The sequence below is a fragment of the Arvicanthis niloticus genome, chromosome 26 (assembly GCF_011762505.2).
Source record: "Arvicanthis niloticus isolate mArvNil1 chromosome 26, mArvNil1.pat.X, whole genome shotgun sequence".
NCBI classification, from domain to species: Eukaryota; Metazoa; Chordata; class Mammalia; order Rodentia; family Muridae; genus Arvicanthis; species Arvicanthis niloticus.
In genome coordinates this window covers 7582829-7694777 of record NC_133434.1, presented here as the reverse complement: position 1 = coordinate 7694777, position 111949 = coordinate 7582829, and the positions used below count along the sequence as shown (strand labels likewise).

Here is a 111949-nt window from a genome sequence, read left to right as displayed (position 1 = left end):
TCAATAATATGCAATAAGATTCACATTCTTCCCTAGAGTCTATTAACTATCTACAGAGAGGTTATTGATTTGGTTTTGGTGCCTTATATGAGTGTAGTCTTGTAAGGTGTGCCTTAAGTCCAATAAGGAAGTGTAGAGTGAAAAATTATAAAGACCATTTTATGAAATATGTGTAGATTTTTTGCCTTACAGAACTCGGAACTGAAAATAAGATTTCAGGCCTTCACATTCCAGGTGAAGGACACTTGCTGGATTACATTCCTCAAGCCTCTCCCACCTATGGGTGGGGGAGGCCCAAGGCAGGAAGACACATTCCTGACCACAGATAAAAGATGCTGCCACCTAGGTGGGGCTATAGCCAGAAGATAGTTAATCTGAAATAGTTGGTAAATGGCAGGATAGGACACAATAGCATGGTAAAACCCACATTTTTGAGAAGAATGAGTGTGCAGAGTGATTTTCACATGACTCTAGATCATTTGGGCTATATTTTCTGAAATGTTCCACTGTTCTTGGTTACCCTTCCCTTGGTCTTCCCAGTGCTATGTTCAAAATTTGTAAAACAACCAATCATGTGTAACCGCGCGAAAATGCAGCCATTCATGTGTAAGCGCGCTAAAATGCCTTCCTTCCCCCACCCCATGCTATAAAAGACCCTTTAACCCACCACTCTGGGCCAAAACCTTGCTCTTGGAGCTAAAGAGCTTGTCATTTTGACCACCGGCTTACTTCCCTAATAAAGCCTCTGCTGATTGCATCCATGTATGATTTCTTGTGATCTTTGGGTGGTTGCGATTTCCGGAGACTTGAGGAAGGGTCTCCCAAGTATGGGGGTCTTCAGAAGCAGTTGGTTTTCCTGACATTTTTATGCCACTATTGAACCAATGGATATATCAGTCTGAGACTCACCTACCCTGTTTTTATATCCGACTTCAACAGAAATGTATGGGTAATTGTTTCTCTAGACTCACTTTCATTTTAGGATCTATATGAATGAATGTTCATAACTTCTGTGCATCTTGCTCTTTATTTCTGTAGTATAGTAAGAAAACAATTTCCATATTTACTTATTTTATGTTAAGCCATGATCATCTACAGTCACTTTGAAGTTTTTGACATAGTTGTTGAATATTTTTAGTTACTTGTAAAATGGCTTGTGCTATTTTTATATATATATATATATATATATATATATATATATATATATATATATTTAGTGTAAAAATTGATACATGATTTATAATCATACATATATGTGTAATATATAACAAAATGTAAATTTAAAACTTAGATGGTGATGAAATTTATAAGTGTAAGAACCCCCCAAGGGAGGACCTCTCTCAAGCCTCAGGAATTCACGGCCACCCAATAACTCACAAGACACCATTCTTGATGCAACAGCATGAGGTATATTTTAGGATCAGTTGACTGATGGTCAATTCATAACCCATTCAGGGGCAGAAGAATTGACAAGACAGCCTGGTCAGGGGTGGTCTTATATAGAGGAACCCACAAACGGGAGAGGGGGTGAAGGGGTAACCAAGGAAACATAACATAAAAACAGTGGAAAGTCAGTTCCTGGAATCACCCAGATGATTTGCATCTTTCTTTGTGGTCCTGAACATGTCTTCCTGCTTTGGGTCTTCCCCACCCCAAGGTGGGTTCTCTTCCCTGAGGTCTAAGGAATGTTAATTAGTCCCTCCCTTCCTCTCTTGAATGTTAATTCAGCAGGTGTCCTCTGACTCAGAGACAATGTACCCCTCCAGGGATGTGGAATGTATCCTGGGGCAATGAAGGCCTAAAATCTTATATCTAGTTCCACATTCTTGGAACTAGTGAACCTGCATTCTTTTGCTCAGGTCTAGGGGTCATAAAAACTTTCCATATTTTTCATAAGTTTTCAATATCTTTCATAAGCAGATTAAAATAGTATGCAATGATAAATTAAATTTTAAAGAAAAAATATAAATAATGATTTTGGTTCTATTTAAGGTGACTTTCTAAAAAAGTCATGTCATTTGCTTGGAAAAATGTTTTCAAGTCCAAGTGGAATTAAGGTCCTTCACATAAAACCAGATACACTGAATCTAATAGAAGAGAAAGTGGAAAAGAGACCAGAACACATCTGCTCAAGTAAAATTTTCCAAAACAGAACTCCAAAGTGGCTCAGGCTCAAAGATCAACAACTGACAAATGGGATCTCATAAAACTGAAAAGCTTCTGTAAGGCAAAGAAAAGTGTCAAAAGGACAAAATGGCACCCTACATATTGGGAAAACATCTTTACCAACTCTACAACTGATAGAGGGTTTCAATCTATGTTTGCTATGCTGCTGGAGTTTGACTGCACTTAACCCAAGCTGATGCTGAAAGGGTTAAAAAATTTTCAAAACCTCCTAGCAGCCTAAGCAGAACCAAGAGTACAGGTCAGCTTGGTCATGAGCTCTGTGTTTCAGGAACTTGGCTGAACACAAGATAGATGGTTGGTTACAAATAGGCTCTTAGAGAATAGCCTATACAAAATGTTCTCCATGATTCTTCCTCGTACCCTGTCACAAACTGAATAATGGGCTGGAACTTTCCACAAGTGCTCTCCAATAACCCTCCTTTACTTTCCCTGGGTTGTGGTTTCCCCCCTGAATTGTGGTTTTTGACTTTAAATTTTTGGTTCCCTGACAGGAAAACTGCGACCACCCTAAGCTCTAAGAACCCACTTGGAGGTATGATTTCTGTGGTTTTTTTTGGCCAATTTGTTGTCTATATTGTCTCAGTGAAAGACTTCTGTTTCTATAGTTTCTGTGTTTTGGGCCCATTCTCTGGTCTGTACTGTCTCAGTAACCTGTTTTTGTAAAAGTACTTTTGGTTCTTTGCAGCTGTTTGCAGCCGTTTCTGTCTTGAGAGGAGACAAATGGAGTGATTGGCAGACGTGCTAGGGAAATCACCAGTTGTAGCCCTGAGAGATGTCTAAGGAAGATAGGGACCCCCCAGAGATGTCTAAGAAGTTCCCACCAGTGCCCAGGAGGATGTGGAATCCCTCCTGGCTGGCACGGGGGATGGGGGGGGGCAGAGAGGAAGTGAAATCCCTCCCGGCTAACATGGGGTGCCAGGGAAGATGTGGAATCCTTCCTGGCTGGCACTTGTGATTGAGACAGGTTTTTGTTAGTCTCTCTGTGTGTTTGTTTTGTCTGGGTTTTATGTTATTGTGACAATAAGACAGACTGTGACTAAAGTTTAACCCTAGACCATTAGACTGAAGTTAGAACCAGAACACATAACTTATCAGTTGAGATCAGGAAAAGACTGTGACAGATTTTTTGTGCCTCAGAGTGACTGACTTTTAATGTTGACCGGCTGCCAGAAGAGACTTTTGACTTGACTATTATTTTAAAGTTAAAGCTATTATTTTTCAGGAAGGACCATGGTCATATCCCGATCAACGGCCATACATTACTCTGTAGCAGGATCTGGTCCAAGATCCACCACCATGGGTGAGAAAGAGAAAGCCAGGCTTCTGAGCCCTGGCCCTCTGCGGAAGGAGACACAGACTAAACTGGAAGATTAATCACCCTTTCTTTTCAGATAACCCTGCCAGTCTGACCGGACTGAAAGAGTCTTTAATGTTTTTCCACCAGCCTACCTGAGATGATTGAAAATATACCTCTTGCTGATTGCATCAAGTTTGGTGTCTTGTGAGTTAATGGGTGGCCCCGAATTCCTGAAGCTTGGGTGAGGTCCTCCCTTTGTGGGAGCCTTACAATGCCTGTCGGGGCAGGTTCCAGGCTGTAGGGAATCGCCTAGACATGTCCTTGGGGTTGGAAAGCAAGGTCTAAGATTTGGGAAATCTGGGGATGGTTCAGGGGTTTCCTGGGTTGAGGTGAGGCCTTAGCCATGGGGTTCTCTGGATATCCAGGCACCACTGGAAGTTTCTGAACAGCAGAGATCAAAGTCACATCAGGGGTCCACAGGATGGGGGCAGCGTCTAGCCCTGTCTGGAGCAGGGTGGTTAATGGGAACTCTGTCTTATCATAGTTGGTGATTGTTGTCAGGGGCTAGCCTGACAGGGTCTTCTTTCTTGGTGGTTTTTCTTGAGGCAGCAGAGAAGGAAGAGCTTTAGAGGAGGGTAAGACTATCTTATGAGATATTTATGACTGCTTAATAATAATAATAATAATAATAATAATAATAATAATAATAATAATAATAATGTCTTCTGTGTTCCTCCTAGGTGGGAAACTGCAGTCTCTTTCACTTAGCACCTCATCTTAAAACAGTAGGAGATTAAGAAAAAAATTAATTGCTAGAGCTTTTGCCTTTTGGTCCAGATACCTCTTGATTGTTGGGTTTGGGAAAGTTTGGAGCAATAAACTTCTATTGAACCAGGAGAGGAGAAAATCACTCTCAGAGGGAAAAACTTTGACATATGCATAAACTCACATAAATTCATATACAGATTCAGGCATGCATATTTATACATTTCTATTCAAACCAGTTGGGCTCAGCTTGCATACATTCTCAGAAATAAATATGTACACATACACACACACACACACACACACACACACACACACACTCTCATCCCAGTATCTCCTCATGCAGAAACTCCCTCCCCTGTTCCTTCCTCCACTTCTCTTTGAAAAGGGAAAGTCATACTCTAGTTAACAGCCACTACCCTGCTCCCCGAACCATATCAGTTTGCTGCAGCATTAGGCACATCCTATCCCACTGAGGCCAGATATGGAAGTCCCTTTAGGGTAACAGGATTCACAGGCAAAGAGGTAACATATTCAGGTATTCAGATTCTTCCTGTTGTTGGGTACAAATCTGCTCCTCTGCTAAATACATTCAGTGGACCTGTGATCACTCCTTGGTTGGTGATTCAGTCTCTGGGAACCAACAAGGCTATAATTTAATTGACTCTGTTGGGATTCCTATGGAGTTCCTGTCTTCTTGGAACTTCCAATCCTTCTCCCAACTCTCCTATCAATCTCCTTGAATTTCATTTATTCCTTGCCTGTGAGTTTCTACATTGTGGGGATCAGACAGAAGGCGGTTATCATCCTTGCAGCCATCTTGAGCCATATGCCCTGACAAGAGACTTGATTACAACAGCCTACAACATCTGAGCATACTCTGATAACATCTTGTTTTAGAGACTTAAAGGTATGATTTAGAGTCGAGATTAAGGGCATGACTTAAGGTATGATTTAGAGATAAGACCTAGGGGTATGCCTTAAGGGTGTGACTTAGAGGTGTGGCTTAGAAGTGAGACGTATAAAAGGCGAGAGGCAGACAGAAGAAATTATTAGGTATTAGGCACTTGGCACTTGGAGGAAGAATTTGGATTTAGACATTAGACACTTGAGACAGAGAATTAGGTTAGCCACTTGGACTTGAAAAGAAAACTAAGAATTAGACACTTGTACTTGGAAGAGAACTTAGAACTTGGAACTTGGAGGCACTAGGGATTAGGAACTAGGGACTAGGAACTCAAGATTTGGCACTTGGACTAGGAAGAGAGACTGAAGGATAAACAGGATTGAATCACACTCTATCTGGTCTCCATTCTTCATGTCCGTCCTCACTCTCTCTCTTGCTGAACACTGACCTGCAGACTTGAGCTGCTTGTGGCTGTGTGGGCTCTAACAACTTAACCCCCAAGGCTTTTGGCAGTGCGGGTTCCAACATTGATAGAGTGGTCCTCAACATTTTTGACACCCAACTTGGGACGGCTTGGGGCCGCAACAATCTCTTTCCATTAGCTGATGGGTGAAACCTTTCCCATCCACTTCCCTCCTCCCATGGACCTCTATTAACTGTTTTGATTCCCCTTCTGAGAAAGATTCAACAATCATCTCTTTGTCTCTTGTTATTTTGCTTATTCAGCCTTGTTGATTATGACATGGATATCCTGTACTTCATGGGTAATATCTGCTTGTAAGTAAGTCTATACCACTCACATATGATTGGCTCTGGGTTACCACAGTCAGGATAGTATTTTCTAGTACTGTCCATTTGCCTGTAAATTCATGAATCCTTGCTTTTAATAGCTATAAATATGTAAATGACCCACATTTTATGAATCCATTCTTCAGTTGAGGAACATCTGGGTTGTTTTCAGTTCCTGGCTATTACAAATAAAGCTGTTATGAACATAGTATAATACTTGTCCATAGGGTATGGTACACTATTTTTTTTTTTTTTTTGAGTTTATGCCCTGGAGCAGCATTGCTGGGTCTTCAGGTAGAACTATTTCCAGAGATTTTTTTTCAAGATTTGTAAAAATTTGTGTTGGAAATTAGATAGTGATTGCAATGAATCTGCTGATTGTTTTCTGGTAAGATGCCATTTTCACTGTGTTAATCTTACTTATAGAGGAACATGGGAGATCTTTAAGTCTTCTGATATCTTCCTAGATTTTTTTCCTCAGAGACTTGAAGTTCTTGTCATACTGATCTTTCACTTGCTTTGATAGAGTTACATTGAGATACTTTATATAATTTGTGGCCATTGTGAAGGGTATTACTTTTAGTCCCTTTATGGCTAATATAAAGGAGGACTACTAAATTTTTTTGAGTTAGTTTTGTATCCGTACATTTGCTGAAGATGTTTATCACCTTCTGGTAGAATTTGTGATGTCACTTGAAGTGGAATTTTCTGGTTACATTATGTAATCCAGAATCAAGTGGTGTTTTACTGAGGCAGAATCATATGATGTTTTGTTGAGTCAAGACCCATAATAGCATACGTGATGTTTAGTGTAATTATAACTGGGTCCCAATGCACAGTGATGGGGCACTTACATAGCTCACTGTACAACTTTTTATTGGTCCCATGTCTTTGCTGATCTTCACTTCTGTAAGAGAGACATAGCAGAGACCTCTTGGCATTACAGCTGGTACTGGTCACCCTTGCTGACTAGCTGACTTGTGCAGATTTAGCTGAACATAGCTGCTTCTCTGGATCTTGCTGTCATTGATGATCCATGTTTGGTGACATTTTGAAAGTAGGCTGTTGGTATGATGATACTACCGAACTGGACTAAGGATATCCTGCCAAACAGAGATTGGAATCACCTCAAAGAACTACTTCAAACAAGTCCATATTCCCTTGTCCTATTTACCACCTTTTCTCCGCTACCTGTGGATGGTAGGCTAGAAGGGTATTTGAAGCATGTGAGAACCCTTATTTAACTAGGTTTTGAAAAATCTAAACCCACAATTTCTTATTTATATTATCATATCATCTAAAAATAGGGATATATTGACTTTTCTTTTCCAATTTGTATCCCATTGATCTCCTTTACTTGTGATATTGCTCTAGGTAGAAATTCAAGTAGTATATTAAATCAATAGGGAAAGTGTTAGCTTTATCTTGCGCCATGTTTTAGTAGAATTGTTTTAAGTCTCTCTTCATTTAATATAATAGTGGCTATTGACTTGGTATGTATTCCCTTTATTTTATTTAGGAATGTGACTTGTCACTCTCCAAGACTTTTAATATAAATGGGTATTGGATGTTGTCACAGGTTTTTGTTTGTTTATATGGTAAATTAGTTTGATAGATTTTCATATATTGAACCATAAATGATGTCTTTGATGTGTTCTTGTGTAGGGAGCCGACAGAAGGTGGCTATAATCCTTGAAACTATCTTGAGCCATATACCCTGATAAGAGACTTGATTACAATAGCCTACAACAACTGAGCACACTCTGATAACATCTTGCTTTAGATCCCCAGGTCTTTCCCTTGGGTGTATGAGACTTAAAGGGGTGTGACTTAAGGGTGTGACTCAGAGATCAGACTCAGAGATAAGACCTAAGGGCTTGACTTAAGGGTGTGACTTAAGGGTGTGACTTAGAAGTGAGACATATAAAAGGCAAGAGGCAGACAGAAGAGTACAGTACAACTTGGAGTTAGTTATTAGGTGTCAGGCACTTGGAAGGGAGCTTGGAAAGAAGCTTGGAACTTGGAGGCACTAGGGACTAGGAACTAGGGACTAGGAACTCAGACTTGGAACTTGGACTAGGAAGAGAGACTGAAGAATAAATGGGATTGAATCACACTCTGTCTGGTCTCCATTCCTCAAGTCCGTCCTCACTGTCTCTCTTGCTGAACCCCCGACCCACAGACCTGAGCAGCTTGGGGCAGTGCTAGCTCTAGTAGTTTAGCCCCCAAGGCTTTTGGCAGTACAGGTTCCAACACTGATAGAGCAGTCTGAAACATTTTTGGCCCCCAAAAGTGGGCTAGTGCAGTTCTCAACATTCTTGGATTTGGTTTGTCAGTGTTTTATTTAGTATTTTTTGTGTCAGTGTTCATAAGGAGATTTTTTGAAGTTCTCTTTCTTGGTTGTATCTTTGTGTGGTTTCAGTGTCATGGTAAATGTAGCATCATAGAATGAGTTATGGCTAGATTCTTTTAATCAGCATTTGTAAGAATATTGCATTCAATAATTTGATTTAGTGATATTGGCTTATAATAGATATTATCAGCAGAGTCTAGTATGTAAGGAAGGGTGTTCTTTTTTCTTTATAATACAGTGTCTTTAAATTTCAGAATCATAGCTATATGCATGGCTTTGGTTGAACCTGGAGAATAGATAAAAAGAACAAAACAAGAAGGAAACAAAAATGAAAGAATGTTTGGAATTATGTAGATGATAGGGGCTAGTTGCCAGAGATAGAAAATAAGAATAAATACAGCAAGTTTTACATGTTTGAAAATGAATCAGCAGAAGTTTAATTAATAAAAGTATATGATAACTTTTTGGAATACATGTTTTCTTAAAAAGATATGAAAGTTAAATTTCTGAAAAGAAAAGCTCTGTTCACTTCTGTGAGAGTTTGGTCAGTGAAGTTATTGCTTTAAGAAGGGTTCATTTTCAGATTGTCTGTCAGTTTTATCATTGACAATATCTTTAAATATTCAGACTTACAGGCAACTGGAAGGTATAGAAAACTTATGAAAATATAGAAAGTTTTTATGACCCCTACACCTGAGCAAAAAAAAAAAATGCAGGCTAGCCAGTTCACTAGTTCCACCAAGAAAGCCGAACTAAATGTGAGATTTTAGGTTTTCACTGCCCTGGGATACATTCTACATTCTGGAAAGGGTTCATTATTCCTGAGTCAGAGGACACTTGTTGGATTAACATTCAGGAGAGGAAGTGAGAGAATGATTAACATTCCTCAGACCTAAGGAAAGAGAACCCACCTGCGGGTGGGGAAGGCACTCAAAATTTATGATTGTGAATTTAGTGTGATTTTTGTTTATTATGCATCACTACTGTGAATATTGTTATATTTCTCTATTTAATGTAATTCCATGAGTTTGAAATAATAATCAATTCAATTACAACTTTTATTGCCTCTTCCTCTTAGTTTTATTTAGTCAGTAAATTTTATCACATATTTACAGTCTAGTTATTAATGAATATATGCTAGTAAGGCAGATTTAGTTGTGGACTGTTTAAAGCAGTGCAGATGTCTCATTAGTTTATACTACTGTAGTGCACGAAGTTCATAGTACTTTCTTGTGTAATACAACAATATTTAGAGGGAGATGGGGATTAAGAGACAGAGAGAAATCTAGGAGGAAGGATATGTAGACAGGGAGAGAAAGTTGTTGGAACATGTCTTTTAAGCATGCTGTTTGAATGATTTTAACTCAATGTAAGGGTTTTTTATTTAAATGTGTTTCATACTTTTACAGTTTTGCTCTTAATTTTTTAGTAAGACCTCCACATGCTACCAGAAGTCATTTATATTCATGAAATTTGGCATAGAGTTAAATGTTCTATATCAAATACATTTTAAGAGATGAATAAATGATTTTAAGAATACTTAAATGGTTACAGAAGCTACCAGTCTATCTACATTAAAATATAAATTCAAAATATAATAATGAGCAAGGTAATGCCACCAGCTAAAAATCAGTGAGGCTTGAAATAAAATAGGAACTACTTATTTACAGCTGTGGAGGTTTAAACAGAAGTTCTTTTGCAGACTTTCAGTTCTCCAAGAGGTACTTAAAAGATCCAGTATATGTGGATTGTTTGTGTTTTATTAGATTGACATCTGAATATGTTCTGCAACTTTGTTTATATTTTATGTCATTTCTATTCCATTTTCTATTCTAATTTTAGAAACTTAAAATGTTTTATATAATGACATATAACAAAAAGTTAAAATGCAGAATACATTATTTGACATACAGAGACTAGACAAAACAGCACAACAGCAAAAAGAAAATATAGTTTATTGAAAACAAGTGTGACTCAAGTTTGACAAATTAAAGTAAAATATAATCAATTTTTTAGTGCATGTTATACTGTGCTTTTATCAATACTTAGAAGGTCACTGTTCACAATAATGACTCAGAAGGTCATTGTGCACATGAATAAGTAAACAATATAATTAAAAATAATCAACCATGTCTGTACACATAACATTTCAAAATAGTCACTGTAGGTTTTGGGATGGTATAATCTTTAACATAATTTGATAATATTTTTAAAATGCAACAGGTCTTTAGTCTGACACTAGTGTCAGGGATAGATTTAATCTCATAGAGAGAAAATGGTTCAATATTCCCATGATGCTCATGAAACAAATGTAGTAATGAGAATGTCTTCCGCTCCTGATGTTAAGATAGTTCACAGTTTTCACAGATGGATATGATTGTTGAACAGTTGCTTCTTTCAGTAGTATCCATAGTAGCTTTCAACACTATGAAAGCTAGTCAATAGTGATGAAACTTCCAGTCCAAGCCAAATATCTTGATATTTTCATGCTTTGTGTTTCAAGTACAGGAGGCCTTCAGCAACAAGTCATACCATTGAGGTCTGGAGTGTAACCAATAGTAATGAGAAGAGCCTACCGTTTTTGCATGGGTTTATGGGACCTCATTGTCTAGCAACACCAAAAAGAGGGATGATTGCAAGGGAACAATGTCATGTAGACACAAGGAGACAGCTTTACACATGAATACACAGTGACTGTGACAATATATATTATTGCTTTGCAAATTCAACCTGCCTGAAAATTTTACTTCATGCCTATTCAAATAATACCATTCTTTTGAATTATATGCTATTGCTTGACTAAGTGATTTGTTTTTATTATAAATGCTAACTAGAATTATATTGTATACAAAATACAAATAAATATTTGAGTTTTTTTAATTAAAGCTTTAATAAAGAATGAATAAAGCTGCCAGAATATTTTTCTCAGTCTTTATGCATAAAAATGTTCTCCCTTATTATGGAAAAAATGAGAAACTTATTTGAAGTACATGGAAGATATGTGCTCAATCATATAATATAACATGCTGTCAATGTTGAACCCTAAGATCCAAACCGGGGGACGCACTCCCACAAAAAACATTCACAAACAGGGGGTTTGATGCAAATGCTAGAGGTTTATTGATGCCAGTGCACTAGGGTTTTCCTGAACACAGGCTGGAGGAACCCCAAACTAAAACTAAAAGCAGTTTTTATACAGTTTAAGAGGTGAACTAGAGAAACAGTGACTAGGCATAATATGATTGGCAGAACAGTATGACTTTTAAACTGATTAGTCTTTGGGGAATGAGGTGGCAAGGACTTCCCTTGTTTGTAAGTGTCGAGGGTTGGTCTGTCCTGTGGAATGTGTCTTCCTTGGGAGTTTTAATACAGAATGGAAGACAGCCAATCTTCAGGGCCCCACAGGCTTTATACATCACTATTTTCTTTCTCTCCTCCAAATGCCACCCTGGAACATCTAGAGGCAAACCAATGTTTAACATTAGATGCTGTTCCAGTTATGTGAAGGTAGGGCAAAACCTTTGTTAAAGGGACAGAAACAGGTTTAGCTCTTTTCTTATGTTCCTCAGATGTCTGAGGATCTTGGTGAGTCAAAGAATCCACTGAATTTTGTTTCTTGCTATTGGGAGAGGTCTATGATAGACGTGATCCAGCAGTGTGACTAAGGTCTGTAATCTTGTCACAAACCCACACATGACTGGTGGTAATGCTCTGCGTACAGCAGATGGCAGTACCGGCTTCTTCTAGTTTTCTGCTTCTTATTAGGCAAGTAGTTGGTTTTTTAGTTTTTATCTTTGAGCCTTTTGCTTGAACTGTAACGCTTTATGGATCATTTTGTGTGACAGCTTTCACAATCTCATTAAACTACTGATTTTTCTTGTTATCAACTTCACCAGTTGCCACTTGCAAAAAACAAAACAAACCAAAACAAACAAACAACAACAAAAACCTAGCTTTTGCAACCTTATCTTGGCATATTTGTGAAATGTTTTGAGTTTGGTAGATGTTGTTTTTATTCCAGATGGAAGCATCTCAAAACAATCCAAATAACTTCAAGTTTTGGCTTCATAGGAAGACATCTCCTATATATGCCAAATAAATTAGGTATAATAACAAAGAAAAAAACCAAAATCATATGATCAAAATAGAATCTGGTAATAAAAGTATGCCAAGCAGTGAAGTGGCATGTTAGCTTCAAAAAAAGAAAAAAGAAAGAGTCCAGAAAGAGACAAAACAAACTGTTACTGAGAAATCAGAAATTGTGGCAGAGAAACTGAATGAAATCCCAGCAGAAGAATCCTTACCACATAAAGATGAACAACAAGAAAAAGATCTGACAAAGAGACATTTTGAGTCACCAGAAGAACAGAAGGAACAACTATGGAAAAGGGAAAATGCCATGATGAAATCTCAGAGAAAGAAGGAACAGCAAAAAAAAATTTACTATAAAATAGTGAAGAATGTTTAGAAAGGAAACAGAACGTTGAGGAAATAATGATGAGCACAAGGAAGAAAAGATGCGAACACATCTAAGGCTTCAGAAGCATCCAACGATCATGCTTCCAAAGAAGATGTGCTTTTGTCTTCAATCGTTTTTTAAAAGTCATGAATTTTAGAGAAAGTGAGACAATAGAGGAGGAAATGTCATATGGACAACGAAGGCTGGAAATGATGCAAAAAGAATTGTCTTATACGTAATTCTCAAAAAGGCATATTTAAAATAAATAAAATAGAAAAAAAACCTAAGGGCCATCTACTCTTTCCAGTCTTATCAATGTACACCTTCAGGTCCTAGCTGCAGCAGTTAAAGACAAGAAAGAAATAAAAGTTTTAAAAATATGTTTTTCTATAGATGTTATAATATTGTATACAAAAGATCCTAAAGAATTCACCAGAAAGATTCTAGAATTGGTGAAGAATCTTATCACAGAATTTCAAACCCTTTCCCTATAATAATATCAGACAAATGGGAAACAAAATTATGGAAAGAATTCTACTCATTACAAATCAAACAGTAACTTCCACCAAGGATATAAACCCTGTCAAGGAAGTACAAGTTGTCTGTAGTGAAATATTAAAATCTATGAGAAAAGAATTCAAAGAAGGCATTAAAAGTTGAAAGATGCCCATGATAATGATCTTCTGTAAATAAGCATCTTCTATATAATATTTACATATTCAATGTTGTACCAAGCCCATTGACACTTTTCACAAAATTAGAAAACAGTTTTAAAATTCATAGAGAATTACAAAGGATCCCAGATTGCTAAAGCAATCTTGAAAAAAAAAAAAAAAAAAAAAAAGGGAATACTGTGCCTGGTTTAAAGCTACACCACAGACTTTCAGAAAAAGGAAAGCTTTTGTCATATATGTAATTTGTCAAATTCCAATCAAACTTTTGTGAGAATCTTGAATTCTATAATGTTTTGTATTTTTTGATTTCTAATAGATATTCTTATCAGATTCTGAATTTTCTATGAATGCATTAACATTTATAATACCCATTCATATGTAAAAATGATTTTCCTGTTTGCTTTCTGGTATTATACTTTTAAAATTCATTGACCTTTTTGATTGCCCTAACTAAAATTCAAGAACAGAGCTAAAGTGATGAGATACACAGTTGTCCTGTCCATTACTGTAAGTGCAAAGTCTTTTCTTGTGGATACTGCTTCTATTTTACCACATACATACATACACACACACACACACACACACACATTCATACATAATTTTTTGCTACATTGAAGAGAAAATCTCCTATCTAGACAAAACAGTTTTGTTTTGTCTAGATAGGAGATGTTCTTGAAACACAAGTCATAGGTTGTGAAGGACTGGACAAAAATCAATAATCACTTTTAAAGCATAAGTAAAAAGTATATAAACCACTATGTGATGGTCTTTCTAAGATTCTTCTTTTCCAGGATTGCTAACTCTCTGAAAAAAAAATGGGGATCCAGAGCTCTAGTTGCCCTTACTCCTCATCTTCCTATCAGTCTACCTGGTTAGAATAGTGAGAAAACCTTGCATGGTTATTTCAGCTCTATTAAATCCTTTTTTTTTTTTTTAAATAATGTTTAATTCATATGACTTATATTTACTGCATATAATATGTACTAAAGTATATAAACTATACTGAATAGATAGCATTTATATTTAACTTGTATAATTTGTTAGTTTATATAATTAAATTTGAGGCCATCTGTGTGAAAGCCAAGAATCCTAATTACTTAATTATACCTGGGCTGTAAATCTGCAATACTGTGTTTACCGTATGCTGTTGCTTGCCAATTGCTCCTTTACTGAAACACTGACATTTCTCTCCTTGGTTATAGCAGCCACCTTCACCTCTGTCACTCCAGCGGTCAGCCAGTGCCCAGATGGTGAGAGTGAAGTGGCAAGACTTGTTGGAGACCACCCCAGTAGCCTGCAATCTCCAGAGCTGTTGCATGCCTCTGTACCCAGCTCCAGGGGACAGCTTACTCTCACCAAAACTTTCCTCACAGGTTTTTGCCCTTTTGAAACTCCACTTCTCTCTCCTTGCTAACTTGAAATCTTATCTCAATCTTTTTGTAGGTTGCTAAATTTATTGTATCTTTCTCATATTAGTTTTATAAGTTTCTTTGTCTATATTTTCTATACCAGTCTTGCTAGTACAAATAAAGCTGATTTTAGGAAGGTTAAAAAAAATATGTAAAAAACAGGTATAGGAAGGTTGCTTTTTGAACACCAGCTTGCTGTATGTATATGTCTCATAGCCTAAAATACTACCTAAATGAAGGAACATATTGACCCAAATTGTAAAGGAATTTTCTCCCTTAGCTGAACAGCTTTTTCTTAAACATTCTTTTTTTAACCTTTGCCATTTTTCCTTTTTTAAAAGTAATTTTATTTGTTTACATTCCAGTATTGCCCCCACCTCAATCCCCCTTCCACGGTTGATTCCCTTTCCATATATATATGTATATGTGTATGTGTATGTGTATGTGTATGTGTATGTGTATGTATATGTATATATATATATATGTGTGTGTGTGTGTGTGTGTTTGTGTGTGTGTTTGTGTATGTGTGTATATATATATATATGTACTTAATTATACCTGGGCTGTAAATCTGCAATACTGTGTTTACCGTATGCTGTTGCTTGCCAATACAATATACATATATATATATGTACATATATATATACACATATACATATTGTATATTGTACAATATACATATATATGTACATATATACACATATACATATATGTATATATGTGCCATATCTGACATGTATATACATATATGAGCAAAGAATTTTATATATTTATATATTTATACATATTATTTCTTTTTCTTCTCTTATAACTTTACAATCTTTTTATCAATCAGAGAGCATATTGAGTATCTTTTACTCTCCTTTTCCAATAAACTTATATTGTTTTTGAAAACAAAAAGAAGTGAACACATCTTTCTCCTCATGGAATGTAATCAGCTTGCTTAGTAAGTTTCAGTAGCTCTGGGTGGCATCTGCCTTAATTGTTACCCCAGTTCCCATTTCTCATCCTAATATCCTCTTATTGGTTTTGCTGGGCACTTCTTGCGCATAATTTAAAATATCTAAATTATAATAAATTGGGTGGGGAGAAAGCTGCCTTTATTCAATTCTGGCATAAAATTTCCCAAGCAAAATGATTTTGTGACTCTCTCCTAGAACCTAAACACATTTAGTAGAGGCCAATGAGAGTAACAAAGTTCATATTTTTAGTTGTTTACACTGGTGTTTGATTCTCTTCTTTTGAGAAAAATACTTTTAGAAAATTTCTTCAGTGTATATCTTATGTTTTTTCAGATAAATTTTAGTACTGTAACATAGTTTTATTAAATCTATACTTTAGGAAGAACTAGGAATCCAACCACTGGGGAATGTTTATTAATTCTGATTGTTGATTTCTCCAGTGATAGAACTTGAGTGATGAAACTCTAGAGGGAGTTAACTCACACTATTCTTTTAATAGCCAATCTCTTGTTATTGGTGCCCAGATTATAAAATGTTTATACCAACCAACCTTTGTAGAACAACTAATTACTATGAGAATTCGGCTTAAGGAATAGATCCTTAAATATTTCAGTATAATCTGCCATTCATATGTTCCAGGCAGTTTTCTCTTCCAGTGTAATGAAGTAGATAAGCTCTCAACATTGAGCTGCCTGTGAAGAAGGAAAGGTATGTTCAGATACAGGTCCCTATGAAATAAAATAATAGACTCCACTAGTCTGTTGCACATTTCATTGTTAATAGACATGTGTGATGTTTTATCTCTCAAAACTCATTTTCATTTCCAGTCTCTCACATCATTTTCAAGATAGTATTTATATTGTTTTATTGGTGTTTTTATAATTTAAAATTGTTTTGGGGCTTTTATACATGAATACTATGTATTCATATCATTTAAACATTCCATCTCTTTGCTACAACTTCTCCTGACTCTCTCAAATCAATAACATTTAAAATTTTAATTATGTATATGCACATGTATTATATATGTGTATATGTAATATGTGCTATATATACTATGTATACTATATATGTATAATGTGTATACTATTTACATATGTGATACATACCACACGATGTGTTCAGTCAGTATTACTCATATTTGTATGTCTTTAGCCCTAACCAGTTTTGATTGAATAGCTGTCATGATTTGAATGATAATGGTCAACATAGAGTCACATCTATTGAATATTCAGATTCAATTAATGGACTGTTTAAGAAGAATTCAGAGATGTTAACTTTTTGGTAGAAATATAGCCTTGAAAGTGATGTGAGTAGACAAACTGCTTAGGAAGCATTTGTACTTGTGACCTTCTTAAAAGAAGTGAGATCTTGTTGAAGTTTGTTACTGAGGATGGGCTTTAAGTTTTTAAAAGTCCATAACAGGCCTAGTTTTTTCTCTTTTGCCTCTTGTTTGCAGAGGCAAACAGTAACATCTACTGCCCCAGCAACATGCTTACCTTCATGCCTGCCTGCTGCTGTACTTCCACTATCAGTAATAGGGGGAACTCTAATCAAACCACTAAACTAATTTTGTAAATTGATTTGAAAATGATGTTCCTTCATAGCAGTAGAACAGAAAATTGTAGCTCTTTATCTATGGCTGTGCTCTTGTGAGATTTCCCCTATTACCTTGTTTAATGTCAGCTGAAATCAGTTAAGATACATCCAAATAGTTTTATTTCCACAGTAGCCATAAGTGTTCTCCTAACCTTTAAAGTATAAAATCACAACAAACTCTTGAATTTAATGAATTTAAACTCAGGTAGTGTGATCATTTTACAGTCATTTTGAAGCAGCTTGTTACTTTAAGTCATTTAATAAATTTTAATTCATATATTCAAGTTATAGTGTTACCTGCTACAAATAAAATTTTCTATGAAAGTAAATGTGGTTTGGGGTTATAATATATGTGTAGTTAAGTATTTGTTGACTATAAAAAAGAAACATAAAAGGAACATAAAATATACGTCATCTTCCACATATAAATTATGGCTTCCAGTTTAGTGTTTTTATGGGATTCCTAAGGGTAGGAATGAGTGAACCTCTGATTCTTGTTTCTTTTTAAAGACAGGGCTAAAATTCCTTCTGTTGGTTTGTCTTGTCCAAATTTGATGTTATAATTTTCGCTTTCTCTTACTATATTTTATTTTGTTATATTTTTAAAAATTAATGATTGGTAAATATGTAGGCAGGAAGGTAAAGGCTAACAAATGAGCTGTCACTTATTCTTGCTGGAGAAGAAAAAAATCAGTTTTCTCACACAACTACCCTGGCTATATCAGTCACTTTATGAGAGGGCTCATGTTCTCACATTCAGGGTTAGTTGACAGACATAGTTCACTTTATATTTGTGTGTGTGTGTGTGTGTGTGTGTGTGTAGTGTGTATGTAGTATGTTTGTATGTCTATTTATTTGTTTAAAATTTGGTAGTTTTATTTGGAAGGGTGTGACCTGATTTAATTTTCCGGAGGTTTATAATTGTACTGGGTTTTTTTTTGTTCATTGAGAAAAATGAAAACTTGTTAGGTAGGGAAGAAAAATGGAGTGGGAAGGACTTGAGGGAGTGAAAGAATATGAACAGACATAATTTAAATTTGTTTTAAATACTATAAAATAATTAAAATATTTTTGTTATCTTTTTAGTTTTAAGATGGTGTTCATTTACAATACTGTTGCATTATTGTACTGATTTTAATTTTTTAGAAAAAAATTGTTAAACTATCATTGAGTAAAATATAAACCTTACTTTTAACAACAACAACAAAAATTATGTTAAAAAGAAGATAAGAGTAAAGCTTAAAGGAAGATGACAACTTATAATTGTGACATATTCAGTGAACTTTTTTATAATGGTCATATCATGTGATACTTGGACCAAAAAAAAGGAACTTTTATTTCTTATGAATCTCTAAAATACCTTTGTTGATATAATCACCTGAGTTAGAAGAAGCATTATAGCGGTTGTAGTCCTTCAGGACCTTTATAAATAACATATTTATTACTATGCCTTGTGTGTCTACATATGGTTTCTAGACTGCACAATTCTAAAGAGCAGATAATTTGTATATTTTTTATTTCTCTATCTTTAAGTTCACAAGAAACTATATACTTGACAGTTGAAATTTGTTTTTAATATAGGTTCATTTGAACATCCTAACAGTATCTACTTGAATCATTATCAGCATGTGAGTATTTACTACTTTGTTTAATAAAAGTCAAAACAATTGTTTAGTTAGTATCATCCAAAGTATTGATATAATGTTGTTTTCAAAACAGAATTAAATATGCAAAACTAAGATACAAATTTTGCAATGTACACATCAAAATTGGATATTACTTGAGTTAGTATAATTATGAGATGCTGTTTTCTATTTTTACTTTCAAATTATAACTATATCTTATAAAAATAATATTAAAACAGTTATCTCATTCATATTTTCTATTAGTAAATAGTGCATACAAAAATATGATGATATACTAAATAATTCCAAATCTTCATTGTTTCACTTCTCTAAAATGAAAATCGAACTTATTGAAAAAATACTGATGAGCCTGGAGGACATTTTACTATGATAAATAAGCCAACCATAAAACTAAAAAGACAGCATATATCCATTAATATGAATTATCTGTAATGATAAATATCAGTGATCCAGAGAATACAAGAATGGTGTATAGGGAGGATAATATACGTAATACACATGTTTGATTATTTCAGAGTCTCCAGTGGTTTAAGTGAATCAGTTTTTCATCTGAACATCTTCAGGAAGATGTTCTGTGTAGTATCATGGTGAAAGTTTAAAATAACACATTGTATAATTCAAAACCATTCATTAGTTGTGAATTATTACTAAATATGAATTCTAGTATATTTTTACTAAAAATATCAGACAAGCAAGAGACACTAATTGTTACAAGGAAACTTGGAGAAATGATAAATATATCAGTTATATTGTTAATGGTAATGGTAAGATGAACATTTTAAAAGGTCATATTAATGAAATAATTTATTACAAATAGGTGTTGTTCTTTGCATCTCAATTTGCTGATAGAAAAAAATAAAACAATTCTTCATCATTAAACATTTTGGATTTTTGCTTATGGTGCATTTATATTTAGGATGCACCTGACAAAGTGAGCCTAAGATAAATGATACAAAGTCACAATATATGGTATATGGTTCTCAGCTTTTATAGTAGAAATATACTTAAAAGAAGCATTAAAATAAACATGAGCTCTTGTTTAAATATAAGTACTCAAGAAAATAAGCATTTTGGTATTGCTATATAAACACTGCTTCAAAAGAGCATGAATTAACATTATTGACCTGTATTCATTGTGAACCTTTCTTTATGATTTAGAATTGGTTAAAAAAAATTGTTCTGTTAATTGCATATAAAATTTTCTTTAGCCAATTCAGTGTTTTAAATATGTTTGGTTATATTTATGTACTAGTAGATGTTAAATATGCTTGGTTTCTAACCTACTGGCTTTTAGGTTCAATTTTTGTGTCTCATTTCCATAGAAAAACATCTAGAATTAAAATGAAGAGGTAGACAACTCTCTTGTTCATTATTTTAGAGTAAAATCTTCAATTCTTTCATCATTAACTGCAATTATGACTATGGACCTCTTGTGTATAATGCTTTTAATTTATCATAAAATAAAATACCTACCAAAATGATGGTATACATAAGTCATGAGAAATTCTTAAAAAACTCAATTCAAGGTGCTAGAATGATTCATCCATGGTAGGATATGGGTACCAATAAAATTAGGTCTTATGACAAAAGTCACAAATATGTGAGTAAGTGTGTGATTATTTCTTTGCATATCTCCTTTCTCCAGGACTAAAAAAAATCTCTGAATTCTCAGAAAAAGAAGAATGGTAGGTGATTGGAGATTTGAATTCTGTTTTATGATCCATTGAATTATAGAATGAATACTTCAAAATTTAATTTTGTATACAATTTTTTACAGAGTTTCCAGAAGACAATGGAAGAAATCAATCAGACCTCAGTGGCTGAGTTCATCCTTGCTGGTTTAACAGAGAATCCAGAGCTCCAACTGCCTCTATTCCTTATCTTCCTAGCAGTCTATTCATTTACAGTTGTTGGAAACCTGGGTATGATCATCTTGATTCTGTTTAGTTCTCAGCTACACACACCCATGTATTATTTACTCAGCAGTCTGTCCTTTATTGACTGCTGTCAGTCCACTGTCATTACTCCCAAAATGCTGCTGAACTTTGTGACAGAGAAGAATGTCATCCCGTACCCAGAATGCATAGCTCAGTTCTTCTTTTTCTGTGCTTTTGCTGTTTCTGAATGTCACATGTTAGCTGCAATGGCATATGACCGCTATGTGGCTATATCTAGCCCTTTGCTTTACAATGTAACCATGTCCTATCAAGTCTGTTCATTGATGGTAGTTGTGGTGTATGGTATTGGCTTACTCAGTGCCACAGCTCACACAATCTTCCTATTAAGAGTGTTCTTCTGTAAGTTTGATATAATAAATCACTACTTCTGTGATCTTTTTCCATTACTGGAGCTCTCTTGCTCTAGTACTTATATTAATGAAGTACTAGCACTCTCCTTCAGTGCATTTAATATTATTGTACCAGCCATGACCATCCTTAGCTCTTATATCTTCATCATTGTCAGCATCTTTCACATTCAATCCACTGGAGGCAGAGTCAAGGCCTTTCGCACCTGTAGCTCCCATATCATGGCGGTTGCAATTTTTTTTGGTACTACAGCATTCATGTATCTACAGCCATCTTCAGTCAACTCCATGGACCAAGGGAAAGTAGCATCAGTGTTTTATACCATTATTGTGCCTATGTTGAATCCTCTGATCTACTGCCTGAGAAATAAAGATGTCAAAGTTTCTCTTAAAAAGTTACTACAAAAGATAAGTTTTCTCAAAACAAAAAAATAGATTTCCTTAGCAATAGAATGGGACATATAACTTTGCAATTTGGGGGTAGAATATAATCTACAAGCAGTCATTAATAACTCTAGATGTGTGACTATTGTTGGTACATTTTTATTTAGGAGAAATGTACCAAAGATGGAATTGGATTGTTAGTTTCATACCCATGAAGAATTTCTATTCCCTGGTATAACCAGAGTTTATACACAGATAGTAAATTATATCACCTCCTGAAAATTCTGCCTAAGTGTGTGGTTGGTTACATTTACACATGCACACATAGCTCTGTTTATGCAGGACTCACTACATCAAATTGGGAATAAATACTTTTATTCAATATACTTTGGCTTTCTCCATGATTTTAGACAGTCTTCTTGTTTAATAAGCAAAGGTTTCAAAAAAGTCTTTTCTTTCTTGTGTAAGGTAAACTTGTATATACAATGTGTAACTCTAGATTTAAGAGTGTATAGAACTCTATTAGTAGTTTTTCCCCTTCCTGCCATGCTAGGTCCTCTCAAGACAGCCCAGTTGCCCCGAAAATCATGCTGTTTTCCAGCCCTCCATTGACCAGCCACCCCACTGACTCCCTCCCTCATTACCTCACCACATGATGCCCTTGCCACAATGTTGCTATGGGCACATCTAGCTTTTGGAAGATATGCACCACCCCCTGAGTTCAATTGTCCTGTCCAAGGAGACCAAATAGAAGCATTCCATAAAGGGTTCATCAAGGTTACAGGTTCTTCTAATACTTAGTACAAGAGGAATACCCAGAGACAACCAGATGGCTAAAGACCAGCATAAGAACACAAATAAAACAAGCCAAGGAAATGAGACACCATCAGAGTACAGCTATCCCACTATAATAGCAACCCCTGAATATGCTTACACAACCGAAGTGCAAGAAAATGACCTTAAGCTGAATTTTATAATTATAAAGGTCTTTAAAGAGGAAATAAAGGAAACTGCAATCAAACAAGTAGAGGCATTTAAGAAGGAAACAAATCTCTTGAAGAAATGCAGGAAAATACAATTAAACAGGTGAACTAAATGAATTAAACTGTTCAAGACATAAAAATGAAAATAGAACCAATAAAAAACACACAAACTGAGGAAATTCTGGAAACCTAGGAAAGCGAACGAAAACAACAGACATATGTGTTGTCAGAATAGAAGGGGTGGAAATGAGAATCTCAGGTATAGAAGGGACAACAGAAAAAAAATGATACACCAATCAAAGAAAATGTTGAATCTAAAATATTTCTGACACAAAACATACAGGAAGACTGGGATAGCATGAAAAGACCTAACCCAAGAATAATAGGACTAGATGAAGGTAAAGAGACTCATTGACACTCTACTATGCTTGCAGACAAGAACTTAGCACAAGTGTTTTTATGGAGGTTTTATCCAGCAGCAATTGGAGGCAAATGAAAAGACTAACAGCCAAACATCAGGAGGATACTGATGAATCTTGTGGAAGAATGAAAGATAAAAGTGAACAAGTTAGCGGAGTCAAGGACTCCACAAGAAAACCCACAGAGTCAACTAACCTGGGCCCATTGATATTCACAGAGCCTGGGCCACCAACCAGGGAGCATGCAGAAGCTGAACATAGCTCCCCCCAACCCCCCTCACATTTATAACAAATGTACAGCTTGGCCTGTAGGTAGATACCCTAACAAGTAGAACTTTGGTTGTCTCTGTCTCTGTATCTCTTTTCCCTGCCATTGAAGAATTTTTCCAGTACCTGAACTGCCTAACTGAGCCTCAGTGGGAGAGGATGTGCTTAGTCCTTCTGGGACAAGATGTCCCAGTGTGATGTGGTACCCAAGGGGTGTTTCCCATTCTCTAGAGAGAGCAATAGTGGGAGGGACTTGTAAGGGTGGGGCTCTGAAAAAGGACTGTGGTTGGGATGTTAAGTGAATAAAAAATAAAAAGGAAAGGAGGGGTTGAATGACTTTAGAATCACCTAGATGTCACAGCTCCAGGTCTGTCTATGAGGGTATTTCTCATGGAACAGACTGTTTTACCTCAAACTGTGAGCTGAAGAAACCTCATTCTCAGAGTTGCCTTTGTCAGGTGTTTCCTCATTACAATCTACAGAGAATGAAAAACCAAAAAAAAAAAAAAAAAAAAAAAAAAAAAAAAAAAAACCCAAAAAACAAAAGAAAACAGAAAAAAAGAAAAACTCTATTAATATGTATGGAAGTAAAGGACAGGTTCTATCATAGTCCTACCCAGAAGGTAATTACACTACCCATAACTATACTGGCAATGATATTATACAGGAAAGAATGCATAGTGATTTTCATATGGATTATTTACACTGCTGTTTGAGTCCTCATGTTTTTACAATTCTGTATTCATATTTCTTCATGTAGACTTTTGATATTTTTCTTATGTACAACTTTGAGTTTTAGACTCAAAAGTTATAGTCTTTTATTGCAACTTCATTTGTGTCATTTATTCACATGGCAAAAGATAAATTAGGAAAATCGTTTTCTGACTAGTAACAACTGCTATTCATGAAGTCAAGAGTTATCAAGGACAAAACTAGGGCAGACAAAAAGACCTCCAACTAATCACTGTTTTTGTTCTCTTATGAACAGTTAAGCTATCGAATTATTTATAGGAAGAATGCAAAGTTTTATAATAAATATGTTTGCTACAATTTTCTAAGTAGAAGTTTACCTTAAAACACACTACTATCAACAATTGACAGATCAAGGAAACAGAAAATAAAATGAGACACAGTGAAAGTAATAGAAGTAATGGACAAAAATGACTTAACAGATATCTAAAGAACATTTCACCCTAAAACAAAAGAAGGTACCTTCTTCCCAGCACCTCATTATACCTTCTCCAAAACTGACCATGTAATTGGACACATACACAAAAGCCTCAACAGATACAAAAAGGTTGAAATAAGCCCAGGCATTCTATTAGATCACCATGGATTAAGGCTGGTCTTCAACAACAAAAGCACCTGAAAGCCCACCTACTTATGGAAACCAAATAACTTTCTACTTAATGATAACTTGGTCAGGGAAGAAATAAAGAAAGAAGTTAAAGACTTTCTAGAATTTAATGAAAATGATGACACAGCATACCCAAACTCATGGGATGCAATGAAAGCAGTACTAAGAGGAAAAGTCATACCACTGAGTGCCCTCATAAAGAAATTGGAGAGATCCTATACTTGCAACTTAATAACACATCTGAAAGCTCTAGAACAAAAAAGAGGCAAACAAACCCAAGAAGAGTAGATGACAGGAAATAATCAAACTCAGGGCAAAAATCAACCAATTAGAAACAAAGAGAATTATACAGAAAAATCAACAAAATTAAGAGCTGGTTCTTAGAGAAAATCAACAAGATAGATAAACCCTTAGGCAAACTAACTAGAGGGCACCAAGACTGTATCTAAATTAACAAAATCAGAAATGAAAAGGGAAACATCAATGGGAGGGGAGAGGCTTGGCCCTGTGGAGGCTTTGTTGCCCCAGTGAAGGGGACACTAGAGGTGTGAGGCTGGAGTTGGTGAGTGGGTGGGGGATCACTCTCGTAGAGGCAATAGGGAGAGAAGATTGGGTAGGGAAGGGAAACTGGAAAGGGGGACAATATTTGAAATGAAAATAAATAAAAATAATTCACAAAAGAAAAAAATTCTCAAAGAGAAAAAAAGAAACCCTTTTAAAATGCATACACTACACACAGAGGCCAGTAACTTTAGTAATGGGTGTTTAAAATATTTACATGTCAGGCTTTAATGAAGCAGGACATTCTGTCAGCATCTATCTTCCTTCCATCTGCCTAACTAGGAGAGTAAAAATACTTAGTATTCCATTCTTCAACTTTCTAACTGAGAAAAAGCCATTGAAGAGCAAGAATTGGGTTTTCCCAAAGAAGTTCACCAACATAAATAGGCATCAAATTCCTTGCAAAAAAAGATTCATCTTCATGTATGTGTCATGTTTCTCCAAGTGCAGGAACACATGTTCTTGTCACTGGCATGGTTTTGACAGTTACTAGACAGGCTGCCACGAGCTAATGCTGTATCCAAAATTGGAGCCAATGATATACAAACTGTATTGTGGGTTGACTTGGTAACTGTTGTATTCTGATGGTAATTCTGCTTTCTCAAGAGGGGCTGCCCAGAGAAGGAGTGGATCACTGTGTATTCGTGAGATTTCATGTGAACCTTCTCCCCATTCTAACTGGTCAAATAAGGACTAGAGCCTGTGATTGCAGTGGAAGGAAAAGGTGGGACTGAAGAATTAAGAGGGTGGAGGAAGGGTAAGGGATGGCAGAGAAGAAGGAAAGAGGAAGAAAAGGTGTAAGGAAGATGGAATAGGAGATCTTCCCAATCTAGGAGTCCAGCTATAACTATAATTGAGTTGTGTTCCATTTGCACAGGCTTATAGGGGTTGGAGATTTACTATGGCGATTATGTACACACAGAAAGCATTATCGTCATCCACTAAAATCGAACAACCAGTTATATCTTTTAAAACTACTGAAATCCCACAAGAATGTTGAATTTTAAAGAGAATGCAAAGCCCCAAGAGAGAAATAAATTCCAAGAGATTTTAGGTTCAGAAAACAGACACATAGCTAATTAACTCTGAACAGAGCACAAGGCAGTGGGCCTCTTAGTTATTAGTTAGTTTAATTCTCAAATTGGAGAAAGCCAACAAGGTCTCAAATATACACCAGTCTATAGGAAAAGAAGATTTTGTTTTGATCTTAAAAACAATGAATAAGAATCCATCTCACTCATCTTAGGACATAACCATCTTATTTGAAAGTTTTAATAACATATAGTGGCATCTGCCTTCAATGCCCCCTCAGTTCCCACATCTCCTAATAAGAGAAATATGAAACCATTTTGTTTGACCTGTCCTTAGAGTGGTTTCTGAGATTATTGGAAACCAAATATTTATATTCCAGTTAAGATGGTAGCTATGACTCCTTTTGTAATTACTATTCTTCAAGACTGTCAAAAAAGTTTTTCATTAGACAAAGGAGGTCACCTCTAAATAACAGACTTCCTTCCCCTATTTAACCATTTACAGTTGGACAGCACAGATTTTCTTATTCACACTTAAACTTGTTTGAGTTGAGCTATGCTCCATCTGCAAATCAGCTATCATATCTAACAGATATAAAAACTATTTTGATTTATCTCAGCATGACTTGAAATATCGGACTAAAACCCAAGGTATACTTATGCTGATTGGCCATTTTTCTATGATTTCTCCACTCTTCTGTACTCTGCCCATGCTACATCTTTATTATCAGTAGTTTTTCCTATTGAAATATCTTCTTGATGTCATTTATACTTCTGACTTTAGACATATTTCAATGAAAAAACTGTGCGTGTCAATCTCATGAATGTCTCATCCTTCCATTTTATAACAAGACATATTTGTTCATGTTATTACTAATATCCATATCCTCTGCATTCTTTATCATTAAGGATGCATCCCATTGATAACAAAAGGTCTTAAACTCTCAAGAATACTACTGTTTCCTTTGTTTTACATTTTAAAATCTAGAGTTTTATAATTACTCAAGGGCAACATCTTTTACAAGGCTCATAATTTCTCTGTTACAAAATCTTCACACCTTAAAATTTAGAAGGTCATAATAGAGCAATCTGGAAAATTACCTTTGTATAACAAATTAAAGATTTATGGCAATCATAAATGAACATTTAATAAATTACATACCATATAATCTATATAAACTAATTATTTTCTAAGTATATGACATAAGTATCCCAAAGACGTTTTGGTTTCCAGGACCAGGACTGATTACCATTCAGGTAAGTGAGCCTTAGTTCAACCAGATAGCTAAGGGTGACCAGAAATATACAAATGGCACTTTTTGTACCTGTAGAACATCATGATGTGCTGGCCACTCTGGTTCATGGTGTTGCAGCTTGGTAGGACAGTTTAAGTTCTTCTTTCCCTAACATGTTGCAGAGTACTTTCTGTCCCTATGGAAGTTGCATTTCAGGAAGGAGGCTTTCAGGTTTGATCCAGAGGATCTGAGTCATATGTCCAAAGTGTGTAGTAACTTTAAGAATAGGGTTTCAAATTAAAAGACTGAGATGCACCAAGAGCTACATTGTTAGTTTGTATTATCTTAGGAGCTACTTGGACTATCCTGACTAACCATTCAAGTGGTTTCCTATGTCAAATACTCAGGAATTTATAGATTATTGGTATATCATTGTATTATATAATGCAAGTAAAATATATAGTATTTTACAATATGTCACAATATTGTAATATGTTATTGTATTCTAAATCTTGTCATACTCACAGATAGGAATAGCTACCATCACTGACAAAAAAAAAAATCTTTACAGCAAATAAAGACCATCATAGAAAATGACAACTGGATGCAGTGCAAAAATCAATGGATAATGGGGATCTCAGCACTAAGTAGATGTAGCTACTAACACTCCATACATGTAGATGTGTAAATTTATTCCACAGCTCCTGCATTCGTTATACAGGAGAACAATAAGAGATGAAATAGAAATTTTCTAAGAACCAGAATATCAAGACCTGAATTATGAAGCAGCCCCTCCTAGAAATGGTGTCATCAAGGAGACCCAAACAGTAGCTTCTTCTTTGTCAGTTTCTTCTTCATTCAGTCAACTACTGGCTGATCCACAAACTCCAACTGGCAGAGCTCTAACAGCTTGTTGTATATATACACTTACATTTATGCTCAGTTAGTTTGATTTACCACAAATATGTCTTGCTTGTTTTGGATTTTTGCTTCTGTTTTGTACTTATTGTTGTTTTCTTCTTTGTGGGGATTGTTTTGTTTTTGCAGCTGGTATATTTTATACATCCCCCATTTTAAATCCTCATGTTCTAAACAACTGAAGTAAGCTTTAGTTTCAAGGATTCAAAACCCTCTCCTGGTCTCTTTATGCACTAAGATTGAATGTGGTTCATATATATATACAAGTAAAAAATATTGACACACACACAAAAACAAACAAATGAATAAATAAATGAATCTTAAAAGAAAATAGTTAACAATACTTCCTAATGTGTGGCAAACAGGAAGGCTTATTCACTACTAGTTAGAAGCCAGTAGACCCATTGCTTAAATTCATTAGGAGGTTTCTCAAAAAGCTAAAAATATAACTTTGATATGACCCAGCAGTACCTCTTCAATGGCAATGGTATCTTATTCTAGTGTAAAAATGAACAAAATAATGATATTTTCAGGAAAAGGATGGATCTGGAAAGCATCATATTAAGTGAGTTATCCAGTCTCATAAGAGCACCTCTTGCTTGTTTGTTTTTCATCTTACACTTTCTCTCTCTTACTTAGGCAACCAAATCAGAACTTCAACAATTATATATATACGCATATATATGATATATTATAAAATTATAATATACTATAGCATTTATGTACTATAGAATTATATATATGATAGATATAGATTATATATATATATATATATATATATATATATATATATATAGAGAGAGAGAGAGAGAGAGAGAGAGAGATGATAGAGATAGAGATTGAGATCAAGATAGAGATATATACAAGAGAAAGAGAGAGAGAGATACTCTCTGTAGACCAACACAGCCATTATGTTTTTCCTGTCTCTGGGAAAAGCATTTAGATTATTAAGTGACCCCATGTTAAGTTTACATCATTCTCCAATGATAATTTTATGGTTACTCAAATACATAAAATTTAGATGAGGTTGACAAATATGTCAAGAATGCCTAGAAACAAACCTTGGAATCTGATGCAGGAGGACAGTGTTTTGGCAAACAAACTTGTGAACATAATTAGAAAAAGTAGAAAAGAGTTCTCAATAAGGTATAGAAATCAAAGATTTTTATATAGAAAAACAAAAAAAGCAAACATTTTGCTCAATGGAACTACTGGCTTATTATTTTAAATTCTCTAGTCCTAATATAAATAACATATAACTGGTCTTGGTATGTTTACATGTTCAAATCTGTTCATCATAGGACTAACAATGGCTAGACACTTCTAAAAAAGTGACTATGTACAAATCTTTGCCTGTAATCTACAAGTTTTTGATGATAGAAATATTTCATCAGTTTTTCTTTTTTTTTTTTTACTATAGTTACATACATATATATGTAAAATAGAGAAAAGAAATTTTGAATTTGATTTTTTTTCTCCTGTGTATGTGGTTTCAGGGCTGACCATTTTGTATTGGATAACCAATTAAGAGGCTCAGGCCTAAGACAGGCTAATTCTCCCTGTCCCAGAATTCATTAGCTGCCTATAGCTATTTGTCTAGAGATGGGACCCTATAAGATATCCCCCATTCTGCAGTAATATTTCTATTGATTTTTGCTATTGTTCTGGCTTTGTTCATGATATTGTTGCTAGGAAAGTTTGTTTCACACCTGACTTTGTGGTCCTCTCGTTCTTACACTTATTCTGCACTTTCTTCTTTTATGTTCCTTGAGCCGTGGTTACAGGTGTTATAGAAAATTTTAATCTTGACCCAGGGTTTCTATACCATATTTGACCGTTTAGTTCCTGGATAAAAGATACAAACAGCCTTTATATTTACAATAAGCCTTAAACAGCACAAGAGCTTGGCAGTTCTACCACATTTTTGTTTCATTTCCTGAATGGGACAGGATCATAGAAATAGTTGTAGTGATGGGACTTGGGATAGACTAGAGGGAAAGAAAAAATGGGGTTATGATGCATGAAGTAATTATATTTTAGTTAAAATGCCTTAAAATTAAAAATAAAATTTAAAAATTATTTTAAATGAAAAAAACATAAATTGGGATGGTAAATGTTGTAGGGGCACCAGAAAATAGGGGTGGATTTAATAATAGTATATGAAGGTATAAAATTATCAAACAATGAAAATAAATTCTATGGAAGAGAGACCATTAATTTAAGAGACAGAAGGGGGCTGGTTAGGAGAGATTGAATAAGGAACAGGAAGGAATAAATGAACTAATTGCATTATAACTTTAAAAAATAAAAATAATTATTATTAAAAAGGGAAAAAATTAGGCTACTGGGAAATCACATTGGCAACTAGTTCAATTCTCATGAGTCTGCTTCCTGAGAATCAGAAATCCTTGGAGAGTACTATTTTATGTTTTGATAGCTGAGACTTACAAATTCAGGAAAAAAACTTTGAACCATAAGAGAAATCACTCAAATGAGAATGAAACATGAATATATATGCTACTTTAGGGATGCTGAACTGTGATTAAAAGTTGTCCTATCTGTTATCACTGAAGTTTATAGGATGCTGATACCTGTGATTTCTAGTATCAGCATTTGTGATTTTGCAAGTGACAAGTAAAATTTGGTGCTAAGACTTTCAGAAAGAAAGGTGAGTATTCATCTGAAACTGGAATTAAAGGGCACAAATCTAGAAGAATCACTTGCTTAGTCAGGGAAATATTCCTCAATACTTGCAGTTATTCAATTATTCACAAAATTTTCTTAAAGTTCATAAACTCTACAACCACTTTCCCAGTTCCTGAAGGTTCTGTTGCTTACTATGAATTGAGGAATGTTTTCTTGATGACTTTAAGTAAATTTAACAGCAAAATATGTTTTAGACAACAAAGAATGACACTGATTATACATTTGTAATTGCTTTAAAAAATAAGAGACAATTTGACCATTGTGATTTCTGATTTTATAATGTCTTATATCTGTTAGCTACAAGCGCAATACTGTATCATAAATTAGAGGTATTACTCAACTCTGGTTTAATTAACAGATGAAAATTACATAAGTTTAACTGCACAAAAATTCTGAACCTGTGTTCTCAGCCAGAATGACCATAATTCTTATTATAAAGAATAATTAAAAGACACACTGGAGAGTTTTAATGGCAATGCCCACTAAGCTTCTCTTCTGCAATGACATCTAAATTACAGCTTCACTTAAATGACTCTGTTCAAACTCTACAAGAAAAAGTAACAGATGGACTCTCTAATATTTTTAACTTGTGCCTATGATTATTAAGGACAAAATTTTGCTTTACATGCAAAAATAATCTTTAAGGTTCTACAGTGATAAATAAATATAAAACTCCTGTTTAAAATTATTTATATATATATATATATATATATATATATATATATATATATATATATAATTTTAATTAGATTGGGAAGCCATTCAAAGTTGTATCCTACTCAGACTTCCTTCTAGTTTTGTAGCTTCATTTTACAACATTATTATGAATGTTTGCTTGTCTTCTATAATTATTTTTTTAATTTTTATGTATTTTTTTAATTTCATCTTTATGGGTGTGTTGCCTTCATGTAGGTACACGCACTGTGTTCATGACTGATCAGAGGCTAGAATAGGGCTGGAGATGCCATCCCACATGTGAGTTGGAAAGTTTGTCATCTGGTTAAGACACTGGCACCAAGCTGACAATACTAATTCAAGCCACAGGATCAGTGTGATGTTAAGAAAGAAACAAGCTGTCCAATTGTTCTCTGACCTCAGTGGGAGCATTATTACATAAACACACAAGCAATATTAAGATATAAAGATGCACACAAAGTACCAGTTGTGTTTGTTGAACACATAGATTATGAGTGATTCAAGGTTGTCACGAATAAATCTGCCATGCGCATTCTGGTACAGATATCCCTACAGAAGATTGCTGATATTTTTCCTGGATAAAACTTGTGGTATAGACTGTTTATTTGCTGTGTGAATATATTCTTAAATTTAGAGTAAATTTTAAGTTATTTTCTAAAGTAGGGAAGCAGATTCACACTGTACAGAAGGTATGCATGCTGTCTGACTACTCCTTCCCAACAACTGCCACTTTCACAACTTAATAAACCCATTGTAACAGAGGTGTGTGAAGACTGTGTTTTTTTAATTTGAATGTTGGACAGTGATAATGATCTTTTCTATGGACTATATGTATATTTTTGGTAACCTGATTAGTTGGCTTAACTTTTAAAAAAATGTATATCTTATTACATTTTAGAATATGTGTTTTGATCATACCTTCAGTTGGTAATTTTATTTTCCTTTGCAAAAAAATTCTCAATGTTAATACTTAGTTTTGTCTTTCTTTAGTTTTATTGGTAAATGTGTTTGTGAATTTTCTTTATACAGAAACAAACTATTTTTAGACATCAAGTAATTTGTTGAGTATTTTCTTTCAGGTCTTTAAGCCTCATCTTTTGTCCTTTGCCTACATTTTAGATTCTACAAGTTTTCCTCAGACTTACTTTTTTGTGTTAGTAATAAAATTTAGATTTAAAATATTTTATGCTTTTAATAACACACCTAATTTAACACACTTAGAAATTTGCTTTGGTAGGCACAGTTAGTACAATACTTAGTGTTTAATATAAAAGATTATAATACTCAAGAGTCTATGTTTCCTCAGTATATATTTCTTCTTTGTATACCATGATAATTCACAAATAATTAAATTTATATTGATAACTTGTTTAAAATTTGGTAGAATATTAGTAACAAACTCACTCATGAATTATTTGTTTTCCTCTTAATTTATCAAAGCTAGACGTTTTATGAAGAGTTTAGCAATGATTTATTTTATACAGTTATTAAGTCAAGGTAAAACCAGTAACAACAACCAAAAGCATATCACTATTAAATGACTGACTGGGGGTAAAAAAACAGATACTTTGACTTTGTGTCTGGTCAATTAACTATGATTGATTCTGATATTCTCAAGAATCAGGCCCAGAGCAATGGATGGTCTAATTGTAGATTAATCTCTTCAGTCTATTTTATGACTGCTGTTACATGTGTTGTTTAATTTTAATAATATTAAATATCAAGCATCATGTCTGGGACATGGCACTACTATTCCATTCTGGAACTCACAGCAAATCGGGTTGTCTACTAGGCTTACGCAAGACTGGCTCAGACAACAGTCAGTTCTGGGCAAGTAGCTGCCCCTACCGAAGCTCTCTATCCCTCACTGTGAGCTAAAGTCTACTGAAAGTATGTGAGAGATGAACAGATACTGTCTTGAGTTTGTGAACTCACTGGTGAACTTTCCACACTCTGGTGGATAGTTCAGAATCATGGTCATACACACAGCTTTGGTTAAACTTATTGGGTAGCACAAAAGAACAAAACAGAAACACAAAAATGAAAAAATATTATATAGATGATGGAAGTAGTTATAGGAATGGAAGGTAAAAATTAGCAAGAGCATATTTTTACATGTATGAAAATGAAAAGGTGGAATTTTAGTTAATAAACAGTGTCTAATAACTTTATGTAAAACATGCCTTTGAAAAAATTATATGAAAATGAAATGTTTGTAAAATAAACTCGGCTCACGACTGGGGGTTTTGGGACATTTAAGCTATTGCTTTCAGAAGAAGTTTACTTTCAGATTGTCAGTCACTTTTACTCATTGACACAACTCTGACGTACTTAGATTTCCAAGTGCAAACATAGCTTTCTTTTTTATTTTAATTTAAAATGTTTGGTTTTTTTTTTTTTTTTACAAGAGTTCTATGTTTATAACATTTCCACCTACCTCACTTTCTTTCAAGTCTTCCCCTGCCTGAAGTTCCTTTCAAGTTCATGACACATGTACGTGTGTATGTATGTTTGTGTATTGGTGTACACAATATACACATACAGTCATGTATGTATACACGCATACATGCATACATCAGAAAACATATCTGAGAGCTTAACCCTGTAGAAGACTGATTCTCTCTGTCTCATCAGCCATTAATTGCCTGTAACTATTGATCTAGGGGTAAAGCCTTATGAGATTAGCCAATCCTGTTGGCATGTCTACTTGTGTTGTCATTGTGCTGATCTTGTTTAGGCAAACACAAGTTGATATTTTATGGGTGTAGTTTTCCTGTCATTATACATGATAGTCTCTGACCACAGACTTCCTGGTCCTCTGCTTCTTCTAATCTTTGCAACCTATTTTGTTATGTGCCCTGAGCATCAGGTGTAGATAGCATGTTATAGATGTATCAAGTGGGGCTTCAAAACTCAGTTACGTGACTTTTGATCAGTTGTGAATTTTAGTAATGGTCTCCAACTGCTAGAAAAAGAGCCTTGTTTGATGAGGTTAGATAGTTAATCCTACCTGCAGATGCAAAAACAGGTATTTCAAATATATTTACAAATTATACTGGTTTTAAAAAGGTGACAGTTAGCAGATACTCCTTTAAGGTCTGTAATTTCATGAGGAAGAAGTAAGTTAAGTTTATACTACCAGGCCTAGTATTGAGAAGGTCTTAAGTCCAATTAGATAGTAGTTAGTTACCACCATGGTTTTAGTGCCATTTTACACTCTTGAGGACATTTTCCCACACTTTTACTTGTTATAGGTCATAGGATTTGTAGCTGGATGGAACTATTGATCACTTTTCTCCCTTGACAGATTCTATGTCACTTTAGGATATTATGAGATTTACTTCTCACAGAAGACATGCAAGCTTCAAGTCAATACATTGGTGTTTAGCTCCTTAAATGGCCAAAGCACATGTAATTAAAATGGTATAAAAGCATAACAGAGGAGGGGGGATGGGATAGGGAGTTCTACAAAGGGGAAATAGGGAAAGCAGATGACACTGTATTATAAATAAATGAAATATCCAATAATTTTATAAAAAAACATAAAATAACATAAAAAATGGCCAAAGTGTTCACGGGCAGTATTTTATATACCATGCATTATGAATTATATTTTAAAAAATAATGTCAATTACATATTAAATTAAGAATAGGTATATACATGCAGAATTCTTCTTCAATTAAAATAATAATAAATTCATATATATATATATATTTCTCTTTTCTTTGAACAGGTATTTGAACAGAGGATATGGCAACAGGAAACTATTGCATGTTACCTGAGTTCATTCTGACTGGGCTTTCAAAGAAACCAGAACTCCAGATGCCTCTATTTCTCCTCTTCCTAGGAATCTATGTGGTCACTGTAGTGGGAAATCTGGGCATGATCACACTGATTAGGCTCAGTTCTCACCTGCACACACCCATGTACTATTTCCTCAGTAGTTTTTCCTTTATTGATCTCTGCCATTCCACCGTCATTACCCCCAAAATGCTGGTGAACTTTGTAATAGAGAAGAATATCATCTCCTACACTGGATGCATGACTCAGCTCTACTTCTTTCTCATTTTTGCTATTGCAGAGTGTCATATGTTAGCGGCAATGGCATATGATCGGTATGTTGCCATCTGTAACCCCTTGCTTTACAATGTAACCATGTCCTATCAGATTTACGTTTCCTTGATCTCTGGAGTCTATATTATTGGTGTGATTTGTGCATCAGCTCACACAGGCTTCATGATCAAAATACAATTTTGTAACTTAAATGTGATCAACCACTATTTCTGTGATCTTCTTCCCCTGCTGGAGCTTGCTCGCTCTAGTACTTATGTTAATGAATTGTTAATTTTATGCTTTGGTACATTTAACATTGTTGTTCCAACCTTGACTATTCTTACCTCTTATATCTTCATCATTGCCAGCATCCTACACATTCGTTCTACTGAAGGCAGGTCCAAAGCCTTCAGTACCTGCAGCTCCCACATCTTGGCTGTTGCTGTCTTCTTTGGGTCTGCTGCATTTATGTACCTGCAGCCGTCATCAGTCAGCTCCATGGACCAAGGGAAAGTGTCCTCTGTGTTTTATACCATTGTTGTGCCCATGCTGAACCCTTTGATCTACAGTCTGAGGAATAAGGATGTCAGTATTGCCCTGAAGAAAATATTAGAAAGAAAATCGTTCATGTAAACTGAAATAATGGGATTTATTTATTAGAATATAGTCATCAGCTGATACATTATTTGAATTTCTATTATTCAATTTAATTCATTTAATATTTCAATCATTTATTCATTCATTTACATTTTATCTCATATCTATAATCATCCATTCCTATTTCTTCTAAAAATTGTCACATATTCATCATAGAGTCAAAAGTAAAGAAATGAGGATGTCATCAACATATTTACCTTGTTCTGTCAATCACATCAACTTTATATCAGTTTGACTATACTGTTGGTTAAAAAATATACATTTTGTAATTTTTGATGTTAAGGATGTATTTCTAAAAGTTGCGCTAATCTTGGCCGTCTGTGAAAAAACATGAGATTTAGAACACTGAACCCTGTAACTTTTAGTTTGAAAACTACCTGGAAAAGTCTACTTTCTGGCCTATTATTCAGTATATTATTCAGTATATTAATTACCTCCCTTTTTTAGAGCATTACTCTAGACTCCTGATTGTCATTTTAAATCTATATACAGAAAACTGTATGTAATGACCTTGTGACTGATCTAGTATTCTTGCGTTTTATCCATTGGTGATTTAGTTTATACTTCCATATTTTAGCCAAATTGATTGCAACTAACATAGCCAAACAGAATTTTTTGTTCTTATGAATTATTTTTTGCACAGGTCCTAGAATTATGCCTAGAAGTTATTAAATCTATAATAGTTTCCTCATCCCCCTATGAAATATTTAAAGAGAGTCTGACATACATACTATCTATGTCTAACAATGGTTTTTTATTGTTCCAAGGAACTATATCTATTTTTAAATTAAATTTTATTGGGTATATTTTGTAAATCAGATTTCTTTTAAGATTCATTTGTATGCATGTTTAAAGGCTATGTTGAATACTAATGACATTCTGATCTATTTTACATAAGGGTGTTAAAGTTTTCAATTAAGTAGACTTTCTATGGCAAACAAGTTCAAGTGAGATAATGTGTGAGTAACTGATTTCTGAGTTCATTAAATGCTGTTCATAAAGAAATCCTTGAATTAATGCTTAGTTTTTCTTGATGTTAAGACTTGTAGAAAGTTACAGATAATTAAGTTTGATCATTTCTGGTTCAACAATGAAAATCTATGCAATAGTGTTAGAACAAAAACAAGTCCCATGTTCTACTGAAAATTATCCATAACAAGAGTAGAACATAATTCCACATATGTTGACATCAGTACAATTGTGGTATATAATCAGTTTATATATGTGATATATATGTGTAAATTTGAATTTATTTCTATAAATATCACATGCTCAATAAAATCACTAGCTGGGAAAGATGTTTCATTTCTGTTTGCTTGTTTGTTTGTTTGTTTGTTTGTTATTTTGGTAGGACTGGCTTAAAATTTTGATTATTCTCCAATTAGAATATTCTCAAACTTTTTGATCATTCATATCGAGGTTTGTTCAGGACTTTAGAGGGACAGTAGAATAATAACAAAAGTTGTTACAGCGCTATAGAACTGTTCCCTGAGGGCCTTAAAATTATGACCTTTGTAAAATGAGCACATCATATAGTTGAACTTTAATGTCTCCACATATTCTTGATCATTTTTAACTCTATGAATCTGAGCTTAAGCAAATCTATGGCCAATTTATTGTGCTTGTATGAAAATAACATATTTGAATGTATCTATATCTATCTATCTATATACATATAGATAGATAGATAGGTATCTTAATGTGTTAGTAAAAATAAATAAAAAGTAAAAAGTAAAACAAGAGCCCAACATATCTTAAATACAGGATATGCAGAACACTTGAAGGAAGCTGCCACATGTTCAATAAATTATCCCTTGAAAACTTTAAATTCTTTTAAATATAATTTATATGATATTTTGAAAATTGGTTAGAACAGATGACAGTTTAGTCTTACAAAACACTTTTGATAGTTTGAGAATTTACATTGGTGTAGGTTCTAACTATTCAGCCATGAACTAACTCAACTGTTTCTATAGTCCCAGTGGTGTCTCTGTTCCCTTCATTTAGACTATTCTGTTGTTCTCCTGGGATTCTTAAAATAGGAGCAAAGCATGGCAAGTTTTGATTCTTGGAGAACCTGTTAATAATATTCATGTGATCTGCCAAGCACTGAGTAGATTTATTATTTAATAATGTTAAACTTATAAAATTATCATATAACTTGTAAAGAAAGGCATTATTCCTCTAAATCCTGGTTACCCCATTGGGTCTGTGGTGTCACTCAGAGGCTCCTAAGAAATGTACAGATCTCAGAACAACCCACATCTGCTGGATTAGAATAGGAATTTTAATACAGCTCTTCAATGATCCACATACTCAAATTTTTATTAGGATATAAAAGTTGAGCATGACAGGAATCTTTTGAAAAATAATTTGGCAGTTGGGAACTAACACTGATAATTGTTTATTTACTCCTGAGCATATTTCTAGAATAATGAGAGTCCTTAGAGAATGTTTACTTCCTGACATGCAGTAGCTGAAGAACTTAAACTCAGGACAAAACAGCCAGTTGCTCAGGTGACTGTGACTGTGAATTTGAAACATCAGAAGCACAAAATAGTGAGTCCTGGAAGAAGATGACTTGAGACACAGACCACACTCACAGGTATTGTTGCCATTGAGATCTAGGCTTTATTTTAATAATAACTGTAGAATGCTGGGTGCCTACTTTTCCCAATGACAGGATTAGTGCCATTTTAATGCAGCAAAGAAAACTTAATATTGAGAGTTTCAGTAGAAATAAATTTAGGTAAACATGTTTGACTCACATACTTGCACTTGTCAATTAGGACTATAAGTCCTAGAGCAATCACTATCAAATAATTCAGAAGTAAATGAATATCCCCAATCACACATCTAATTAACCACTTATTCCTAACGGTACCTTTAAAAACCAGTAATGTGACAGATGTGTATTAATAGGTAGATAATTGAACAAGGTCAATTCATTTGGCTAGTAGTTTAGTTTATTGATAAAGTAAATGTGTGATTTGCTGGTCTTAATAATGACAAAAACAATGGAAAGCCCACATATACATGAAAAACTGAACAGTGCTCTACTCTGTGATGACCTGGTCAAGGAAGAAATGAAGAAAGAAATGAAAAACTTTTTAGAATTTAATGAAAATGAGGACACATCATACCAAAACTTGTGGGACTCTATGAAAGCAATACTAGGAGGAAAACTCATAGCTCTGACTGCCTACAAAAAGAAACTGGAAAGAGCATACTCTAACAACTTGACAGCACACCTGAAAGTGTTAGAACAAAAAGAAGCGAATATACCCAAGAGGAGTAGATGGAAGGAAATAATCAAACTCAGGGCTGAAATCAACCAAGTAGAAACAGAAAGAACTATACAAAATATCAAGAAAACAAGGAGCTGGTTCTTTGAGAAAATCAACAAGATAGATAAACCCTTAGCCAGACTAACCTAAGGGCACAGAGACAGTATTCAAATTATTTAAAATCAGAACTGAAAAGGGAAACATAACATATATCTCTGGATATACATATATACATATATATATATATATATATATATATATATATATATATATATCCCCTTTCTCTTTATATAACTTGAATCAACATCATTTCCAGGCTATTAATTTACCATACCAGGCTAAGCAATCCCCGAATTCCTGTGTAGCCCATGTTCAAAACCCCAGTTGCTTACAAAGTATTGACTTCCTAAAATTCCATCAGTTCCTTCATTTCTATATTTAATTTAGACTTGCTTGCAGTGGTCTGCCTTCTTCTATTAAAGTTGTATCAGGTGAATGAGATCTAACATCAATTTTTATCTAATCCACTCATCTGTTGATGCTGACTTTGCCTTCAATGATCTGATTATTTCTTTGCTTTCAGCATTCAAATTTTCAAAACTTAAAGACTTGATTAGTGTTGTGGGTATAAGTAAACAAGGCAATCTAGCAATCTCAGGCAGTTGGTAGAGCAGGTGTGGCTGTCCTGTGTCCTATTTAACATGGTGGACACTGCAAAGCTAGTGTGGAATGGCTCACTTGGGCAGAGATGACTGGACCAGCCTGCTGTGAAAAGTTAACTGCTGTTTGTTTGTTTGTTTGTTTGTTTGTTTGTTTGTTTGTTTCAGCTGTGAAGGATATTTCACAGGGAGTTGCTCCCAGGGGTCCTTGTTCCTATATTAGGCCCAGGAACCCCAACTGTGTTGACACTGGTGATGCCTAAGTCCCAGTTTGGGCTGGGGTGCTGCCCCTGGATGCTTGAAGGTTGGGGAGGGAGCTTCTCAGGAACTCTCTGTGAACCACTTAGACCCTCTTAGCATTTACTTAACACACTGCTAAAGCTTTAGATTGAAGAGCTAGCTGTTTATATTCAGGACGTGGGGGGGGGGCGTGTTTCTCAAGTTAGTTGGTTTTAAAGCCCTATGTAGGGAACACCAATTTTTGCATGAATTTTCAAACCAATAAGCCTGTATAAAAAACATACAATGCAGCTGTTATATTTACAAGCAATGTGCCAAGATTGGCCAGATCTAGCACTATAAATATTAAGTTATCCCTCAGCTCTTAGACCCTTTGCTACTTGCAGTTTCTGCTGGCCTTGTGGCTCTGTTCCATTTTGGTTTCTTCTTCATTTTCTTCTGTCCTCCCTATTTCCTTTCTTGTTCTTCTCTCTCACCTCCAAAACTCTCATACCTCCTATCCCATCCAGTGCCCAGTCACAGGCTCTAGCCTTTATCGAACAGTTAGAATAGGGAGAAGGTTCACATTAGATCACCTGAATTTGTCATCAACTGCTCATAAGGGTCAACCTCACTTGAGGAAGAAGTATCATCATCAGAATACAACAGCATCAGGGCAACACACAACAAAACTGTTATCCTTCTTACGTTAGTAGGGAAAGTTAGTGGAAATGTGTCCTTGTTATATGTTGGAGCATCTTTTGTGTATATGCCCAGGAGTGGTATAGTTGTGTCTTCAGGTAGAACTACTTCCAGTTTTCTCAGGAACTGCCAGATTGATTTCCAAGGTGATTTAACAGCTTGCAGTCCCACTAATGATGGATGAGTGTTCCTCTTTCTCCACATCTTCACCAGCTTCTGCTGTCACCTGTGTTTTTGATCTTAGCAATTCTGATTGGTATGAGTTGGAATTTCAGGGTTGGTTTGGTTTGAATTTCCCAGATGACTAAGGATGTTGAACATTTCTTTAAGTGCTTCTCAGCTATATAAAATTCCTCAGTTGAAAATTCTCTGTTTAGCTCTGTACCCACTTTTAATGGGGTTATTTGGTTCTCTGGAGTGTAACTCCTTGTTTATAATAGCCTTATTTATTATAGCCAGAAGCTGGAAACAACACAGATGTCCCTCAACAGAAGAATGTATACAGAACATGTGGTACATTTACACAATGGAGTACTACTTCAGCTATTAAAAACAATGACTTCATGAAATTTGCAGACAAATGAATGGAAGTAGAAAATATTATCCTGAATGAGGTAACTCAGGCACAAAAGAACACACAGGGTATGTACTCACTGATAAGTGGATATTACCGCAAAAGCTCACAATGCCTATGATACAACCCACAGACCATATGGAGCTTAGAAGGAATGAAGACCAGGATGTGGATGCTTCAGTCTTGCATTAAGTGTAGAACAGGATAATCATAGGAGGTTGAGAGAGGGAGGACCTGGGAGGAAGAGAGGACAGCGAAGATAAGGGGGGGCAGTGTCAGGTACTATGGGGACAGGAAAGATGTACAGAGGGTCAAGAAATCAAAAAAAATGTAGAAGTGGGGGATAAGGAACTGGGAGAAGCCACTAGAGGGTCCCAGATGCCAGGGTAGCAAGAGGACCCCAGAACCCAATAGGATGACTTTAGCTGAAATGTACTGTGAAGGGGAGCAGGAACCTGTAGAGACCACCTCGCAAAGATAAGTATGGATCCCAGTCTAGAGATGGGACCACCCACCCATCTCAAAATTTTTAATTCAAATTTTTTCCTGTCTAAAGAAAAGGCAGGGACAAAAAATGGAGCAGAGACCAAAGGAAGTGCTATCCAAGGACTGTACCACCTGAAAATCCATCCTGTCTGCAGACACCAAACCCTGGACACTGTTGCTGTTGCCAAGAGGCAATTGCTAACAGGAACCTTGTCTGGCTATTCCCTGGGAGGTTCTTCAAACAAATAACCAATGTAGATGTGGATGCTTGGAGCCAACCATCAGACTGAGTTCAGGGACCCTGTTGGGGGAGCTGGCAGAAAAACTGGAGGAGCAGAGGAAGAGTACAACACCATAGGAAGAACAATGTTGGCTGGCTGGACTGCCCAGGGCTCCCAGGGAGTAGACAACCAACCAAAAAGTGTACAGGGTGGGATGCATGGATCAAGATATATATGTAGCACAGGATGGCCTTGTCTGACATCAGTGAGAGTGGAGACCCTTGTTCCTGTGGAGGTTTGATACCCCAGCATAGGGGAATGCTGGAACGGTAGAGTTGAAGAGGGTAGGTGGGTGGTAGAGCACCCTCATAGAGGGAAAGGGGATCGGGGAGAGGAAAAATATGGGCTGGAGGTTTGAGGGGTAACTGAGAAGAGGAATATCATTTGAGATGTGTCCAGGCCAGCTGAACAATCTTGTGGGACCCTTAGACCCTGTGGAAAGGACTGAGATGCACAAGGAAAAAAAAAAAAAAACACAGCAACTCAAGAAGTCTGATCAAGCTGGCAAAGATTTTATTGTTCACACAGGTTATATACTCTGAAAACAGGATATGGGGAGGGGTAGAAAAGGAAAGAGGGCTTTGTAGGTGGAGGAAGCTAGCTGCAACTGTGGGGCCTAAGTTATTCTTACAAAGCCTTACTGTTACCAGGGGTTCTAAAACCATCTATCTAGCAGGATGTTGTCTAAATCTAGAGATCAGGAGGAAGGGTTACTAAGGTGGGTTGCTATGAGGCCTTGTTTGAAGTTCTGAGAACTGACAAGTGAATCATGGAAGGTGAGCAGAAAGAAGAATATAGTAGATAGGAGAGCCAAGGATGAGTGTTTGCCAAGAGTAAGGCCTTGCCATTGCTTCCCACAGAGACGTAAAATTATATATATATATATATATATATATATATATATCCCTAGTTTATCTGCAATAAATTATCACACACATTGTTATTATTTATGTTGTTTTTATTATTTGTGTTGGGACATACATGTGTATGTTTGTATGTTAATATGAGTGTGCACATATAAGTGAATGGCTGTATCCATATGTATTTGAAATCAGAGGGCAAGTTTACGTATTGTTTGTTAGAAGTTGTCTATCTGGTTTTATAAAAACAGCACTCCCTCTCCACTGGCTACAGCTTACAACACATGACATCCAGACAATGCCTGCACCTACCACTTCCATGGTTCTTTTCCTGGTGAGCTGATGAAAACACAAATACCTCCAGAAACTGTGAAGATCTATACTAAGAACTTGATAGCACCATTAGGTTCATTATCGAGCTAAGAAGCTGAACCTTGCCCAGATTCAACTAGAACTAAAACTACTTCTGATATGACAGTTGCACATTAGCATTGAATCTGAACATTAAGCACAATCTGGTTTCTCAAAAACATGATACATTCAAGAAAACAGCAGAGCTCCAACAACCACATAACAAAGGTGTTAAAAATGTAGATAACAGAAGACACTACCAAGTGTCTGACTCAACATGCACATGTCTCAAAGAGAAACTACAACAGCACATAGTCACAAAAGGAAAGGAAATTGCTTTATCACTATAAAAATAATGTAGATCACAACAAAGACAAATAATGATAAAACAGAAATTATAAATATGGTCAAAGAATTCAAATAGGATACTAACGCTGATTGTTGACTCCAAAAATACAAACAGTTAAGGAACTAAGTAAAACAATTAAGGACACAAAATATATTTTAATTAATTAGTTAATTAAAAAAACATAATTGCTGAAGAAAATTTAAATGGAATAAAATGCAAACTACAGAATTGAACAAACCAACCAAAACATGGAATATGAAACCACAACAATCAAATGAATCAAGTATAAGTATTTGTATTGACTATAAGGTAGAAGTAGATCACTCAGTCAAAAAAATAAAGAAAATGATAAATCTGGTAAAATTTAAGAACAGAGCCATAGAGCACTACAAAAGCATGGAATCTATGGGGATAGAAAAAGAAACCCAAATAAAGGTACAAAAAAATATACTTGTCAAAATCATTAAAGAAACATTTTCAAATCTGATACTGAAATCCAGGGGTTTTGTTTGTTTTTGTTTGTTTTTTGTTTCCCTTAATAGAAAGACACTGGGTATATCAATCAAGTTCTAGACAGGTGTTATGCTAAGTAATAGTTAGCCAACACAAAATAATGTTCATAATTTTATGCTTTTTGGTCGTATTTTGCAGTTTTTCAGGGAGATGGGGGTGAAAACTTGAATTTCAGTGAGTAGTGAGGGGAGAGGAGCCATGGGAAGGGGAGAATATTATAAAAATATGACGCATGAAAATATTTCTTAAATATATTATTTTGAAAATCAAGCAAGAAAATATGTGAGGATCAAGATATAAAGGAAATCAGCTATGTGAGGTTGCACAAAGAAACAAAAGAAAGTTCCCTAAATTTAAGGAAGCTAATGGTTATCAAGGAGCAAGAAGAATATGATGCACTAAACAGAGAGAGAACAGAAATGGAGTCTGCCTTGCAATATAAAACTGAAATACCAGAAATACAGAACAGATAAAAATACTAAGTGCCACATGAAAGACCAGATCACATATAAAGGTAGAACCATCTTAATACTAGCTCATTTTTCAATGTGGTCACCTCTTTAGAAGCTTTAAAGGCCTTTGTCTAAATCTAACATCTCTTCATGATAATTGTCATAGAGAATCTAGGAATACAGAATATGTATCCCAACATAATAAGAATAATAAACAAGGCTATAGTAAACATTATGTTAATGGAGTAATTCACATAATTTTACTTTAATCATGAATAAGAAAAAGTGGTCCACGCTCTTCACTCCTGTTAGATATAGAACTTGACATACCAGCAAAATCAATAAGAAGGGCTTGGAGGTAAATGAGATGTAAATAAAAGAAGAAATCAAAGTATCTTTAGTGGTAGATGATATGATCTTAGACATAGAAGAACCTAAAAATAGCACCAGAAAACACATACAACTAACTGGTAAAACATTTATCAAAATATAAGAGTATAAAATCAACACAAACAGACCAGTAGCCCTGTACATATAAAACAGAAATCATGTAAATATTACCATTCCTTAGAAAAATCTAATAATAAGATATGTTGGAATAAACATAAGAAAATGAAATAATCAAAGAAGACACCAAAAGTTGAAGACTTCTCACACACTTGGGTGGTTAATATTGTGGAAATGGCATTCTATCAAAAACAGTCTACAGACTCAATATAATCTCTCTCTTCTTCAAAACTGAAAAAAATACATAGTGTTAAATGTTTTCAAAAATCACAAATACCCAGGATACCCAAAATAATTCTGAACAAAAAATAGGGTGGGTATTGCAGTATACAGCTTCCAGATTTCAAGTTGATATAGTATTTTACAGTGATATGAACTCTAAGTAAGAGTTACCATCCTGATCTTGATGGTAAGAGTTTATTGCTGAAAAAACCATTTGGAGAAGTCATGTTGGAACCAACCTGTGACAACCTTACTGGCTCACTTTTATAATATCTAAAGGTTCTACAAATTTTAGGAGAATGCTTAACAATTTTGCTTAGTTTTATCCTTGATATTTTCAGAAGGCTTTTTCCAATCTTGTATTAGTGACAAAATGTTATGGGAGTAACCAATATTGGATATATGCCTTTTATCCAATAGCTCTACAAGATAAATGTCATCCCAAGTACCATTAACCAAGTCATCAACCCATGGCTGGGTAGATCATCAGCCTTAAAGTAGAACCAACTACAAAATTACATTACAAAATAAAGACAGTGTTAGGGGTGGGAAAATGGATTAGTCTTGTATTACTGCTATAATTTTTTGTTTATACATACATATAATGATAGTTATAATCATTGCTATTGCAATTATATTTGAATAATATGTTACCTGTTAGATCAATTAAGAATACAAAATATAGGGAATGAAGAGGTCGTGGGGTAAGAGTGCTTTCTGCAGGGCTCTGAGTAAACTCTGTGATGGAAGTGACTAGATGAACAAACTTTGGAGATCAAATTTTGTCAAAGACATAATGGTGTGGTGTCCCTTTGAGTGGTTTGGTATTTTTCTCCCCTCCTAGAAGCAAGAGGGAATTTTTTGGAGCTGTATGAAAATCTTCTCTATCTCCTAGAGCAAAAGAAATGTGAAGACTCTCATGTAACTGAGCTCTCTCTCAAAGTTTTTCTTGTCAGAATTGGCCACACCAAGCCTCCAGCAAGTCCTTGTTTTTCAGTTTAAGATTGCAACCCTGGCACTGGTTACTTTACAGGTTTCTGTTTAGGGAGTTTTGTGGTAATGAAGTTTGATTCTCTATACTCTTCTCTTTTTCTTTTGCCAGCAGAAATTTACCCCAGGACCTGAACTCCTCTAGTGCACCAAATACTCAAGTGTTTGCTTTGGATATATAGTACAAGTTTATTTTAATATAGCTTTATGATCTTTTAGAATTCAGTTACTTCTCACTTCTTCAGAGTACTTGGATATTTATACACAAATGTAATGTTATTAGCATAATACAATATTAAATCCTAAATTATTAGGGAAAAATTATTTATCTGACATTGTTAAGGATGTTATTAAATTTGATATATGGATTATGAAAAGTGGAATGTAGATACTCTTAAAAGATAAATACAAACATTTACATTTAAAAACTTAATTTGAATATGAAATGAGATATTAATATTTACATGATAATTACATATTAAAATGATAAAATGCAAACCATTAAAAGAAGACAAGTATTGTGGTATACATGCCTTAAATCCCAGCACTCAGGAGGCAGAGGCAGTAGAATCTCAGAGTTCAAGGTCAATCTGTCCTACAAAATGAGATCCAGGACATTTAGGGATACACAAAGAAATCCTGTCTCAAAAATAAAACAAAACACAATTAAAAACAAAACAAAAAGGTAAGTACTATAATAGTAAAATGTATACTGAAACATTTTTATGTGTGATTTTGTTCTTCCCAAACTCATGATGAATGCTGCAATTAACTGTGCCCATGAAGCAGACTAGAACAATAATAACAAAGCAGAATCTTCTAGGATGACCCATCTAGATTCTCAGCCTTGTTGATAATTCAGAAATCCTTTGTAGACACAAACCCAAGATCAAAATAATTTTCAAATAATTCTTTTTTCAGAAATAAATTCTTAACTTTGTGAGGAACAACTTTAATACCTCTATCACTGGTTGCATTTTGTGAACTGATCCTCCATTTTTATTCTAAGTTTTGCATATAGATATTATGTTTCCTATAACACTAATATTTCATATGGACTGACATTTCACTAATCATTGTAGGATTTTCCCACGGTTTTCACTCGGAAAAATATTGACATTCATGTACAATACCTGTGTTGAATAGTTTTATGTCAGTTGACATGAGGTAGATTCATTTGATAGGAGGGAACCTGTAACAATCTAGATGTCCCAGGGCAAATGAATGAATAAAGGAAATGTGGTCAGATTAAAAAATGGAGTATTAGTCAGCTGTTAAATTCAAGAATATTGTGAAATTTTCAGAGAAATGGATGAAAGTACGCAAGATCATCCCATGAGAGGTAACCCAGACCCAGAAAGAAAAAAATGGTATGTACTCACTTATAAGTGGATTGTAGCCATAAAGTATAAACTTGCTACAATACACAGACCCAGAGAAGCTAAGTAACAATCTCATCGTGAATAAAAAACAGAATATATATTGTGGGTACACTGGAGCATGGTCTGGAGAGATATGGAGTAGAGACAGAAACAGGAGGGACCAGGTTGCTAGAAACATGGAGAGAGAGTGTGTAAGAAGAAACAACAAGAAAGGAGGTGGTGCAACTCTAAGATGAACTAGAAACCAGAAAATGGAAAGTCTGAGAAGTCTGTGAGGCTGACCCTAGCTAATATTCCTTGCATGCTGCATTTAAAACCAACACAGGCTATCTTCTCTAACCAGACAAGACTTCCAGTTGAAGGTTTGGGGCGGCAACTCAGCCATAAAATCTTCTACCTAAAATTTATTCTGCTTAATAAATGTACTGGGGTTTAGATGGCACAGAAATTGAAGGAGTGGGCACTGACTGTTCCATCTTGAGTTCTATGTCATCAATCAGGGCTCAACACTGTCACTCTCTGGAGATCAAAATCCAGAGGCTGGAGACCTAGAACAGAATAAACACAACTGCAACAAAAATCAGTGAAATGATTCCTAATGATAATCTTCTATACTCGTAGTTTGGTGGCTAACTCAATTGTTATCAGAGACGCTTCACCCATAAGCTGATGGAAACAGATTCAAAGAATCAAACATTAGGCAGATCTCAGAGTATCCTGCACTAGAGGAGGAGTATGGGAGACAAAAGCAGCAAAATACTCCACAAGGAAACTAGAAACAACTAATGTTGGCTCTTAAGGTCTCACAGTTTCAACCACCAATCAGAAAGCCTGCATAAGACTGACCTATGTCTTCTATCCTTAATTTACCATTGTATAGCTAGGTCTTCTTGTGTGAATCCTAACAGTGGGAGCAGGCCTGTCTCTGACTTTCTTGCTTGATTTTGAGACCCTGTCCCCCCTACTGGGTTATTTCCTTCAGCCTAGATAGGAGAGAAAGTGCCTAGTCTTGCTGCAATCTGACATGCCATGATTGGTTGATATCAGTGGGAAGCCTGCCTTTTTCTGAAGAGAAATGAAAGAGGAGTGGACAGGGAGTAAGAAGTGAGAAAGTGTAGGGGGTAGGGTTTGGTGGGAGGTACTGAGAGGAATGTAGGGATGGAATTCTGCAATCAGGAAGTAAAAAAAATTAAATAGAAAGAAAGAAAGAAAGAAAGAAAGAAAGAAAGAAAGAAAGAAAGAAAGAAAGAAAGAAAAAGTGTTAATGTATGCAAAGCATCAAGTTCCATGTCTAGCTATGTTTCCCATATAAGTTGGATAATTGTTAACTATAGACTATATACAAATGATAGTTATGATTTAACACAGCCTAAATGACTGTTTCAGCTGTGTCCTGGATTCCTCCATAGAATATCACTCGCCTGCTTCAGAATATATGTGAGTTAAAATGCTACTAAACTGCTTTTGCTAAAATGAAGAAAGATCATTATTATTGTAGTGGTGACTAATTGCATATTTACACAAATGCACTGTTCTTGCATATATTTAAATACATAGGAAATGTAATAAAATCAGGTAATCTATGAGTTAAGATAAAATACATGAACACAGGATCTCATTCCAAATAAGACACTCCTCCTTATGTATATGAAAGCATGCCTTCTGAAAAGGCTCAAAAGCATACACATCTTTTAAAATGATTTTTCTCAGTTTAATTTATTTTTCTCAGTTTATTAATTTTGTTTTTTTTTCCTTGATGTGCTACAATTCAGTATAATCTTTAAGCAACCCCACATGCTTTATTGCTTACTCCATGGACACCTTCATAAGTGTCTCAGGTATCAGAACATCAGTCAATTATGACAGCGACCAGGAAAGAAGCATGAAAGGCCCTGGTTCAGGAATCAAACCTGGCTTAGCTCAGCCTCCAATTTTGTGGTTGAGCTATTAAGTATCAATGCTTAGTTTTCCTGTTCTACTAAGTGAAATGCTTTTAATTGCTTGTGAAAATAAGCATCATACTTAAGAAAATACTTCAACGCAATACAAATGCTCAATCAATATGATCTTTAAATAAAATCATGTCTGTTTGGAAAGGTTTAAATCCATGGTAGTTATTTATAATCTTCCTTTGTTTATACTATATTAATATTCTTTTAAAATGTGTTACTTGGAGGACACATAAAATGACCTTCAATTTCTGTCCTATTAATTTGTTTTAAATAGCAATGTGCATTTTACATAACTAGAGCATCCACAAATGTTTGTAGAATTGTTGTAAAAGTGTTTGGACAGTTGCTATAGGCAAAGACTTTAACATGTGAGACAGGCAGTTGACATTGTCAAGAAGCTTCCAGTTTGAGGTTAGTCTATCGGGCAGGCTGACACACTGGAAAAAGATCTTCTCATTTCTGTTTCCAAGCTTCTATTGGTTTGATCTTGATGAAGAATGTAGTAAACTTTCAACTAATTAGTCTCCACGGGCAACTAAGTCATAAAAAAACCCAAAGGAATAAGAAAGAGTTGAGAGAGGGGACAATAAAGGCGCTCAAGACTTGACAGCATACAGATTCCACGAACATCATTTTACAAACACCAAATCTCAGATCCCGAGGCTGAGAAACCCTGAACTCCTCTAAGTACAAAAGAAGGTGGCATGAGTGTCCTTTACAACACAGTAGAAAGTCTTATGTGGTATACAGTGACAAGTACCTCCAGTTCCAGTGTTCTTGCTGAGATTGAGTTGGACATCATCTGTGAGAACATCACAGTAAGTTCAAGGGCAGAACTAATGAGATATTGTCTCAGAAAACCAAGGGCCTGGGATATAGCTCAGCCAAAAACCACTAACCTAGCAAGCTTAGACACTGGGTCTAATCCTCAGCATTGAGAAGATGTGCACCTGTGTTCTGGCAGGAAACATGTTTCTACATTTTTTTTTCTAATGATACTTTGATACATATTCACTGAATACATGACACCTGAAGGCAGGAAGGATCTAAATACTCAGTTATTTTAAAAAGTTTTATTTTTCTGAAAAATGGTTTTAATTAAGGATAGTACTCATATTTTCTTTTCTTTTTTCATATTTTATTTTATTTATGTAAAAATAAGTTATACTAACTCTCTCATGAACAGATGAAAGTGGTATTCTATGTTTTGTGACATTTGGTTTTCTCATCTTGTATTTTAACCTAAATGTTATAAGTGTATGAGGTTTCCAATTTGAGGTTTAATTTGCGTTTTTGATTGATATTGTTGAATGTTTTTCTTATAACTAATTGCCATTTACTTAACAGTTTTGATGAAAACTATGATCAAATCAGGTTTTTGTTTTTCTTAAGGTAGAAAAATTACCTGAGGGTTTTGTTTTTGCGTTTAAAAATTACATGTACTATTTATTTTTGGATGTATAATTTGTAAATATTTTTTCAAGGTGAAATTATTTTTTTATACATTGATAAGAAAGTATCACAGAACTTTCTATTTATTAACATTTAAATTTAATCAAGTTTAGACTTAGGTTTTTAGAACTAATTTAATTTATAAATATTTAGGACCCATAGTATTTTGATGGCAGTATGTATCCTGTTATAAAATGTATTACCATTATTTATTGTCACTACATTAACACTGTTACAATTCTACTGCCTAATAACCTAAATTTAATTTCCTTCATTTGTTACCTAATGAACCAAAATGTTGTTAGCAAACTCCAAGAATCTTCCACTGCTTTTCCTTCTTTCTCTGCTTAGAGCCCTGCTGGCCTTGACAGTTCTGCATTATTTTTCTGTGTTTTATTATCTCAATATAGACAATTTTAATTTCAAGGTAATTCAGTTTGTCTTATTTGAAAAGAAATCACAAATTGCATTTGGTATATGAGTGAACCTAAGGCCACTAAAAAAAATGTTTCTGTTAATATTTAGGGAATTTTTCATCCAAAATTTGCATTTGAACCATGATAGATAGGTAGATAGATAGATAGATAGATAGATAGATAGATAGATGGATGGATGGATGGATGGATGGATGGATGGATGGATAGATAGATAGATAGATAGATAGATAGATAGATAGATAGATAGATAGATAGAAGATAGACAGACAGATATAGAAATAGATACAGATACAGATGTTTAATATGTCCCAGTCATTGCTTGGCCATTTCCTTAGTCTCTGCTGTATCTTAGTTCTTGTACATCTTGTAGGAAGGAAACTTCTTTGGGTTGAAGGTATTATGGGTTACAGGTGGGTTGCTGTCCTTTTCTCTCTACTGGGAGTGCTGCCTGGCTATAAGAAGTAGCTGCTTCCTGATCCATTTCCCCCACTGCTAGGAGTCCCAGCATGAGTTGCCTTGAAAAGACTCACTGAGGCCTCTCTCCATCCCAGTTTTCTAGCAAATACTAGTGATTTCTCCCCCCCCCCACATACCCTACCTCCCCACCTATTTCCATTTTCTTTTTCCTGATTTCCCTACAGTAAATCCCTACAGCAGTATTCTCTTCTCCTCATCACCCCTCCCACCCAGTTCCCTCCCTCTGGGCACCTCTGATATCTATTTCAGTTCCCCTTCTGAGATAGATTCAGTCACCCTCCTTTTGGATGTGTGGATTATAGTATGAAAGCTCATTGTGAATTTAATTTTCCAGGATGTCTTTAGTCAGTCTTGAGTAAGAGGTCCAAACCAATGCCAATTGATTGATAACACAAATGCTGAACTTTTTTGTTAGTTAGTTTGGTTGGTTTTTTGGTAAAGCTGTCAAACTTTAAGTGACTATGAATTACAACCTGAATTCAAACCATTTTGTTTGTAAATCACATTTTAACTTGTTTCATTTAGTAGTTTCTTAAAGAGCTGCATCCTAATTCCAGAAATTTTGTCGGTAATTTTCATTGTACTATTATGCCTCTGCTGTTTCTGAGTTAGATCTACTTGTGTTTTGAAAAAGATTTTAAAGTCATGATTCAAATCAGCTACTTTACATACTCAGATGTACTTCTTTAAAAAATGATGTGGTTTAGAGATAGTATTTAGAAATACTAGGTTCAGAGGTTTGACATGTTGAAATAGAAAACTAACAGTTCAAAAGTTTTCAACATTACAAAGACAAATAAAATATTTTCTAAAATGTATCATTAATTTGGAAACTTAAATGTAGACAATATTAAAATGAGACGACTTCCATATAGTGAAGATGATACAGCAAGAAGTTGTCATATAGAATTTAAGGTGGTACCTGCTTTCAAAAGAAGAGCAACTGTCCCTCAAAAGTTCAAATCTTTTCCTTTCAGATTCTGACCAGAGATCATGGAAAAAGGCAATCATTCCACAGTGACCAAATTCTTCTTCTCTGGCTTAACAGACCAACCAGAGCTGCAGCTGCCCCTGTTCCTCCTCTTCCTTGGAATCTACCTGCTCACAGTGCTGGGGAACCTGGGCATGATCATCCTGATCCTGCTCAGCTCCCACCTGCACACCCCCATGTACTTCTTCCTCAGCAGTCTGTCCTTCATTGACTTCTGCCAATCTACTGTCATCACCCCCAAAATGCTGGTCAACTTTGTGATGGAGAAGAACGACATCTCCTACCCTGAGTGCATAACTCAACTTTACTTCTTTGTCATGTTTGCTGTTTCAGAATGTTACATGCTGGCTGCAATGGCATATGATCACTATGTTGCCATCTGTAGCCCCTTGCTTTACAGTATCATCATGTCTCAACATCAGTGCCTTTCTCTTGTTTTAGGAGTTTATATTATAGGCATAATTTGTGCATCAGCTCATGTAGGGTGCATATTTAGGGTTGATTTCTGCAGATTTGACTTGATCAACCATTATTTCTGTGATCTTATTTCCATCCTTGAGCTCTCATGCTCTAATATTTTTGTGAATGAGTTGATGATACTAATTTTTAGTGGAATAAATATTATTGCCCCAACCCTGACCATCCTCAGTTCTTATGTTTTCACTATTATCAGCATCCTACGCATTAAATCCACTGAGGGCAGATCCAAAGCCTTCAGCACCTGCAGCTCCCACATCTCAGCCGTTGCTGTCTTTTTTGGTTCTGCTGCATTTATGTATCTGAACCCATCCTCTTCCAGTTCTATGGATGAGGGTAAAGTGTCTTCTGTATTTTACACCATCATTGTGCCCATGCTCAACCCCGTGATCTACAGTCTGAGGAATAAGGATGTCAATATTGCTCTGAAGAAACTGATAGAAAGAAGATTATTTTTCTGACAAATATTTTTGAAATTTATCATAGGCCTTAGTTTGTTTCTACTGGATAGTATGAATTAAATATCTGTAAATTTATTCAGTCTATGTAATTCTTCTTTGTTTATGAGATTCTACGATATTTTCCCTTGTTTTACTACTTTTATTTTTCTCAATATCTCACCTCATATCTTCATTTCCAGAGTCATGGCCATACTCTAAATATATGGAATGTATTTGCTACTAGGCCTTGATAATTTTCTTGATTTTTATTTTCTTCAATTATATTTCATATGACATCCAATATGTAACCATCATACCATTTCTTATTAACAGTTCTTTGTTTCATTCAGCATTTTTGTTTTCTTTAAATTCATTAAACATACATTTCATAAGTTCTTCAAGACTGTGTTAGACAGCTGGTATCTCTTCTTTATTAGTAGAAAAATTATTATAAATGTTAGCCTTTAGATTTTTTTCTAAAATAAATCATAACACAAGTATGAAAACACTGTTTATTACTTATTTTATTATTTTACTTTTGAGTTTGCTTAAGTATGTTTGTATGTTAATGTTATTGTGTACACAAATGTGGATTAATGTATACATGTATTAGTAGGTCAGAGGGCAAGTACAGGTATTGTTCCATAGAAGCTGTCTGTCTTGTTTTTGTTAACAACAGCACCACCTTTTTACTGGCCACAGCCTAAAAGATACATATACACAAAGTCTGCACCTTCCAGTGTCCTTGTCCAGGTCCTGGTGTTAGGGACCTGAAGAAAACATAAACTTTTGTGTATACCTGCACAAAGTTCTGAAGACCTCTATTAAAACATGCTAACACCATTGGGTTAATTTATTGATAAGAAGGTGATCTTTGCCCTACTGAACTGACACTACTTCTGATATTCCAATTTCATATTCACACTGATAGGTCCCAAGTCTGAACATTAAGCCCCACCTGGCTGCTCAAAAACCTGACAACTTCAAGTAATAGCAGACATCCCAACAACACAACCAAGGTGAGACAAATAAATGCCCATACCAAGTGATACTATCAAGAGTCTAACTCCAGATGCCCGTGTCTCATACCAAATTCACCAACAGCACACAGACAAAAGAGAAAAACAAGACACTTTATCTATATAAATGTAATGTACATAACAATATAAATAGAAATTATAAATATGGTCAATTAATTCAAATAGGATATTAATACTGGGATATGGACTAGGAAAAGAGTTAAGAAAATAAGTAAAATATTAAGGACACAGAAGGTAATTTAACTTATTAATATAAAATATAGAATTTCTGAAGAAAATCCCAATGGAATAAAATGTAAAATACAAAGTTAAACCAAATAAAACATTAAATAGAGAGCCATACCAGCAAAATAAATCAAATACAAGAGTGAATATCAGGGTTTGACGACAAAATGGAATAAAAACTTAACTCAAGAAAACAATAAATCTAATAAAACTTAAAAACAGAGTCATAGGACACTACAAAAGCATGGGATCTATGGGAAAATAAGAGGAAACCCAGATAAAGGCACAGAAAATAATTTGCTAAAAACATTAAAACATTAAAGGGCCATTTCTAAATATAAGACTGAAATCCAGTCTTTTTTTTTTTTTTTTCAATAGAGAGACGCTAGGTATATCAATCAAGTTCCAGACAGGCTTTATACTCAATAATTGTTGGCCAACACAAAATAAAATCAGCTATTTTGTATTTTTTGCTTTGTTTTGATTTATTTTTCAGAGAGAAGAGGGTGAAAACTTGAATTTCAGTGAGGAGTAGGGGAGAAAGAGCTATGGGAAGGGAAGAATACGATCAAAATATAGTGTACAAAAAATGCTTTTTAAAACATTTTGAAAAAAAATAGCAAGAAATTTTAAGAAGAGGAACAAGCAGAAAGAATGGAAATTATCTGTGTGAGGTAACACATATAAAAAATGTTCTTAAATCTAGTAAAGAAAATGGTCATGAAGGAGCAAGAGGAATATGGGAGACTAAAAAGAGAAAACCAAAGAGGAGTCCCCCTTCTAATGTAATTCTGAAAACACTAAACCTACAGAACAAAGTAAAAGTATTAAATGTCACAAGGAAGACTAGATTATATATAAAGGTAGATACATTTGAATATGAGCCATATTTTCCAAAATGATCATCTCATTAGATGATTAAGAAGCATTTGACATAATCAAACATATTTTCATGGTTAAAGTCATGGAAAAATTGAGGAGTACAGTGTACATATCCCAACATAATAAAAAAATAATATAGAAGCCTACAGCCAACATTAACTTGAATGGAGAAAATTCAAATAATTTTATTAAAGTCCTCAATAAAACAAAGGTGTCCACTCTTTTTCCTCTTGTTAAATATATATATTTAAGTCTTAGCTTAAGAAGTGATATGGATGTAGAGGTAAATGAGATAAAATAAAGGAAGAAATCAAAGTATCCTTGTTTGCATATGATATTATATATGATATTTTAGGTAGGAGAACCTAAAGGCACCACCAGAAAATACATATAGCTGATAAAACATGTATCAAAATATAAGAATATAAAATCAACACACAAAGACCTGTAGACTCTCTATATACAAAGAAAAAAGAAGAAAGAAACAAGGAAAGAAAGGAAGGAAGGAAGGAAGGAAGGAAGGAAGGAAGGAAGGAAGAAAGAAAGAAGAAGGAAAGAACAAGAGAAAGAAAATAAATCATGGAAAAAATATTTTTCACAAGACTGTCCAAAGTAAAATATATTGGGATAAATTAAAGTAAATGAAAAATTTCTTCAATGCAACTTTGACATCAAGTGAAAAAAAATCAAAGAAGATATCAAACATTGAAGACCACCAATACTTTTGTAGAGTTAATATTGTGGAATTGGCTTTCTTCCTATCAAAAATGTCTACTGATTTAATACAATCTCTCCCTTCATCAAATCTGAAAAAAAATACTTTTCAGTAATCACAAATACCCAGGATACCCAAAACAATTCTGAACAAAAAAAATGGGGTAATGAATTGGAGGCATCTACCTTCCAAATTTCAAGTCGGTTTTAGTGTCTTATTAAACAGTAGGAACCCTAACTAAGAGTTACCATCCAGATCTTGATTGTAAGACCTTATTGCTGAAGATACCACATACTTGAGTCATAGCATATGGAGAAGTTATGTTGGAACCAACCTGGAAGTGTCAACCCTACTGGCTTGCTTTCTTACTATCTAATGGTTCTACTTATTCTAGTATAGAAGAAAAATCAAGTCTTGCTTAGTTATGATCCTTGATTTTCCTAGAAACTTTTTTCTAATGTTGGATTAGTAACACATATGTTATGGGAGTTCTTAAATCTATGCTCTTCTCTCCAAGATAAAAGTCATTCCCAGTACCATTAACTGAGTTACAAACCGTGGCTGAGTAGATCATAAGCTGTAGAGTTGAACCTACTACTAATCACAAAAATAACATAATGCTAGATATGAAATGATGGACTAGTCTTCTTTACTACTGTAATTCTTTTGTTTATACATACATATAATGATAACTTAATCCATTGCTATTATATAATTTTTGAACAATATATAATCTGTTAGATCATTAAGATATGAAATATAGAAGCTGTGGAGATCATGCAGTAGATAAGAGTGCTTCCTGCAGGGCTCTGAGTAAACACTGTAATGTCAGTGGCTAGGTGAGATATTAAGCTTCAGTGCTTAGTTTTCCTCATCAACTAAATGAGCTGCTTTTTAATTCCATGAGAAAATAGTCATGGTACTTGAGAAAATGGTTCCATACTTTACACATGCTCAATCAGTATTAACCTTTAAATAAGATAAAATGTCTACATGGAAAAGTTTATATGCACATTACTGACTTACAATTTTCTTTTGTGTATATTGTACTAACAATGTTTTTAAAGTGTCTTACTGGGAGGATCCATTAAGTGACTGAATGTTTCCATCCTATTGATTAAATTCAGTTATAAATGGCAATGTGCATTTTAGATAGCTAAAGAATCCCCCAAAATGTTGGTAGAATTGAAAAGAAGGTGTTGGAGAGTTGCCCCAAAACTTTAACATGACAAACAGGCAGTAGAAGTTGTCAAGAGGCTATCAGTCTAAGGCTAGTCTGTAAGGCAGGCTGGCACACTAGAAAGAAGATCTTTGCATTGCTATTTCCATGCTTCTTTTGTTTTAATCTGAATGAGGAATGTAGTAAACTTAAGTCTAATTGGTCCCCTAGGGCTACCAACAACTAAATCATGAAAAATGCCCAAGGGCATCTGAAAGAAATGATGGAGGGGGCAGGGATGGTGTTCAAGACTTGATAGCATGCACATGTTAGGAACAGCATTGTACAAACACCAAATCTTAGAGCCTGAGGCTGGGAAACCCTGAACTGAATTCCCAAGTACCAAAGAAGACTTAAGTTTCCTTTAGCACATAATAGAAAATTCCATGCTGTGCAAAGTGGCAAGTACCTCTAGTTCCAGTGTTCTTGCTGCAATTGGCTTGGACAGCATCAGTGAGAGCATCATAGTAAGTTCAAGGTCAGGATGAACTGATGAGATACTATCTCAGTCAACCTAGGGCCTGGGATATAGCTCAGCCATAAAGCAGTAACCTAGCAAGCTTACACATTGCGTCTAATCCTCTGCATTGAGAATAAGTGCACCTGAGTTCTAGCAGGAAAAGTCTTTCTATATATGCTTTTCATTTTTCTATTAACACTTTACTACATATTCACTGAATACTTGACATCTGAAAGTAAGAAGTTTCTAAATACTCAGCTATTTTCAAAAGCATTATTTTTCTGAAAATGGTTTTAATTAAGCTATGAATCTATATAATTATAAATTATCCTTTATCGCTCGTAAGCAGGTGAAAGTGGTGATCTATGTTCTGTGATATTTGGTCTTTTCATCTTGCGTTTTAACTTAAATGATATCGTGTAGAATAGTGTCCAATTGTGATTCAATTAGCAATTATATTGATTAACATTGCTGAATGCTTTCCTTTTTCTTTTCTTTTCTTGGATATTTTATTTACATTTCAGATGTTATCTCCTTTCCCCATGTTTTCTCATAACTATTTGCCATTTACTCAACAGTTTTAATGAAAAATGTATTCAAAAATGTTTCCTGTTTTCCTCAAGCTAGAGAAATACCTGAGTATTTTTTGTTTGCATTTAAAAATTATATATACTATTCTTTTGTAAGAATTAATATATCTATTTTGTCTCTTAATCTGTGCATCTATAAGATGTGTGTGTGTGTGCGTGTGTGTGTGTGTCTGGTGTGTTGACTTTAGAGATCAACTTGAGTAGATTTTCTCTGTCTGTTTTGTGGGTTATGTGGACTGAATTTATGTCTGCTGTCTAGGAAGCAACTGCCTTTATGCCCTGAGCAACCTGGCTTGTAAGTCTCTATGTCTTAATGCATTGGTTCTCAGTCTTCCTAATGCTACAAACTTATAATACAGTTCCTCATGTTGTGCTGACCACACCCGTAAAAGCATATCACTGCTACTTCCTAACTGTAATTCATAACTGCAGTGGTATGAATCATAATGTAAATATCTGAGATGCAGGATATCTCATATGCAATCCTCATAGTGGTTGCAACCTATAGGTTGAGAAAAGTGTCTTAAAATGTGTATGATCCTTTTGTTATAACTGAAAACAATTTAATTTTAACATCATGCTTTGTTTCTTTATATAACAAAGTCTGGATATTTTCTACATATTGTTTTAATATTTTCTGATCTTACTGTTCTTCTAATTCTATTTTTTTATATAGGATTTTCTGTGGGATTTTTAGAGACCTATTTTCAAAGGTGAAAATTATTAGGTTTTTCAACACATCCCCTCCCATTTGATTTTCTTTCTTTTGCTAAACGTTTAGGACTGCCAATTTCATATTAAATGTATCTATTTTTAAGTATTCATTGTATTTTCAATGTCAATTTTTTGTCTTAAGTTTTTATACGTGTTTTGGTTGAGACAGATTATCTCTCTAGTCATTTCAAATATCCATCTCATTATCCATACCTCGTGGAACATTATAATAAATGTTGTAATATTAAAAATAATATCTGTATAATCTCAGATCTAATGTATGGGAATTTATGGCATTTTCTTATTTGCTTTTTAGATTTGCACTCAATATACTTCATGTCTTATTTCGACTCTGTACTGTGTTGAAATTTTTCAGACGGTACTGATTTGGGTTTGGTTTCTTGTGTTAATCAAAACAGCTAGTAGCAGTCAATCATACCTGTTTTTCTTCATAGGCAATGTTTCTAGAACTACTGATAAAGCCTTACAGAGCTCTTTATTGTTGTGTCACCAAAACTCCACTGAAGGCTGAACATGAGACAAGTGGTCTGAATTCTTCAAATCTCTGTCATAATCCTTACTTACATTCTAGGAATTTATACCTAGAAGCAAGCCCAGTCTTTGTTTGCTTCCATAATTTTCTTGTTTATAGAAATATATACTCTACCAACACACACACACACACACACACACACACACACACACACACACACACACACAGAAAAAGAGAGGTAGAGACAGACAGACAGACAGAGACAGAAAGAGAAAGAGACAGAGACAAAGACAAAGAGACATAGAGACAGAGATAGACAGAGAAAGAAAGAGACAGAACCATAGTCAGAAAGAAGAAAAAGAAATATGAGGACAGGACAATGTAAGGAGACCTTGTCCAAAAGGTTTTATTTTAAAAAAATAATTTTATTTTTATACATATTCACTTTACATCTTGCTCACTGCCCCCCTCCCTGTCATCCCAAACCCACAGTCCTTCTCCCATACCCCTTCCCTTCTGCTCTGAGTCGGTGGGGGCCTCCTGAGTATCCATCCCTGACACCGGCACTTTAAGTTTCTATGAGGCTAGGCGACTCCTCTCCCACTGAAGCCAGACAACACAGCCCAGCTAGAAGAACACATCCCACAGACAGGCAACAGCTATTGGGATAGATCCTGCTCCAGTTATTCAAGAACTGCATGAACGTCAAGCTGCACATCTGCTATCTATGAAGGTAGGCCTAGGTCCAGCTCTAGTACATTCTTTGGTTCAGATCCTGAGAGCCCCATGAATCTTGGCTAGTTGACCCTGGTGGTCTTCCTGCTGAGTCTCTATCCACTTTAGGCCCAGAAATGCTTCCTCCTATTCTTCCTAAAGATCCCCTAAGCTCCATCCACTGTTTGTCTGTGAGTACCTGCATCTGTCTGAGTCAGCTGCTGGGTGAGGTCTCTCAGAGAACATGCTCCTGTCTGCAAACGAAACAGAGTATTATTAATAATGTCAGGGATTGGTGTTTGCCCATGGGATGGAAGTTGGGCCAGTTATTGGTTGGCCATTCTCTCACTCTGTACTCTATCCCTGTGTGCATTTTTGTAGATCAGATGAACTTTGGGCTGAAAGTTTAGTGAGTGTGTTGGTATCTCTATCATTCCACGGATTATTGCTGTTGTACAGGAGGTAGCTCCTTCAGGTTCATATCCAATGTTGTGAGTCAAATCTAAGATCACTGCCATGGATTCTTGGGCTCCTCCCTTGTCACCCAAAAAAGTCTTATCTACAAATTTTGTTTCGTATGCTGTTTATACATTTTTCCAAATTATAAGAGTTGTAGGCACAGCTGGAATGAAGCAGAAAGAGAGAGGAAAGGAAGCGAGTACAGAAGGAATTACTGGGAAAGATACTAAGGGAATAAAAGCATTCTATTCTTTTTCTATAGACACTTATCTAATGCATTAGAAAATATGGGTTACTTTATATACTCTAGATTGATTGTCCCAATCAGGACACAATCCTATAGTTTATTTACTTATTTCTTGTATTTATTTGAAATTATAACAATTAGATAATTTTTTCCTTTTCCTTGGCAAATTCTTCGCATATATACTCTCCTTGTTCTTTTTAAAATTCATGGCCTTATTTTTCATTATTTGTTGTTACATATATATATATATATATATATATATATATATATATATTCCTAAATAAAACCTGCTCATTATGTCTAATTTTATTTGTGTGTTTGTTTTTAAGGCATATCATTTGGTGTTGGATAAACAATTGATGTACTCTGCTCTGGGGATGACTGTTCCTCCCACGTGTGTCCTAGTTATGACAGAAACTGAACATAACAGATTTCAGTCCTATAATGTTAACTCACTTTCTACACCAAACAAGAGAGCAAAGAGGAAGAAGCAGAATCTCTCTTATGAATGGAGTGTTGTATGGATGTTGAACTCTTTTTCTATGTTTGCTTTCTTTTGTTTCTCAAAGTCCTTAATAAATTTTATTCTGGCTATAATCTTAATTATAATCTTTAGCATGTCAAGATCAACATGAGTAAATTTCAAATCAAGGTTGGACTTTTGTACAACTCAGCAAAAATTAAAAGTCCTCAGTTAAACTAATACACTTTATTGTTTTTATTTTTTTCTCAATGTAGATCTGCTCCTGTAACATAAGGATGTTTGTTAAACAAACAAACAAATAAACAAACAACATATACATGAGGGAAATTTTCATTTTAAATGTGCTGCGCCAACCCTGACCAGCAGGAATTAAGACACGGAACAACTGGTTCCTTCTCACAGCAGTTTACTCAGGATGGTTAGCAGTTGGTGGTCAAGATGGCGAGTCTGCGATCCCTTCCCGGGCGCAGCTTATAAACCCTGCCAGGAGCCCATGAATTTATGCCAGGTATCATCTCTCCATAGGCTCGTGACGCTTGCGTAAGATCAGGCCACCTTGAAGCACAGCCTTCACACCTAATAAGGACTTGTTTATCACTCGGCCCTCAGGTGGCCATCTCCATCTTGGGGCGAGGTTCTTATGGCACCTAACACATTTTGACTTCATTAGTCATGTCTTGGTGATCTCTATTCTGGTTTAAAATCAGCCATTCTCAAAGCTATGAGGAATCTTTCAGTAGTGACTCAGTTTATCCTGCTGGGCATCCCACACACAGAGGGTGTGGAGACCATGCTCTTTGTCCTGTTTTTGTCTTTCTACATCTTCACCCTAGTTGGGAACTTGCTCATACTCCTCACAATTGTCTCCTCCACTCGCCTTCACACCCCTATGTACTTCTTCCTGTGCCAGCTGTCAGTGTGTGACATATTTTTCCCTTCTGTGAGCTCTCCCAAGATGCTATTCTACCTCTCAGGAAATAGCAGAGCCATCTCCTATGCAGGCTGTGTGTGCCAGCTCTTCTTCTACCATTTTCTTGGTTGTACTGAGTGTTTCCTGTACACAATGATGGCTTATGACCGTTTTATTGCCATATGCTTTCCTCTAAGATACTCAATAATCATGAACCACAAAATGTGTGCCATCCTGGCCACGAGGACATCAATTTTTGGCTGTATTCAGGCTACTTTTCTGACGACTCTCACCTTCCAGTTGCCCTACTGTGGTCCCAATGAGGTGGACTACTACTTCTGTGATATCCCTGTGATGCTCAAGCTGGCTTGTGCAGACACGTCAGCCCTGGAGATGGTTGGGCTCATCAGTGTGGGCCTGATGCCCCTCAGCTGCTTCCTCCTCATCCTCACCTCCTACAGCTTCATCCTTTGCTCCATTCTGCAGATCCGCTCTACTGAGGGGCGGCATAGAGCCTTTTCTACCTGCAGTGCCCATCTCATGGCCATCCTTCTTGCCTTTATGCCAGTGGTCCTTATATACCTCCAGCCCACCCCCAATCCCTGGCTTAATGCAGCTGTTCAGGTCTTGAATAACTTGGTGACACCTATGCTGAATCCTTTGATATATAGCCTAAGAAATAAGGAAGTAAAATGTTCTCTAAAGAAAATGTTACAGCAAGGGCCTATGCTATCCAAAAAGTGATAGAGAGGGGCTTAGATCCTAATACTTTAATACTATAGTGTCTTCAAATGCCTTTCCTTTCTGTGCAATAGATAGCACAGATGTCACCACTGCTTTTGGAATCTTAATGATTAAGAACAAACAACTAATGATAAACTAATAAATTATTTTATCAGCAAAGTGTATCTCTTTCCAATTATCAGAATATCTGGAAATTTCCTTGGCTGACTTATGCTCTTATCTCTACTATTGTACCTTTCCTTCTTACTTACTACTTCATCAACACAATCTTTTTTTGGTTTTTTCCATAAACATCTAAAATAAATGACATTTCACTTCAAAGTCTTGGAATTCTTGATAGAAATCGAAGAATTTCAATCACATGGCATTGTTATGTATTTGTGATTTCTGAAACATAACTGAAAAATCATGAATTATAACTAAGATATACTGGAAAACTTATATCTAGATGGGTAACAATTGTGTTCTTATGGATGAAACAGAGTACTTATATCTTCAGTCACCTATGAAGATGTAAGTGTTGGTCATACAGCAAGAGTGGTGAAACAGAATTTATAGGTAGTAGATGAGGAAACTTTGTGAATGGCAGGCAGATTCAGTTGGTTTTAATTTCTAAAAAAATTTAAATTTGGGTATGGAATTGTCAGCACATATAAATGCCTAAGTCTAAGCTGCAATTCATTTGTCATTTCAGACACTTTCCTTACACCGAAACTGTCATTTCTATGTCCTCCTGTAGATTTCCTTTTTTCTTGTGTGCATCAATGATATACAGGTAGAATCACTGTCTTATGTATCTCTCTCTCTTTCTCTCTCATCTATCTATCTATCTATCTATCTATCTATCTATCTTTCTATCTTTCTATCATCTATCTATTTACAGACAGTATATATTTGTGTGTAGGTGTATATGTGTGAGAATGTCTGTATCTTTGTGAGTATGTGCACTCTATGTATGTTCATATGCCTTTTTTGTCCAGAAGATAATCTCAAATTGTTTTGAGCTAGAGTTACAGGACATGCCTAAAGTAGATTCTGGGATCTGAGCCATAGTCTCTACTTCATTACTTTTAAAATTATATTTATATTCCTTGTCTTTAAAAGAGTATTTATTATCTGTGGGTATAAGGAAAACTATTAAGATTGTAGCTAAGTATTTTGGTGGTGTAGTAAAGTGGCAGTTGCAAGTTTTCTTCCAAGATGCATGACATCACTAGCTCTATGTAAAAACAGTTAATGAAAACTAGATGGCATGAATTAGAAAGAGAATAAGTATGAGCATATAGAAGGGTTTGCAGGGAGAAAAGGGGGCAGAATGATGTAATTATAATCACAAAATGAAAGATAACTTCAAAAAGCATTCATTAAAAGAAGAAATATGATATAAGCAGTGTTTTATATTTACTGAACAAATAAACATCAGTGGAGTGATTGTTCACTTGAAGGGATGGTGTAAGAGGGAACAAAAATACTGATTAATGAAGTGTTAGGGAACCAGTACTGACAGTAGGTAGATCACTGAGATGGCAAGATCCTGTCGAAGGCGGTCTTGTCCTAAATGCCTCCTCTAAGCCCAATATTATATAGCTTGATTTTGTACTATGTACAGAAAACACGAGATGTATTTAGTAGGTAAAGAAGTGATTTAGTTTACTGCATTGTCCCAATTTATGAGAATTATATTTTCCTTAATAACTAAAGTATAATAATAATTTCACTTAAAAATATCCTTCAAATTTTTACTAAAATTTCATTTATAAACTTAGATGAAGGCTTTGTGATACACTAAGCCTTTAAGCTAGATCTCAAATTTGGAGCTTTTCTCAAGTACCTATATTCTCTGAATTTTTGTAAAAATAAGAATTCTTCCAAAAAATTTCTAATCCAAATTTAATTTATCTGTTAATACATAACAGACTCTTCTGGTTATTGGTAAACAATTTATTCATTAATGCAGAAGAATAAATATTAATGAATCTGATTCATAACAAATCATAGTAATAGTCAATAGTTGGCAGAGGCATGTTGGGGTTTTTGAGTATAACCCTCCCTGATTCAATTATTAACCAATGTTATCAATATTAACACTACTGATACAAAAAATAAATGATTATTGAGCACATGAGAACACATTTTGTATATTTTATCATTGGAAGAAGCAAATTCAAAAGGCATAAAATAGGCATACATTAAAATAGATAATATCAAAATAATAGTATAAAATCAAATTTTGTCTTTAAATTACACCAAATGGCTCTTATCTGTAAATGTTAAAAACTTTAAATTTATCTCATTCAGAAGCACATTGGCTGTTTGATGAATGACTAAGGGCTCACTTAACATAGTACAAGAATTTCAACTAGGTATTCGTTTAAATTATATATGTGTATATATTGCCATTATGGAACTGATAACAACTATAATTGTAATAGACAAAGATATCTTGATGATCACCAATAACTAAGTGACTATATTGTCATAAATCCATAATACAATAGAATTCAAAATAATAAAAATAGATATATACATAATATTTGAATGATTACGTTGATAAAGAAAACATAAGCACATATTGATAAAATATGAAATAATACAAATGCCCATCTCCAGTTTACTGTGACTATGTAAATATCAGCTATTGTGTATGGGCAGAGGTCAAAAGAAGAGTCAAGAAACACAATCAATTGCCATTTTGACAGCAGTAACAGTACCAAAATTTGTAAGTGTATCAAAAGTAATGTTTTTTTCTTAAATAGGTTCAGTTTCATGTGCTTCAACTTCCCCTGGATAAATTTATGTGTATGATGTTTTCCTAAGTAAAAAGTAAGTGGCAAGAAACATAAAAATTATTATGGGGATTCTGTTAGTGTTTTGTCAAATTTGTAAATCATTTTAAAAACTAGTATCTTTAAATGTTGATACATTCTATTCAAGTATTAAGGTTTTTTGTTTGTTGCTTATTTAAGTGTATTTGAGAATTTTCTTCAGATAAATTCTTCACTTTTTTTGTTCAGTACATGCACATATATTCTGTATACCTCATTACGGGGTTTATGTCTTGTAGCTACATATATTTCCCACTGAATTCTGAGTATTAATTTATCTCCCAATACCTCACTGAAGTTTTATGTTATTTTTATTGCTAATTCTCTAGGAATTTAGGAGTAAGCTACTATATTGTCTGCAATTAAAAATAAATATTTTCTTTCCTCATTTTTATACTCTCAGGGGATTTATTATACTGTAGCTAATTGAACAACAATTTATACTTAATAATAATCACGAAGAGGTGGGTGTACACTTCTTTATCATTATCTTAGTATAAGGAACTATCAACTCATGAGAGTCAGGACCTAATGGAAATTGAGAATCTTGAATAATCTGAATAGAACAACCATATTAAGTTACATTGCACAAAAGCTACACAATGAAACTGCCCATCTTCAACTGTTTTTTTCCTGAGTTGCTGTTGATTTTCTTGTGCATTTGTCTTGTTCTCTCAAATATTAATGAATGGACCTACAGATGAGTTGCATATTTATAAATATTCAGTATCAGTGAACAGCCTAATTGCAGGTTTTCATTTTAAAAATATACAGTTCATACTTTGACTATTTCTTACACGTTTTATGCATCTTGCATTTTTCTTCTTTAAATTCCAGCCTCTCTTATCTCTGTCCTACCCATGTCTAGTCCTTTTTTTCCTAACAATATCATTTCACATTATCCATACATTTTTCTGCCCCCTGGTTATGTCCAGTAACATTTGCATCCTTGGGGTTAGAACTATGTGTTGGAGTTTCATGGTCACTGTGCTGATACTACTGAAGATAGTGACTCCCCAAATCCCAGATTCTATCAGTAGTCTTCAGATCAGTTCTGTGGCAGGAAATACTAAGATTTATTTTCTAAATAGTCATAATTCCAAGCTGTCATCTATTTTGTTTAGTTTCTTAGGCAAAAGAGGTTCTCAAGACTAATTAGAGAAGTTTCCAGTTACAATGAACAGTGGTAAATAGAGAGTAATGGCTACCTTAAATGCTGGGGAAAAGTGATAGACAAGGCCTGAAGCCTAATTAAGTCATTTGTACTACTATCCCCTTTAAGGCTCAAAAAAACATTACAGATGGGGGTTAAGGAGGGAGAATAAGACCTAGAAGATAGGGAGAAAGGAAGCAAAATTATATCATCTAAATATAACAGTCATCACAATCTTGAATTAAAGAAGCTGAGCTTACTTCTGTTGAGCCTGTTATATACAGCCGCTCACCATTGTTTCTGGATCTTGAAAGGGTGTATGAGACCACACACCTTACTGCTGAACTCCAAACATAGAATGGTTTCAATAATCGACTCTGAATAGTAGGATGAAAAGATTCAGATTAAAGAAAATCTGCCACGTCATTCCTTTTATGTAACAGAAAAAGTTCAGTTTTCCTGTCAAAGCAATGATATGATATTTACAAAATATTTTCTGTTTTGCTGGAAAACTGAATCACTCTATGTGGTAAGGCATTTTAAAAATATGGAAATTAGATATAGCCCCATGGTATAGTTCTTGCCTAAAACACGAAATGCTCTGAGATTAATCTCAGTACCACAAGCATAGATATGCTGAATATTTCAAAAGAGAAAGAAAAATTAATGGAGAGAATATATTTGCATTAGAAAAATTCACTTCTACCATGTATCATATGTTGAATATAAGACTTATCTCCCTGCCACAAATCCGCCCAATGCTTTCTTTACGTCTTTGTTCCTCAAACTATATATCAATGGGTTCAGCATGGGGATCACTGTGGTATAGAACACAGAAGACACCTTTTCTTGCTCTAGAGAGTTACTTGAAGGAGGCTTGAAATACATGAATGTGATCGAGCCAAAGAAAATCCCCACAGCCATGAGATGAGAGCTGCAGGTTCCAAATGCTTTGGACCTGCCCTTTGATGACTTTATGTGCAAGATGCTGCAGAAGATGAAGACATAGGAGATGACAACAGCTAGGGTGGGTACCAAGGTGTTGAATCCTGCAATGATAAATAGAAGAAGTTCATTCAGCTTTGTGTCAGAGCAGGAGAGGTTTAGGAGGGGAAGAACATCACAAAAGTAATGGCTTATGATGTGAGATTTACAGAAGCTCAGATTCATCATAGCACTTGTGTGTGCTAAGGCAGACATAAAGCCTAAAATGAAAGCAACCAGAACTAGCAGTGAGCAGAGTCTAGAGGACATGATCACATTATACAGCAATGGTCTGCAGATAGCCACATAGCGATCATATGCCATGGCAGTCAGAAGGTAACCCTCAGCCACCACAAAGATTACAAAGAAAAAGAGCTGGGCCATGCACTCTGAATAGACAATCACATTTTTCTTTCCAAGGAAGTTCACTAGCATCTTGGGTGTAATGACAGTGGAATAGCAGAGATCAACAAAGGACAAGCTGCTGAGGAAATAGTACATGGGAGTGTGCAGCAGTGGGCTGACTGTGATGAGCAGGATCATGCCTAGGTTGCCCACTGCAGTCACCACATAGATGCCCAAGAACAGAATGAAGAGGGGCAGCAGGAGCTCAGGCTGTTGTGTTAATCCCACCAAGACGAACACAACTGCTGCAGAATGATTCCCAGTGCCCATTCTTTGATGATTTCTGTGGAAATAGAAAATCAGAGTTTAGTTTACTGTCATACTACAATGGACATGCCTGATTTCATACAAAAACACAATATATATTTGTGGAAGACCTTTACTCCTCTTCCAAATAAAACTAAAGGTTCAAACAGAGCTTACAAAACTACCATTGTAATATTTTCATCTCCTGTCAAAGGACAGAAATATATCTTTTTCAAATGTCTCTCTTGTGAAATTTGATCACAAAATAAAATGTTTCCTTACTGACTTAGAAAGATTCAATCTTCTTTATGTAACAGCAAAGTTAATTTTGCCCTAAGGAAAGGAAGAAGCATGTGCAGTCAGACGAATAGCAGAAATTCTGTGTGTGTTTGCTCATCCATTTAAAACACAACTCAAGGATCCCAGACAGGATTGATGTGGCTTTGATAGCAGTTTTGGCCATATACATTATAGTATCAATCTAGGTTTCATTGTTCAACTCTTTCTCAAAAAACAAAACAAGCTATGTGAAACAATCCAACAAAATTTCAACAACATAAGTCAAGAAAGTAAAAAGAGGAAAAGACTGTGGAAGATTCTAGATCTGTTTCTCTATTTTCTTTACATATGGTAATCTTCAAAATTCCTACAAACAAGAAAATGGTAAAGTCTCAAGTCCACTGCTTTGCAAATACTTTTGGTTCTTCAGTCTCCATCTGGAGGAAAGGTGGAGATGTACATGTGTAAAAAGCATTCAGTCACTACAAAAAGAAAACGGTCTCTCATTGAACAACCCCTAGATCCCTGCTGTGTTCATAAACGCTGCTAAATAGCTGTTTCTACAGTGATGAAACTCAACCTTCTGTTCTACACTTGCTTACCCCAAGTTTCACAAGGAGAGTTTGCTCCATTTCAATTATAGTCAAAATGGTCACTTGTGTAGTATCCTCAATAGGATTAAAACAGCGGGAGAGCAATTCCAGCAGCGAGTACATTATCTCAGAATTTTATATAATTTCTAGAAAATTAGTTTTGAGGAAACCATAGAAAAAGGAAAATAAGTATTTCTGGCTTTAACAGATCTTATCAAATTGATATTAAATACTTGGGAAAATATGAAAGAATATTCCTTCGAAGCACTCTTTAAGAAAAAGAAGCCCTTATGTGAATAGATTTGAGTTATATTTCTTAGACTGTGGTCTCAAGATGATCTACGAGGACAAAGAACAAATCCACAAATTTTCACTAATGATTTCAATGAGTGTTTTTTTTTTTATTATTCTCATTGAGAGAGTGAACATGAGGGTATTGAAATGAAGTAATACTCCAGCTGCAAATAAAGTGGTCAAACTTCATAACCTCGGGATTTTACATATATCTTGGTTAAGAAGAAGAAAAAATAAATTAAAAGGCTGAAATTGTGGATAGTCTCAGCATCAATAAAGGCTTCATTTCAAAGGTTGACTTTATTTCTGGTAAGTTTGACACTTTGGACAAGTCATTTAGTGAGGTTTAATGTGAACCAAGAATGAGAATACAACATTTTAAGAATTGCTTTGACCAACCAAACCACTGATACTAATCAATATGTAATATACATTTAAAAACTTGAATATTGTCATACAGTGTAGAGATGTGAAAAATATCTGAGCTTGGAATAAGAAGTATAGATTTCTACATTTCCTTTTCATCCCAACCACTTCACCTTTGCAGATGAAAATATAGTAACACTTGAGAATATGTGCTTTTCACACATGTTCTAACTTCCGAATTTTGAAGTGAAATTGAAAGTAGCAAGCACTATTCTCCAGCCTGAGAGAAATTGTGACATTGACTCTATCCCATAGAGTGTTTCAGTCTAGTGCTTGTAAGCCAGGAGTAAACTTAGAAGATTAATGATTTATCTTCTCATGGTCTAAAATTATTCCTTCAAGATAAATAAGAAAGCTGAAATTTCTGTTTACCAAAGAATGATATATTTAAGGTTGGTTTATCCCTTGCTCTATTTCTTTTGGAGATGTGTGTCAGTTAATTGGCAAGATACAGAAGCCTGTTAAATACATCCTACAGAAAAGTTTTAGGAAATAAAATACTTCAGAGTCATGGATTCCTACTGAGATTCTCTGTTCCACAGCTGGTTAAATTTGGACTGTAAACCATCCTTTTAGATTATGCAACCCAGTCTTAAAAAAAGAACAGCAAAAAATGATATAAAAATAGACAGGAGATATTAGCTGCTGGAGAGTATACTGAACCAATACTGCCATGTAAAACTGAGATGTTACATGTGCATGAACATGATGGTTATCCCAACTGTTCTTCTATGACATATATTGTTGTCATAAATGATACTAGGCACTTACCTAAGTTCTGCACATAAAACGAAGTTCTTATAAATTGCTTGGTTTCTTTTTAATGTAACAGATAACTATTATTACATTCAAAGAAATACCTCCCAATTCTTACACACATGTGTCAAACACTGAATTAAAACTTTTGGCTCAAGTGATTTACCAATATTCATCTAATAGAGGAAACTCCATGTCCTAAGATCACCTCTAACTTCCAAGAACATATAATCATGAGTGTGTTGTGATACAACTTGTATGTGATGCTCTTGAGTCTTGGGATTTATTATGAAACAAAACAATAATAAATTTACAAATTCCCTGTAGTGCCCAGCGTTTAATAACAGCCTGTAGGAATGTCTTCTGGGCCTCACATAACCATCTGTCCCAAGAGTAATGATGAAAGAAAGTACTTGCTATGTATTTACAAGTCATCCATCAGGATACAAATTAAGTTACATAGCAGTTACTTTTTAAACTACATTTTATTGATTTTTTTATTTACAGAAAATAATTTTATTTTGCTCAGCTTTAGGCAACTTAAAATTCAAAAAAAGAAAAAGAAAAAAAATTGTTTACATTTTTCCCGAGGCCTTTGAGAGAGGTTTCCATCCCCTCTGGGTTTTATACTTGTTCTGACTCTTCTACTTCCAGGATATTTTTTTAATATTGTCTTTTATGTAGTATAAACAAACAGATCACAGATATGGTTTTCTAAGGTATGGGGAATTTTCACTCTTAAATATCTTTTTATATGTTGGGAAATGATTAAATTTAACCATATTGTACATATACTTTTTCCATTTACATTCTTTTGTTATTAATTAATTAAATGATGCTTCCACTCCCAGTCCCCTTTACAAAGAATCCCTCCCTCTAACCCTCTTCCCCTTCTCTGAGAGGGTGCTCCCCACTAGGTATCTCCCCTCTCTGGAACAACAAATGTCAGCTAGATTAGGCACATCCCCTCCTACTGAGGCTGTCAAGGCAACCATGAAGACTGAGCTGCCTAACTGCTAACTATATGCTGGGGATCTCAGTTTTTTCTGTTTCTCCCTATTACAAATAAAGCTTCTACCTAAGCGTGTACCCTTAGGGTATGGTAGATTATCTTTATAGTATATGACCAGGAGTGGTATAGCTGGGTATTCAGGTAGAATTTTTCTAGTTTTCTAAGAAACACCCAGATTAATTTCAAGAGTTGATGTACAAGTTTGCAATCTCAACACCAGTAGAGGAGTGATTCCCATTTGAAACATCCTCCCTAGAATGACCTGTCCCTTGAATTTTTGATCTTAGGCATTCTAATTGGTATAAGATGTCATCTCATGGGTCATTTTGATTTTCATTTGCCTGATGATTCAGGATGTTGAACATTTTTAAGTACTTTTTAGACATTTGAGATTCCTGTTAAGAATTCTCTGTTTATCTCTATACACCATTTTTATAATTGGGTTACTTAGTTTGTTGGAGTTTAATGTGTTGAGATCTTTACATGTTTTGGTTATCATCCCTCTGTTGATTGTATGGGTAATTAAGATAATTTCCTAATCTGTAATCTGATGTTTTGTCTTGTGGACAATGTCCTTTGCCTTACAAAAGCCTTTTAGTTTCATGAAGTCTGATTTGTTAATTTTTGTTCTTAGGGCTTAAGAACATTGGTGTTCTGTTTAGGAAATTGTCTCCTGTGTCAAGGCATTCAAAGCTATTTCCCAATTTCTTGACAATTAGATTTAATGTGTCAGGGTTTATGTTGAAGCCCTTTATCTACTTAGACTTTTTACAGGGTGTTAAATATAGATTTATTTGCATTTTTCTACATGAAGACATCCAGTTAGACCAGTACCATTTATAAAAGATGCTTTCTTTTTTCCAATGTATGGTTTTGGCTTCTTTGTCAAAAATCAAGAGCCTTTTGTGTAAGGGTTTATTTCTGTCTGTTTTATTTTGTTGCATTGATCAACTTGTCTGTCTCTGTACAATATCAGTTTTTAATTACTATTCCTCTATAGTATAGCTTGAGGTCAGGGATGGTGAGTCCTCCACAGAGGTTTTGTTGTTGTTGTTGTTGTTTTGGGTTTTTTGGTTTTGTAGTTGTTGTTTTGTTTTGTTTTATTATGTTATTGTTCAGGATTGTTTTGACTACCCTTATGAAGCTCAGAATTTCTATTTCAAAGTATATAAAAATATCAAAAGGGGATTTCACTAAATCCTTGGATTGAACTTCACAGGATTGCTATTTTCACTGTGTTAATACTAGCAATCCATTGATACAAGTCTTTTTCATCTTCTGAAGTCTTCTGTTTCTTTCTTCATGAACTTGAAGTTCTTGGCATGAGGTGTTTTACTTGCTTAGTTAGAGTAATATCAGTATATTTTATACTCTCTATGGCTATTGTAAATACTGTTGTTTCCCTAATTTCTTTCTTGGTACTTTTATCCTTTGTATAAAGGAGAGCTACTAATTTCTTTGAGTTGATTTTAGATCAAGCCAACTTTGCTGAAGTTGTGGATCAGCTGCAGAAGTTCTCTAGTACAATTTTGCAGGTCACTACCATATCATCTGGAAATAGCGATAGTTTCCCTTCCTTTTTTTCCAACTTGTATTCTCTCGATTTCCTTTAGATGCCTTACTGTTCTAGCTGGAACTTCAAGTACTGTATTGCATAGATATGGAGCAATTGTCAACCTGCTTTGCCTCTGATTTTAGTGGCATTGCTTTAAGTTTTTCTCCATTTAATTTGATGTTAGTTATTGGCTTCCTATACATGAATTTTGTTGTTTAGGCATGTGCCTTGAATCCCTGATCTCTCCAAGACTTTTAACATGAAGGTATGTTGGATATTATCAAAGGCTTTTTCAGCATCAAATGAGATAATCCCATGTTTTTTGTCTTTCAGCTTGTTTATATAGTGGATTACGTTGAAGGAATTTTATATGTTATACCATCCCTACATCCCAGGGATGAGGCCTACCTGACTGTGGTGAATGATATTTTTATGTGTTCTTGGATTCTGTTTACCAGAATTTTATTGAGTTTTTTTGTGTTGATATTCGTAAGTGAAATTAGTCTGAAGTTCTCTTTGTTGAGTTTTGTAAGGTTTAGGTATTAGGGTAACTGTGACCTCATAGAATGAATTAACTAGTGTACCTTTTGTTTCTATTTCCTGAAATAGTGTGTGGAGTATTAATATTAGCTCTTCTTTGAATGTCTGGTAAAATTCTGCATTAAATCAGTCTAACTCTGTGGGTTTTTATTTGTTGGTTTGTTTGTTTGTTTTGGTTGGTAGGTTGTTTTGTTGTGTTTTGTTTTGTTTGTTAAGGGGATATTTTAAGAAAGCTTCTATTTACTAGGGGTTATTGGACTGTTTGGATACTTTACCAGATCTTGCTTTTACTTTGTTATATGGTATCAGTCTAGAAATTCATTCATATCATTCAGATTTTCCAATTTTGTGGAGTATAGGCTTTTGAAGTGTAAATTAATAATTATTTTATTATCTTAGCTTTTGTTGTTATGTCTCCCTTTTTATTTCTGATTTTGTTAATTTGAAAATATTCTTTGTGTCTTTTAGATAGTTTAGCTAAGGGTGTGTCTATCTTTTACTTTTCTTCTCTCAAAGAACCAGCTCTTGGTTTTGATTCTTTGTTTTGTTCTTTTTGTTTCTAGTTGATTAATTTCAGCCCTGAATTATATTATTTCCTCCTGTCTAGGCCTTTTGGGTGGGTTTGGTACCTTGTGTTCTAGAGTTTTCATGTATGTTGTTAGGGTTAAGTTTAGGGTTAGAGTTAGAGTTAGGGTTAGGGTTATGGCTAGAGCTAGGGCTAGGGTTAGGGTTAGGGTTAGGGTTAGGGTTAGGGTTAGGGTTAGGGTTAGGGTTAGAGTTAGGGTTAGGGTTACAGCTAGGGCTAGGATTAGGGTTAGGGTTAGGGTTAGGGTTAGGGTTAGGGTTAGGGTTAGGGTTAGCATTGCTAGTATGAGATCTCTCTAATACTTTTATGAAGATACTTAGTGCTATGAACGTTCTTCGTAGCACTGCTTTTATTTTGTCCCTTAAGTTGGTGTATGTTATACCTTTATTTTCATTGAGTTCTAGAAAGTCTTTGGTTTCTTTCTTATTTCTCCCTGACCAAATAATCACTGAGTAGAGAATTGTTCATTTCCATGTGTATGTAGGTATTCTCTTGTTTCTATTGCTCAATTTCAGGATTTGTCTGTGGTGATCATATAGAATTCAAGAAGTTATTTTAATTTTCTTATGTCTTTAATGTTTGCTTTGTGCCCAATTATATGAGCAATTTTGGAGAACATTCTATGACATTATAAGAATAAGGTATATTTGGGGGTGGGGGGTAATATGTTCTGTAGATGTCTGCTAAGTTCATTTGGCTCAGATCATCTGTTAGTTTTGTTATATCTCTGTTTATTTTCTGTTTTGATGACCTGTTCATTGGGGAGAAGAGGGTGTTAAAATCATCCACTATTATTGTGTGTGATTCAGTGTGTGATTTGGGATTTTGTAACATTTCTTTGCTGAGTATGATACCCTTACATTTAGGGCCATAGAGATTCAGAATTGAAACTTCATCTTGGTGGAATTTTCCTTTATAAGTATGAAGAGACCTTCCCCATCACATTTGATAACTTTTGGTTATAAGTCTATTTTATTAAATATTAGGATGGCTAGTCCAGCTTGTTTCTTGTGTCTGTTTCTTAGAAAGCATTTTTCCAGCCTTTTATCCTGAGGTAGTGTCTATCTTTTTTGCGGAGGTGTGTTTCTTTATGCAGCATGTACTTGTGGATCCTCTTTATGTAGCCAGTTTGTTAGCCTGTATCTTTTTATTGGTGAACTGAGCCCATTGGTGTTGAGAGATTAATGACCAGTGATTCTTGTTTTATTTGATTGTGGAGGTGTTACTGTGTGTGTGTGTTGTGATTTTCTTCTTTTGTTTTGCTGTGAGGTGATTAATTTGTTGAGTTTTCTTGGGTGTAGTTATTCTCCTTGTGTTCGTGTTTTTCTTCATATATCCTATGTAGGACAGGATTAGCAGAAAGATATTGGATTTATTTAGTTTTTTCATGGAATATTTTGGTTTCTATATCTATGGTGATTGAGATTTTTGTTGTGCATAGTAGTTTGGGCTGATGTCTATGGTCTCTTAGGGTTTGCAAGACATCTCTTTAGGATATTCTGGGTTTTAGGGACTCTGTTGAGAAGTCAAGTATAATTCTGATAGGTCTGCCTTTATATGTTACTTGGCCTTTTTCTATTATAACTTTTAATATTCTTGCTTTGTCCTATTTTGAATATTATGTGGCAGAAAATTTTCTTTTCTAGTCCAATCATTTGATTTTCTATAGACTTCTTATATATTTGTGGCCATTATTTTCATTAGGTTATGGAAGTTTCATCTATGATTTTGTTGACCATGTTTTCTGGCCCTTTGAATTGGAATTCTTCACTCTCTTCTATTCCTATTATTCTTAGGTTTGTTATTTTCATTGTGTCCTGAATTTCCTTGATGTTTTTAGTTGGGAACTTCTAACAGTTGCCATTTTCTTTGACCTATGTATGAATATCTTTTATGATATTTTCTATATCTGAAATTCTCTCTTCCATATCTTGTATTCTGTTGGTGATGCTTGTGTTTGCAGTTCCTGTTCTCTTTCCTGGGTTTTCCATCTCCAGAATTGTATCCATTTGTAATTTTTTTCTTCTAATTTTATTTTTAGGTCTTGGGCCATTTTGTTCATTTCCCTCACATGTTTAATTGTATTTTTCTGTATTACTTTAAGGGATTTATTTGTTTTCTCTTTGAGAGCTTGTACCTCTTTGATTATTTTTCTGTATTTCTTGAAGGTAATTATTTTTATTCTTTTCAAAGTCCTCTATCATCTTCATGACATGGAATTGAAGGTCACTGTCTTGCTTTTCTGGTGTATTAGGATATTCTGGGTCTGCTGTTCTGGGTAAGCTGGCTTCTGATGTTACTATGTTATATTGGTCTCTGTTGATTATGTTCTTATGCTTGTCTTTTACCATCTGCTTTTCTCTGCTGTTGGTTGGCCTGAGTGTCCCGAGTTGGAGTGTACCTACTGGAATGCAGGTAGATGAGATTGTCTTGGGTTTGAGCAAGTATCCTCTGTGTGTACAGTTACATCAGGCTTTCTGGGATGCAGGCAGAGCTGTAATGTGTATACCACTGCAAGTGGAACCACTATGGTATAGAACTCAGAAGACACTTTCTTCTGTTACATATTACTGCTGGAACATGGCTTGAAATACATGAATGATATAAACCTAAAGAAGATGTCTAGAGTCATAATGTGGGAGCCACAGGTGCCAAAGGCTTTGGTACATCTGTCAGTGGAGCAAATGCAACAAATGTTCATTAGGATGAAAGTAAAGAGATCATGACACCCAGTATAGGTGATAGGATATTAATTTCCACCAATAATAAACAACAGTGTCTCATTATCATGAGTGCTGGAACAAGACAGAGTCAACAATGGCAGAATATCACAAAAATAAATTTCTAACAATATGGCATCGAAGAAATACAACATTGTCATACAGGTGATATGGAGAGCAGCCCCAAAGAAACCCAGTAAGTTTACCACAATCATAATTATGAAACAGACCCTGTGAGACATGACAATGTTGTAAAGCAGTGGGCTACAGATGACAACATAGTGGTCATATGCTAGAGAGAGCATACCATGATGAGGACTGCTCACAGCAGGCCTATATGGAGACATCTCAGAAGCCTGTGGCAAGCTCTTTGTAAAAAGTTGTTCCCCATTTCTCATAACCTTAGCCATATACAATGGCCTAATTGATTTCATTTGTGCATGACTGCTTTTCAACTGGCCATGGTGTGCATAATTATTCTATTATATCTGACTTCCCTATTTCTTTCTTCTTCTGCTCTGGTGAATTCTGTGAAACTAAATGTTCTTTGATGTAATAATTCTTAAACAATCAAAAATTGAGGCATAGGGACACAGCACAGCTCAGTCCTAATGGCTCAGGTGCATCCTGTGCACTCTCATCTTGGAAACAATAACTGTAGAATGGTTTCAGATTAATGTATGGTTTGCAAAGAAAGTTCGAAGAAAGTATGTTAAGAAATGAATTTTAAAATGAATCAAAGCTAATATCAGGGCCCCCAATAAAGGAAAAGGCTATTGAAGTTATGAAATGAGTTTTGCATAACATTTGAGAGAGGTTCCTGGTCTCCCTTGGAAATGCAAGAATAAGCAAATACAGAATGCATAAAATCTTATATTAGTAAAACTAAGTCAAAACACTGAGGCTTTAAAGAGAGTCATGGTGTGTAACTCACAAAAGCAGAAAGATAACAGAACTTCTGAGTTAAGGGTTAACTTGTCTCTTTCTGGCCACTGCCTGGCAGCTTTGCCCATGCCATTTATCATTAGAGCTTCACAGAAAAATACACTTAACTGACCTTGGAGCTCTGAGATCTGAAATATAGTAAGTCAAAAGTTAAAGTTTAAGTAACAATGAGTTTGCAATTATTATTATTTTGACCACAGGCCCGGGAGTAGGGGAAGCTTGAAACTTTGGGGAACAATTGTAATTCTTAATTCTTTGTGAGATATGGTTACTCTTTTGAATTTGATTTAGCAATTATTATACAAGGCCTTTTTTTCTACCTGCTTTTGTAGTAACAATAAAAGACTGGGCCAAGTTAAAGGCAAGAAGAGTATGGAGTATGGAGTAAGTGAGTGAGAAATAGTGCAAGAAAAGAGTGAGTGTGAGGTGTGAGCGAAGAGAGAATGCATGAGAGGAATGTGTGTGTGTGAGTGAAAAGAGAATACATGAGAGGAGTGTGTGGGAGGTGAGTGTAGTGTGTGTGTGTGTGTGTGTGAAAGGAGAGCACATGGAGAATGTGTATGTGAGTGAAAGGAAAGCACACTGAGGTGTATAGAAGTGTGGGTGTTGCTTTTCTGAAAAGTGCACAGGAGAAAAGCAGAGTGCAGGAGAGTCCAGAGCGTGTGCAGCCTCAGAGAGCTAGAGAGCAGAGAAAGCATAGAGAAACAGAGAGACAGAGAGAGAGAGAGAGAGAGAGAGAGAGAGAGAGAGAGAGAGAGAGAGAGAGCAACCTCATGCCTCAAAACTTGCCTGTCAGATTGTTCCTGAAAAACTTGTCTATGTGTGTTTATTATGCACCTTCCAGGTATCCCTGCTTCCAATTGAGAACTCCGATCCTGTGTTAAGGCTGGACCCTGGCAGTCATAGACCATGGCTGTCAGAAGGTAGCCTTCTGCAAGTACAAAATGAGGAAGAAGTAGAGCTGAGTCATATGCTTCAGAAAGAAGATGACTTTTTTCTCACATACAAAGTTCACCAACGTCTTTGGGGTAATCACAGAGGAAGAGAAGAGGTCAGTGAAGGATACATGACTGACAAAATAATACAATGCAGAATGATGTTGAAAACTGATGATGATTATAAGATAGATAACATTAATTGATTTTCGTATGTTGATCCACGTTGAATCCCTGGAATGAACCCTGTTTGATAATGATGAGTGATGTCTTTGATGTGTTATTCCAATTGGTTTGCCAGTATTTTGCTGAGTATTTTGGATTGGGAATTCATAAGAGAAATGAGTCTGAAGATCTTTGTTGAGTCTTTGTGTGGGTAAGGTATGAGGGTGACTGTGGCTTCATAAAATGATTATGGCAGTGTTCCTTCTGTTTCCATTTTGCAGAGTAGTTTGAGGGGTGTTGGTATTAGCTCTTATTTGAAAATCTGGAAGAATTTTCTTCTAAAACCATCTGACCCTGGGCTTTCTTTGGGAGACCTTCAATGACTGCTTTTATGTCTTTAGGGATTATACAGCTGTTTAAACAGTTTAACTGTACTTTATAAGTGCCTAGAAAATTCTCCTTTCATTAAGATTTTCCAGTTTTGTCAGTACAGGTTTTTGAAGTAATGCCTAATGTTTCTTTGAATTTCTTCAGTGTCTGTTGCTATGTCTACCTTTTCATTTGCAATTTTGTTTATTCAGATACTGTTTATCTTTTGGTTACAATATTTATATTATTATCCATTTAATGTTAGGAAATCAGAGTGCATATTCTTTTATTGGTTATTATACATGGTTTTAAGATAATTGAATATTTTTGTTTTCTACATAATTGCTCAGTTATTTCAAAAATAATATTGAAAAGGTAGTTCTTTGGCTACTTCTTTGTACAGTTTGCCAAAAATAAATTAACCACACATAGTAGAGTCTATTTTCTGAATTCTCTATGTGCTGAAATATTACCCTACCATCACTGGTGTACATGGACATAGCATTGAAATGATAAAGTAAATATTAAAATCTGGTAGTTTGAGGTTTACCACTTTGTCTTGTTTGTATATGAAAGTGAGAAATGGCTACCTATATTTTAATTATAATAAAAACAAAAGAAAATTTCCTTCATTTATTATTCTTTTGGTTTTGTGTAAGCTATAGAAGTAACTTGTTATGGTCATTAAAATTTTTAATATGTTTGAAAATGACATTTTTTGATTATATACTTTAGGTAGAAAAAAGAATTTCTTGGCAAATTGTGTTTTCTAATGCGTGAAAAAATTGTTTTTCTCTAACTATAATTATCTTTTCTGAATATATTCCAAAAATCAATTGTATAAAATATGCTAAAAATGTACACATTTGTTTTCTGAGTATGGCACCAAGAATGTAGAATTTCTTCTCAATAGAATTTAAGTAAAAGATTAATGTATCTATTTTATCTCTGCATTTATGTGTGCATGTGTGTTTATGTGTTGTGTATATAGTAGCATGAATGTTGTGTGTGAATGTGGAGATAAAGGACAACTTCAGAGTGGATTTTTTCTGTCTGTTATGAATGTCCTAAGAATTGAATCCACATCCTCAGTCTAGAGAGCAAGTGCCTTTATTCTGTGAGCCACCTAGCTGGCCAATTTCTATGCCTTAAAACAGTGGTTCTCAACTTTTCTAATGTTGTAAGCATTTAATACAACTATATTAAACATTTTGGAGATCCCCAACAATGAAAATATGTAGTTGCTGTAATTTTTCTACTGTTATGAATCATAATGTAAATATCAGAAATACAATCCCCAAAGGAAGGGGTCACTCCTCAATGGCTGAGAAACATTTTTTAAAAGTATATATGTTGCTTCTATTATACCTGGAGCTCTTAAATATTTGCTTATATAAAGAAAAGCAGAGTATATTCTTTGGGATGGTTTGAAATTTCCAGTCTTACCGTTCTTCTGATTCTACTTTTTATTTCTAGATGTTTTTATGGGGGATGGGACCTTTGAGGCTTTTTATAAATATGCCAATTGTTTTATTCTTCTACACCATCTTTTGTATTTAGCTTTCTGTCTTTGCTACAATGGCTAATATTCCCAATTTCATATTAAATGATAATCATTTATTATATTATTAATGTTAATTTTTTAAATAATTTGCATGTTTCTATTGAGACAATATGTCCTTTTTGTTGTTGTTGTTGTTGTTTTTGAGACAGGGTTTCTCTGTGTAGCCCTGGCTGTCCTGGAACTCACTCTGTAGACCAGGCTGGCCTCGAACTCAGAAATCCGCCGAGGCAGTATGTCTTACTAGACAGTTCAGATCTCCATCTCCCTATGTATACCTCATGGAACATTATAATAGATATTTGAAAATCTAAGCAGCAAATGAAGAGCTAGAAACAAGTAACACTCATCTAGTCAGATGTACTTGAAACAAGGAGTCCTCAAATAAAGATCTACAGAATATGACATTCAAGATGTTTTAATCATACAACACTTTTCTGACAGAGAGATACTTCAGCTCCTGGAAACAGCCCTCATTCTTCTTCAAAACCAAACCAAAACACAACACAATACAACAAAACAAAACAACAGATGATAGGCACTGAAGAACTTCCATCTGGAGTTTGTTTCACTTGTGGCAAAGATGAACATTGGGCAAAAAAAAAAAGTCCTTTACCTTGACTGCTGAAAGAATGCTGTCTAACTGGTGGATTACAAACAGAACACTGGGAAGTAAATCCCATTTTGCAGAGACAAGGACTCAACTTTGGACTCAACAAGTTAAGATAGTGTAGTATTTTCTCCAAGATTGTCAAATACAGACTGGACATTGTGAATATAATCCATATCTGATAGTTCTTACAATTGCTATTATAGTATATGGTTTACTGATGTTAGATAAAACCCATTTATTGGACTAAAAGAGGGAGATGTTGAGGTACACTGTGTTGAGGCACACTGTGTTGAGGCATGTCTATGTATGTTCAAATTGTTAATTCATTACTGGCAGAAAGTTATATACTAGCTCAATCTCAGTATTGCTATTTATATGGCCCATCTCTGGACTTCTGTAAATATTTGTTTCCTCCTTACCTGAGAATTGCATCTTATTGTATTTCACAAAGACATGAGAGCCAAATTGTTGGGCAAGCAGATTATCTGAGAAGAGAGAATGATACTGAGAGAAAAACCAGAGGTGGGAAATTTAGCTGGCAGACATAGAGGAGTATGGACAGACAAAAGCAGAACAGAGACGTAGAATTACCCACATGGCAGGATGTAGACTAATTAGTCAGAGTAACTTTAGAGTAGCCAGGAGACTACTCAGAAAAAAAAAAAATCATGACCCACATAGTGTGTGCTATTCTGCCTATCAGACATAATTTTTGGCTGCACTTGGAATACATTTCTGACCACTCTCACATTCCAATTACTCTAAGTTTTTCCCAAGTGTGTGTACCAAGTTCACAAATATTTCTGTCATATTACTCTGATACTGTAGCTGGTTGTGCAGAGTCATCATCCCTGAAGACAGTGGAGCTCATCAGTTTGGGCCTGATGCACCTCCGCTCCTTCACACTTATCCTCATTCTACAGCTCTATGTAAGAAGAATGAATGAAAATGGAGGCCATGAACTAGATACAGAGCAAGGAAAGGTATAGAAGAGTGTTTGGGAAGAGGAAAATGAAGGCAGAAATGATGTAATTTGATATACTCTCAAAAAGGTAAAATAAATAACGTCAAAAAGCATTTATTAAAGATGAAATATGATATAAGCCATATTTTCTATTCATTGAATGAATAAACATTTATGGGGTGGCTAGTCACTAAGTATTGAAAGACAAAAGTTAAATTCTCATTAAGGAGTGTTAGAGAATCAGTACTGGCACTTGTGGATCTGAGAGAAGGAAAGGCCTCATCTAAGGCCATCTTTTCCCAGTTTGTTATGTGTGCCCCAAATAAAAAGGCTCACTGTTTTTACCATGTGATTTATTTTACTTTCTCTGTGACAACTTATGAGCATTATTTTTCATTGTGTTAATTAGGTACAGGAACAATTTCCCTTAAAATAGTTTTAAATTCTTGTTCATTTTTTTCCCCCTAGGAATTTAGATTAACACTTTAATCTTTATTGTAGATACTACATTTGGTGGTTTTTAAAAATACTTATATTTTCTAAATGTTTTTTAAAAAACTAAGAATTAACAATATCAACCAACCAATGGTGGACCTGTTGCTCCAGCTAGATATGTAGCAACGGATTGACTTATCTGGCATCCATGGAAGGGGAGCTCCCTTGGTCCTTTGGAGGCTCAATGACCCAGAGCAGGGGAATGCTAGAGCAGTGACGCAGGAGTGAGTGGAAGAGACTGGGTGTTTGTGGAGGGGAATCTGGAAAGGGGAATAACATTTGAAACATAAATAAATAAAATCACCAATAAAAAATAACAATTCTTATCCAAAATTTTATCTGAATAATAACATATTTGTAACATAGCAGAGTCATGTTATTGGTAGTATCTTTATTGATAATCAAGGAGAATAAATCTTAATCTACCTTAATTATATATAAGACGTCATACCAATAGCCAGTAATTCAGCAGTATGAGTGGAGTCCAGTGAGTGAACCTCTCTAGGATTATATTCTTAGTCAATGCTATCTACAAGAACACAACTGATAGGATAAAAATGAAATATTAACATTCAGTACATGAAAACACATTTTTAAATCTTTTATCACTGAGGAAAGCAAACTAAAAAACATAAAATATGCACACATTAAAATTAATAGCAGTGGTGGCGCACGCCTTTAATCCTAGCACTTGGGAGGCAGAGGCAGGCAGATTTCTGAATTCGAGGCCAGCCTGGTCTACAAAGTGAGTTCCAGGACAGCCAGGGCTACACAGAGAAACCCTGTCTCGAAAAAAACAAAAGAAAAAGTTAATAAAGTTAAAATAAACATAAAATCATGTTTCAGCATTAAAGGTAAACCAATTGTAACTTTTATTCATGCTTAAAATTCATCTCATTCAGGAGCAGATTGGTTGGCACTTTGATAAACAAATAAGAACTCACTTAACATAATTTACAAGTATTTCAACTATACATATATATACATATAATATACACATACACATATACATATATCATGAAACTGATAGCAACTCTATTTGTATTAACAAAGAGACCCTGAGTGATCCCTAATTACTAAGTGAATATGCTGTCATAAGTCCATAAAATAGTATTCTCAACAATAAAATTAGATGTATTGATAAACAGTTTCAGGGTTATTCTGAAAAAAATGAAGCTAAGCACATATTAATAAAATGTCTGTTTATATGAAATGATAGAAATATCAATTGCCAGTCTACTGTGACAATGCGGAAATCAACTACTATCTATGTGTAGATGTTAAGAGAAGACTTATAAAACATAATCAGATATTTGTCATTTTGTCTGCAGCAAATGTTCCTTAATTTATGTGTCAAAAGTAATCTTTCTTTTTTCCTAAATCTGTGAAGTTTCATGTACTTCAACTTCATCTGAATAAATTCGTCTATATGATGACATTTTCTTAAAGTAAAAGTGAAAGTCTAGTACCAGACAAAACTAATATGGAATTTTTCTTAGTATTTTATCAGATTTATAAATTAATTTAAAAAACTGGTGTCTTTGATAATAAGTCATTCTTTTCAAATGCAAAGGTTTCATAAGTTCAAGTCTAGGGAATATTTAAGAATTTCTCCTATAAAATAGTCTTTATTTTTTCAATGCATGTACATGTATTCTGTCAACTCATTGCTTTCCAGTGGAGACTATGCCTTATAGCTTCACATATTTTCTTCTGAATTCTACCTGCTAGTTTATCTCTTTATAGCTTACTGAAGTCTTAGGTTTGTTTTATCACTAATTCTCTAGGAATTAGGGAGTAAGCTATTATAGTGTCTGCAATTAAAAATAAGTGTTTCCCTTTTTTTCTCATTCTGACACTCCCAAGACATTTCTTATTTCATAGATAATTCAATAAAAAACTATAAATTATAATACAGCATGATAGCCTGGGTACCAGCTTCCTTTAACTTGTTTTAGTATAAGTAGTTACTGACTTATGGGAGTCAGGACCAGATGGAAATCAGGGATCTTCAATACTTTGAATAGAAAAATAAAATTATATACTAAGTCACACTGCAGACTGAAACTGCCAATCTTTTCTGCAATTGTTATATTCTGAATTTCTTTTGATTTTCTTGTGTATTCTTCTGGTTCTCTCATAGATTAATGAGTGGAACCACAACCCAATTCCATGTTTATAAACATTAGGTATTAGTGAGCAGACCCCTACCTCTCACATTACAGGTTTTCCTTTGAAAAAAATAAAATTTGTACTTTGAAAACATTTCTGTATTAATGTTCATTTTGATTAGAGACCTGTCTGCTCCTGACAGCTTCCTGTCTTGGATTCTAAGAAGAAATTGAGCATCTCTGGAGTTACTCCAGTTGTGGTGAGACAGCCACTAGGCAAGAATTGCCTTGTTCCATTACTGTCCAGAAAAGGACACACTTGCAGAATAATCGACTGATTATATCTGCTTAGACAGAGTAATCAGCCCTTAATAATTCTGCAGCACTAAGGTCTGTCAGATGATCCTGGACCAGAAGGCTGAAGATCAGATGCTCCAATATTTTTTAGTATAGAGTCTGTCCAGGTGTTCAGCGGTCTCTATAAATTGGCTAAGTTTTAGCAGCTATTCTTTGTGCTTCCCATAATTTCAGTTAACTCAGTCATTCTGGATTTCTGATGGGATTGAAAACTTATAGTCTCATAGCCAATCCTGGCTATTTATTTTGAGAGAAAAAATTTGAGTTGATGGTTTTCAGCTGACATTCATTCTAAAGCCAAGAAAAAAGCCAGGTTCAGAACTAAGTGTTTTAGTTAGGAGAGATGACAGAGGTTCTGGTTAGTCAACAAAATGATGGACTGGGTATTAAGACTATCTTGTACCTAACTGGTATGAATAGGAATAATTATGCTCTAATTTTATTTTGAGAGAAAAGTGTTATTTTAACAGGAAGGGTGATATGTAGGAGGAGCTAAGGTGAGAGGAGTACTAAGAGAAAGAGAAGGAGTAAGGAGAGGAGGAGATGAAGGAGAGGAGAAGCTAGGTGATGAGAGAGAGAAAGAGGGGGGGCATGGAGGCAGATGTTCACGTGTCTCCACCAGTCAAAGATAGTTGATATATCTAAGTTGGGTATTGGGTTACACTTCTGATTGAGCATTACCAAAGTTATAAAGCCTTTGATTAACATTTTTTTTAAAAAAAATTGTATAAAAGCAAAAAAGAAAAGGGGGCATGGGTAGGGGTTTTCTAGGGAGGGAAAACGGGGAAAAGGGACGGCATCTGAAATGTAAATAAAATATCCAATAAAAACAAAACAAAAGAAAGTTTCATACAAGTGTATCCACTTTGGTTGTTCTTAAGTTCAGACCCTTTTGTCTCCCTCCTTCTTTGGTATTTCCTCTACCCCTTACTTTTCATCATTGTCCATATTAATCTCTTTTCACATTGTCTTTACATGTAAATATTCCCTGATTATTGCCAGGAACGTCTGTGACTTTAAAGTTAGAACTATGTGTTGGAGTCTTGTGGGCATTGTGATGACACAACTGAAGATTATTGTTCTCCACCTCCAGATTCCATCAGTAGTCTGTAGATAGTTCTGTGATGGGAATTACTACTACTGATTACCTGAATGGACATACATCCAAACTACCTCATAAATCCTTGGTCTAAAGAGAAAAAACTTCTCTTTACACTTAACAATGGTAAATAGGGACATGTAGCTACCTAAGAAAAGGTCTTATGCCTAAATAACTCATTTGTATTACTATCTCCTCTAAGGCTCAAGACATACTGCAGATATGGAGAAAGAAAGAAATATAAGAGATAGAAGATAGGGAGAAAGGTGGTAAAATTATATCATTCAAATATGACACAGCCATTGTAATTATGAATTAAAAGAAGATGTGCCTGCTTCTCCTGTGTCTACACCAAACAGAATCACTCACAGTTATTCATGTATCATGGAAAGGTTCATTTGGACCACAACCCTTCCTACAGACATTGAAACTTTTGAATATTAGGAAGAGAAAACAAAGACTAGAGAAAAATCTGAATTATCATTTTATTTATAACAGAGAAAGACCAATTTTCCTATCAAAGAATTAATACCTTCTTTAAAAATCATTTTATTATATTGGAAAAATCAAATCAATGATACATGATAAAGCTTCATAAAATATAAGTACTAAATGTAGCCCCATGGTATAGTCCTTGTGTAAAATGCAGGGTGTTTTGAGATTAATCCTAGCAGCCCAAACGTAGGTATGCTGTATATTTCAAGAGATAAAAGTAAATAGAATATATTTTATTAGAACAATTCACTTTACTATGTATTATTTGCAAAAAGTAAGACTTATCTTCCTACCGAAAATCTGCCTAATGCTTTCTTCACATCTTTGTTCCTCAAACTATATATCAATGGGTTTAGCATGGGTATCACTGTGGTATAGAAAACAGAAGACACCTTCTCTTGCTCCAGAGAATTACTTGAAGAAGGCTTTAAATACATGAAAGTAATAGAGCCAAAGAATATCCCCACAGCCATGAGATGGGAACTGCAGGTTCCAAATGCTTTGGACCTTCCCTTTGATGACTTGATGTGAAAGATGCTCCAGAAGATGAAGACATAGGAGATGGTAACAGCTAGAGTGGGCACCAAAGTGTTGAGTCCTCCAATAATAAATATGAGAAGCTCATTGAGATGTGTGTTAGAACAGGAAAGTTTGAGGAGGGGAAGAGCATCACAGAAGTAATGACTTATGGTGTAGGTTTTACAGAAGTTCAGATTCATCATAGCACTTGTGTGTACCACAGCAGAAAAAAGGCCTAAAGTGAAAGCAACCAGCACTAACAGTAAGCATAGCCTAGAGGACATGATAACATTATACAGCAACGGTCTGCAGATAGCCACATAACGATCATATGCCATAACAGTCAGGAGGTAACCCTCAGTGACCACAAAGATTGCAAAGAAAAAGAACTGGGCCATGCACTCAGAATAAGTAATGAAATTTTTCTTCCCAAGGAAGTTCACCAGCATTTTGGGTGTAATGACAGTGGAATAGCAGAGATCAACAAAGGACAAGCTGCTGAGGAAATAGTACATGGGAGTGTGCAGCAGTGGGCTGACTGTGATGAGCAGGATCATGCCCAGGTTCCCCACTGCAGTCACCACATAAATGCCCAGGAACAGAATGAAGAGGGGCAGCAGGAGCTCAGGTTGCTGTGTTAATCCCACCAAGATAAACACAACTGCTGCAGAATGATTCCCAGTTTCCATTATTTGAAGATTTCTGGGGAAATAAAATATAAACATTTAGTTAGTTTACTATCATAACACCAGAAACATGCCTGATCTGATATGCAACTAAAAATTACACTTTTTGAAGACTTTTACTCCACTTCCAAATGAAATTAAATCTTCAAAGAGAGATTTGCAAAGTTTCAATCTATTGTTTTCATCCTCCAGTCCACGAATATCTAATATATCACCTTTAAATTTGTCTCAAAATTGAGTGTGAATTCAGATCGCAAACTAAAATGCTTTCTTACTGATTTAACATGATTTGTCTCCTGTATTCAAATGCCAAATTAAAATTTTGCCCTAAGGAAGGCAAGGGTTTTTTTTTCCCAATAGAGGCAATTTTTACTGAAGACGAAAAAAAGAAATTCTGTGTGTGTTTGCTCATGCATTTAACAACACACCTCAAAAAGCTGAGTCATGAATGTTGTGACTTGAAGCCAATTTAACTGCCTAAGACATAGTATCCACTTGTTTCCATTGTCTAACCCTTTCTCAAAAATGCAAAAGAAGCTCTGTGAACTAACTGAACACAATCTCAATGAAAGAAACCCAGCAAGAGTAGAAAGAGGAAACCATTGTGGAAGATTCTAACACAGTTTCTCCAGAATCTTTACATATCCACAAAGAAGGAAGGATGAAGTTTCAGCACCACTGGGTTGAAAGTAGTTTTGTTTTTTGTTTTCAGTCTTCACCTGGAGGGGAGGTAGACATAATTTTGTAAAAAGCATTGAGTCATTCTCAGAAGGAAACTGTCTCTAATCAAGAATACTCTCTCAACATCTCTTGGATATTTGCTGTGTTGATAAAGGCTGAGATACTGTTGTTTCCCCACTGTGCCTTTATAAAATACAGCCTCCTGTGTTACAGTTGCTTAATCCAAAGTTCACACGGTATGTTTCCTCCTACTCAACCATTTTCAAAAGAGTGAGTTGCTTAGTACCCTAATCATAATTTAAAATCCAGTACTTATGAAACCCCTAAACACAATTGAAATTATTACAAGAACATTTGCTCATGAACATACTAGAAAGAATGTTGTAACTAGATACCTGGCCATTCAAGGAGTGTAAGCCGATGACAGTTTTAATCCTGGATCTGAAAAATGAAAGCATGTGCTACATTTCTTCCCTCAAGAAGTATCCCAGTCTAGTGGGTACACTCTTTTTCAGTGTGAAATGCTTTTCTCATGGAGCCTTGTGTGATGACAATGTGTATTGTCAGGTTGCAGTTATTTCTTCCATTTTGATCAAGATAATGGTTAGTGTCCTCTCTTTATTCTTCCTCTTTCTCTTTTATAACTAGTCCTTCTTCACATATTACATGTTGATTCCTTGTGGTTTACCTACATTATGACATTGAATTGCTTTAGAATTCTTGAAGAAATATATATTTCTGATGTAAAAATCTAGGTCAGAAGAATTGAAGAATAGATTCAGAACTTGAGTTTAGGGTATATGGTTCCAGAAAAATACTTCCGCTGGTTTTACCTAAAAGATGTTTGGTATTTTACTGACATTTGTCATCTAACTAACCGCAAACCTGAAAGTATGAGAGATTGCCAGTGTGAATTATTTTAGTTGTTGAAGGACCTACCAGATGTCTAAGCTCCCTAAAAGGGCAATTCTAGATGATGCACAAGAGGTGAGGTATGGGGGTCTCCTTGCAATTAACAACGTGAGCATAAAGGTCATACTAGACAAACTTAAAACAGCAAAAGACCAAATCCTGCCAAGAGCACTTTCATAATTTTATCTACTTCAGAGAAAATTAGAATAGGATAAAAATTGAAAAAAAAAATAGATGTTCTGGGTTTAACGGAGATATGAAAGGGATGTTAAATATTTAGGGAAAAACTAAGAGAATATATTCCCAAACCATCCTTCAAGAGAGAGAAGCCCTTGTGTGAATAGCTTCAGTCTGTATTTCACATAATTTGGCCTCAGTTGATCCCTGAAGGCAAAGAACCAAACCAGTGAGCTGGTACTTATGATTTCAACTAAGTGTTTCCATTGTACTCTCAGAGACATTCAGATTAAATTGCTGTGTATTGAAATCACTGAAGAGTCCACCTGTAAATAAACTTCTCAGTATTTCCCATACCTTTGGGCAATAAAAAGACTCATTATATTAAGAAGCTGAAATTTTGGATATATTTAGCATCAAGAAAAGCTTAATTTCAAAGGCCAACTTCATTGCTAATTGTTGAGTTGCGACTTCCAGCAAGTCATTTTGTGAGTTGTAATGTCAACTAAGCATGAGAATATAACATTCTAAGAATCCTTATGATGACCAAAAGTCATGAGTGCAAAAATTCAGTATATAAAATAGCAATCAATACTTAATGTCTATTTAAAACTTACATATAGTCATACAGTGCGATGATGTGAAAATATACCAGCTTGGAATGAAGTATATGTTTTTGTATTTCTTCTTCCCAAACTCTTCACCTAGGTGTGGGTGATAAAAATATATTAACATTTAAGAATAGTAGGCTTATACACAGTTTCAAACTATGGAAGTTCAGAGTAAGGTTAGAAGAACCAAGCACTGTTCTAGAGGCCTGGGATAAATTGTGATACAGACTCTTTACCTTATAGAGTATTCTCTGGGTAGTGCTTTTGAGGCAAAGGCAAAACTAAGAAATGGTACATGCAGTGGATTAATTAATGATCAATCTTCTCATGCTCTGAGATGATTTCTTCAAGGTAAAGTGGGAAGCAGGGATTTCTGTTTACCAAAAGGTGATATATTTAGTGTTCATTTTTTCTTTGGTTTCTTTATTTTGGGGATGTGTGTAGGCTAATATGAAAGATACAGAGTCCTGGTTAAACACTGTATAGAAATGTTTTCAGAAATCAAATGTTTTAGTCCTGGATTCCTAGTAAGGTTCTCTGTACCACACTGGTTAAAAGTCATAGTAAAACAACAGCAAAAGAATGCTAGGAAAAGAGACAGGAGATAATCCACTACTAGAGAGACTACAGAAACAAATACTCCCAGGCAAAACTAAGATGTTGCGTGTACATAAAAATGATTGTCAAGCCAACTGCTTCTCTACAAGATATTATGCTGTTGTCATAAATAACATTGAAAACTTACCTAGGTCCAGCACAGAAAACAAAATTCTTATAAATTGCTTACTTTCTTTTTCATGTAACAGATAATTATTATGACATTCAAGGAAATGCCCCCTGCTTTCTTACACATGTTGTATCAAGTGCTGAAATAAATTTTTTCCCCTACTGAATTATCAATATTCACCTAATAGAACAAACTATCAGTGTCCTAAAGAAGATTACCACTAGGTTCCCAGGACCGAAGAGTGTGCTGTAATACAGAGGCTTTATATGATGCTCCTGAGACTTGGGATTTACTATGAATTCAAAACACTCATAAGTTCACAAATCCCCTATAGTCTAGAGCATTTAAGAAGAGCTTTCAAGAATGACTTCTGAGCCTAATGCTACCCTCTGTCCCAAGAGTAATGATAACAATTTTAAAGAAAGTTCTTATATATTCTCAAGTCATCTATCAAGATGCAAAATTAAGTTAGATGTCAGTTTTTTATTTACTAAATTTTTTATTAATTTGTCTTATAAAGAATATTTCTTTTGTTTAGTCTTAGGTAACTCAAAAGAATTCAAAAAACAAAACAAATAAAAACTGCTTACACCGTAAATGGGGCCCTTGAGAGAGGTGCTATGTTTATGAGGAGGAACTAAACAAGGTCTCAGGCACTCAGAAACTCATCACCATGTGACTGAGTCAGACATATGCATGCTTTCCCCAGACTCAAACCCAGATACTCTGTGATCTTGAACAAATTCCTTCAACAATGTATTCAGGGATTTGTCACCCCACCATTAAATACAGAAGTTCTCCAATTTACTTATTCCTGTATGCTTTGTTGGTTTTTGTTGTTTTCTTTTTTATTTTGTTTGTCTGTTTGTTTGTTTGTTTGTTTGTTCATCTGAATGAATTGGGCTGAATCTTGCTGTGCAGTCCAAGGAATCAAGTGTACAATTATCTTACCTCAGTATGCAGGTATTTATATCACACATGACCCAACTGCTTTGGTTCTTTTTTAAAATTTTTATTTACTAAAAATGTATATTTTGATAATGCTTTCCCCTCCCTCTGATCCTGTAAGTTTCTCCTCATACCCAGTCCTATCCAATCCCTTTCTGTTTCTCATTAGAATACAATCAGGCTTATAAGGGACAATAATGAAATAAAATAATATTAAAAAGACAAACAACATCACATCAGAATAAAAAAAATAAACAAAAAAGAAAAGGCATGAGAAGGAGATATGCACACAAAGATCCACTCAATTGCATACTCATACCCATAAAACAATAAACTGAAAACCACAATAGTTATGCAAAGGAACTAACTATAGAGTAAATATATTATTGATTTTTTTATGGTTACAAAACCACTGACACAACATGCTAAGACAAGAATTTCAAAATTTGCCACTGAATTTTTTCTGATGACCATCCACTACTACCGTAAAGAGTAGATTATTTCCCCATTTACCCACTAAGACTCCCTTTGGGGAAAAAACAATTTTTATTTGCAAGTAGTTATCAACTGAAGATAGCTTATGAATTGAATATAGAGGCATGTGTCCACTTCTCCTTTGAGCTCTAGGACAGCATCTACTGCAGACTCCTATATGTCCTGTGCATGCTACCTCACTCTCTATGAGTCCATGTGTGAGCCGATCTAGTTTATTTAGTAGGTCCTGTCTCCTTGAAGTTCTCCATCCACTCAGGCTCATATACTTTTACTGTGTAATATTTCACTTCCAAGACATTCTTCTTTAAAGATATTTTATGTGGTGTAAAGAGATATTTTACAGATATGGTTTTCTAAGGTAGATTCAGAGAATCTTCAGTCTTAAATATCTCTTTGTTTGCAGTAATACTGATTGAGTGTAACCAAATTGTACATGTAGTTTTTCATTTTAAACACAATTAGATGACCTGTCAGACTGCAGAATACATGACTCAAGTTAAACATTATAAAGCCTGATAAACAGATATCAGATAACTAGAAGGAAGTATAAAGTATGTGTTTTAGTAGGTAATTTTATTTTTTCTCAATGTAACAGATGTAGGTGTCCAGGGTCATTTTATTTTGAGGACATCATGATATCTTTTCCCACATTTACCATTTCAATGTCATTGTGTTGTATAATCAGTGATGTGCCTTCAATCATTGCAGTGGTTTTTGTATAGACACCACATATATTAGGATGTGCAATGAGAGAGAAACTGTTTTTCATGAAGAGCTAATGACAAAATGACAAGCATTCCCTTGAACTCTGTATTGACTTTTAGGGTTGTTTTAATGATTTCTATAAATATAGTGGCTTAAGTTTACAGGAACTTGTTATGATTCTATAAACATACTTAAAATTAATTTTAACTAGCCCAGATGGATGCATGAACTGGACTTCACTACTTTCAGAAGTTCTAAAAAAGAAGAGAAACAAATCATTCTGAACTTGTGGCTCCTGGCATTTCTTGTTGTGTGCATGCATCACGCCAATTTCTACATTGTAGCCAGAACGCAACAAGTACATGTATGAATTAGCTCATGTTCCCAATATTCAGGAAGATGTTTGTTCAAAAATAGCTCTCTGTCTTTACTTTCCAAGTGGTGATTGTAGGTTTTATTATAATTGTAATGTTTTAGTTTTTATGAACCCTTTCACTTCCATCAATTTTGGTCCTTAAGCACGTACAAATGTTATATTATCCCTCAGAAAAGTGTATTGTTTGATAATCTACAAAACATAAGAAATAAAACAACCATTTCTCAAGAAGCAGTGACTATTTTCTCTGGAAGAAAGTAAGAATACAAAGAACCTATGAAACTATCTTGTATTTTATTTTGTCTTGTTTCAGTTTCTTAGGATTACTGACTTTCCCCTACCCTTGTTTACCTCCTTGTTACTCAGGCTGTATTTAAGGGGATTTAGCATTGGGATCACTGACTGGCGTATAGATCACAGAAGATGCTTTCTTTTCTTACATATTATTGCTGGAAGGTTGCTTGAAGTACATGAACATTATAGACCCCAGAGAAGATGCCCACAGGCATAATGTGGAATCTAAAAGTGCCAAAGGCTTTGGCAAGTCCTTCAATGAAGTGGATGTGAAGATTGCTTATTAGAATGAAAGCTTAAGAGATTATGACAGCCAGTATAGGTGCTATGATATTACATCCACCAATAATACATGTCAGTAGCTCGTTATGGGCACTAGAGCAAGACAGACTCAACAAGGGCAGAATATCATAAAAATAATGGCTGACAATATGAAATGCACAAAAGGACAACATTGTCATATGGTCAGTAGTCCCAAAGAAGTCCAGTGAGTATACCACAGCCATCATAATGGAACAGATTATGTGGAACATGACAATGTTGTAAAGCAGTGGGCTACAGATGGCAACATAGTGGTCATAGGCCATGGTTGTCAGCAGGTAACCTTCTGCAATGACAGAATGAGCAAGAACTAGAGCTGAGTCATGCATTCCAGAGAGGAGATGATGTTCTTCTCACATGCAAAGTTCACCAACGTCTTAGGGTTAATCACAGAGGAATAGCAGAGGTCCCTGAAGGATAAATGACTGAGAAAATAATACAATGCAGAATGATGTTGAGAACTGATGTTTTTTTAAGGAATCATGCCCATGTTTTTCACCACTGTGATCATGTGTATTACAAGAAACTAGAGGAACAGTGGGAGCTGAAGCTCTGGGCATTTTGTTAGTTGTTCAAAGATAAAGTTACTGACTGAAGAATGGCTCATAATAGTCATTTTTTAAATAAAATATTACTTCTAAGGAAAGGGGAGAGAAATGGTTAATGGTTTCTGTTATATTCTGATTCTCTTTTGGTGTATCCCACCTCTGATAATTTTCTTTGCCCTCCCTTTCTGACATTCAAAGACCTTTTTTAAAAATTACTTTTTATTCTTTGAATTTATAATGTAATGACATTTTCCCTTTTCTTTCTTCCCTCAAACCCTTCCATATAATTCCTTTTTGCTTTATTTTTAAATTCTTAAACCCCTTTTCATTGATTATCGTTGCATGCATGTCAGTATATGTGTATACATATATAGTCTTTATTACAGCCTGTTCAGTCTGTCTCATGTTACTCAAATGTATGTTTTCAGAGATGATCATTTGGTATTGAATAAGAAGTCACTGTGTTCTTCCCTAGGTAAGAGGGTGTTTCCTGCTTTCATAATTCCATAGTTTCCTGTAATTCTTTGTGCAGATGTGAGGCCTCATGGGTTTTGAAAGTCTATAGGTAAAGACTGAATGTAACAGTTTTATTTGCACCTCACCTTATTGGTTGATCCTCCACTAAACCTTTGTCTTGTCATTTTGTTTACTAAACTTTGTAAGTGCATCTAATTAAGAATATTTTCAAACTCAGATCTAAGATTTCTGTTTGTTTAATTAAGATGAGACCACTTACCATCTACACGTGAGTACATACCAAAGGAATCATCAGGTTTATAAAACTGTCATTTACAATATATCTCAGATAATCTAAAAAGTAATAATCTAAAAAATACTCCTTTTCAATTTCTCAGTGCATTTATGTAAATCAACATCATGGTCCCTAAAGCTGGGAGCATAGACATAGTAAAAGAGATCCTGAGTGTAAAAGAAGAGTATAGAAAAGGCTTTATTTATTCTAGATTCTCATGACTCAGAAGGGAAAGTTAGACTCAATTAGGACCTTCTCCTCCTTGATGTGCATGCAAAAAAGAGAAATATACTGCTAAAGACTTGCTATAGAGTATAGCTAAGGCCAGGAGTGTAATTAAAAGAGCAAAATAGAGCTTACTTCCAGGTATAACATCTGAAACATTAGTAAATCAGTGTTTCAGAGACTTCCATGTATTATTTGAAGCCAAAGTCTCGCTGACATTGCTTTCAAAGGCATAAATATCTTCTGCAAACACCAAATACTATATGGGGCTGAGGTACTTTGAAATCTTCTAAGAAATATGGCTGAGTCATCTTTATCTACCTTGGGAAATTCCATGGTAGATAGTGTGACACATATCTGTAATTCCAGTATCTATCAGAAATATTGTGTGTAGATCAGCAGGGAGGATTCTACCCTGAATTGAAATTTAACATGCTGATGATGTAGCTTAGTGCTAAGCACTGTCTAGTATGTTACTGGCAAAGACACTGAAGAACTAAGAAATTGTTCTTCAATTTTGGAGAAAAAAAAATCCTTAATCTTGGTGGAAAAGTGTTTTAATTTTTATTTGTTTTTATTTTCTTTGACATCTTTAATCCTTTAAGGTGATAATATCTGAAAGAAGAGAGTTTTAGATTTTCAAGTCCTTGAAAAGTGTTCTTTTCTGACTATTTTCAAAAAAAAAAAAAAGAACTGGAAACTCATTTTTTAGGCATGTGTTTTGATATCAAAACAATTGCAGCTTAATGATAAAGCTTTTGACTCTTGTATGGGGATCAAGGTTCAAGATCTAGTACTCCTTCTTCACGTAGTTTTAATTATAAATGCTCTTACTTAAACCCATGGAAGTCGTGCTCTACATTCTGTGAAGTTGGCTCCCTCACTTTGTAGTTTATCTCATCGTAACAGGTACAGAGTGGTATCTAATTATGGTTTCATTTGCACCTCTATGGTAATGATGATGGATACCTTTTACAATATTTATTTACATTCATGTAGCTTGTTAACATACACATTCAAAGCATTTTTCATTTTTGTTGAAACTTAAGCATTACTTGATTTTTACTCATTTTAAAATATTTATATTTTTCTTTTTGAATATGCAATTTGTTTATTTTATTCAGCATGAAGTTGTAAATTTTCTAATAGGCAAATATTATATAACCTTTAATGTTTTAATTTTTAATTCTGAATCAATTTTAGGCATAAAATTCCAAATATGACATATATATTACAAATACACAGTACCACAATTCCCTTAATGATATATGAAACATATTATACATTTTAACTTCTGCTTAAAGTTAAGTAATTAGTATTGTTATATTTATTATTGGCCAGTGACCTGATTTTAACTTCATGGGTTTGAAAACTACTCTTCGTTGTTTGTGTCAGAAGACTTCATGTTTATTCCATTACATGCTATTAGGTTTTTCCCTTTAGTCTCCTAGTATTTTATTATTATTATTTTTATTCACTTTACATGCAGAACACAAAGCCAACTCCTTCCTCTCCTCCCAGTCTCACCCTCAGTGCCCTTCCCCCCATTGCCCCTTCCCACTCTTCTGAAAGAAGGGGATGCCCACCATGGGTACCAACACACCCTAGCACATCAAGTCACAGCAGGTCTAAGTGTATCTTCTTCCACTGAGGCCAGACGAGGCATTCCAACTAAGGGAAGGTGATCCAAGGGCAAGTACCAGAGTCAGAGAGAGCCCCTGCTTGAATTATTAGGAGACCCACATGAACAGCAATTCTTCATAGAGATAGAAAGAGCAATTTGCAAATTCATTAGGTCAGGGTAGACTTGATTTAATAGGGAGGGACAAAGGAGGAGGGTCTGAGAAACAAATACATAATTGGCTATGCCCTCTGGCCTGTAGGTATCTCATTAATATGGAAGTATCTCTAGGGCCTGAGGCCTGTAGTCACGCCCTCTACCTGTGGAAGGGCTGGTAAGAGCATTGCCCTACCTGACTGAACAGTGCAGGTCAATGGAGATCTTAGACCGAGTGTCTGGATTCTGGAATTCAGGGGCATGGTGAGATATGTGCCATCCCTCACAGGCAATGGACACTTGTTGGGTCTCAGGCTATCTCTAAGCCAGTGCTCTACCAGAAACCAAATCATCCTTTCATGGTCCTACAATCAGTGTTTAGTGTCTGCAGACAGTAACGATTCCCAGGTGGTGCAGTCGCTGGATGGTACTTCTTTTAGTCTCTGCTTCTTTTCTTTTTTTTTTTTTTTTTTTTTTTTTTTTTCCCCTGTCTTTCCTTTGGACAGGCACATTTCTGGGCTAAAAATTTTGAGATGGGTAGGTGGCCCCATCCCTCCACCAGGGCTGTGCCTATCTACTGGAGGTGGTCTTGGCAGATTCTATCTCCCCTTTGCTATGAATTTTAGCAAATGTTATCCCAGTTGGGTCCTGGGAGCCTCTTGCTTCCCTGACATCTGGGACCCTACAGTGACTCACTATCCCCAGTTCCTCATCTCCCATAGCAATATATTTTTATTCAATTTCCTGACCCTCTGCACCTCTCTCACAACTCCTGCAGTACTTGATACTGCCTCCTTATTTCTTCCCCCCTGTGCATTCTGCTCAGGTTCCCGCTCACTCCACCTTCTGTGATTATTCTGTTGTCTGCTCAATGTAGAACAGAAGCATGCACACCCTATTTGTTCTCCCTCCTAAGCTCCATATGGCCTGTGGGTTGTATCATGGACATTGTGATCTTTTGGGCTAATATCCACTTATCAGTGAGTACATACTATGTATATTCTTTTGTGTCTGTGTTACCTCACTCGGGATAATATTTTCTAGTTCCATCCATTTGCTTGTAAATTTCATGAAGTCATTGTTTCCAATAGCTGAAATGCTCCAAATACCTGAAATACTCCATTGTGTAAATGTAAAACATTTTATGTATCCATTCTTTTGTTGAGGGAAATCTGGGTTGTTTCCAGCTTCTGGCTACTATACATAAGGTTGCTATGAACATAGTGGAGCATGCATCCTTGTTATATGTTGAAGCATCTTCTAGGTATATATATATGTCCAGTAGTGGTTTAGCTTGGTCTCAAGGTAGAATTTTTTCCAATTTTTCAGGAACCTCCAAATTGATTTCCAAAGTGGTTTTACCACTGTGCAGTCCCATCAGTAATGGAGGATCCTTTACTGATCCTCTCTAGCATCTGCTGTTACCTGCATTTTTTATTTTAGCCATTTTGATTGGTATAAGTCAGAATCTCAGAGTCATTGTGATTTGCATTTTCCTGATGACTAAGGATGTTGGACATTTCTTCAGGAGCTTCTCAGCCACTCGAGCTTCCTCAGTTGAGAATTCTTTGTTTAGCTCTGTACCCCATTTTAAAAATAGGGTTATTTTGTTGTCTGGCATCTAATTTCTTGAGTTCTTTGTATATATTGGATATTAACCCTCTATCGGATGAAGGATTGGTGAAGATCTTTTCTCAATCTGTTGGTTGCTGTTTTGTCCTATTGACAGTTTCCTTTGCCTTACAGAAGCTTTGCAATTTTATGAGGTCCCATTTGTCAATTCTTGATCTTAGAGCATAAGCCATTGGTATCCTGTTCAGGAACCTTTCCCCTGTGCCCAAGTATATGAAGTTCTTCTCCAACTTCTCTTCTATTAGTTTCAGTGTATCTGGTTTTATGTGAAGGTTATTGATCCACTTGGACTTGAGCTTTGTACAAGGAGATAAGAATAAATAGATTTGCATTCTTCTTCATGCTGACCTCCAGTTGAGCCAGCACCATTTGTTGAAAATGCTGTTCTTTTTTTCACTGGACAGTTTTAGCTCCATTGTCAAAGATCAAGTGACCATAGGTGTATGGGTTCATTTCTGGGTCTTCAATTCTATTCCATTGATCTTCCTGACTATCTATGTACCAATACCATGCAGTTTTTATCACTATTGCTCTATAGTACACCTTGAGATCAGGAATGGTGATTTCCCTGGAAGATCTTTTATTATTGAGAATAGTTCTCACTATCCTGGGTTTTTGTTATTCCAAATGAATTTGCAAATTGCTCTTTCTATCTCTATGAAGAATTGAGTGGGAATTTTGGTAGGGATTGCATTGAATCTGTAGATAGCTTTCAGCAAGATGGCCATTTTTACTATGTTAATTCTGCCAATCCATGAGCATTGGAGATCTTTCCATCTTCTGAGATCTGCTTCAATTTCTTTCTTTAGAGACTTTCTTTAGAGACAAGACATGGGCCTTGAATTCCTGATTTTTTTCCAAGATTTTTACCATTAAAGGATGTTGAATTTTGTCAAATGCTTTTTCAGCATTTAGTGGGATGATTAAGTGTTTTTTTTTTTCCTTTGAGTGTGTCTTGTCATACAGACCTTGAACTTGCTTGGTTAGATTCACACCAAGGTATTTTATATTTTTTGTGACTATTGTGAAAGGTGTCATTTCCCTAATTTCTATCTCAGCCTATTTATCCTTCAAGTAGAGGAAGGCTACTGATTTGTTTGAGTTGATTTTATGTTCAGCCACTTTGCTGAAGTTGTTTATGAGGTTTAGGAGTTCTCTGGTGGAAGTTTTAGGGTCACTTAAGTATACTATCGTATCATCTGCAAATAGTGCTATTTTGACTTTTTCCTTTCCTATTTGTACCCCTTTGATTTCATTTTGTTGTCTAATTGCTCTGACTAGGACTTCGAGTACTAAATTGAATAGGTAAGGAGAGAGTGGGCAGCCTTGTCTATTCTCTGATTTTAGTGGGATTGCTTCTAGTTTCTCTCCATTTAGTTGATGTTGGCTAATGGCTTGTTGTATATTGCTTTACTATGTTTATGTCATGGGCCTTGAATTCCTGATTTTTTTCCAAGATTTTTACCATTAAAGGATGTTGAATTTTGTCAAATGCTTTTTCAGCATTTAGTGGGATGATTAAGTGTTTTTTTTTTCCTTTGAGTGTGTCTTGTCATACAGACCTTGAACTTGCTTGGTTAGATTCACACCAAGGTATTTTATATTTTTTGTGACTATTGTGAAAGGTGTCATTTCCCTAATTTCTATCTCAGCCTATTTATCCTTCAAGTAGAGGAAGGCTACTGATTTGTTTGAGTTGATTTTATGTTCAGCCACTTTGCTGAAGTTGTTTATGAGGTTTAGGAGTTCTCTGGTGGAAGTTTTAGGGTCACTTAAGTATACTATCGTATCATCTGCAAATAGTGCTATTTTGACTTTTTCCTTTCCTATTTGTACCCCTTTGATTTCATTTTGTTGTCTAATTGCTCTGACTAGGACTTCGAGTACTAAATTGAATAGGTAAGGAGAGAGTGGGCAGCCTTGTCTATTCTCTGATTTTAGTGGGATTGCTTCTAGTTTCTCTCCATTTAGTTGATGTTGGCTAATGGCTTGTTGTATATTGCTTTACTATGTTTATGTCATGGGCCTTGAATTCCTGATTTTTTTCCAAGATTTTTACCATTAAAGGATGTTGAATTTTGTCAAATGCTTTTTCAGCATTTAGTGGGATGATTAAGTGGTTTTTTTTTCCTTTGAGTGTGTTAATATAGTGGATTATGTTGATGGATTTCCAAATATTGAACCATCCCTGCATTCCTGGGAAAGCCTACTTGATCATAATGGATGATTGTTTTGATGTGTTTTTGGATTTAGTTTGGGAGAACTTTATTGGGTATTTTTGCATTGATATTCATAAGGGAGTTTGGTCTGAAGTTTTCTTTCTTTTTTGTGTCCTTGTGTGGTTTAGTTATGAGTGTAATTCTGGCTAGATAGAATGAACTGGGTAGTGTTCCTTCTGTTTCTATTTTGTAGCATAGTTTGAAGAGAATTGGTATTAGATCTTCCTTGAAGGTCTGATAGAATTCTGTACTAAAACCATCTGGTTCTGGGCTTTTTTTGGTGGGGAGACTTTTAATGACTGCTGCTATTTCTTGCTACTATTTCTTTAGGGGTTATGAGACTGTTTAGATGGTTTATCTGCTCCTGATTTAACTTTGGTACCTGGTATCAATATAGAAGACTGTCCATTTCATCCAGATTTTCCAGTTTTGTTGAGTATAGACTTTTGTAGTAGGATCTGATGATTTCTTGAATTTCCTTGGTTTCTGTTGTTATGTCTCCCTTTTCAGTTCTGATTTTATTAATTTGTGTACTGTCTCTGTGCCCTCTGGTTATTCTGGCTAAAGGTTTATCTAACTTGTTGATTTTCTCAAAGAACCAGTTCCTGGTTTTGTTGATATTTTGTATATTTCTTTTTGTTTCTACTTGGTTGATTTCAGTCCTGAGTTTGATTATTTCCTGATGTCTACTCTTCTTGGGTGTATTTGCTTCTTTTTGTTCTAGAGCTTTCGGGTGTATTGTCAAGTTGATAGTGAATGCTCTCTCCAGTTTCTTTTTGTAGCCACTTAGAGATATGAGTTTTCCTCTTAGCACTACTTTCATTGTGTGTCATAAGTTTTGGTATGACAAGCCTTCATTTTCCTTAATTTATAAGAAGTCTTTGATTTCTTTATTTCTTCCTTGACCAAGTCATTATTGAGGAGCCATTGTTCAGTTTTCACATTAATGTGGGCTTTCCACTGTTTTTGTTATTATTGAAGACCAACCATAGTCTGTGGTGATCTGATAGGATGCAAAGAATTATTTCAAACTTTTGGTATCTGTTGAGACCTGTTTTGTGACCAATTATATGGTCTATTTTAGAGAAGGTACAATGAGATGTTGAGAAAAACGTATATTCTTTTGTTTTAGGAGGAAATGTTCTATAAATATCTGTTCAATCCATTTGGTTCTTAACTTGTGTTAATTTTACTGTGTCTTTGGTTAGTTTCTATTTCCATGATTTTTTCATTGCTGAGAGTGGGGTGTTGAAATCCCCCACTATTATTGTGTGAGGTGCAATGTGTACTTTGACCTTTAATAAACTTTCTTTTATGAATGTGGGTACCCTTGTAGTTGGAGTGTCTCACTTCTAAGCCACGCCTCTAAGTCACACTTTTAATCATGCCCTTAGGTCTTGTCTCTAAATCTGATTTCTAAGTCACACCTTTAAGTCACACACCTTTAAGTCTCACACACCCAAGGGAAGATCCTGGGTATCTAACAAGATGTTATCAGAGTGTGCTCAGCTGTTGTAAGCTATTGTAATCAAATCTCTTATCAGGGTATATGGCTCAAGATAGCTGCAAGGATGATAGTCGCCTTCTGTCAGCTCCCCATAAGATTCTTTCTTCTCTCTCTTGTATTCTGTTGGTGATTCTTGCATCTATGACTCCTGATCTCTTTCCTAGGTTTTCTATCTCCTGGGTAGTCTTCTTTGAGATTTCTTTATTGTTTCTACTTCCATTTTTATATCCTTGATGGTTTTGTTTAATTCCTTCACCTGGTTGATTGTGTTTTCTTGCAATTCTTTAAGGAATTTTTGTATTTCCTCTTTAAGGGCTTCTACCTGTTTACCTATGTTCTCCATTGTTTCTTTGATGGAGTTATTTATGTTCTTCTTAAAGTCTTCTATTATCATCATGAGAAATGATTTTAATTCTGTGTCCTGCTTTTCTGGTGTGATGGGGTGTCCAGGACTTGCTATGGTGGGAAAACTGGGTTCTGATGCTGCCAGGTAACGTTGGTTCTGTTGGTAATGTTTTGCGCTTTCCTGTCATCATTGGTTATCTCTAGTGCTACCTGCACTCACTGTGTCTGACTGCAGCCTGTCTTTCCAGTTATCTTGCTTGTGTCAGAACTCCTCAGAGTCCAGCTGTCTCTGTGATCCTGTGATCCTGAGCTCCTGGGACTCAGGCTGCCTCTGGGATCCTGAAATCCTGATGCTCTGAGTGCAGTGGTTCCTCTATGATGGTTCATGATATGGTGTTTTCACAGGAGCAGCCTAGCTAGATGTCTGCCCCAGCCAAAAGGTCCCTTCCAACATTCTTGTATACATCTTTCCACTCATTCAAATTCAGGGCTTATCTTTTCATAAAATTGTATTGCATGCTTATATTTGTAGAGCAAGGGGATCAATTCTCCTTTGCTGGTAGGTATGCAAACTTGTAAAACTTTTTTGGAAATCATTTTGTTGATTTTTCAGAAAATTTGTAATTATTTTACATTAAGACCCAGCTACACATGTAAATGGGTATAAAAGTATTTTTATAGAGGATTGGAGATTGTTACTATCAGTTAAATCTTATGCTGCCCTCTCTATGAAACATTTAAAGAAAGAAAAACCACCATCCAGCATTTTCAAAACTTTGTAAGTGATCTAGAATCATTGTTTCCAAAAACCTGAAGAAAAATTTTTTGTTTGACAATAATTTGGTAGTTTAAAACAGAAAAGCAAACATGAGTTATTGCATTTCAGAAAATGTTTACGTAATTTAAATTCTAACATGATCTGGATTGTCTTGAGTATATAGAAATTATTCAATGTACAAAGCAAACAATGAGTCTAAGAATGTTATCAACCCTGTTGAAAAAGAGCATATAGCAACTGCCCCAGCCAGCAGGGATTCAATGAGATCTTAGGGAAGGGGGCAAAAGAATGAAAGGACAAGAGACACAAAGAATGAGAGCAAGTCTGGGGTTCTGATCAAGCTCTGAAACTTTATTTTGGGGGCAGGTTATAAGGACACAGCAAACCGGGAAGTTTGGGCAAATGTTATTGCTTAGGACTATCCTACTATTGAATCCTTATTGTCTAAGACCAGTCCACTGTCATATTCTTATTGCCTTAGACCATCCCATTGTCGTAACCAGCTCCAAGGAAATGCCAGATGTTCTTTAAGTTCCTGGGACCTGAGACCTGTGAACATCCTTTCGTAACCTTGTACTGACTAGACTTTCTAGAACAGCAGGTAATTTCCTGGGTTTGGCTTTTGGCAGCAACTTTACGAGTATCTAGAGGTTTGCATTAATAATGCATCTACAACATTGTTCCTTGATGTATAGAAAGACAGAATTTTTAAATGAATGGAATGGTAGGTATTCTATGTAGATCTACATTATTATGGGGGTCCATTTAAGTTAAACATAACTCCAATATAACTCAAACACATTGGCAATACAGATAACGAAATTTATTGTAATCAAGCTTTAGAACAGACTTAGGAGCTGAACCAGGATGCTGAAGGGACTCTCCATGTCCTATGTAAAAGATGGAACCATAGAATGATGGGGAGCAGGGTGGACTGTATCATTGCTGAATCATATGTTGACATAAGAGGTTGAGCAAGGGAGTTTCCATCCATCAGGATAGGAGTAGGTTCCTGGGGTTGAACACATGAACTTACTTTGTTCCTGCCAGCAAGATAGAGTAGTTATTCTTGAGATGTCTAGACTCAGACAAGTGTTCCCTTATGAGTTGACCATAAGATATCTGGACTCAGACAATGATTTCCTTATAATAGAAGTTGTTCAGATACTCGGAAGTCCCAAGCGCCCCTAGGGAGTGGGACCCTGAATTTAGTTACTTCTAATGATTAAATGAATTCTGAAAACTAAATAGTAGTACTTAGAATAATTTTCTTTTGCTTGTTCCCAATGAATAAAGTATCAAAACATAAGTGGACAATTTCTGGTACTAAAAATATAGTACTTAACAAAGCACCTAATATCATACAAATAATCTTGTCTATTTCAAGAAAGAGAAAAAGCAAAAACAAGTAGAAAGAGCTAAAATAGTTTTCACATTGACAAATAAACTACAAAGACTCAATAATATCTAAAAAAAATGATAAAAAATAGAATAGACACAAAACCAAAAGATTGTTTTTACATTTCCAATTTTTAAATAAAAGAATAATATTCAAATTAAACCATGGCATTTCTTATAAGCAGCAAAATATATTTTGTAAAGCCTATTTAAGTATCTTCTTGACTTATACTACAGTTTTCTGTTTGTACTTTTGTGGGACTCCTGAATGTGTAAATGGATGTGTCTCTGATTCTTAAACCTCCTGGATTTCTGTTAGTTTTCTGTTGGTGTAGCTAGACCAACATTGATAAGATTTTTCTCACTTTCTCTTATTATATTTTATTCTGTTATGTCTTATTGTTGTCTGATCTTTTCTAATGAGAGAAAGAAAGTGGATTGTAATGGGAGAGGATATGGGGAGGAATTGGGAGAAACAAAGGGATAAATGTGTTCAAGTTACATTCTATGAGAAAAAAATCTGTTTAAAAAAGGTAAAATATGTGCAAGATGAGCATATATTAAACAAAATATTGGTTAAAACAACAATTAAAGTGGTGATCTGCAAATGGAGGGAAGGCTGTGTTCATGGATCTAAAAACCCAATTTTGTTATGAAATCAAATAATTTCAAGCTAATAGAAAATCAGTGTAAGTTGCTCACCAGAACCGGAAGTCACCCCGTTTTTAACCAGAAGTTGCAGGGACATCACAGGAAGTCACATGTTTTTTACTTCAAACGTCCGTGACATCACCATGCCCTGCCCCCGGGATCCCTCAATGACATTCCCCTGGAGTGGGCATGGCTGTGGGCATTGTCCTTTTGGTTGTAGGTGTCTGGCGAGGCCCCACCCACGCCGTACCGATGGTGAGCAAGAACTACAGGAAGCTGCGCAGGGTGTGGTCAGCACTGCCCACAAACTGCTGTGACAGGTTGATCAGTTCCTGGGCGTGCCGTATGTGGCCCTGCCCACAGGCAAATGCCACTTCCAGCCACCCCAGCCGCCGTCTTGTGGGCAGGTGTGCCCAACGCCACTCACTTCACGCCCATGTACCCGCAGCACCTGGACAAGCACACGTTGCTGTGCGACATGCTGCCCACCTAGTTCACTGGCAATCTGGACTCGCTCGCTGCCTATGTGGCTTAGCAGAGCAAGCACCCATTGACAGTAGGCCGGGCAGGCAGGGTCTTGGCTTGGGGGTGGCAGGGCTGGCGGAAATGACGTCACCGTGTGGGAATGATGTCATCAGGTAGAAGTGAGGTCATGGGGCAAAAATGATGTCAGTGGGGCGGGGCCAGGTAGAAATGACATCATTGGTGAAGAAATTGTGTCATTAACCCTGAAATGTTATCATGGTGGAAATGACGTCATTGAGATGGAAATTACATTATCATAGGCAGAAATGATGTCATCAGGTAGGGAATGGTGTCATGACATCACCACAAGGGCGGGGCCTTGTGGTGATGCAAATGACGGTGATTCATTCATCCAGAGCCCTCTTGTCACCCTGGGTTAATTTGCATGTATTTGCATGCATGTGAATATTCATTGTCTATCCGAATTTCCCAGAGACTCATCCAGGCAGCTCACCCACATATGCTCCGCCCATACAAACGCTCTCCATTTGCATATGCAAATCATGCCAAGTCATCATCCTCCATAAATTTGCATGAATTTGAACATCCGCCAGTTTGCCAGTTTGTCCTGTGTCCAGTGTTATCCTGGATCCTCATCATGTGTCAGCCGCTCACTTGCATATGCAAATCACTAATTTACACACCCAGAGTTCCTCACTCAAGCTGGATACATTTACATGCATTTGCATGTGAGCGAACATTCATCCTCAGCCCCACGTGTACAGAAATTCATCTGTATGCCCCACCCACCTGACAACCCCTCACTTGCATACATGAATGTTCACAGATGATGCTCCTCTTTGAACATGTACTTATTCACATTGTCCACTTGGCTGCATTCTCATTAGCATAAGTTTCCCAGGCTCATGAATATTCATCAGTCACAAATCTGCTCAACCTTATTTGCATATTCAGGGGACATGGCCAGCTAAATCACTAAATCATGTGGGTTCTCCTCCTATTGGAGAGCTCATTTGCATATGCAAATCACATCGATTCATCTATTCTCAATAAATTGTCATAATTTCGAATATTCAAAAAAAAGAAAAATCAGTGTATCTTTATTGCTGATAACAAGTGGTGCTGTTAATTCTAGCAAAACAAAATATTATAAATGAAAGTTTTATAATAACCATCAGTCCTCAACATCATTCTGCATTGTATTATTTTGTCAGTCATGTATCCTTCATTGACCTCTTACCTCTACTTTTTCTCTGTCATTACCCGAAAGACTTGGTGAACTTTGTATGTGAGAAAAAAGTCATCTTGTTTCTGAAGCACATGACTCAGCTCTACTTCTTCCTCATTTTTGTACTTGCAGAAGGCCACCTTCTGACAGCCATGGTCTATGACTGCCAGAGTCCAGCCTCGACACAGGATCCGAGTTCTCAACTGGAAGCAGGGATACCTGGAAGGTGCATAATAAACACACATAGACAAGTTTTTCAGGAACAATCTGACAGGCAAGTTTTGAGGCATAAGGTTACTCTCTCTCTCTCTCTCTCTCTCTCTCTCTCTCTCTCTCTCTCTCCCTCCCTCTCTGTCTCTGTCTGCCTATGTCTCTGTGTCTGTGTCTGTCCCTCTTTCTTCTCTCTCTCTCTCTCTCTCTCTCTCTCTCTCTCTCTCTCTCTCTCTCTCTTTCTCTCTCTCTGTTTCTCTGCTCTCTAGCTCTGAGTTTGAGGCTGAACATACTCGGTACTCTCCTGCACACTTTGCTTTTCTTCTGTGTACTTTACAGAAAAGCAACACCCACACTTCTACAAACCTCAGAAAGATTTATACATTTGCAAAGTACCATGTGGTTTTTATACTAATAATATTCAGACATTCTAAAAGATTAGGGGGATTGGTATTTAGGTTCAGTAAGAAGAATTTTTCATAGTTTGATTTCTCAAGTGACTATATTGAGGTTACAACCAATAAAAGTATTCCCTAAAGACAGGTATTTTATCCCAGTGCAATCAGAATAAAAAAAATATGAGAAGTGTGATAGTTAGCAGCCCAGGACCAGGATGAGGCTGACATGTATATGGGACATGTTTAGGAATCTTAGGACTATATGTCTAGTTTCACAGTTTTCTACTTTAATATAAAATAGAGCACATGATCTTTTAGCAACTGACTGGCAATGAAGAATATTGACTTTTGAGTTGAGACCTAAGATCATATGGAGAGTCACTGCAGATGACTCCTCCTCTGCGATATTGAGAGACTGAAATAATGAACATGGAGAAGCCACCTGAGAGGAAGTTGGCATCTCTAAGGAGATGCTGTACTCATCACTGATAAGATATAAACAGGTATTGGTTTCCTGGGAAAAGCTGTCTCTGAATATTAACTATCCACTGGTGTTGCCAAAACATAAAAACATCCCCTGGGTTGAATGCCCAGGCTGTTCATTTGATTATAAATAGTAACTTTCCTCTGGTGTCATCATAGTGGGCTTCTTGCAGAAGACCAGCAAAATGCATGCTTTACTTTCATCTTCGAAGGAGTCCCAGGATCACTCATGGGTACAAGCTGGGTCCTGATACAGTCAGCACTATAGAAGCCTGAGAAGTCTGTGTCAACATTCTCTCCTCAAGATTTGCAATTATTTTCATACAAACCATTTCTAAATCAAACCTAATAAGGACTGAGAGTCTGTTCTAAAAAAAAAATTGTGAGTATACAATTTTAAATATAGATTTAGAAATGTATTTGGTTAGTTTGCATTCTGTAAGTCTTTTGAAGCTAATTTTATTTATTCTTTGCAACTTTCATACAATATTTTTAGCTTATTATTTCCCATTGATGAACTCCTAAGATGCTCTTTAAGAACATCTACCCTTTCATATCTACTGAATTTCATGGTTTTTTTTTCTTGTGGTTGTTGTGCTTTTGTCTTCTCTCTTAAATGATGTAAAACAGAAAAAGCCACTGAAACTCATAGAGTCTGCTTTTTCTCAGCTGTTTACTCCTAAGAAAGAGGCCTTCCCTGGAGTATGGTACATACCCAGTGTCACTCATTTAAGAAAATAAAGTTTCCATCTCCAAGAAGCGCCATTTAAAGAATATTTTTTATTAACGTTGGGTTTGAGGT

The 111949-nt window shown here is 35.3% G+C and overlaps 6 protein-coding genes and 1 pseudogene across 8 annotated transcripts; 4 read left to right on the top strand and 3 right to left on the bottom strand.

Moving 5' to 3' along the window:
* Positions 1 to 16350: 16350 nt before the first annotated feature.
* LOC143438825 (olfactory receptor 8G50-like) lies at positions 16351 to 22018 on the top strand. 2 transcript variants are annotated; one of them, XM_076924508.1, is made up of 4 exons: positions 16351 to 16510; positions 18983 to 19029; positions 20693 to 20732; positions 20825 to 22018. In XM_076924508.1, the coding sequence occupies exons 3-4, from the start codon at positions 20730 to 20732 to the stop codon at positions 21785 to 21787; spliced, it is 966 nt and encodes a 321-aa protein (XP_076780623.1). In that variant the 5' UTR covers positions 16351 to 16510; positions 18983 to 19029; positions 20693 to 20729; the 3' UTR covers positions 21788 to 22018. The 2 variants fall into 2 exon arrangements, with proteins under 2 accessions (XP_076780623.1, XP_076780624.1); XM_076924509.1 differs by lacking the exon at positions 20693 to 20732.
* A 9030-nt stretch (positions 22019 to 31048) lies between these two features.
* On the top strand, positions 31049 to 37918 carry LOC143438823 (olfactory receptor 8G1-like). The gene is made up of 2 exons (XM_076924507.1): positions 31049 to 31175; positions 35644 to 37918. The coding sequence occupies exon 2, from the start codon at positions 35661 to 35663 to the stop codon at positions 36594 to 36596; it is 936 nt and encodes a 311-aa protein (XP_076780622.1). The 5' UTR covers positions 31049 to 31175; positions 35644 to 35660; the 3' UTR covers positions 36597 to 37918.
* Positions 37919 to 51023: 13105 nt separating this feature from the next.
* Positions 51024 to 54739, top strand: LOC143438822 (olfactory receptor 8G17-like). Its single transcript, XM_076924506.1, has 2 exons — positions 51024 to 51224; positions 53750 to 54739. Exon 2 carries the CDS (start codon positions 53766 to 53768, stop codon positions 54699 to 54701), a length of 936 nt encoding a protein of 311 aa, XP_076780621.1. The 5' UTR covers positions 51024 to 51224; positions 53750 to 53765; the 3' UTR covers positions 54702 to 54739.
* Positions 54740 to 63272: 8533 nt separating this feature from the next.
* Positions 63273 to 65813, top strand: LOC143439014 (olfactory receptor 10D1B-like). 2 transcript variants are annotated; one of them, XM_076924726.1, is made up of 2 exons: positions 63273 to 64542; positions 65765 to 65813. In XM_076924726.1, exons 1-2 carry the CDS (start codon positions 63644 to 63646, stop codon positions 65811 to 65813), a joined length of 948 nt encoding a protein of 315 aa, XP_076780841.1. In that variant the 5' UTR covers positions 63273 to 63643. The 2 variants fall into 2 exon arrangements, with proteins under 2 accessions (XP_076780841.1, XP_076780840.1); XM_076924725.1 differs by lacking the exon at positions 65765 to 65813 and having other exon boundaries at positions 63273 to 64821.
* A 178-nt stretch (positions 65814 to 65991) lies between these two features.
* Positions 65992 to 72773, bottom strand: LOC143439015 (olfactory receptor 8D1-like). Its single transcript, XM_076924727.1, has 2 exons — positions 72553 to 72773; positions 65992 to 70226 (listed from the first exon to the last, which is right to left on the bottom strand). Exon 2 carries the CDS (start codon positions 70211 to 70213, stop codon positions 69287 to 69289), a length of 927 nt encoding a protein of 308 aa, XP_076780842.1. The 5' UTR covers positions 70214 to 70226; positions 72553 to 72773; the 3' UTR covers positions 65992 to 69286.
* Positions 72774 to 89077: 16304 nt separating this feature from the next.
* LOC143438821 (olfactory receptor 8D1-like) lies at positions 89078 to 92744 on the bottom strand. Its single transcript, XM_076924505.1, has 2 exons — positions 92652 to 92744; positions 89078 to 90280 (listed from the first exon to the last, which is right to left on the bottom strand). Exon 2 carries the CDS (start codon positions 90265 to 90267, stop codon positions 89341 to 89343), a length of 927 nt encoding a protein of 308 aa, XP_076780620.1. The 5' UTR covers positions 90268 to 90280; positions 92652 to 92744; the 3' UTR covers positions 89078 to 89340.
* A 3461-nt stretch (positions 92745 to 96205) lies between these two features.
* LOC143438734 (olfactory receptor 8D2-like) lies at positions 96206 to 97118 on the bottom strand (annotated as a pseudogene).
* Between the last annotated feature and the right edge of the window lie 14831 nt (positions 97119 to 111949).

Bases quoted from the DNA above. Each gene is read 5' to 3' on its own strand.
- LOC143438823 (XM_076924507.1), top strand. From the start codon at position 35,661: ATGGCAACAGGAAACTATTGCATGTTACCTGAGTTCATTCTGACTGGG.
- LOC143438822 (XM_076924506.1), top strand. From the start codon at position 53,766: ATGGAAAAAGGCAATCATTCCACAGTGACCAAATTCTTCTTCTCTGGC.
- LOC143439014 (XM_076924726.1), top strand. From the start codon at position 63,644: ATGAGGAATCTTTCAGTAGTGACTCAGTTTATCCTGCTGGGCATCCCA. The intron at 64,543-65,764 runs GTTACAGCAAGG...GGCAGTTGCAAG, and splicing joins AAATGTTCTCTAAAGAAAAT to TTTTCTTCCAAGATGCATGA.
- LOC143439015 (XM_076924727.1), bottom strand. From the start codon at position 70,213: ATGGGCACTGGGAATCATTCTGCAGCAGTTGTGTTCGTCTTGGTGGGA.
- LOC143438821 (XM_076924505.1), bottom strand. From the start codon at position 90,267: ATGGAAACTGGGAATCATTCTGCAGCAGTTGTGTTTATCTTGGTGGGA.